At 40.8% G+C, this 142488-nt stretch overlaps 6 protein-coding genes across 10 annotated transcripts; 4 read left to right on the top strand and 2 right to left on the bottom strand.

Annotated features, from left to right (window-relative positions):
- Positions 1-19570: 19570 nt before the first annotated feature.
- nol6 (nucleolar protein 6 (RNA-associated)) lies at positions 19571-38311 on the bottom strand. The gene is made up of 26 exons (XM_012861331.3): positions 38170-38311; positions 37218-37439; positions 36561-36677; positions 36262-36441; positions 36003-36171; positions 35740-35871; positions 34461-34624; positions 34233-34353; positions 34090-34148; positions 33889-33990; positions 33277-33392; positions 32848-33025; positions 32633-32755; positions 32257-32405; positions 28177-28252; positions 26792-26932; positions 26544-26661; positions 25519-25673; positions 25181-25344; positions 24809-24961; positions 24600-24697; positions 24295-24419; positions 21706-21795; positions 21396-21596; positions 20051-20152; positions 19571-19961 (listed from the first exon to the last, which is right to left on the bottom strand). Exons 1-26 carry the CDS (start codon positions 38206-38208, stop codon positions 19812-19814), a joined length of 3444 nt encoding a protein of 1147 aa, XP_012716785.2. The 5' UTR covers positions 38209-38311; the 3' UTR covers positions 19571-19811.
- LOC105925468 (cocaine- and amphetamine-regulated transcript protein) lies at positions 23568-24286 on the top strand. Its single transcript, XM_012861333.3, has 3 exons — positions 23568-23714; positions 23848-23931; positions 24025-24286. Exons 1-3 carry the CDS (start codon positions 23568-23570, stop codon positions 24130-24132), a joined length of 339 nt encoding a protein of 112 aa, XP_012716787.2. The 3' UTR covers positions 24133-24286.
- LOC105925467 (zinc finger BED domain-containing protein 1) lies at positions 28215-30791 on the top strand. Its single transcript, XM_012861332.3, has 2 exons — positions 28215-29895; positions 29974-30791. The coding sequence occupies exons 1-2, from the start codon at positions 28414-28416 to the stop codon at positions 30520-30522; spliced, it is 2031 nt and encodes a 676-aa protein (XP_012716786.2). The 5' UTR covers positions 28215-28413; the 3' UTR covers positions 30523-30791.
- A 2837-nt stretch (positions 38312-41148) lies between the features above and the next one.
- Positions 41149-45891, bottom strand: LOC105925434 (uncharacterized protein C2orf81 homolog). Of its 2 annotated transcripts, none has more exons than XM_036144418.1 (4): positions 45843-45891; positions 44663-44941; positions 44003-44179; positions 41149-43011 (listed from the first exon to the last, which is right to left on the bottom strand). In XM_036144418.1, exons 2-4 carry the CDS (start codon positions 44900-44902, stop codon positions 42151-42153), a joined length of 1278 nt encoding a protein of 425 aa, XP_036000311.1. In that variant the 5' UTR covers positions 44903-44941; positions 45843-45891; the 3' UTR covers positions 41149-42150. The 2 variants fall into 2 exon arrangements, with proteins under 2 accessions (XP_036000311.1, XP_012716741.2); XM_012861287.3 differs by having other exon boundaries at positions 44663-44918; positions 45843-45885.
- A 44-nt stretch (positions 45892-45935) lies between these two features.
- wdr54 (WD repeat domain 54) lies at positions 45936-52350 on the top strand. The gene is made up of 10 exons (XM_012861284.3): positions 45936-46105; positions 46286-46540; positions 47681-47743; positions 47886-47952; positions 48778-48834; positions 48909-49036; positions 49195-49295; positions 49569-49731; positions 50676-50750; positions 52002-52350. Exons 2-10 carry the CDS (start codon positions 46316-46318, stop codon positions 52131-52133), a joined length of 1011 nt encoding a protein of 336 aa, XP_012716738.2. The 5' UTR covers positions 45936-46105; positions 46286-46315; the 3' UTR covers positions 52134-52350.
- A 21203-nt stretch (positions 52351-73553) lies between these two features.
- rhobtb4 (Rho related BTB domain containing 4) lies at positions 73554-132668 on the top strand. Of its 4 annotated transcripts, none has more exons than XM_012861312.3 (12): positions 73559-73746; positions 74515-74636; positions 106913-107114; positions 107387-107490; positions 112340-112525; positions 113978-114797; positions 115806-116025; positions 117766-117884; positions 125357-125507; positions 126214-126302; positions 126538-126643; positions 126853-132668. In XM_012861312.3, exons 3-12 carry the CDS (start codon positions 106923-106925, stop codon positions 127029-127031), a joined length of 2166 nt encoding a protein of 721 aa, XP_012716766.2. In that variant the 5' UTR covers positions 73559-73746; positions 74515-74636; positions 106913-106922; the 3' UTR covers positions 127032-132668. The 4 variants fall into 4 exon arrangements, with proteins under 4 accessions (XP_036000310.1, XP_012716766.2, XP_021171500.2 ...); XM_021315825.2 differs by lacking the exon at positions 73559-73746 and adding an exon at positions 74055-74431; XM_036144417.1 differs by lacking the exon at positions 74515-74636 and having other exon boundaries at positions 73554-73746.
- Positions 132669-142488: the final 9820 nt, after the last annotated feature.

Below are 142488 nucleotides of genomic sequence, written 5' to 3'. Positions count from 1 at the left end.
CAGGTGTTCGTCATTGGACTTGCGCAATTTTTTTCTCACTTTTTCTGACGTGTGTGTATGAAATTTTGCCTTAAAAAATAATTGGCAGGGTGAATCAGCGGAAAGCAACCCTCTTTGACTGACATAAGTATGTGATTTGAACAGTTGAGCAAGCAGGTTTTACCAAGGAAACAAACAAAATGAAATGGAAGACCACCTACATTTGAGTTTAAAATGATGTATTCTATTCAGTTTAGTGAAGCAGACTTGATCTGAGCTTAATAAAATTTTTGATTTATACGTAGATATAAAAGTCTGACTGTATGACTATGTGTGAGTATATATATATATATATATATATATATATATATATATATATATATATATATATATATATATATTACTATTGTTATTGCATTACCCTGCCTCAGCAGATTTTTCCCACTGTTGAGTTGTTATAAACAAAGACTGCCAGTTTAGTTTTATTGTCAACAAATATCATATTCCGGTGGTTGCTTCTTGATCTTAAACCAGGAACCCATCAAAGAAGTTACCCGAAAGCCATAACAAACACCTGTCTTCAATACATTCCCCTGTGTCATACTGCCATCTTCTGTATAGGATCCTTAGTCTTTATTTGTCTAGTTGGACTTATTTAAATAAACAAATACTCTTATGGGTTTCTTGAATTTATTTGTGTTTTTTTTCTTCAGATTTGTTTCTGCATAATTTATGTTATGTTAAAGAAAAATGTCATACAATTTGGCCCACTTTTGTGTTTCATGCAAATTTTAAGTACATCTACGTTTTTAATGATAAGTATGACACAAAATTAATAGACTTCTAAGAGTTAAAGGCACGTCTCGGTTTTGCTTTTGTTGTTTTCTTTTTTTTCATAGTCTTTTGCTTTGTCTTTCTATCTCTTTACAAATCTAGAGTGAAGTCAAAACTAAAGCATGAGTTGCATTTTTGGGCCATATGGTTTTAGATATGTTTTCCTGGAATTGTTTGGCTCACCAGCAGAACAGTAGGCAGTAAAGAGGAAAGAAACGGTGCACGGCAACCCGAATGGACTTCTGTTGCCTTGCTTCTAGATTGATGAGTCGTTTGAATTAAGAGTCCGGACGATGTTCTTGTATTTGTTTTAATTGTTCATTTTAGATTTTGCAGTGGATGGTCCAATAAACAATGTGTCTACCAGATTTATTTTGTCTGTTGCAGAGATTGCCAGTTATTTTCCATAATGGAAGACAGAACCGGCGCTGACAGGTGAAGGAAGATTTATGGTGGGGTAGGCGTAACACTTTTGGGCAGATACAAACGATATCTGTAAAACTATTTACTGGCATGACATGTGCTTTGGTTGTTTAAAACTTCTGCGCCTTTTATTAGGGTGACGAAGTTAAATGTAACCTGACTCAAGTGTTTGGGAACTGGGTTACAACCACAAACCTCCTAGGATTTCATAACAATTTTATTTCGGAGAACAACACAAAGTAGCACATTTGGAGGCGAAGGTATTCCCCCCCCCCCCCCCCCCCCCCCCCTCTTGCATGCATCATGTTTTGCTGCCTCACCGCCTGGAACTAAAATGAATTGTTTGAGAGTCTGTGCCATGGCACAGGCTCTCAAACAATCCATTTTACTTCAGAACATGCCAGCAGCTTTAAAGATGTATTTTGTTTACTCTGAAGTGAACAACAAATAGGACAAAATAACAGAGTAGTTCAGTGTGCATAACTGTTTACCCCCTAAGCTCAGTACTTTGTAGAGCCAACTGTTGCAGCAATTCCAGCTGCAACTGCTTCTAGCTAACTCTCTCGCCAAATCTTGTGAGTGGCATTTTTCGCCCATTCCTCAAGGCAAAACTGCTCCAGCTCCTTCACGTTGGATAGTTTTCGCTTGTAAACGGAAATCTTCAAATCTAACCAGAGAATCTCATTTCACTTGAGGTCTGGACTTTGACTGGGTCATTCCAACACATCTAAATGCTTCCCCTTAAACCACTCAAGTGTTGCTTTAGCGGTCTGCTTCAGGTCACTGTTCTGCTGGAAGGTAAACCTTGATCCCAGTCTCACGGGCAGACTGACACAGGTTTTGCTCAAGAATATCACTCTATTTAGGAACATCCATCTTTTCCCCTGAAACAGTTCAGTTCCCCAATCCCTGCTGCCAAAAGACATCCCCGCAACATGATGTTGCCACCATCTTGTGGGGATGGTGGCCACATCTGGTGTTGGGTTGGCACCAGATAATAGTTTTCCTTGGTAGCTGAAATGTTAAATTTTACTCTCATTTGATCCTCCATTTATTTGGGGAGTCACCCACAAGCCTTTTGGCAAAGTCAAAACAGGGAACATCAAAGATTGGGATGTTTTTTTTTTTTTTTATATCCTCACCATGACTTGTACCTCCCAACTTTGTTCCTGACTTTTTTGGAGAGCTCCTTGGTGTTCATGGTGTGACGCCTCTAGTTTAGAGGTGCTGCAGCCTCTGCAACCTCAGAAAAGGTGTGTTTATACTGACAGATCATGTGACATTTAGATTGCAAACTTCATTTCAGTCTGACCTCATTTCCAACTGTGCAGCGTTTGAAGGTAATTGGTTGTGCCAGAATATTTATGCAGGGGTGTCAAACTCATCATGGTTTAGGGGCATCATACAGCTTAATCTGATCTCAAGAGGGCCACACGAGTAAACTCATTGCAAGATTAAATAGAACTAATAAAAGTGGACTTGTTGTTGATTTTTATATTAAATGAATTTCACTTTTACACAATATATTATGAATAACCTCAGCGTTTTTAAGAAAAGTATGTGCAATTTCAACAATACTTTTACTCAGTTGAACACTTACTTAAGTGCATTATGCATAAGAACTGATCACAGTGATTGTACAATGTTGAAAAAAACATTTATTCACATTTTTTGGAACTTAAAAACTCTGTCCTGCATGACAAAATACACCAAACAGATAAAAATTAAGAAATGATTTAAAATAAATTTTCCACATCTGAAGCTCAGTGCTACCATCTGCTGATTAAACCACAGCGCCCCTCGTGGACAATATAGGAACAGAAGATTTTCAATAAAACAAAGCACATGTTTTTTTCAATAATTGTTTTATCATTCTCTTCCTTTTACCTTTTGTTTTTTTCTTCTTGTTCTTCCTTTCCTCTCCTACTTTCCCATTGTAGTGTCCATATCATTTGAGATATTCCCCGCATGAATCATAATAAAACTATTCACATTCATAAATCAAGCGGAGCACTATGGCAAAAGCAGTACTGCTCCACTTGTTAAAGTCAAATCTGATGAGCTCTTTTTGGCATTAAGACAACAATTATTATTGCCATATTGCCAGACAGGACACTGAAAAAAAAATAGTATGTTTGACACCCCTGTTTTAGAGGCTTCATAGCAAATGGAGGAGGATACATATGCATCTGCCAATTTTCTGTTCATTTATTTTTGTAATGCTTTTCTATTTTTGTATTTCTCATTTCACCTCACCAACTTAAACTGTTTGATGCAGATTAATCACATAAAAAAAGATAAAAAATTAAATTACAGGTTGGAACATAACAAAATAGGTAAAAAGGCAGGGCTGTAGGGTGTGGGGGAAACACATGTAAATAATTTTGACGTTTTTATTTGTATTACAATGTGAAAACATATGCAAGCTTTGGTTGGTCGATCACAATGTCTCAAAAAGACAAAAAGGGAAACTGGTCAAGGGGTGTGAGTATGTATTAAGGGACTCAATCATCTTCCATAATGGTTTTTATTTTGGTAGCTCATCCATGTAAAAAACAACATATAACAGTAAATTAATATCTTTACTTTCATGGCACAGCAATGCAATACAAGGACATTCCCTGCCACCTGAATCTGGATCTGCAACAGAGATACGCCTTTAAAACAGATCATTGCTCTGTGGAGCTTCTGCTGGGGGTGGTGTACCCATGGGTCTTGTGTCTGGGTGGCTGCCATGGGGTGGTGGTCCTCCTGGGGCTCTCATGTTCTGGGGGTCCTTTGGAAGTCTGTGGCTCCCCACACAAACCTTACAAACAAATGCTGGTTCAGACATACACTCACAAATGTTTGGATTCAGGTGCTTACAGGTAGTAAATGGCCTGTACCTTTTTGTAGCGCTTTATCCGAATCGGAATCGACTTTGTTTGCCAAGTTTGATGGCAATGGGGAATTTGACTTTGGACTCCAACGCTGGCATTGTGTGAAAAGCAGGCAGACAAATAACAGCAAGCAGCAGAGCAAAGTACAATCTATAACATAAAAGCATTATTCAGGGCAACTGGACAGAATGTACGGAAAGATTTCTTTCTTTGTTTGTGTTTTCCATACATACATATCTGTAAGTGTGTATATATGGGTTTATCAACTCCTGAAGACTTCAAAGCCCTTTATTCAGCGCTTTATACTGCTGACCAGTCATCCAGGTCATAATCTGGCCATAAAAAGTGAAAAAAAAAAAAAACTAGACTTCTATTCTGAAGCTGAAGACCTTTCACTTCTCATCCAGAAAGCTATCTCAATTGAAAATGTCTGGAGTAGTAAGTTCCAAACTGCCTGGAAGACCTCGTCATGACTTAGATTTGCGTGTAGATTAACCTGAAACTGATCGCCCCTGACAGTGGAGAGTCGTTAGGCTCATCGTTTGACTGGCTCACTGAGGAATGTTGTGGTCACATGCATGGAGGTGTGAATTGGGGTGAAACTTGTGTTGTAAGTTTTTGAAAGTAGAAACCTGAGACCTCCTCCTTTGTTTAAGGTTGTTTTTTTCCCACTTTATACTACATTCAGTCCTGCACCACTGTTGCACCTAGAGATTTACAGATATGCTCCATATAAAGCTATGGTTTATATGGAACATATCTTCTTTTTCCTTTTGTTTCTCTCTCTCTCTCTCTCTCTCTCTTTCTGCAGGCGTAGAAACGGACTCATAGGGGGTTATCTTGTATTCTCTTCACCCTTCTTTCTCTCCTCTATTCTTTAACTTTTTACCCCAGCCCTCTCCCTATCGTCATCCTCTTTTTCTCTTTTGTTTCCATCTCTGTGTCCATTGCATTTCAATAAATCCCAAAGCAAATTCTAATAATATTTTTTTTATTTTTATACATGCATAGCACATAACGTCATAGCGTAAGCCGTTGTGCTCCACTTGTGAAAGGAAGTCTATTGGCCACGCTCAGACAGCAATTCTGAGGGCCACGCTGTCAGACAGGACGTGTAAAAGGAAACAGATCATTGCCCTCTCAGTAAACCTAAAAGAAAGGGTCAATTGAAGTTGATTTAGTCTACTAAAGAAGAAGAAATAAAGAAAAGCGTTGATGTTCATAGAACAAACACCTGACTAAGAAGGTTTTCTGTCATGCTCTAATCATTGTCTGGGCTGCATTTAGGATTTCCCCCCCCTTTCATTAAAATCAGTGGATGTATTCCAACTGCAATCTTAGATAAATCTTTGGATGAGTGATGCAGGCAGATTGTCACGCTACACAGATTCTTAAATATGATAACAAAGAAAAGCTGGGCTCCAAAGCATGGCACACCCTAAGCAATATAATGGGGGGAGGGGGGCATATTGGTACAATTTCTATAAATGACATTGACAATTTGGGCTAAACAATGATAATGTTTTATGTTGTTGCTTGAGCTGCATATTTATTACAGATGTGACAGAGGTCAAAACCCATGTGCTGACTGCTGAGCTTCTTAACTCATGGAGACAAGTTCGGGCAGCAACCAGTGGCTTTGAACGCTGAGATCCAGCCTTAACAATAAGGTATATAAGCCAGAGCCAGTTCTTGGAACGTCAACTGAACTGATTCTTGGAACTCTGTACAACCGAGGAATCCCAACAACAAACGGGCATTAGGCAGGCCCGCTGTTCATACCACAGCAGATTATTCCAGCACGCCCATTCATCATGTTGATTTACTCAGGTTGAAATGTTTTGGTCAAATGTGCTTTAAATTTACAGAACTGATACTTATTCACCTAGCATGCTTATTCAATAGCATACCAGTAACTATGCGATATAATTGAAATAATTTTTTTTTTAGAAGAAGAAAAACCCCCAGGTTGATAAAAGATGCTCTGTACAAATTGTGAAGAAAAGCGCCTGCACATTGTGTTGTTAGTTGGAAGCTCACAAGGGGAAATTCTGGTGATCTTCAGTCGATCTTCTTCACAGCCACCGTGATACCAGCCAGAGATCAGCATCACTGGAGTGAATCAGTGCGCAGAAGCTCCATTTTTAACGTCAACAATAAACAACGGACAGATGAGTCTTAGTTTATTTAACCTCCATCCAGAAAAGGCTATTGTTAAAATAAAAAGTCTCTGTTGTGATCCAGTCCTGGTTAACATGTTTTTAAGGAATCCACCCATCTATCCATCCGTCTGGATCAGAGAATCCTCTCACTGTCAGAAATTGAAGTGATTGACAAAAACAAAACATTCAAAGTAAAAAAAAAACTCACCAACATAATTCTTTTTTCTTTTTTTTTTAGTCATTCATATGACTAAACAGGACTTCCTGTTTGCGGTAAGGCGTATTGCGTCACTTCCTGTTGTTGCTGTGTGAACGACGGAGCTTTGCTCCAGGCTCTCTCGCTTTTTATCTTTAAACCTCTTTGCTGTAACATCTGTTTCCAAACATAAGCACTTTTAAAACATTGTCTGTGGCTGCTCATCACGTTTGGGAACTCCTCGTGTTTCACACGGTTTGTTCTTTGGCGTGGTAATAGGGCGTTAGCCTAGCTTTAGCCTAGCGTTAGCCTAGCGCTAGCCAAGCCTTAGCCTCATAATGGCTTCTCCGGCTCTGACTAAGTCTCCTATCTGCTGCTCTCTGTGTCAGATGTTCAGTTATTCCTCTGCCTCCTTTAGTGATGATGGTACATGTAATAAATGTAGTGTTTTTGTAGCTTTGGAGGCGAGGGTGTCAGAATTGGAGACCCGGCTCCGTGCTGTTGAAAAACCAGCTGATAGCCGCTCTTTTGCTAGCGCGGAGCCGCATAGAGTAACTTCACGTAGCGAACCTAAAGCAGTAGCACCCGAGCAGCCTGGTAACCAGGCTGGCTGGGTGACGGTTCGTAGGAAGCATAGCTCTAGATTACAGACCCCAGATCACCACCAACCCATCTGCGTTTCTAATAAATTTTCCCCTCTGAGCGACAATCTCGCCGAGGAGCCGACCTTAATTATTGGCAGCTCCATAATGAGAAATGTGGCACTAAAGAAACCAGGGACCATAGTTAAATGCCTACCAGGGGCCAGAACAGGCGACATAGAATCCTACCTAAAACTACTGGCTAAGGATAAGCGTAAATACCGCAAAATTGTTATTCACGCTGGCGGTAATGACACCCGGTCACGCCGATCAGAGGTCACCAAAGTTGGTGTTGCTTCGGTTTGTGAGTTTGCTAAAACTATGTCGGACTCTGTAATTTTCTCTGGTCCCCTGCCTGATCTGACCAGTGATGACATGTTTAGCCGCATGTCATCATTCAACCGCTGGTTGTCTAGGTGGTGTCCAGAAAACGACGTGGGCTACATTGATAACTGGAGAACTTTCTGGGGAAAACCTGGTCTGATCCGGAGAGACGGCATTCATCCTACTTTGGATGGTGCAGCTCTTCTTTCTAGGAATCTGGCCGGATTTATTAGTTCTCCTAAATGCTGACAACCCAGGGTCCAGACCAGGAAGCAGAGCCGTAGTTTAACACACCTCTCTGCAGCTTCTGTACTGTTACCCACCCATTATCCTATTGAGACGGTGTCTTTCCCACGGCCAAAACTTAACAGATCAAAAACTGATCTAAAAGGAACAAATCATAAAAACCTAATAAAAATCAATATGGTTCACCTTGAACCTAAAAATAAAATAATAAAATGTGGTCTATTAAATATAAGGTCTCTTCCTCCAAAGACTTTGTTAGTTAATGAATTGATTTCTGATAATCAGATTGATTTGTTTTGTCTCACAGAAACCTGGCTACAAGAGGACTACGTTAGTATAAATGAGTCAACCCCCTCCAGTTATTCAAATTTCCACATTCCCAGATCTGTGGGAAGAGGAGGAGGAGTGGCAACCATCTTTCAGTCTGATTTATTAATTAGTCCCAGGCCAACTAATAATTACAGTTCTTTTGAACATTTAACCCTCAGTTTCCCTCATCCAAACTGCAAAGCAATAAAACCTCTTCTGTTTGTTGTTTTGTATCGTCCACCAGGCCCTTACACTCAGTTTTTGGATGAGTTGTCAGATTTCTTATCTGATTTGGTGTTAAATACTGATAAGGTTATTATAGTGGGTGATTTTAACATCCATGTTGACACTGAATGTGATAACCTTAGTGTAGCCTTTAAAACTATCCTAGATTCAATTGGTTTTGTTCAAAATGTGCATGAACCGACGCACTCTCGGCTCCATACTTTAGACCTTGTTCTGACATATGGCATTGATTGTGAAGAATTAACAGTATTCTCTCACAACCCTGTCCTGTCTGATCATTTTTTAATAACATTTGAGTTTAATCTAACTGAATTCTCCACCCCCAAAAGAGGGTTCCATTATAGTAGATTTTTATCGGATAATGCTGTATCAAAACTTAAAGAGTCTGTCCCCTTCTTAATATCCTCAGTATTGCAGAAATGCCCTGTAGATGGCAGCATTGCTGTTTCTTCCCATTCACAAATCGATACCTTTGCTAACAATGTGACTTCCTCATTGCGTTCTGCATTAGACAATGTAGCTCCCTTGAAAAAGAAGGTGATTATTCACAGGAAGCTGGCTCCTTGGTTTAATTCAGAGCTGCGTTCCTTGAAGCACAATGTTAGGAAATTGGAGAGAAAATGGCGCTCTACACACCAAGAGGAATCCTACTTAATCTGGAGGGACAGACTATTGTTGTATAACAAGACCCTCCGCAGAGTTAGAGTAGCATATTTTTCATCATTAATTGAAGAGAATAAAAATAATCCTAGATTTCTCTTTAGTACAGTTGCCAAACTTACCCAGAGCCACGGCTCTGTTGATCCATCCATTCCCTTAGCTCTTAGTAGTAATGATTTTATGGGATTCTTCATAAATAAAATTGATGCCATTAAAAATAAAATAATTGGCACCCTCCCAAACATGATTACCTCGTCCTCAGTAAGTGAGGCAGCATTGGAGGAATCTTTAGAATCTGCGCAGTGTTTGAACTGTTTAGAAGCAGTAGAGCTTTCTGAGCTATCTAAAATTTTAGCTTCATCTAAACCTTCTACCTGTATGTTAGACCCAATCCCAACCAAGTTGTTTAAGGACATATTCCCTTTGATCAGTGGCACTATTTTAGACATGATTAATCTATCCTTAGTAAATGGATATGTACCACAGGTTTTGAAAGTAGCTGTTATTAAACCTTTACTTAAGAAACCTCTTGATCAAGATGAGTTAGTAAATTACAGACCTATATCTAATCTTCTTTTCTTATCTAAAATTCTTGAGAAAGTAGTTGCTAATCAACTTTGTGAACATTTACAAAGTAATGACCTACTTGAGGAGTTTCAGTCAGGCTTCAGAGCTCATCATAGCACTGAAACAGCTCTGGTGAAGGTCACTAATGATATTCTCATGGCCTCAGATAATGGACTTGTGTCTATACTTGTCCTGTTAGATCTCAGTGCTGCGTTTGATACAGTTGATCACAATATTCTCCTACAAAGACTTGAACATACTGTAGGGATTAAGGGGAAAGCATTAGGCTGGTTTAAATCTTATCTGTCAGACAGATTCCAATTTGTTCATGTTAATAATAAATCTTCCTCAAACTCTAGGGTCACCTGTGGAGTACCACAGGGTTCAGTCCTTGGACCAATTCTCTTTACTATATATATGCTTCCGATAGGCAAAATTATCAGACAGCATGGGATTAATTTCCACTGTTATGCTGATGATACTCAGCTATATTTATCCATAAATCCTGATGAATCCAATCAATTACTTCGACTGCAGTCATGTCTTGATGACATCAAAAGCTGGATGACTTTAAATTTCCTGCATCTAAATTCTGACAAGACCGAAGTTTTAATCTTTGGGCCAGAGTCCTCAAAAAATAAACTTCTTAACCAATCACTTAATCTGGGTGGCATTATCCTGGCCTCTGGTAATAAAGTAAAAAATCTTGGTGTTATTTTTGACCAAGACATGTCATTTAAATCACATATTAAACAGGTTTCCAGAGTTTCCTTTTTTCACCTCCGGAATATCGCCAAAATTAGAAACATTCTGTCCAGGAGTGATGCTGAAAAACTGGTCCATGCATTTGTTACTTCAAGGCTGGACTATTGTAATTCTTTACTATCAGGAAGTCCACAAAATGCAGTTCAAAGCCTTCAGCTGATCCAAAATGCTGCAGCAAGAGTTCTGATGAAAATCAACAAGAGGGATCATATTTCTCCAATTTTAGCTTCCCTTCATTGGCTTCCTGTTAAATCAAGAATAGAATTTAAAATTCTTCTTCTAACGTATAAAGCCCTTAATAATCAAGCTCCATCATATATCAGAGCTCTGATTACCCCGTATGTTCCTAACAGAGCACTTCGCTCTCAGACTGCAGGTCTGCTGGTGGTTCCTAGAGTCTCTAAAAGTAGAATGGGAGGCAGATCCTTTAGCTATCAGGCTCCTCTCCTGTGGAACCAACTCCCAGTTTTGGTCCGTGAGGCAGACACCCTGTCTACTTTTAAGACTAGGCTTAAAACTTTTCTTTTTGACAAAAATTATAACTAGTGACTCATGTTACTCTCAGCTACCTTTATAGTTTTACTGCTATAGGCTTAGGTTACTGGAGTATATCAGGATCTAATTTTCTCACTATATTGAGTTCTACTGTTCTTCAATTATGCATTATGTGTTGTCATTTCTGCTTTAACTTTCTGTTCTCTCTCTTTTCTCTTCATAGTAGGTACACCTGGTCTGGCGTTCTGTTAACTGTGACATCATCCAGAGAAGACGGCTCACCTGCTACTACCATCTAATGTAGAACAGATTACTAGATCAATGTGTGCTTCTGTGCTTTTTTGTTTCTCTTGTTGTGTCTCTGTTCTGTCTTCTGTAACCCCAGTCGGTCGAGGCAGATGACCGTTCATACTGAGCCCGGTTCTGCCGGAGGTTTTTTTTTCCCGTTAATGGGTGGTTTTTCTTCCCACTGTCGCTTCATGCTTGCTCAGTATGAGGGATTGCAGCAAAGCCATGTACAATGCAGATGACTCTCCATGTGGCTCTACGGTTCCCCAGGAGTGAATGCTGCTTGTCGGGACTTTGATGCAATCAACTGGTTTCCTTATATAGGAAATTTTTGACCAATCTGTATAATCTGACCCAATCTGTATAATATGATTGAACTTGATTTTGTAAAGTGCCTTGAGATGACATGTTTCATGATTTGGCGCTATATAAATAAAATTGAATTGAATTGAATTGAATTGAATTCAGGATCATCAAACAAACTCCAGTATCAAACAATGACAACCCAAGTAAATGCAAAAAAGCAACTATCAACTGATTACATAATTTCTTAAAGGGATAGAGCCAGATATCGTAAATGCTTGATTTCTATCGCCGTCACCAATGGTGACACAACCAGTTATTTGTGTTCGGGAGGAATCACTTTAACAAACGCAGTCAGGCTGCATAGGTTTTGTTTCCTTAATAAACAAAATCATTTGAAAACTGCATTTTATAGTTGCTCAGGGTGTTAAATCTGTATGCCTTTTTTCACAGTGTTGTATCAAGTCTGGCATTCTACAAACATATTTAACCATGAAAAATATAAAACATTGGTTTTAAAATAAAGAAGGTCTAACTGGAAGTTTCACAGTTCAGGTATTATCAGGAAAAGAGCAACTAAAATCATAAAGCAAAAAAAAAATCTTTTCTATTTCACTGGTTTTAAAACCTTGCTGAATTGATGCCTTTTGTTTGTGTGATGCTAATGTATTGTGTGATATTTTATACACTGTAAAGAACCAACTGTTGAAGTTCTTTTTTTTTTTTATAAAGTTGATGTTATTCTCTAATATTCCCTCAATTAGTTCTAGTTTTTTTTTTCTTTTATCAGTGGACAATATAGCAGTGGGGGGAAAACAGACAGTCAAAGCTGGCTAATTTCATGGTCAACAGCACCTTTCTCAGCACCAAATTTTCCATAAAACATGTACAAGTCTAGAAACACTTCTCCTGTACAGGCACCCATTCCAGCTTTTCCTGGGGGACAGTGAGACTGTTTGACACCAGTCAAGACACACCCTCCCCCAAACATTTTTTTGGTCTATTCTGAGCCCTCTTCCTATTGGGAAACTTCCAAAACATGTCCTCTGGTTTCCAGAATGTGTCCTGACAAAATATCAGAACCATTTTAGATCACCTATTACATAGTGGAGCAGTGACTGTCATTTGATCTTATTTTTAGATAACAAGACCCCGTAGGCGTGCATTAAAGAACACTTCCCTCGTGTTTTTCCTGAGTACTTAGTCTTGAGTGATTCCATATTTACCTAGTCATTATCTTACCTATTTCTTCATGAATTAAGATCAAAGTCATATTTTGATGGCAGGAGTGATTCGTTCTAACTTGGAAGTTACCAAGCCATGCTTTTAACACTTAAGAACCATGACCTCAGGCTCAGACATGATGATTCTCATCCTAGTGGCAGATTGCCCTGGTGACTGCTAGAGTTTTCCACTGTTTGGAGCACAAAAGCAAAGCTGAAATCACAACATCTGCTAATGAAAAGAACAGCACATTGGATCGTCTTTACTGAAAAGTGCTATATAGATATACTTGACTCGCCTTGCCTAATTTGCTATGCCTTGAATTTCTAAAATAGACCTGCCCAGATGGAGCTCTAGCCCACAGTAAAAAGTTCAAAATTCAGTCTGTGTGGTGAATCAAGCCCTATGGCTTTAAATATATTTATTGTTATTTGTCTTTGCAACTTTGTACATTCCAGTGGAATTTGTCCTCTGTGTTAAACCCATCCCTCAGGGAGCAGTGGGCTACCACTGTGCAGCGCCCAGAGAGTCTTCTTGAGGTTAAGGGTCTTTCTCAGGGACCCAGAGAGTCAGTCTGTGGGAGTCGAACCAGGGAGTTTGCAGCTTTTGCAAGCACCATGCTTTAACCACTGGGCCAGGCGTCGACTTGTTTGTTAAGGGAAACAAACTGGCATTGCATTAAATACACTAAAAGCAATGTACACAGTTTTTAAAATGCCATATATTTATATTCTTCATGAATAGATAAAAATATTAGACATTTTTGTAATGAAATAGATTTAAATGTCTCTAAAGGATGTAAGATGAGGATTGGAGTGATTTCAGATTTGCACCAAGAAAGACCCTAAAAAAAATTAAGTTACTTGTCTTATTCAAACAAATTCCTTCTCTTTTCCTTTAGAACTTTAAAGTAGCTTGTTATTCCTTACTATAGTAAGGAATAACAATAGTGCAATAGTGTCTATGTGTTTGCCACCGTCACGCCTGAATTTCTCCATCGTGGGACAATGAAGGTATTTTGTGTTTGTTGGGGATTTTTTGGCTTTATATTGTACTTCACTGGTGCGTAGAGTAGATACCATTAGTCACAGAGAATCTTAGTCATATTTCCAGTCCAGACTTTCCAGCATCTTTTCACATGCCACAGTAAGCATTTGAGGCTCTTTACAATACCCAGGAATTACTCAGACGTATGTTATAAGGTCAGTTTTTAATGGTCTAAACATTAATAGAGGGAGGAACTCCTCCCTCAGGGGAAAATGCAGTGGTGATCTGGACGGTTCACGCACATAATCCAAAACATTCCTCTACGTGAGGACGACTTGGGAGCATTCCCATGTAACAACTGCCACATTCTTTCTTACATTTTACACATTAATCATATTTAGTCAGGTTCATTTTTTTTTTTAGTGTTGTGCAGGTGAGAGTAAAATGGCGCATCATATAAAATTTCCTCTTATTTTCCAATCACAGGATTGTTTTACACTTACAGTCCCCTTGAAAAGCATTCATGTTGCTTGAACCTTCACATTTTGTTACTTTACATCCACAAACCTTCATGCATTATATCAGGATTTTACATAAAAGACTAAAGCAACATTGTGCACGTTTCATCACTGGAACGGAAATGAGTCTAACATATTTGTGCTTTCTACTCTGATACCCCTAAATAAATTCCTTTGCAACCAAATGTTTGGAGGAGTAACCAAAATATTCACCAGACTGGCAGGATGTAATTTCATTTCAGTATTAAAATAGCTGGTCTGTGAAAGTGTCAGAGGTTTGCGAGAGAACATTATGAAGACCAAGGAATTTTAACCAGAGTTGATGGGAGGAGATGAGGCGAACACAAAGCAAAAAAAGAATAGAAAGAAAAAAACACAAAGCATGGCCTAGTGTAGGTCAAGGCCAGAATCTAACTCAGAATCTGTGGCAAGGAATTAAACTTGCGGTTCACATGTTCTCGATTTAGCCCAGTTGAGCTTGAGCTCTTTCATAAACGCATGTGGGCCAACATTTTAGTCTCCGGGTTTCCCAAAGGATTTACAGTTACTCTGTAAAGTATTAACTTAATTAAGCTCAATACTTATGCCTGTCCTGTGATGGACTGGCGATCTGTCCAGGGTGTACCGCGCCACTCCCCCAGTGACTGCTAGACCTAAAGGCACCAGCTCCACCGTGACCCTGCACGGGTAAGCGAGTACAGGTGATGCATGGATGGACATATGCGTGTCACATTTTTACTTTTTGTAAGTAAGTTTAAAAAAAAAAAAAGATCAAATTGTGTATCCTTTTTGTACTACTTCTCAACTTTGTGGTTGTTTGTCAACTAAAATTGCAATGAAAGCTTTGTGATTATTACATGACAAGTTCTATTAGGAATGGAAACTTTTGCAAGGCACTGTACACCCAATATTGAATAAGCCATTAAAATATCCTCACGATTACACTTTTTCAGGTGTTTCCAGTCATCAAATGCAACAAAGGGACTGTTCTGTAAGTCCTGATCTCTCTCTTTAGACTTAGACTTTAGACAGCTTTATTTGTCATTTTGTACACACAAAGTGCGTACAGAACGAAATTTCGTTTGCATACAGCTTGAAAAATCACAGTAAATTGCACTAATTTTCAGGATAAAGGTAAAGATGCAGCAGCGATTTATGTAAACAATTTGTAATGTAAACAATGTAAAACAATGTAACAATGTAAACAATGCAGGGGAAATAGACAGCGTGCTATTCACGGTGTCCAGGAGAGTATTATTAAAACCGTGTAATATACGAATGTGGTACAGAGTCCATGTTGTGGCTTCGGCAGTTCAACAGTCTGAAGCATATGTGCAAATGTGTAAATGTGCAGTTATGCGAGTATGGTGCAGTGTTCCTTTTGGGTTTCAGCAAAAGCAAGTGCAAACTTCCAAGAGGGCCTAAACTTAGTGTCTAAACTCTTGAGATGCTTTCATCCGACCACGTCTGGAAAACTACTGCAACATTTTTACCTGCCCGGACCAAAGACATGTTAATCAGGACCAGATGGTGAGGAGCTCAAAGCGGCTTGGGTTCTGTTGCTATTTTTTTTTAATCCAAAGAGCAACTCGCTCTGATTCCGACTGCGTTTTAGAATGAGATTTTCCAAGTATTCCCCAGGCTCACTGTGGTCCTTCTCAGCTCTGACTCCATATTGCTGTACATCCTTTGCAACTCCCCGTATCCAGGAGTTTGATCTGTTTTTCGGGGGGGCCAGCTAAAGGGCGAAGAGTGTGAAGTCTGGAACCTCAGGGTTTGAGACGATGGGGCCCATTTAATCAGAGACCCTCCTCAGTCTCCTTCTTAAAACCCAACTTTATTGGAAATCTCATCCGGACTTAGTTTAGTATTAATTTCCTTTGAATGTTTCCCCCACCCCTCTTTGCTTAAATCATCTGTGGTCTAAACTTGATTTAGACTTCTTTGTTGTCTTACCATGCTTGTGATGCACGCATTTGCTTTTTGATAAGATAAAAAATGTAAAGATGATACATTTTCCACAGGACAAACCCAAAATAAATATTTACACTCCAGGAAGCATGGTTTGTGCAGACTGGATGAACTGACAGTTGCACAATCCTCTAACAGTCAGATTTGAAGAGCTGTTTCTTGGAAATGTTTGTGAACCTAAATCAGGCACGTGACAATACAGATCCTTCAAACATCCCTGCATGTGGATATTAAAGCTGCATTTCTTGTGCTTCAGGATTAGGAATAATTATGTGTACCCTCAGGCTTTGGCTGTTAGCCATCCTGGTATCTTCCTAGAAAGCATTCATGGACCAGCCCTTTCCACGAATCCCACACAGCAACAGACAAGTTGTTCAAAACCGCCATCTACACACGAAAGTCCCGTCTCTGCTTGACAGTCCTTTGACAACAGTTTCTGTTTTAAAAAAGGGTGTATCAAAAATATTGCTCAATGCATTATGCCATCGGAGAAGCATTCAGAATCCAACAGGATCCAGTTTGAGCAAGAAAATTATACGCTTCAAGGTGAGGGAGTGCAACAGACAGGACTGATAACTTGGCCGACTAAAGGTCAACAGGGTTACATCGTTTTCCTTCTGAACTGATTTTTAATGCAAGATCATAAACAACATACTAAATGATGCTGTACTGATACATTTTGGTTTCCGATCCAAACTGACCACAGTTAACTGGATTACCAGATGATTCCACATTCCCCGTTGTCAGGCACTAAAGCAATTTCTTATCTTATTCTCACAGTTAGAGATTTACCTTTCAATTCGAGATCAAAATTGGCCAATTTTAATTGATTCCAACTCTAATTGATGATAGGTAGGTCATGTAAAGCTAAAGATCAAAAATGAAATAAAAGTTAGGGACATACAGTAGGGAAAATAAGAAGTACATTTTAATGGGGCTATTGACAATAAATGCATAAAATTTGCAGGTAGTAAGTAAGCTACACATACAAATCAAAATGAATTTCTGTGACTAATAAAGTGGAACGACACAGTGAATAAGTACTGAAAACTTGAACTACATGCAAAAAGGCACAATCTGTCAGTGTTTAAACGCAATCCTACTCTCGATCAGCTGATTAGCCTTCTTAAAGTTAAGCATTACAATGGAAATGCACAAGAAACACCTCATAATAGGTAAAAGCAACAAGCTCTCTGAAGCTCCTCGCAGTCCAAAACCCACTGATGACATTCAGTTTAGAAGCATGTCTAAATTAGTGATTATTGCAGTATGCTCCATTGGAGTCCTATTCAAAAGGAGCATACGCCCATGCATGGAGCTGTTGCAGAGGTCTTTCAGTGACAGATTGCTGCGTCCCAGATGTTGTAAGGAGCGTTTCCGCAGGTCGTTCTCCCCTGCTGATGTCAAACTTTATATTGTCTGCTGCTCACAACAGACTCAATAACTATTTACATTTTAATGGTTGCATGTGTGGTGATCCGATTAAGTTTACAGTTTCCCAGATGATGACTTGCACATGCCATAGCTACTTGGAGATGCTGCTGTACTATCATGCGTATTGCATATTATATTCTATCATGTTTTCTGTAAATAGGCTGACGTTTTTCCCAGTTAAACTTCAATATTTCATCTTATTTTTACCTTAGTACGCCTTGTCAATAATTGTGCAATATTGATTCTGGTACTTTTTTATCTTCTATTCTTGCCGTTCTTTAGAACCAGTTTGAGATTATACTAGTTTGTTCTTTTTTCCTTCTCCTCCTTCATTGCTAATAATTGTGTGTAACAGTCTGTCTGTCTTTGTCTGTCACACCCCAATTTGCCCATTGTGGGACAAGTAATGAATTCTTATGTTATACCTGGAAGAGAAACGAACAACTCTCAAAAGAACAACAAAAAAACAGGTTCTTCTCACGACTTCTGATAAGCGAGTCAAAAGAAAGATCTGAAGAGATATCCAAGGACATCTTGGAAAGAGCTTTATAAATACCTGGAAATACAACGTACCTTTCTTCCTTGTAAAAATTAAGTAATGCAACTGAATTTACCTCTATGCACTCTGCGCAAGACGCCACCCCAGAAGAAAAAGTGTGTTGAAGCTCATCTAAAATTTTCTGCAAAACATTTGGTCAAGACATTGAAATACTGGGATTTGTTTTGGTCGCGTGAGACCACAGTTCCTGTCTCTGGATGTCAATGTCCACATCAGGTTTGGATGAGAAATGTCACTGCACTAAAGTTTGAAGTATGAAGGTGAGAACATCATGGTCTGGGGCTGCGTTTCAGCATACGCTACTGGCAAGACTTCATATAGTCAAAACAAAGGGCGAATGGAGAATTGTACAGACATTCTTGGTAAGAAACTCAAGTTTGGTAATTTTCCAAATACCGTATGTTCCGGACAATAAGACGCACTTAAATCTTCTCAAAAATTGATGATGCAACCTTATAATCCGGTGCGCCTTATATATGATTAAAGTTGTCCTTACTGACCGCTTTTATGTGGTACAATGCGCTCAAAAATCTGTTAAAATGTGTAAGTACGACTTTGGTAAGCAATGAAGCCGCTCCGCTCAATGGATATTCAGAGCATTACGGTACACTGTGTCACTACCTGATTGCACCCCTGATCTGTCTACAAGACTGCCTGACTGTAATGTTGAAACAAGAAGTGCATACAAGGCAGACTCCGCGCACACAGTTACGTGTCACACTATAAACTTCTCTGGGGCAAGAAGTCTTCACATCAAACTGTTTTATATGTGACATGGAGCTCGATACACTGAGCTGCTCCAAGCAGGCGGTCACAAGGACGCGCAGCATCTGTTCTCACTGACAGGAGGGAGCCTGCTGGAAAAGAAACGGCTCTAGGTGCTCAGCTAGCTAACCACACATTTCAACATCCGTTTCGCCACTTCATGCCACTGGCAGAAAGTGTGAGAATTGTAGGAATTTGCCACAAGAACAGCACGATCGACTATGAAGGGTTAAAACGTCCCTGGAAAGTCAGCGCGGAGTCCGGCAAACTCAGTATGTGCACAGTACGCCCGAGCACGTGGGAGCCTTTAGGCAGCCCACGCCCGGAGTATGCGCTAGCAGCAATAAACCTAGTGAGTTAATCTAATATAAAAGTGAAGTTTATTTTGACCTTATGTTAGAAACAGGACAGTGTATATTTAGTCTGCTTTATAATCCGGTTCGCCCTATGGCCCAAAAAATATGGTAGGTTGATGAGCTCAAACACAAAGAAACCAACGGAGAGTTGGTTTCAGAGAAACCAAACTGAACTGCTAGAATGGCCCAATCAATGTTCTCAACTTTAATCTGAAAATAAATAAATCAGTAGAAAGAACTGATCAAACTCTGGTTGTTAACGATATCGGATGTTAGTTTCAGGCCAGTATGTGTTAATCTATTTATTGAGAAATGAGCCGACATGTTCATTACTAATTCTCTCCGCTGTATGCCATGAACCTTAAATGACATAAAAAATTTTGATTTATTATGTCATTTGGATTAACACATTAACAGTTTGACATGACAAGAATCTCAGTTCAAGCTAAAAAGTTTATATAGATTTATTAAAACATGAAACAGCTTTACAAGAACAAACATGTAGGTCGTCTTCATAAGCAACACAATCACTGCATGGGCTGCTGAGGAGATGGTCCAAAGTTCATTCATGTGTTTCTGCTCCTGTTCTAAACCTTTTAGTCAATTTAAAATCTCTAGTGAAATGTCATGTGTAGGAAAGGACAGCAAAAAACATCAAAACAAAAGCGAGGTGGATCAGACTAAAACGTCCATTTCTCAGTTCTTGCTTCCACTGATTTCACCAAGCCCTTTCCCATCACACGAAAGTCTTCCAGGATTGCTTCGACGTTGGGAATGGTTTTTACCTCCTCCCCTGCCACCTCCACGCTACGGGCGGCCATCTGCGATGTCTGGGAGGAAATGTTAAAGCATCAGGAAGGAGTCATGGAAGTTTTAACACAAAAATGCTAATGGGAGGTATGAAGGGCAGGGTTCTTACTTTAAATGGAGCAGGGACAAAAGCTTTAGGCTTCCATAAGACTGAGATCACTGTTCCACCGTATGGATCGCAGAAGAAGAGGGCCAGGTCTCCAAATGCATCCTGCAAAAACAGCGGAGTCGATTAAGAAATGCGGGCAGAACCAAGTCTGTCCCTACGGCAAACTCTAAATTGTGGGACTCTTCTTCATTGTAAAGAAACTGGTGCAGCTTGTCTACATGCAGTCAGAAAAGCAATACTGAAAATCACACTTGGGTTTCCAGGAAGTACTTACACCCATTGAACCGTTGGCAAGATGCAACCACAAGATACAAAGTCTTTTCCTGGTATTTTATGACATAAGGAAGAATTATAGATCTGTGATGCATTTAACTGCTTTGAATAAACACTTTGAAACATCCGGTGTGCATTTATATTCAGATCTCTCTCTACTTGGATCCCTTCAAATAAATTCTAGTTGAGCCAATTGACTTCAGAAGGTACCTAATTATTACATGAAGTCAGTTGTGCAATTTAAGCTCAGCATGAACAGCTATTCTAAGCGCTGTTCAACCAATCATCAGTTGTTCAGAACTGCAAACCTAAACTCTAACATCTTAAATAATGGCAGAGGAAGGACAGGATTAACAATGGCAGCAGGAAAGAGGCTCATCGTAACTCTGGAGGAGCTGCAGAGATACACAAAGGAGCTCAGGTGGGAGAGTCTATTGACAGGATAATCATGTGCACCACAAATTTAGCCTCTATGGAGGAGTAAGCGGAAGAACACCCCTGTTAACAAGCCACACACACTACATACAAGATAGAGTGAAGAGAAACTGCACATTATACTGAACACGTCATCTCAATGGTGGAAGATGGTGGTGGGAGAATCATGCTGGGGGGATGTTTTTAATCAGAAGGAGAAGAGAAACTGGTCAGAGTTGATGTTGGATGGAGCTGAAAACAGGGAAATTAGTGAGTGAAAACCTGCTGGAGGCTGCAGGGCCTGAGACTAGGTAGGGATTTAACTTCCAGCAGGACAACAACACTAAACCACCTCAAACCTACAGCCAGAGGAATAATGGAACTGCTACAGACTTAAGGTTTGTTCTTCAAAGACGACACACATCAGATCTATTTCACAAACGGGGAGCAAAAATCTAAGTTGGTAGAGACCAATGGCAAATTTAACCGCAGCCAAAGCTATAAAACATTTCTACAAAAAAAAAAAAAAAAAAGAAAAAAAGAAAAAAAAAAAAAGAAGGGACCTTTCCTTCCACTACTTTGTGCTGATCTACCAGGAAAACCCTCCATGGAGACATTGAAGGGCATAAAGGATTCTGCAAGGCAGTGTAGGACTCACCCTGAGCTCTGTCAGGTAGAGAGACACGGGGTTGTAGTCGATGACGGGCATGGCTCCTCCGGCCTGGCCCGCACCATCAGTCACCAGCCCTCTGCTAAAAGTGACAGCTGGAGGGTCCACGGCGTGTCTGAGCAGAGGAACCTGCTTCTGATTCAGGTGAATCAAAACATCAAAGGCGTCGAGTGGAGGACGCATAATAACCTAAAAACACAGAGGGGTGGAAAAAGCATTAAGAGGGTGAGGAATGTAGTCATAACTCGACATGTTTATGAGGAGTGTGGCTGTGAACGAAGCCAAGCTTTTCACTCACCCTCACATCTTGTGTCTGGCTGCCATCCATTAGCTGAAGCTCCAGGACTTTAAGGCTTTCTGCAGCCACCAGCATCACACGCTGGAGCATCTGAAGTCACATGAAAAGAAGACCATCTGCACTTAAATATATACATCACAAAATTCTTTAAATGTCAATGTTGCTTTAAAAAGGAATAAATTAGCACTCAAATATGACAACTAACTAAAATTCCCATGGAATGATACGGAAAACTAGACATTAAACAGTAATGTTAGAAAAAAAAACTTCATTAAAAACATTCACTCCCTCGATGTTTTTAAATCAACACTTCAACTCCTGAAGATAAGAGGCTAAGGTAATTTTATTTTAAAGACAGGTAAAACGTTATTCCCATCTAAGTAAGCACTTTAGGTTCAGCTAAATGTGTTATGTTTAAAACCAATAAGCCGTTTTATCTGAACTTGAGGAGCAAACATTTCTCAGGGGCTCGATAATTTGTTCATTGGATCCCCCTAGTGGCGCCTCAGGGGAACTGCAGAGACAACCGTTCAGGTTTGGTAGGAAACTGGGTCTGATTTTGGAGGATTTTGCTGAATCCATTTTAAACATAAGAACAAAAAGATTAAAACAGGTTATTTACATAAGCACATGCCGAGAAGTGTGTCTTCATGATTGTGATTATTTTTAATGTTACATTTCTACACATGGCAAGGTTTCAGCTCTCACAAAGATGCCGTTTCATATTGGTTTTACTGCGCTACGAGCTAATAATTGGTGTTTTTTGTCATCGCAGAAAGCTATACATGTTGTACAGGTGTATCTCAGTGAATTAGAATATTATTTCAGTATATCAATTAATAAAGTGAAACTTGTATTGGACAGATTCATTGCACACAGAGGAATGTGCTTCAAGGATTTGTTTCTGTTGGTTTTGATAATTATATTTTACAGCGGCTGAAAAACTGGCCAATCAAGCACGGTGATACCATGATCATTTATCTTGACATCGGTACTTTCTGCAGTGTGGCCAGGGACCAGCTCCTGCTGGAAAATGAAACCAGCATCTAGCTCGTCAGCAGAAGGAAGCATGGAGTGCCACGGCTGGACTTGATGAAGCACAGTGGACCAACACCAGCATATGAGCTTGCTTCCAACAGTTGTAGCAAATGTCCAGGAAACGTCTCCGTTTGGGGACACTTGCAGAACCGTCTCGGTGGCACTCCACGCCTTGTGCGTCTGCCCCAAACTCCTAAATATTTCGCTTAACAATCCTATCAATGCTGCAGCCGTCCCTGTTTGTCCTGCTTTTTTACTTTTTTTTGGAATGACCATGACCTGGATGACTGAGAATCTTCACCAGCATACCTGTGGAAGGCATCTACAACTGTGTTTTGTCAAGTCAGCAGTTTTCCCCATAATCATATACACACCATTAAAGACACAGTCATAACATACCATTTTGGTCTAAAAATATTTTTTAAAAGGTTTTCTGTAACATTCATGAGAGAAATAATTATTGATAATAGCTCCAAGACATAATCATCAAAATGAACAGAAATAAATCGCTCTACAAACACCATTCCAAAGGGTGCAGACATGACAATGTAACTAAGGCCGCAGTTATCAGGGAGAGGACTAAGGATAACGTCCACATCTTTCAACAGAGATGTTCTCCAAACCACAATGGGCCGGCTTTAGAGGTGGATCGCGTGCCCCTGCTGGTCAGAACAAGGCTCGGTTTCCTCACACCGGCGTTCCTGTTGCTGCGTCACTGAGCTCCTGCTCTTTGCCCGCGGTATAAAAAGAGAGCGTCGCTCATTAAGACGGCTGTTTGCTGGAGGGCCGTGGTTGGAGGGGACGGGAAACCTATCTGTGTCACAATGGGAAGCTGGTGTGTGCTTGTTTTCTACGTGCAGCTTTGTGCCACTGGACTCTTCAGCAGCTACGCTCAGCCACAAGCAGAGGAGTACAAAACAAAATATTTAACCTACTTCATGACGACCGAGGATGGCAACGAAAGGCAGCTGGTAAGCTACGAGTGATCAAACAGCGTTTTTATTAGACACTTATCAGGTTGTTGTTATTGATGTTGTTAGGAAGAGGGGCGTAATACTTTGGATGCTTAAATGTTGAATAAATGATTTAACTGTGCTTTTGCAGATCAGTGATTTACACCAGGTTCTGGAAAGACTTCAGAACAGTCAATTCCCAGCTTTAAGGAAAAAACATAACTATCTCCCTGTGGTAAGCTAACATGTCCGAATTAAATGCATTCAAACGGCATTAAGCAGCGATTTATGGCAAGCTTCAGACTAACTGCTGCTGTTTTATTTACAGTGTGATCCAGGAGAACAGTGTGCTTTAAGAAAAGGATCCAGGATCGGAAAACTATGCGACTGCTTACTTCCCAGGACATGCAACTCCTTCCTCCACCGCTGTTTATGACTCTCAGCCTATTTAACAGCCTAATGATGAATTTGTATGCTTTTAAAACATGTATATAACCTGAATATATTTACACGTGTATTTTAAGTATCCATCTTGGCCTCGTTGATTTCTTTGTACAAAAGCTAATAAATGCGCTGCTGCATCCATGTTTCTGCTGACCTGCACGCTGGGCGCTCGTCGGGTCCACAGAGACAGCTTTTTGTCCTTAGGTGTTGCTATAAACATGACGGGCAGAGACTCTCTGGAGGCCATGAAGTCGTTCTTGATCTCCGTGTACTCTGCGGCTGCACGTGACACAGGGGCGGACAACAATTAAAAACTTGACACAGAAACAGCAGCTCACATAAGCAGGATGTCAAAGTATGTCGGGAGCGTAAACAGAAAGGAGGTCAGGAGGGCCTCCTTTCTCCTTTTTCGTGTTTTGCCGAAGCCGGGGGAGAGTGGGTGTGTGAGGGAGGACCTGCCTGTGAGCTGGCTGTTGAGGTTGACGACCAGCGGGTTGTTCCTCCAATCAAAGGCGGCGAGCAGGCGGAGGAACCGGAGGAAGGCCACCTGGGGAGAGCTGAGGAAGCGGGAGAAAATTCACGCACATGACCCACTAAACAAAGCAGCCCGTCTGCAGGGAGCCATGCAACTGCGTGAGAATCCTGCGGCTGCAGAATTAAGCGTCTACCTTGGAGGGGTGAAGGGCGCAGGCTGCAGGAAGAGCGATGCCACCAGCAGGTCCGCTGCGTCCTCGGTAACGTCGTCGCTGAAGAGCTGAGCTGCCAGCCAGCGCTTCGCCAGGCGACACGCTGCTCCGAAACACGGGTGCTGCTGCTGGAGGCTTGAAACGACGACAAAAAGGGATGAAAAAACAGGAACACGTGAGCATGTAGGAGAGGCACAGTGGCGAAGGCAGGATGGGAAAACAAAAACCTGACAGCGCTAGTAAACAGCTTTGACAAAAGGGAACATAAACAATCTGAAACACATTTAAAAAGGACTAAAAATGTAAGATAAAATCTCTAAACTCAGGTTTCTAACACAAGCTCGACTAGCGTACCCATGCAATGTGCTTGTAAGGAGAGGCTTGTGAATAGTGGCCATTTCCAGAGCCTGAGCCTCCTCGTTGTCCCTGAGAACCAGCAGGCCCTCAGCATTCACACTCTCCCTCAGCACCTGAGGCTCCCGGTGGTACGCCACCTGGATCCGAAACACCAAACCTTCCTAAAAGCAAAAGGAGAGTTCTTTAAAAATGCTTAAACGTCAAACGATTCAGACTATTAAACTAAATTCTGTGCGGTCATAAGACGGATGAAGATGTCCAGCCAGCAACTTTTGACAAAATGTTGCTGGCAGAAATGCAACATACCGCTGATGAGCAAAACTTGTAAGTCGTACCTTCCACACGTCTAAGTGAGTGGGACAGGGCCTGCAGGTATAGTTGTGCTGCTTCTTGAGCAACTCTGCCAGGCTGATGTGGAAGGCAGCTCGGATGTGGCGGATTGCGGTGCGGTCATGAGGCCACTTGCCGCTCCCCTCCATGTGACAAATTACTGCAAGAACAAAATACACATTATATGGGACAGAACCTTTAGTGTGGGTTTCATGTGATAGAAAGTAGCACAGAGGAAAATTATGCTTTGGTTTTATAATTTATTTTTCCTACAAATAAATAATCTAAACATTGTAGCATGCATTTCTATTCAGCTCCCCTGAGTCGATACGCTCTAGTACCACCTTTCACTGCAATTACAGCTTCAAATCATTTTGGGTCCGTTCTTCTAAATTTTTGCCTGTTTGTAGCCAAACGGCGTATTTTCCGACCATAAGGCGCACAGTGAATTAATGTGTCTATGTGTGTCTTTGTCCACATATAATGCACACTGGATTATAAAGCGCACTAAATATTCAAAAGTGAGCTGTGGATCACTGCTGCTCCTCCAGAGTCGCCATGGCACTCTTGGCTGATTCTCTGCTCAATTATCTCATATACTCTTAGTTTAAATTACACACAGGTAGACTGCATCTACCAATCAGTTAGGTGATTTTCAATAGCTTTCATTTGGGAATATAAAAGTTGAGGGACTGAATACAAATACAAGCTGCTATTCAAGATTACCATTTCTGAAAAACCAACCAAAATTATGTCCCTTACAATTCACTATTAAGCACCATTTTGTGCTAATTCATCACATAAAACTCCAATAAAATACATTTAAGTTACTGATGTGGAGAAATAAAACTGCAGGGGACATAAATACATTTTCAAGGCACTCTAAATAGAGGAGGAATAAGTTACATTTATGTTCGTCTCACACCAAACAATAAAGGCATATATTAAACTTACAAAACCATATACGGCATTTTTAATTAATTAAACACAGAAAACCGCTTTAAGGGCACCAGGATGTCGCTGCACATACCTGTTATAGGAGTGATATAATGTGGACAGGGAGTGCCTTCCTTTGGTACCAATGACTTGCAAGCCTTTTCTCTGTCAAAGAAGGAATAGTCCAGCATCACTGGCTCTGGAGGAAAGACCTACAACGCAAAGAACAACAGAAATGTTGGGGAAGCCAAATACAACTAAACCTTTGAAAAAGAAAAGTTTATTGAAAGTAAAATGTATGTGTTACTGGGATATGGTGCCATTATGGATGAAAAGGAATACCTGTGTGTATCGAAGGGCAGGGTGGGCTCCTTGCACAGCAGTAATGGAGAGTGGCAAATTTTCCAGTTTCCACAACTTCCTGCTCAGATCATCGAAGGACTGCACCACGACTAAACTCTCCTCCTCTCCAGTACTAGGCACCTATGGAACATATAATTTAGATGGTTACATTTTTTTTAATCTAAATAAATCTAGGACTATGATAGATATTTTTGACTATGATAAAAACAATATTTCAGCAAAAATGGAACATAAAATTAACACTAAATTGAGCAGTTTCTAAATGCTTAGTTGCACAGAATATTATTAAAAAATTATCTGTTTTCATGCTTATAGAGTAGGGATCAATAACATGGTGCCTGTGGCCACCAGGTAGCCCCCTGGACCAGATGTGGTGCCCTCAGGCCTTTTCCAAAAAATAGCACAACCCTCCAGTGAGCTGCATTTAAAATGCTATCTTATTCAGTCGCTCGTCCTTTTTTAATCATACATGTACAGTATTTACATACATTTAAAAGCATTAAATATTACATAAAGTTAGGATGAGCTCTGACTTTTTAGTTCAAATGTCAGTACAGGTATCCCTTCGTAGGACAGTACCGATGAAATAGCTGTTTTAAAAAGGTTTGTGATCCCTGCTGTAGAGTAACACAAATATAACAAACTGATATTTAGCTGGCTAGTTAGTAAGCATTTCTGAACATACAGCCTGCAGTCAGCTGCTTAACAGACAAGCTGCTTGTGGCTGTATTTTAAAACAGTGTAACCTTAATAAGAATACTGAAAGAGATACTTTAGTTTCCACACCATGACATCATGTTTTTGCATGATTGCGCAGTACAGTATATTTTCCTAATTAACTAACTAATGAATTTCTGATTATTGTAAGCAAGGGCAAAATGTAGGAGCTGTCTCTCCACCACCTGTACCTGTAACTGGCCCATGACTAGTTACAGTTTAACTGCTATGGATGAAATGAATGGATACACTACATCATGGAAATATTTAAACTATTTCACAATTAAACACCTTATACAGAGGCACTTGTAATTAAATAAAAGTAAAAAAAAAAAAAAGCAATTAGATAGATAGATAGATAGATAGATAGATAGATAGATAGATAGATAGATAGATAGATAGATGTAAGTAAATAAATACATTAGCATTGGACTTTTGGCTTTCCAAAAGAAAAAGCACTGGTACAATAAGGGACAAGTCTTTGTTGTACAGCTCTTTTTTTTTTCTCCCGGTGAAAAGTGCACAATAAATAAATCTCAACTTTGTTAAAAAAACAAACAAACAAAAAAAACACTCCCTGCATGAAAATACTCTGGTTTTACGGATACTGAAATAATAATGAAAAAAAAGTCAAACGTCCAGTTTACCTCATTTCCTGTTGTGATGACGTCATCTACCATGGTCCCGATAAAACGCACACAGGACTCTGGGATATCCGCGTGCCTGGTGGAAAAATCAAACAAAAAGTGGTCCGTTTATTTTCAAACACCACGTGTTAACATAAGTTTTGTGGATTTGACTTTCAACGTTTGCTTGCCAGAAACAAGTCGGGGTGGGCGTTACCAGGGGGTCGTTGTTTCTTTTTCTAGTCTCCCTTAAAGAGGATGAAGCGCGCGGGGAGGAAACGGAGCTCCGCGTGGGACTACTTTGAACAAGTGGGAGCGAACTTGGTCCGCTGCAAGAACTGCGACGCCGAGCTGAAGTACAGCGGCGGAGCCACCAGCGCCATGATCTCCCACATGGTCGCCAAGCACCACGTGTCCGTCCCCCCGCGGGACAGGGACGAGGCGCCGGCGGCATGGACCGCTCCGGCGGACGCCGAGGAGGAGCGTGCTTCGAACCCGGAGGCGACGCAGCAGGACGCCGCCGCCGCGGAGCGGGACACCCCGGAGAGGAAGCGAAACAAGCGGAGCTCCGTGTGGGACGTCTTCGTCAGAGTGGACGAGGAGGTCCACTGCAAACTTTGCGACACTCGGCTGAAATACATGAGCAGCACGACCAGCATGATATACCACATTAGAAACAAGCACACGGAGAGCCCGCAGAGCAACAGCGTGGCGGCGCCCACGCACGCAGGGGTAACGGAGCTCATCCGCAGGATGATAGAGAGGGACTTGCTTCCCATCGGCGTGGTTGAAGGGGAAGGCTTCAGAGAGCTGCTGACGCACGTTGTGCACAAGTATAGCGTGCCCCCTGCTGGCGAGATCCGGCGCAGCATCGAGTGCCATTACCAGGAGAAGGCAGAGGATCTGAGGCTGCAGCTGGCTAAAGTGGACCAAGTGGCTCTCACCGCTGATTTCTGGACAGCCGTGCCACTTCAGAAGTACGCCACTGTTTCCTGTTCATTCATAACGGAGGACTGGCAGGGGAAGTCAGCCGTGCTCCAAACGCACCAGCTGTCATCAGGGGGCCGACTGACTGCAGAGGGAGTCTCAGACATGCTTTCCTGTGCGGCGCAGGCCTGGGGGATTGAAGGAAAAGTTTCTGCGTGCGTGCACAACAACAGAGAAGGCGTCCTGTCGGCCCCAAGGGACGCCCACGCCGCCTGGGGTTACGTCTCCTGCTTCGCCCGCGTGCTGCAGCTGGCGGCGTCTGATGGGCTGAGCGGGGATGTTCTCCGGATCGTCGGCGCGGCGGGGAGGCTGGTCCGGCACTTCGGCCACAGCCCGCCGGCGGGGGAGGCCCTGGAGCAGAAGCAGGCGCAGATGTGCCTACCGCAGCGCAAGCTGGTCCGGTCGGACAAAGCGAGGTGGGACACGGTCTGCGACATGTTCCAGTGCCTGCTGGAGCAACGGTGGGCGATCAAAGCCGTCCTGTCCGACCGCACCGTCACCAGCAAGCATGAGGCGCGGGCCCTGGAGATTGGCGACGACTGCTGGCAGGTGATGGAGAACTTCGCGCCGGTGCTGGCAACTCTGAAATGGGCGACGACGGTCATATCCGCCGAGACAGAGGTGTCCATCTCCAACATTTACCCCATAACCTTCAGCCTCATCCACACGCATCTGGTTCCAAAAGAGAGTGACGTGGAACAAGTGTCCAGCTTCAAGCTTAAAGTGCAGAAGTCTCTAAAAGAACACATGGAGGTATCATGTCGTTCCACCTCATGTATTCGAACGTGTGCAAATTCATCCCGGCGGTTAAGTGACGTCTCTGTTTTGCAGGTGGACTCCGGTGATTTGGCCTCCAAACCGGCTCTGATCGCCTCCATGCTGGATCCTCGCCACAAGCACCTCAGCTTCCTGACGCCGACGGGGAGACTGGCCGCCAAGGCGAAGCTGCATGAGCTGGTGTCGCAGCTGGACGCCGCCGTGGCGAACCCCAAAGACGAAGAGCAGGAGATCTTGGTCACGCCGGACGTCAGCCGGGCGGCCGGAGCCACAGCGGCGACCGGCGACACAAAGAACACCATGATGTTGCTCCTGGGAGACAACTACAGCTCGTCTTACGCCACCGACGCCGAGGCTCAGGTGGATTACTACCTGAGAGACATCGTCCCCTCGCTGGACATAAACCCCCTGGACTGGTGGAGGCTCAACGGGCCGCGGTTTCCCAAACTGGCCGTTCTGGCGAGGCGTTACTTGTGCATACCGGCCGTGTCGCTGCCGTCTCTGCTGTCGGACGCGGGCCGGCGCTTCGCGACGATGCGGACGAGGCTGAGCCCAGAGGACGTGAACATGCTGGTCTTTATGCACGTTAATGCGTCGCCTTAGCACGGCGGCCACGTGCTGAGCTTCTGGTGCTCAGACTGCACAATCCAGGTGTTACGGGAGCTGCCGGAGACGAACTGAAAAATAATTTTAAGTCAGAATTTGGTGAAAAACGCTAATTATGAACCCATAGTCTGAGTTTAGAATGATCCCCCCCCCCTTTTGTCCCTAATGTCTCTTATGGATTAAATGTTCTGGGGGAAATAATGGAATACAATGTTTTCAGAGCATCATGGCTGCTGACCGTACCAACATGATGGTGTAACCGTTTATATACAAGGTCCGGGTAACTCATTCATGTGGAACAAACATCCCAGTCTGCAGCTGCTTCTGATGCTGCAGCAAAACTACACGACTAGAGTTCAAAAGCAGCAACATCTTTTTTTCCAGTTAACAGAGGCAAATTAACTCTTTAAACTGACTTTTTTTTCCACAGAAGTCACTTCAAGGTGCAAGCCATGCGTATAAAACTCATTGGCTGGACTCCAGTGTAGTGAAGTAGCTTCATATATGCATGTTGTCTGGTTTCTAAGCCTCTGAATCTTCTCATTAGATGAAGAAAAACGCTTGGGTGGCAGTTTGGTTCAGACAAGAAGTTTGTTTCTGAAAGGAAATGGGAGACACGTCCAGGGTCACCTCTCTGTATACATTGCCTGAATCCACACTATGTACATCTAATTTTACCTAAAACATAGTAATCAGAGGCACACAGCCAACAAGGTGGATAAAGCTATGTGGTAGTAAGGTAATTATTTTAGTACACCAGTTTCAGAGAGGGGAAAAAAAACAGATTAAAAACTAGATTTCTTATATTTCTATCCGGCTCTGTAATCCAGAGCGGAATAATCTGCAGCTTTGAGCATGCGTTATACGTTTGCATGTCTGGCCTCGGCTCTGACTGCATGCAGGGCTTTCAGGACGAAGCGGCCGCCTGTGAGACACCGCAGAGGAAACGGGGTCACCCCACACAGCTCTGACAGCTGTCGTGAGACGTGACAGTAGATTGCTGCTTGCTAAATCGGCAAAAACAGAGAAGTCACTAGATTTGGTTCTTGTCACTTTTTATTTTGAATAAAAGTTGCTAGAAGGGTCTGAAAAGTGCCCAGCGAGAGAGCCACTGAGCTGGTGACACTGGACTGTCTTCTCCAGTTTCCCTTCGCTACCGAGAGCAGTGCAGCGCCCTGTAGCCACCAGTCGCCTTATACACCAGCCAGACAGACGGGAGGTGTTGGTTTTTCAAAATAAAGTCAATTTTAACATCTCACGATATTTTAATTCTTTTTAAACTGATTAGAATAAGTGCGCAAATACACAGCAGCTATGCTAGATCTCAGGTTTTAGATTGTTTTAACAGTATTTTTTGTTTAATTCATTCTGAAGGTGTGGCGGCTTTTATTTTGGTGTGGTGGTGCGCCGGCATCAACTACATGCAGCAGAAACCCTGATGTCAAGAAAGATAAGGAAACTAGAGAAAATGATTATTAATTAAAACAAATGTTTTTTTCATTTAGAAAACGCACATTAAAAAATTTTCCAACTCAATAATCAGTCTGGACCACTCCAAAAAAATATCCAGTCGGAAGAATCATGCTGGTAAAATTAAAAGGTTACTTCAAATGGAAATCTGCCAGTGGTACGAATTATTTTGGCCTTTAAACTGTTTATCGGACTTATCAGCAGCGGGAAACGTGTCCCGCACCGACCGCTGGACTATTCCTGCCAGGGTGAAATACCTACAGCTGCAGCAAGTGTGTGACGATCTGTCGGGGGACCAGCCGCTTCTGGTACGCGCTCGTTCCCTCCCACAGCACCGCCTCGGTGATGGCGCCGTCCTGGAAGCGCCGCAGCTCGGCACGAGAGCCCCACAGCCGTCGGAACTCGGCCGCCTGCAGGAGAGACGGCGCGCTGGTTAACAGAAAACTAAGAAAACTAACAAACTACAGCATAAAAATAGTACAAATTCTTCCATGTAAGGCTTTAATATAAAACCTAATCATTTTATTGCCCATTATAACATTTTTAGTGTAATCAGAGTATTGGTAAAGTGACCGTAGCTCTCTAGCCTTAGGAATACGTGAATTCTTGCAGAGTGAGGACAGAACGGAGAGGCTACCTTGGGGCTGTCTGCTGGTGGACCTCTTTCCAGGACCGAAGTCGCTAGCTCTGGATTTAGGAGCAAACCGAAGGAGAGGGGAGGCTGAGCCTTGTACTTGGGGGCCTCGCTCTCCACAGACCACTTCAAGAAAAGGGGAAAAAATTTAAACTATAAGCTTACAGCAGAGTAAACAGAGTGTTTAAGTCTATCTTAGACATAAAGAATTGTCCAACCTCAGGCTCCGGAGAGAGGGAGTGGGTGAGGAGGCGAATCCTCTGGCCGAGCCCCTGCTGGAGCAGCGACAGGAGAAATGGGAGCGCCGTACGGACGTAGTTCCCACTGTGGTCCATCAACTCGCTCAGCAGGTTCTGTTTCTTACAGCTAGCCTGCAGCTTCGCCAAGTCGCATAACCTTTTTTTCATTAATAGAGATATAAAAAAGTAGTCAGTGCTTTGTCTTCAACTAAAAGAAAATAGCCAGTGAATCCAGAAGTGGAAAACTAAGGGTGCAATTTAGCCACTAATGTAGTTCCTATGCGATACGCAAGACAGCACATCAGTTATGGTTATAATCGGTTGTGGTAAAAGTGTGAAAAAAAAAAAAAAAAAACTACATGTGGCCACTTTTCCTAGACACAGACTACTGGGTTAGCTCAAACATACTGGAAGACATCGTCGCTGGTCCTGATCATTGGTTTGGGGGTCATGAGGAGGCAGTGGAAGCCGTCTACCATCGGGTCGTCCCAGAACTGCATCGACACCGACGCCTCGTGCTGCAACTGGACATCGAGGTCAAAACAGGTTACTTAATGCCCCTGTGCACAAAGATTACCGTATTTTTCGGACTAAAAGTCACACTTTTTCTCAAAGTTTGGCCGATCCTGCGACTTGCATGCTAATTCATATTAACCAGCATAAACCGAGGAGGAAACAATACCGTCTATAACCACAAGAGGGCTCAGCCGCTAGGCTTGTGAAAACTTTCCTGCTCTTGTACCACTTAAAAATTATTTGAAACATTAACTTATACACAACAGAGACCGGCTGTTGTGGATGCAGCTGTGTAATTTAACAAATTGGCTTACCAGATTAAATCTCAGTTTTTATTCCACTTGTGAAATGTCTAAAAAAATGTGTATAGTCCGGTGAGATTTATGTTTTTTTCCCCCTCTTTATGACAAATTTTTTTGAATGATGCGGCTTATATCCCGGAGCGAGTTATAGTCCGAAAAATACGGTATACTTAAGCCAACCGTCTGTTTTAAAAGCACTCGCCTGTTTGTAGGTGAAAGCAGTCATGTCAGCACACATGTTGAGATGACCTGAAGGGTCAACAAACACCACCTGGAAGGCGTCGTGGAACTCTGCAAGAGACGGCTGAAAGAAAAGGAGATGGAAAATATTAGACAATTACGTTGGTAAATAAAAGTCTTAATGCACAGCTGGCCTGTTTCACATTTTATTTGGTTCACTCACAGCTGTGGAGTCCGGATCCTTGGCTAGGCTAATCCCGCTCACAGTCAGGTCTGTAGAAGCTGAAAGGTAGAGAAGAGGCAAGTTTTGTCAGCCGGTGGAACGTTTATCCCAGAAACCAGGTACAGCACCGCCGCTCTAATCACCTAGGAAATTCAGGCTGTTCCGAAGCAGCTGATAGGCCGTCATGGTGTTGCTGATCCGGTGAGTTACCAACAGGTAAGCCAAGAGCATGGAGGCCAGGAATCCGTTAAAACAACCGGTGCCCTGAAAGGCGTTTGGACAAAAAATAAATACAATACAGGCGTCGCGTCTTTCATACATAGGTATGCGATGTATGAAAGGAGGTCGACCATGTACTGTCAGCTGCCCACCTGGTCCAGCTCTCGTTGATGAAGCCAGACTTTGAGCAACGCTACCCCGTCAGAGAAGGCTGGGCACTGGGCGCGGATGGCGGAGAGAAACTGGAGGTGAGCTCTGGGCAGTAAATCTCCCAGAACAGAGCTGTTGTAGTGTGGAGTTGGAGGTTCGCTGCTCTCTGAAAGCACACAAGACAGAACTGTTGAGCTCATACACATGGAGTAAGGACATACATACAGACACTGCTTAGATAAATAAATGATTAAAGCAGGGGTCTGCAACCTGTGGCTCCAGAGCCGCATGTGGCTCTTTACACCTTCAGCTTTGGCTCTTAAAAACTTAGACCAAAAAATGCGAGGGGGAAAAAAAAAAATTGGTAAATGTTTCTAAATGTAAAGGTAATTTAAAATTGCTAGTTCTGCAATATATGCATAACATTTCCAGAAAGAAAGAAACTAATAGTCTATAGAATATTTTACTATAGATAAATTAAGTATCATTTTGTCAATAGGTTGCTTTTTCATCATTTTGATGCCATTTGCTATAAAAATCAAATGTCCAATTGAAGAAAATGCATTGAACCTAAACATAAAAATACTGTTGGTTAAATAGTTTCAAAGAGATGTGTAACTTTTGCGGCTCTAGACAAAATTAGCTTAGCTGGACCGAGGGCAAAAATGGCTCTGCGGGTTGTAAAGGTTGCGGACCCCTGGATTAAAGGAACCATCTCTAGGAGTGTAATATGAAGTCAGTTGGACTTAGAGAACATTGATCATTTCAGTAGTAGAGGGGGTTGTTAATCAGTGTTGACCGTTGTTGTGATACTGAAATCAACAAGCGCATTAAAATGATGAAGCGACCCCAAAAAACAGGGATGGTTTAGCTGTTCTATGTTGTGTTTCTCGACTGAAGCGTGTAGTATTCGAAGCTCCCGGGACGTCATCATCTTTGAAAATGATTGGCATTGCAAATGTTGCCATCCTATAATTTCACTCTGCTTGTCTGAACATCGAAACAACTCCAGCCGTCTCCAGGCGAATGTGACATCACTCATGAAAAGCCCTATTGTGAAAGCACGGCGGCGTCAGCAGCATGTTGCGGGCCTATTTTGCTTGCCAGTGGTACTGCTGCTATTGAGCATAAACGAAGACTTTTGAATCTACGATAAATTTAAACATGCATTTATTTAGATTTTATTTTCCCCGAGCCTGAAGTGACAACGGCTGAACAAATCAGCACTTATTAACAGACTACGCAACTGCCAATAAGGAAAATAAGAGTTTATTCCCCTACCAGTGCGGGAAGCCTGCAGTCCAGTATACCACTCTGTCCTGATGTTGTTCCTCTGGGGATGGAAACGGCTGGGCTTGAAGAACCCAGGAGGTGGGCAGACGTGAACACACACAATGAAACTCGAAGAGTTGCCTACAAAAAAACGAAAAAAAGTCACCAAAACACACCTGATCGCAGACTGTATGAAACCATATACAATGCAGCCAACACTGTTGAATTCTGGAAGAACTGCGTGGTAAGCTGCTGATTCAGAAACTAATTACCAGGGGGGGTCAGCAGCAGGACCGGTTGGAGTCGGTTCCCGTGGAGACAGGAATAGCGCATCGTCCCGATGTCAGAGGAGGACTTCAGGTGTTGGGCAAGGCCTGCAAGGTAGAGGGCCCGTTTCCGTGGATACCTCTGGTTTAAAACATCTTTTGGGTGCAAGACGTCCTAACAGGGAAACGTAAGGTCAAGTGCTGTTATTAATGCAACCAGGGAGAAACAGAAACCAATGTCCAAGGCTTTAAGGGGGGGACTTACAGCTGGGATTGTGGCAGCGAGGTCCACCTTGACGTTTGGCTTAATACAGGTACCCAGCGGGTAGCTCCCGATCAGATCAATGGACGCTGGAGGTGCCATGTGGAACTTGCCCTTTGTTAATTTGGGCACCAGCAGACAGGGAACCTTGACCGCACCAGACAGCCACGACAGGTCACTGACCTGAGCCCAGAGTGAGAGATTGAGGGACAACCTTGGTTACCACATGCAGAGGTGGCGTAACAGAGATCTAACTCTGTGTGTAACCGTGAAGGCGGCTCCCTTCTTAGAACAACACGCACCTCAACCTCCGGTGACACCGGCACAGTCTCCAGCAGCTTGGTGACCGTCTTCACGAAGGAATCGATTTGCTGCTTCCTCCGCTCGCTCAGGACGACCTCCTTCAGCAGCTCCTCCATCTGTTATTGGTGAAACACGCAAGAAAGACTTTATTTATTTAAAAAATTAGAACTTTCACTAATGTGCTTCACAAAATTAGCATCAACATAAAATCAAATATTTAATATGGGTCTGATGTTCTGAAACACATGCAAAAAGAGGGGAAACCAGGGGGGGGGGGGGGTGAGGGGTACACTTTTTGGACCTTTGTATGTCCATACCTTGTCCATACCTTGTCTCTAATATTTCTCTTATATTTCTTATGTAAAAATTTAGAAATAGAAGCCTAAATCAGAATTCAATGTAACAACCAGAACCATGGCGTCGGACCGAAACCACCTAGGTAGACATGTTTTTCAAAAGCAGGTCCATCTTATTCTGAGGACCAATTACTGCTAGGTTATGGGTAGCTGGGGTTCTCAGAGGGTCTCCCATCCAAGTAGTAACCACACCTCGGCTTCAGAAGATCACAACTGGTATGCAGTTTGGGTTGGAAAATTAGTATTTACATGGTGAAACAAGCTCTGAGACCATAGCTGGATCCAGGCCAGGAGTCTCACCTGCATCTTAAGAAGGCTGCAGTGGAACAGGCTCTCGGCTTCTTTCAGGTGGTGTAGCTCCTCGGCTGTCGGAGGTCTATATAAATCATTCCGGGACAGCTTCACCGGGTGGTAGACCACCTCTTCCTCCTCCTCTTCTTTATTGGCTTTGGCCCTTTTGGCTTTAACAGGCTCCCCAAGTTGCTCCTCTGCATCATCGTCGGAGAAATCGGATGGATGCATCTGGAGAACAAACGACAGCAGTGAGAACATATCAAAAAGATACACATGCATCTCAAGAGTATCGTGGCTAGCACAATCATAGGGAAGATCACTGACTACTAGGTTTCCTTACACAAGAAATTTCTTGACCAATCTGTATAATCTGATTGCATTTGATTTTGGAAAGTGCTTTGCATAAACTGGCGCTATAAAAATAAAGTTGAATTGAATTCACGCCTTCAAGGAGGGTAAGCCAGTGCTAAAGAAGCTGTATGTTCAGAGTGCTGTTCTCAATGGACAATTGAGTGGAAAGAAAACAGCTGGCGAAAAAAGATCCCCAACCACAATGGATAGTTGGTGTCTGAAGAGGAACAATTAAAAGTCTAAATTTTTTTAGAGGAACTAAAGATTAGAATTTTTTTTACTGTAAGAAATAATCATACATGTTGACAAAAATCAAGGTTTGAAATACATCGCACTGTGTGTAATCAATCTATATATTGTAACTTCTACTATTTTGAACAGACGTCCTACAAACCTGCATTACTTTCCATAATGTTCTAACCTCTTGTGATGCAACAGCCGAGTATCATTGATGGCTAACATTTAACATGCATTCCAGTAAAAAAGGTGATGGTTTGAAGTTAACCCGGGGCAAAGATTTTAGCAATAGCACTGTACCTAACAACTGTGTTCGTGTTAGCTCCCAAACTACCGAGTGTACACTATCTGTGAATCGGTCAGCGCTTACCTCTGCTGGCTCTTCTGTCCCTCTCTGCTTCTTTTTCATGGTCTAAACTGCTTTCGCCGGAATGATGAAGAACACGACTGTAATAAATACACTTTAACACAGCTTCATCATGGGCTCACATGTGCCAAGGGACGGTCTAACTTGATAGTTATAAACAAACGTCTCTGATTGGTTTAGAGCAGCAATGGTTAACGGCGATTGGCTTATCCTCGACAACTTTCACGCCTACCTTAACAAGGTAGGTTGCGCGAGCACCGAGCGCTCCTGCGTCTGTGTGGTTGGTATTTATCAATGGCACTGAGCAGATGCTATTTGGCTAATATAGTTTTGGATTTCAGAAGAAAACATGCATGTATTATTTTATGTTTTTCATTCTGGATTTCCTTAAAAACCACTGCGCTGAAACCGGTTTTGTAAGAGTTGTGAATTATATTTTTCAGACCTGTTGTGGTGGATTTGATACCATCATTTTATTAAATTGTCTCAAGCACACCACAACGGTTCATGGAAAAAAAGGACTGTGTTTTCCGTTTCTCACTTCTACGTGACAACGTCTTAATTAAGATATCTATGGACAGAAACTTGTGGCCACCACGAGCCACGACATTAGTGGAAACGATGAAAAAAGGCGTAGTTTCCCTGCCACGCCGCTAGGTGGACATTGCGGTCTCGTGAGCCAACACTTGGAAATACTCGTGCTCCCTTAAAAGATTAGCTTCGCGCACACAAGGTACATTACGGTAGCAGAACAGTGGAAAAAGAAAGGAGGAGAAAATGAGAACCGGCCATAACCCTGCCTCAGAAAATGTATATTTGTGACTAAACAATTACTTTGACATACTTTCATATAACTGGAATAAATATTTCATGATTTTACCCTAGATTTTTGGGAGAAATAGCAAATCAAAGTTCCTTACAATGCCTTTACATGATATAAGTTTGTCTCATTTTTAGGAATTTATTTATTCAAATAAATTTGTGAGAGGGGACAACAATAACTATTTCTATTATGTTAATGGGTCACTTATAAGGTAAGTATAATGAATATTTCATTATTTTGCTGTGTATTTATGGAGAAATACCAAGTCAAAGTTCATCATAAAGGCAGTCTAGGATATGCATTTGACTAATTTTCAGGAATTTATTTCTTCAAAATCTTGAGAGTTAAATCTTTTGAACGGCTTTTCTCCCCTGTATCTATAAAAGTGTTCAATAAATAAAGCTGGTATGGTATCTTTCTGAGCACCTCTCTCTTTGTACTGTTTCAAGGACTGTTAAGCTTGTCAAAACAACTGAATTTTAATAATAAACTCAACTTGACTGTGTTGTTTGATAAGTATGAAGGCATGTATTTCACCTGAAATCTGTCTGTATGCTTTGATTAAGTTTACTTTTTTTCCCTCTTTCTTTTTTTTTTCTAAAGTGCCCAGAGATGACATGTGTAAAACTCCTTAAAACCTATTTTACAAATGAGCTTTATTCTTTTGTATTAAATGTTTATTTTGTGTATGCTTCATCTATGTGAAGCACTTCCTAACTTTTAAAAAGTGTTATATAAATAATGTTTCTTATTTTTCATTTGATAGGATCACCTGATCTTTCCGCTTAAGTTTTCCCTTATTTCTACTAGCTCTGTCAATGTTAGATTTGGGGTGTTTCACATTTTCTGACTTCCCTTTATTAGGTAGTTCTTGTCTTGTATCCTCCATATGTTGATGCAAGTGCTGCACATTCTTATGCAGTTTGCAGTATAAATTGTTGGGTAAGAGAGGATTCCCATCTTTCAACTTCCTGTCATACTAGGGTGTGACGCTCCCATTGTTTAATGATGAGTAAATATTTTCTGAATTATTAGGCGAGGATGTATTTATTAGGGTAGTGTGCCCTTATACATCAAAATTATATTATCATTACGTTTATTCACTCTTGGATTCACCATAAGCTGATCAAATATTTATAGTGATGACCAAAGGTTTCAATTTAACGCAGGTCTGTTTTGCTAATTGCTAATAGAGATAACTGTTTATCATCGACAATAGGGCGGAAGGAAAATATGGTTCCTTTACCGAGTTCCAGATCTACCTCGAGAAACCTCCTACCACAGGACAAGTCTGGAAAACCTAATGCAGGTGCCTGTTACTACTGCTACTTTATTTATTTATAAAGCACTATAAAACAACCATGGTTGTGACACATATAAAAAAAATTAAATATTTAAACATAAAACTAGAAAAAAAAACATAAGAAAAAACAATAATAGAATCAGTACAACAGAGTAAAAACAAAAAGTCTCCTTCTGTGTTGAAAGCCATGAATAAAAATGTGTTTGTAAAATAAGTTTGAAAGTAGACAATGATTTTGAGTGGGAGATCATTCCATCGCCTTGGAGCAGCAACACCATAAAAGCTCTGTCTCCTCTGCGCTTCCTCAGGAGCCTCAAGGAGCAGCTGATCAGCTGACCTGAGGCAGCTAATAGAGGTAAGTTAAGGCAAGACCATGTACACTTTCAAAAACAAATAACAGAATCTCAAAATGCATTGTAAAATGCACAGGAAGCCTGAGTGGAGGCAACACACTCCCTCTTACTGACTCCTGTTAGAAGCCTGGCTGCAGCGTTCTGGGGCAACTGGAGATGTTTCAGGGAGGACTGGCTGACTCTGAGGTAAAGCCCTTTACAGGATTCAATGAATCCATGGTCTGCTATTTCAAGTTGTTGTTCAGAAAGAATGGGCTTTTCCTTTGCAAGCTGCCGAAGATGATAAAAAGGACTTTACCACAGCTCCAACCCGCCGATCTAATTTAAAATCACTGTCCATCCTAAACCCCAAATCAGGAAATGTCTGCTTTAAATACGGTGCTAAGAAGCCCAAATATATAGGGGGTGGTTCACAGGAGCCACTATGTTAAAAAAACATCACTTCTGCTTTGTGTTTTCTTCCCTTAAAATGTAATAAGTCAAGACACAACAAAAGCAGTTCCACTGAGAGGGCTTTGTTTATTAACGGCATATAAATCTGACATAAAAAAAACGTTCCCTCTGAAGAAAAGCAACCTAAGACCATGATGCTGCCACCACCACATATCGCATCTCTCTTTCATCGGAGCATTAAACAAGGAAACAAGCAAGCCTGGATATTTCTTTCAGAAGAAAAAAAAAATAATTTTCAACCCTATTTCTTATCCTGACATCCTAATAATACAGGAGATTATTCTTACATGTAGAAGCAGTACTTACCAGAAATGTATGCCCCTGCCCAAGTGTTTTGGTCACTCTCTTGACAGCCTCTTTTTTTAGTTTATATCAAAAACATTTTTCCAACAAACAGATTAGTCTTTCAGTTGAATTGTGCAGTACTGTAATATAGGTCACACATCATTTCTTTTTAAAAGGTTTGAAAAGATTCAGATATCCAGATCTTACATGAGATAGACCTTTGCTATCCAACGATTGGTCATGTATCAGTTTGTTTCGTTCATTGCCTGGTCTTCCTAATTCTCCAGAAGCAGAAACATGAATGTTTTAAAGCAATACTTTAAGTTTGAAACGTAAAGCAACAACGATAAAAAGAAAATCTTAATTTAGCCAGGATGGTCCCATTGAGATATGGCATTATTTCTTCTTATGCAGATTCCTAGTGGAGTTGGGGCCATAATGTGTTGGGTAGCTGGAAGGGATAGAAGATAGAAAAGATTTACCTGCAAGATCCCACTTTCTCTTACAGATACCACTCATGAACAGATCACCAAAAACACCAGGACTTTTATTTTTGAATTTGATATTTCTTTTTATATGTATTTTATACATCTCTGTGCCTTTTTTAGAATGCTTCCTCACACAGAAAGAATTTTGATTATACAGAGGAATCTAAACTGGAAAACAAGCTAATTCTTTTTTTGCAACTTTCTCAGAAAACAACATATAACAACCTTACACTTGTTTCCTTATTCATTAAGATGTAGCCCATCCTGCTCCTCCAACCATTACAGAAATGTTAAATCTTTCAATGAGCTGTCACAGTCCTCGGCTTGAGTTACTGGTGTGACTTGAGGTGGTGGGCCGGCAGCAACCTGGCCAACAGAATATAACGGCAGAGTGGCATTCCTCTTTATGGGCTTCAGATCGGTAGGCTGCGAAGGGCCGTTCCCCCTGAGAGGCGTACTGTCAGCAGCTTGAGAACGCGAGAGAGAAACACCTTTGGCTAACTCCATTGTATCAAGCCTCAGAGGCCCGAAGAGAACGCGCCGTTCCATTTCCTGTTTAAGCGCACGGGCGTCGTTGTCGGTTATTTTTTGAGGCTTTTCCTTGGAGATGGTCTTTGGAGGCTTCAGCGAGGTCCCCGGCCTCTCGGTCTGCTGCTTGGCTGATTTTGGCTCAAGTCTGGGTAATCCACCGGTTGTTTTTTGGGGGCTGGGTTTTCTGAGGTCGTTATCGACGATCTCGTACTGTGGGAAAATGCAATGTCGAGGCAAGCGCCTAGGATCCAGTTTTGGTATTGGCTGGGGGTCTTTTTGCTGAGATGTTGGCGCAGTCTTATCTTTATGAACTACGCTGTCTCTGTTTTTGCTCTCTACCTCCACGTTTCTTTTCTCTGTAGAACTGAAGACAGACAGCAGGAGTTTTCTCTGAGCATGTCTGGCAGGTTTATTCACCTGCAGGGTCTTCTTTCTGTCAGCGCATGCTGGGGGAGAAGTACTAGGCACGTTGCATAAGGGGTCCTTTTCATCCTTCCTGGGCTCTTTGTCAGTTTTATCTTTGTCTGGAGCACAATTGCCTAAGGAGACAACGTTCGATTGCTTTAAGAGATGTGGCTCTGTTTGTTCTGGAACCTGGTCAATAACAACCTGTAAGAAAGAGATATATAAAGACATTTATACAGAGCATTGCAGTGGCTTTCATACAGCTTGAACCTTTTTTTTTATTATTTGACAAAATATTGGCTCAAACATCAGTGTATTTTATTGAGATTTTTATGTGATTGACCAAGACAAAGTAGTGGATAACAGTGAACTATTGGGAAAATTACACTGATCACAGCATTTGTGATCTGGAAGTCATGGCACGCTTTGTCTTTGCAGATATACCAGATTTGATGGAGAGGTTCTAGGAACATTACCTTTTTTTTTAGTCTTGCCACAGATTCTCAGGTCTGGACCTAGACTAGGTCACTCGGAGCCATCTAAAGCATTCTGTGATAGCCCTGGCTGTAGGTTCAGGGCTGTCATAATGCTAGAAGACAAACGTCCATCCCGGTTAAGCTTTAAACAGGTATCTTCCAGGACTGCCCTGTATTTAGACATCCCCACATGGTAATGCTGCCACAACCACCTTTCCCTCTACGGATGGTGTGTTCAGGGAGACGCGCGGTGTCAGATCTGTGCCACACAGCGCTGTGCATGCAAGCCGACACATTTAATCCGGGTTTCACTTTGCTGTGTAACCCAGGGCTTGTGGCAAACGGCCAACAGGAATTCTCTTTCTTTCAACAACGGCTCTCTACCTGAGACTTTTCCTCAACTTTATCCCCCGACGTTTCAGCTGTGTTCTTTGGTCTTCGTGCTGCTGTTTGTTCACTGTTGTCCTCGCAAACCTCTGAGACTTTCACCAAACAGTTACCTTCAAACTGAATTTAAACTTTAAACTTTTGAAAACCGTGCAACATTCTGCTTCTCATCATAATTATGCTTTACTTTGTGTTGGTCTATCATGTCAAATCTAAATAAATACATTGAAGCCAGAGGTCATACTGTCAGAAATTGTGGAAAAGGGGAACGCTTAGTGCATTACACAGAGATACTGTAGTACTTGTTGTGAGCTGCAATGAGGCTGACTTACAGCGGGCACTGTGGGCACACATCCTTGGGCCCAGCAATCTGGAACGGCCGGCAAAGGCTCACAGTCTTCTGTTCTGCATATTTCTTCTGGCCCCTCTCCTTCATCCAGACACAAGATTTGCGACTCAACAATCTTTGTGAGGTAGGTCTTGGCCCAGGAGGCAGTGTAGGGTACAAGCTTAATACCAAAGCGCAGTGAAATACAGTCATTTTCAATTAATTAGAGCCTGCGTTCCGATGAGGATTGTTAGTTAGATTCAAAGTAGCTTTTAAAACTACCAACATTTAAGTAGTTATTAAACATAGTTTTCATGAAGCACACATTTCTGTATTGATGCGTTGTTGTTTTTAAATTGATCCAATGTCTTCTAATCTTAAATGGCAGGTTTGCATTAGCTGTAAGCAGAAAATCATAATAATTTACAGAAATAAAAGCTTGAAAACAGTCTGTGTGCTGTTAATCTGTGCAACGTGTTTTAATAAGTGAACTGAACTAGTGAAATAAATGGACTTTTCTATGATATGCTAGTGTTATGAATATGAGATATTATAGCAAAAAGCAAAACAGATAACTATGATAAAATATTTAATCTGTTATCCAGTGTGTGGCAGTCAGTGTTGTCAAGTTGCTGATCAGTTGAATTTAGACCATATGCTTTACCTGTGTTTTAATGTATGATTTATAACAGCAATCCATGACTTGGCTCAGCAGCTTGTCCATTATCTCCCCCACTATTTCATCTCCATCCTCCTGGATCAACATTTCGGTCCACTGGGCCCGAGTGATGCGACCGCCGATTAGATCTTCCTCCTCCTGCTCAGGCTCGGGAGGTGGGATCTCCTTGACATTTGACTTGACTTTTTTCTTATCCGTTTTGCTTTTGGGAGCTGGGCGGGGCATCTTGGCTCAGAGGCTTCTATAAAAATGAAATACTAACCACTAGAATAAAAAAACAGACGGAAATTATATCAAAATATAACAAGTCGCATTTAACCCTGTTGTAGTGATACCAAACATCATGAAAACATTAGGATTAAGAAATGATGCTGAGGTGTCAATAATGACGATGCTTTTGTTTTTATTTGACTGAAGAAGATTATTGCACATCCATGCATAGGGTCCATGCATCCACTAAACCACGGGCCTGCAACCTTTACAGTCTAAAGAGCCATTTTGCCTAAACTCGTTCAGAGCCGCAAATGTTGCCTGGCCTTTTGAAAAAAGACAAGTTATAATTTTTGATAAAGATCTACCATAGGAAATCTGTTGTCATTGTTAAAGAAACACCCCTTGTCTATTTTGAGGTCTTAAAAACGCGGATGGACGGGATGTCGATATTTGTGGATGATGTGGAAAAAAAAAAATCAGTTTCCAACATAATGAAAAAATATTGATTTAAAATTAAATATTACTGGCACTTTTAGCATCATTCTGTTGTGAAAATTAAAAGCAATTATTCCAAGACAAAACTGCTAAAACCTGCATTTATTATCATTATTACATTTAAATACCATAATAAAAATATAATTTGTAGCCAAAGTTTTTAAGAGCCATTGTGGAAAGTCCAAAGAGCCACTTGTGACTCTAGAGCCACAGGTTGCAGACCCCTGCACTAAATACTTGAATGGGTTCATTGTCCCCTGACATTGTAATGTGACTTAGCTGTGTGTCGTTTGCATTGTTATGGCTGCTTACCTTGTTGTTTGTTTTAATCTGAGTTATTATAGTGAGTATGTAGCGAGTCTTAATACGACATTTGACCCAATGTCACGGAAAATGGATGAACGGAAAAATTCAAATAAACCGATGACCATTTAGCTGCAGAGTATTTGAAACTTACCTCACTCTCTTTTGTACACGCCAGAGACGTTTTTAACGGATCGGACGCAAGTTGAAAGCCGTGGTTGCTTAGCAACCACCATGACGCAATACGTAAAAGTGCGTCGTCTCTATGGCTGCGGACGACGCATTAGTAATCCTGCCGCTAGCTCGGAACCTGTTCGGTTTTTATTTATTTATTTGTTTTATTTGTGATATCTAATGACAGCTGCTCCGTAATGACGGGCGAGAGCGGAGAGAAATTTTGAGTGGTCCGAAACCAGGGTATGAGCTGTAGCTTTTCGTGAAATTGTCAATTTTTTAGCAATCCTTGCTAACACGACTAGCATGCTAGACATAGCATTTACGTTATACGCTTCTGGATAACAGCAGGACGTTCATATATGTCCACCAGTTCTACTACATATTATCCCCCGGTGATCTTTATTCTCCCCCTGTTTTCAGTCAATCGCCGTGTTACATCGACTCTGCGCCATGTTTCACAAGGAAAAGAGCATCCAGATCAAAAACAGCGCGTCGGCGCTGTACAACAACCTGAGCGTGCTGCGCATCGCTCCGAGGCGCCTCACCTACTTCACCGTTGTCCACGCCAACGTTGTGAACATGGTCAGCGCGTCGTGGGACGGCCTCAACTACTCGCACCGCCAGCTGCAGTCCAAAGAGCCCAACGTTGCCACAAGCACGTCGCTCATCATGCAGGTCAGCTCGGCATCAGCTCACCGGGTCTGTGCGAAGTGAACGGAACCGGTTGCGTCTCAGAGTTTACAGAACCATGTTTTCCCCCATTGCTTTCCAAGTAAACAGTGGCAAAGGTAAACATTTACAAGGAGAGCCTAAACGAGCGGAAAGGGGCTGAAATACAGGCCCGGTCCACCCACACAAGTATCCAATATTGAGCCCAGGCTAAATGTGTTCCCATTCAGTGTGAACAAAAATATTTATGGAGACCCACATAACATATTGGCTCACATATTAGGCAATCCGTTCCTTTTAAGAGTCTTATTTTAACCCAGTTGATGGCCATGCACGCACATACGAGATTTGATCATGCCCAGCCAGTCATAAAAGGCCACAGGTATTGGCTGTGCAAATTCTCAGTTATCCGGATCATCGCAACAGCGAACAGGCTTACATCAGAGGCAGCCGGACTTTCGCTCAGTTCTTTCTGAAAACGTTTCGACCCCTCTCCAGGAGTCGTTGTCAATTCGCACCTGAGCTCAAGTGTGAGCCACCAGAATTGGCGAAGACTCCTGGGTAGGCGTGAAAGCGTTTTCAGAAAGAACTGAGCGAAACTCTGGTTGCCTCTGATATAAGCCTGTTTGCTGCCACAGATATTGTAAATCTGTTGTAAATAATGCAAAGTTAGAGAGTTATTTGGCCGTATAGAACATACAAAGATCTCTAGTAAAGATATATCAACACTTGAATATAAATGTGGCAGTTAGAAAATACTTGAAGCAATCATGTCACCACCCATTCAATTTTGGGGTTACATTGGTATTACTTTCTTTTAGGCTGACTCCCATTTTACATTGTGCCTCATTCTTTCCCGTTAACCTTTTGATACATACACATTTATATTGTAGCACTATTTTGTGGAGTTTGGGGTATTCAGAATTATCCTTGCAGGCTTGATAATTATTTACAGGACTCAGAAGGAAATTTAGTTGCTACTTCTTTACATACAAGGAATCAGTGTGTCCCTTTCCTTTGTGGAATATTTGGAACCTGAATCAAAAGCCAAGGGATAGGATAAACGGGAGGGGCTAAGGGTAATCTTAGGAAGTTACTGAGGCGATGGACCTTTTCATTTTAACCAAGTACAATTTCTTACCACAGGCAGCTTTCTGTGTTTTACCCTCCCGTGATCTGCTGGTGGTGTCGTCTCAAAAAGGCATCCAGGTAAAGCTCCTCTCCATCACTGACAGACAATGCTTTTGCAGGACGTGTTGGTCATAGTTGTGCTGCGTGCTGAGCTGGTGTAATTAGGTAATTGTCTTATTCGTCTTAACAGACAGGTTTCTCTTTCAAAAATCTGTTTTAGATGTATGAATCTGATGGCTCAATCATGGTGTACTGGCACGCACTGGACACGCCGGAAGCACCCACAGGTAAACTTACAGAACACACGGTCCATTTGTGTAATCCACTCAGTGAAAAAGCAGTCTACGTTGTCAGAGGTTAAACCTTAAAACTAGGAAATATTCCTGCCAGCCTGCCCGCCCGCTTTCTCCACTGTGCATTTTATTGAGTGTAAAAGTATTATGGTCGTGTTTAAACTGTTTGTTTCCTTCTTGTACCTTTTGTATAGTTTTAATATACAATGTTTTGCATATTGACATATTTACTCTGAGTCTGGAGAATGTGTGAAATGGGTTTTGTCATTTTCAGCTTTGGCTCAGTGAGGAAAAAGGAAAATTGTGTGCAGAAAAAAACTTTGAGTTTCCACATATTATTCCACAGATATTATTTAATAAAAATTTTTAAAGCTAAATTTCTGACAAAAATCTGCCTTTTTTGGGGGTCCGCCACGTGACAACAGAGTTTTTGACCAACTCGTTTTGTTTTTTGTGTTACTAACAAATAAACATATAGTTACTCATTCCAAAATGTGTGGGAAAAAGCCATTTTGCGGCCTGTAGATAATTTTCCTCTGGGGTTTTAACTGGATCAGAAATTCTGAAACTAGGTTTAGTTTATGTGATAAGCAGAGCAAGTATTTATTTATTTATTTATTTGTAATTTTGTGAAATGAAGGGTATCACTGATACATACAGATTTGTACGCATTGCAGAGTTGATCTGATTTTTGCAAATGCTACAGAAGCACACACTGTTGTGTTTTGTGAATAAGTTTCTCTGCTTTTAAACTCTTTAAGGCTATTTTCCTGAAGCTTATATCAAATCAAGTCTACTCACAGCTAAATTCTATCCCAGAACAGGCAGTGTTCGCTCGAGGAATATCGGCTGTCTCTGACAACTACATATGTGTTGGTAAGTAGAGAAGTTAAACATGTTTGTGGTGTAAGTGACCAAACTCTTTCAGCGGGTTATTTTTTGCTGTCCAGGCGTTTCCTCTGGAGCGGTTCTGGTGTTTGACGTTCCCAGTAAAGGCAGCAACATCACCCTGTCTGAGGTGCTGGAGGAGCACAAGGAGGCCATCACTGACATCGCTGCGGAGTGTTCTGGCAGCCAGGTACAACGTCAACGTGTCACCTGTCGCTTTGAGCATGCCTTATTGTGAGATTGTTTCCACAAGTTAACGCGACTGAAAAACGTTACTTTGAACTGTGAGCTACGTAAGCGAGGACAAATGACAAATGTCTCCCCATACTGCCGTCTCCATCCTCTTAGGAGCGCCTAGCCAGTCTGGTCACTGCGGATGACGGCGGCAACATTTGCGTGTGGAAGTCTGGGGAGGAATTTCAACTTCTAAACAAGATCCCTGGCTTGGAGTAGGACCCTAAATGTTCTTATACTTTTGTGAATCATATCTCTAACGTAAAAGTGAGCTAAATTAACATCTTAGAATGGAAACCCAACTGTAACAATTCACAATTGATCTCTCTTTGCCACTTTTATCCCTCTGTCTCTTTGTTTTTTTTTTGTATTGATATCCTTTGATGTGTTTGTCTCTCCTTACTTTCCTTCGCCTCTTTCCTATAACACCCGTTGGCTTGTCTTTTTACGTCTGAATATCGACCCTTTGCTTTCCACTCCTCCCTCAGCATCACCTGCTCATCTGTGAAGCTGTGGAAAGGCACAGTGTTGGCGGGCTACGGCAATGGCCAGATCCGTCTCTACGAGGCAGTGACGGGAATCCTTCACGCTGAGGTCAACGCTCATGCTCGCTGGATCTACTCTCTGGACGTCGCTCCCTTTTCCGGTCTGGTAAGCTGCATCTATCACATGCCACCCCCCCCCCCCCCCCCTCCCCCAGTAGGTTTGTGCCAACGACATGAACGGATTCAAACCATGACATTTTGCCTCATTGTAAACTCGTTTAGAATTTCATATTTTCTTGTGTCTAAATTAGGCACAGGCCTGCATGTGTTATCAAACACCTGAATATGTCTTTCTTTTTAGTGAGCACAAAGTGTAATAGCCTTCTTTTAAGCCATCTGTCTGGAAGACTGCAGCAACAGGTGGGGGAGGTGCAGTGATCTCACTGTGACACTTTCCCGCGGGGCTAATTAAGGCCACTTTAAACCGTAGCAGTGGTACATGGTTACTGATGCATGCCCAGACTAAGCTTGTTACCAAGAAAATGAAGCTTGGTCTGTAATTAAGGCAAATACTTATTAAACATCTGTAAGTGGTAAACATACATACCCTAAACTCTAGGGTTAGCGGGTTATGCGACTTAAGCTGTGAACAGAAAACAGGTGCTGAATTCAGTGACTTCTCTTTAATGTGGGATAGGTGCCTTAAGTTGCAAATACTACGTCATTGCCCACAGAAAATATATAAAAATTGTTTCCAGTTCAAGACTAACTTGCTCTTTAGCGTATGAACCGTTTTCACTTTCCAGCCAGCGGTGGTTTTATAACCACTTATGGGAAAACCGCAAAGCTTTTTTTTTTTATATATTTCTTTTTGAAGGATTGGACTAAAATTGCTCCTGAACTAGCTGATGTACAGGCCTCAGCAGCTAGCGGAAATATGTCACCGCAGGCAACGACGTACTCTAGCAGAGACACAAAACGTATCCGCCAGAATAAGGAATAATGTTCATTTAAAACTTCTTTTCAAAAGTCACGTGGCGAAGAGGCCAGTAAATGTTGAAGTAGCATCGTGCCTGCTTTACTCAGCCGTCTCCTCTGTCTTTGGTTTAGCTTCTGTCTGCTGCCGAGGATTCCTTTGTCAGGGTTTGGCACCTGGCTATGACGCCGGAGACCAACAGTGTGGAGGTAATGGATCAGAATACAAACTACGCAGCCCGTTTTTATAAAATACAGGTACATCTCAAAACAATGCAACCTGGTGAAAAGCTCATGGGTTTTCATTATCTGCTAGCCATAATCATCAAAAGTACATGAAATAAAGCCTTAAAATACTTCACTATGTGTTATGAATTTATATTATATATAAATTTTACTTTGTGAAATTAGTGATCAGTTTTTTGAGCTGTACCTGTATGTGTAGTCAGAGGTTTTCATTCAATTCAATGGGCATGAATGTCTTCTCTTTTGGGCATCTAACAATGTATTTGAACTGTTCTTTTTTTTAAATCCACACAAGAGCACTTCGTTACATACAAGCTCAAATATATACATACACCCCACAAATATCTGGTTACCTGTCCCTGAGCAAGTTTCAGCTTTGACATACTGTAAGGTTTTTGCAGCTTCTGATATCATTCTGGCAGGATATTTGACCCCTCTGCACAAGACCGCCTCCATGGAAAATCCAAATGCCATCCAGCGTATAAGGCTGAATTAATTTGTTACAATGACAACAGGTTGGAGAAGTTGGGATGAGGCATGCATGCCTGGGAACGGCAACTATTAAGCATGGTGGTGGTAGAATTATGCTAAGGGTCTGTTTGTCTGCTAGTTGTGCTAGGGCATTGCACAAAACTTAATAATGAAGAAGGCCATCCACCCTCAAAATCTGCAACTTTGCTTTTAAGTCATCAGCTTAGCTGGGATTTCCAGCTGGACAATGATCTCAAACACACATTAAAACTGTGACCTCAAGCCAAATAAAGATGTGTGGACTTTTCCTAAAAGCCATATCTTTGGGCAGGAAAGTAACCGATTCACTTTGGCCAATGCTCCCAACTACAGTGGCCAATTTTATATCAGACGCTGACTGGTAGCTAAAGGAAAAAATGTGATTGAGGCACAACATGCTGAGGGACATATGAGAAAATATTAGCGGAGGTGTATGTTTGTAATTGGGCTTTCATGAGTAATATGTAACCTTTGTGGATTAACTTCAGACTCATGCATGCCATTATTTTTGAAAACTGTTAAAATATTTTACGATTCCAACTTTCAGAAAGAACCGCTGGATCTTCAAAAGCTCAAAACGAATATGACACTCATGCCGATTTTGGCTGTATGAAAACTCCTGAACAGAGCCACGAATGAAAGCCGTGTTAATTGACTGTCTTCAATTAATCTGAACCTAACTGTGTTTTTCTAACCTCGTTGCAGATCGCCCACTTACACAACGAATGTGTGACAGATACGCAGATTTGCGGCGCTAAATTCTGTGATGGAGACGGTTATGCTTTTGCAGTGACAGGTTATGATCTGAGTGAGATCATTCGGTACGTGCAATCGTAGGTCTTTGTCGTCTTTAAGGCTAAGGGTATAAATGTGAATTTGAAATGTAGTATTTTTTATATAAAATGCATGTTGAACATTGGATCTTTGTAGTGGAGAAGATTTTCAAATAATAATAATAAAAAAAACTTTTCTCTATAATTCATGTATAAACTTTATGTTGGTGTAGTTCTGTTTATTGTTACAAATGCGATAGTAAACACTCCATGAAGACTGACGCTGTGTTTTGGTTTTAATTTTCACTTCTAACATTTAAGCAGTAGATGGCGCTCTGGGGCAAACGTCTTTAGAAAGCCAACATTAGTGTAGTTCAAAAAATGTCCACTAGAGGACATTGTTTGAACTACTATATACAGTACATGGAGAGAACATGAGCCATATGAGAGACTCTAAATTGGGGCATGCTCGTATTGCAAGTGTTCAGATCAGGTCATGAACTCATACTCATTATGCAGCTTCATATCTGACCCAAAGATATTATATGAATATTTTTCATTTATATCTTTTCAGCCTTTTCAAAGGTTCTATGGAATTGAAGTTTATTTATATCGTTTATAAGTGGTGGTTCTAAATCTTGCATTGAGATAAATTACTAATATCTGTAGTTTTTACTTTTACATTCAATATTTTTACTTGTGTTGAGAAAAGGCCTGGATTCCACTTCAAGCTGGGGTCCTCCACCACAGGCCTGGGAGGCTGAGGGCTCTGCGCCGTATCTAAGCTGATCCCAGGACTGCACGCTTATGGGCGAGACCCTGGCCTCTACAGCTCTCATGCTGGAGGCCTATTCATGTTCTGCCTTCGTATCGTCATCTAGTCAATGCGCGCTCGAGCCGTTGATAGGGCTTCTTGATACCAACCACATCTTCAATTGCTGCCTGAGACGTTCACTTAGTGGATCGTCACTGGGAGCTGTCTTCGTGATGCATTGCAGGATCTTTGCTATTTCATCCTTAATGGTAGTTCTAATGCTCACCAGACCTCAGCCTTCCTCCTTCCTTGTCTTGATATCAGTGGCTTCCTTCTTTGGCCTTGTTAGTATTCCCGCATTACCACGGTCTAGCAGATGGACCAGGACATTCTAATGTGAAGTGGGGCTGCTGTAACATGACACATGGTTGAGAGCTGAGAATATTGAACTGCTTGAATGCTGCTGAGGGAGGATACTGTGAAAGAAGATACTCGCGCACAATGTAGGATCTATGGAAACGTCTGAATGTTTCTAGGAATTAAATAACCACTACTGGAAACCAATTCCGGGAAAAGCGGCAGCAGTTCAGGTCTGGTCTTGCTGATTCACGGGCGCTTTATCAACTAGCCAGGTATCATCATCCCATCTTGTTGAGACAAGATAAGAATCAGTTCAGATCGGCGTGCTGCGGAGTACGCATTAATCCCAGAGCGCTAGGCTGTTCTGGTTTGCAGTCAACACGCGGCATAAAACATCAGCTGACGGGGCTGTTTTGAACCCACACACATGCCAAGTTATGTAACCTGAATTTTGTAAGCGCCAAGCGACTGTCACGATAATGATTTGTCCAGGCCAAATGCAAACATTAGCCACAGCGACATTGACACATATGCTTTTTATGGAGTCGATAATTTTGAGTTTGGGATGCGTCGAGCTGGCCGGAGAGGACGAAAGCGTCGATACGAGGGCCCAAATGGCGTTGACACGGATATTACATAACTAACTGGAACAGTGCAGAGTGGCACAAAGATTGGTTAAACATGATAACGTGGGGCAAATGAGAAGAGAGGAAAAAAAAGCTGTCCAGAAGTGTGTGTTAAGACACCGGCTGAGAGTGGAATGGAATTTTATTTTTTTTTTCAGATTTCTTGGAATAAAAACATAGACAAACAGCAGTCATGTAGCCCTCTTTAACTGTGTCAACAGTGCTATGTGGCTCTCTGGTGTGATACACAGCCTCAGGGCCACTCAAGCTGCACACTGCCACAGAACTTGTCAATAGCTGGCTCTTAGGTGTTCAACACAGCTGAGCACACAGTGGTGAGCACATCCAACCTCAACACAAACTGCTCTCAGATGTGGCCGTGAAAACTATGTGGACCGTGTAGGCCGATGTTTCGAAACATAATGGAACCTGAGAAAAATCCCCGCCGAGGTTTCGGTGCGTTGTATTGGGATTATATGTGATAAACCAGCACAAAGTAGCGTGTGACTGGGAAATGAAGGGAAAGGTTACCTGATTTCCACGATATTTAAAAATGTCTTCCCCGTAAAAATCTGTGAAGTGGGATGTGCATTTGCCTTCAGCCCCATTACTCTGAAAGTTACATAAAATCCAGTTCAAGCAGTTCAACTCCAGTTCGAACGTCTCCCGATTGGTAAATAGTATCCGCTTGTGTGCATTCTAGTCAAAGAACAAATCCGTCTGTTCTGTAAAAACCTCTGATGTCTGACAGAGAATATGAGGGAACATCAATCATCACGAAGACCGACGAACAATTCGGACAGGTCAGGTTACATCTGTGGAGGAAATCAAAGCAGGGTAAGGTTATAAAACAATACAGCAATCTTTGTCTTTCTAACTGAGCACCGTTCCATCTATCATCTGGAAATGGATAGACTGCAGCAAAAATTAGAACCTGCCACTGTGTGGAGATCTGCCTAAACTGAAAGGCCACGCAAGGAGAGCATCAATCACTGCAGCAGTCAAGAGACCCATGGTTACTCTGTAGGAGCTGCAAAGATCTGCAGCGCCGGAACAAAACTGCCCATCACCCCTAGCACACCATCCAAACAGTCATACCACCACAGTACAGAGTCTGCCCTTGTCGAGGCGTTTAATGACATCCATATGAACGCAGACAGTTTCAAAGAAGATAGCAGAGGAGCTGTGCTTTATTTTATTATTAGATGTGTGATCCAGATATTTATCCTGGGGGATTACTGGTGGATGGTGGGTGGTTGGGGGAACAGGGGCAAAAGCAATGCCAGGAGGCGTTTCCGTCTTCCAGGCCGTTCTAGGAGGGTCAGGTCGAACCACAAAACGGGCGAAGATAATTTGAGGAGGGAGAAGCCGAGTCGGGCGAGCGAAAACGAGAAGGTGCCGGTGGAACTGCGCCTTCAGAGAGAAAGTAGAGCACATCACACCAGTTCTAAAGGCCTTACGCTGGCTCCCTGCATCTCAGAGAAGAGACTTTAAAATACTTCTGTTAGTCTATAAATCCCTGAATGTTTTACCACCTAAATACATCACAAGACTTGTTATCAGTGTATCAACCCTCTAGACCACTCAGGTCTTCTGGCTCAAATCTACTCTGCTTAACCAGAACCAGGCACAGAGAAGCAGCATTTAGTTCTTATGCTCTACTTACCTGGAACAAACTCCCAGAAGTCTGTAAACGTCCTGAAACCCTGAGTTAATTTAAAACAAGGTTAAAAACCTATTTGTTTAGATTTGCCGTCCAACTTGTCTCGTGTCTTGACCTGCTGCTACTATTCCACTGCAATGTGCTTTCCCATGTAATGATTTCTGATGTTGTGTTCATGTACAGCAGTTTGAATTACTGAAATGTGATATACAAATAAACTTGCCTTATACATGATGGTGGCGGTGTCATGCTGTGGGGAAGCCATTTTTCATCACGGACAGGAAAACTGCTCAAAGTTGATGAGAAGATTAATAGAACTAAATTGAAGGAAATCCTGGAAAAAACAAAACCTATTCAATGCCACAAAAGACTTTAGATTGGGTTGGAGGTTCCAACCTCTGTTTCTCTGTGCCTGGTTCTAAAAAGTGGATCAGACAGCTGCAGCTGATCCAGAACGCTGCTGCCCGCGTCCTCACTAAGACTAAGAAAGTAGAGCACATAACCCCAGTTCTAAAGTCCTTACACTGGCTCCCTGTATCTCAGAGAATAGACTTTAAAATACTTGTTAGTCTATAAATCCTTAAATGGCTTAGCTCCTAAATACATCACAGACTTGTTATCAGTGTATAAACCATCCAGACCATTAAGGTCTTCTGACTCCAGCCTGCTCTGCATACCTAGAACCAGAACCAAACACGGAGAAGCAGCATTTAGTTCCTATGCTCCAATTATCTGGAACAAACTTCCAGAAAACTGTAAAAGTGCGGAAAGCCTGAGTTCTTTTAAATCAAGATTAAAAACACATTTGTTTAAAATTGCCTTCAACTGTCCTAGTTAACTGAATCACCACTTTTTTGTTCTATTTTCTATCTATATTTTATTCCTACTTGCTTTTATTCTGTTTTATTTTGCTATATTTTAATCATGTAAAGCACTTTGCATTGTCTTTGTACTGAATTGTGCTATATAAATAAATTTGCCTTGCCTTGCCTTGCCATCAGGACATCAACCCTAAACATACGGCCAGAGCTACAAAGAAAAGGTTAGGATCAACGCATATTCATGTGTCAGGATCAATCTCTCAAAGTCCTATCTAATGGAGAATCTGTGGAAAGACTTGAAAATTGAAGTCCACGTATGTCCTCAATCCAATCTGAATATGCCTGAGCCACTTTGAAAAATTGCTTAAAAGTTTGAGTTTCTAGACGTACAAAACTGGTAGAGTCAAACCCCAAAAAGACTTGCAGCTGCAACTGCAGTGAAAGGTAATTCTACGAAGTGTTGCCTCAGTGGAGCTGAGTGAAACTGCATGCCACACTTTTAAGATTTTTATTTGCAAATCAATTTGAAAACCGTGTATTCTTTTCATTTTACTACTTCATGCGCTAGGCTATGTTGGTCTGTCACATAAAATCCCAATAAAACACTTTGAAGTTTGTGTAAAAGCTCAAACGACATGGACCCTTTGTAAACTACTCCAAATGTTCATATATAGGTCCCAAAAGACATTTAAATAATTCCCCCCACTGTGTCTCATAAGGAAAACCCTAAAGAAAGTCTTACTGTGATGAACGCACAACACTCTATCAGCTTTAGACGAGACATGGTGGAACCAGTGGGACATTAGTCATCTTGTTCAGGTTTCCATGTTAATCTGGGATGTTTGTTTCTCACATTTCCTTTAAAGAAAAGTAAACTTCCAACTAGACGAGTTTGTTCAGTGCACTAATCAAACTGTCACCAAGTTTCGACCCAACCAGCAGTGTTGGATTCCTTGTTTTAAAACAGGTTAATCTATCCAGACCAGTTAACGCCACACTTAATCTTAGGCATGGTAGTGACGGTTTTCTGTGATTAATGTGATTACTGACACATGACTAACCTGAGCGTTTGTTTGTGTCTTGTTTCATCCTCTTTTTTTGTGGAGAACCAGACCCAGCTACCCAGCTTTGTTGCAGCTGCCTGGGCCTTTGTCCCTAAGCCTTCTGGGTTAGAAAATTGACAAGTGGGATGACAAACCCAAAGCCTCGCCAGCTTGCGGTTACAGACACGCCAACCGTCTAACAAAGTAATTGGGGAACAAGTGCCGGAAAGATATCTTGCATAAATAGATGTTCTATTTGAGACACACTGAAAATGCAAAGAGGAACTAAGTAAAACTGTCTCTGATGTCTGATGTACCTTCAGAAAATACCAAAAAACAAATCATAGGGGCATCTCATTTTTTTTGTGCGGTATATTTTTATATGAGCAAGATTTTTAGCCATTTTAAATGTACTTAAAAAAAAAAAAAGGAATGCGATCAGGGGGCATCTGATCAATCCTAGACAAATTCAGTAACCAAATAAAAATATAGAAAGGAACACTTGATCACTTAATCTGGATGGCATTAAATTGGCCTCTGGTACTAAAGTAAAAAATCTTGGTGTTATTTTTGACCAAGACATTTCCTTTAAATCAGGTTTCCAGAGTTTCCTTTTTTCACCTCAGGAATATCGCCAAAATTAGAAATATTCTGTCCAGGGGTGATGCTGAAAAACTAGTCCATGCATTTGTTACTTCAAGGCTGGACTACTGTAATTCTTTACTATCAGGAAGTCCACAAAATGCAGTTCAAAGTCTTCAGCTGATCCAAAATGCTGCAGCAAGAGTTCTGATGAAAATCAACAAAAGAGATCATATTTCTCCAATTTTAGCTTCCCTTCATTGGCTTCCTGTTAAATCAAGAATAGAATTTAAAATTCTCCTTCTAACATATAAAGCCCTTAATAATCAAGCTCCATCATATATCAGAGCTCTGATTACCCCGTATGTTCCTAACAGAGCACTTCACTCTCAGACTGCAGGTCTGCTGGTGGTTCCTAGAGTCTCTAAAAGTAGAATGGGAGGCAGATCCTTTAGCTATCAGGCTCCTCTCCTGTGGAACCAACTCCCAGTTTTGGTCCGTGAGGTAGACACCCCGTCTACTTTTAAGACTAATCTTAAAACTTTCCTTTTTGACAAAGCTTATAGTTAGAGTGATTTAGGTTACCCTGAGTTATCTCTATAGTTATGTTGCTATAGGCTTAGGCTACTGGAGGACATCAGGGTATATTTCTCTCACTCTGCTGAGTTCTCCTACTGTTCTCCAATTTGTATTGCTTGTTGTCATTTCAGCTTTTAACTTTTTGTTTTTTGTCATTTTTTTCTTTTTAGTAGGTGCAACTGGTCTGGCGTTCTGTTAGGTCTGACATCATCCAGGGAAGACAGATCACCCGGTATTACCATTTAATGTAGAACAGATTACTGGATCAATGTGTGCTTCTGTGCTTTTTTGTCTCTCTTGTTGTGTCTCTGCTCTGTCTTCTCTAACCCCCAGTCGGTCGAGGCAGATGACCGTTCATACTGAGCCTGTTTCTGCTGGAGGTTTTTCCTTCCCCTTTAAGGGGAGTTTTTCTTTCCACTGTCGCTTCATGCTTGCTCAGTATGAGGGATTGTTGCAAAGCCATGGACAATGCAGACGACTGTCCCTGTAGCTCTATGCTTCTTCAGGAGGAGTGAATGCTCCTTGTCAAGATTTCATGCAATCTACTGGGTTTCCTTAGATAGGAAATTTTCTTGACCAATCTGTATAATCTGACCCAGTCTGTATAATCTGATTGAATATTGATTTTGGAAAGTGCCTTGAGATGACATGTTTAATGAATTGGCGCTATAAAAATAAAATAAAATTGAATTGAATTGAACAGTGGCACTCCAAGACGTTCGTAAGAACCTGTAAAATTCAAAGTCCAAAACCTATAAAATGTAATAGTAAGCAAAGCAATATGAAGAAATTCTCAAAATCCAAAGACAAATGAAACCGGTTAAACAGATGACAAGAAGAGCATGCAAGCTCGATTCCATTCGTTGGTTTACAATGACTGGAATGTGGAGTGACTTGAGAGACCTGTTCAGTCTGTGCGCTCATCCGGTCCGCAGACAAACTCAGAATATTTACAAAAACGGTTGAGACAAGGCGTAGCTGGGTAGATTTGTTTTACTGCAACAGGCTGGATTAAAGCAGAGCCGAGGGTAACCTGTGCTGCTCCACCACTTGTGTACCAAGGCTGTACCAGTGAAGGTTGCATACATCTATCCTGGTCTGTCCTGTCTAGAGTGTGTGGAATTTCATTTCTAGGGCTTTAACTTGGTAATAATGCCTTTTAACAGAACTTCTAGCTATTCTTCAAATGGTTAAGACAATTCAAAGCTCTGCTGGTAGAAAAAAAAAGACTAGCTCAAGACTAAACGTATTAATATGTGTGCATAAGTATTATATATATGAAAGAATAGGTGAGTTTACCACATAGGCCCCAAAATACATGACAACCACATTATATAGATCTTATTGAGTGTGTATGACTAAGGAAACAGTGTCCCAGAAAAGTACTTTGAGTAACGAAAATAGACATTGACTGAGCCATTCTAATCTATTTTATTTCTGGCTGTATTTTTAGAGCTGTTTACCTGTTGCAAGGTGAACCTCCGTCCCAACATATTTTGTAATATTGGGCCAGAGCATCTTCCACCGAACATTTATAGTGACACGGCTAATATGTGGCAAACGGCCAACATGCCTTCTTCTGGCTTTCTTTCAACAATCTTCAACATTAGTGCTATTCGTTCACTAATGTTCCTTAAACCCCTGAGGCTGTATTGTTACTAAGAATAAATTACACATCTATGGCTTTTTTTTTTTTTTAATAAAGAAATTTACTTCTACAATGGTTTGCTCTCAGTTTCAAATTATGGGTGTCAAAGCAAAGGGGAGCAAACATTTAAATTCAAACTATACTTTTGTGGCTTTTTATGTGCTATAAATATAAATGATATTTTTCATACACGCTACAGGAGGTAACGGATACAAAGAGCAGTCATTTTAAATAAATGGGGGGGGCGGGATTAACACAGCATACAGAATACACAGTCTGTACTGCTGATGTTGAATAATATTCAACTATGATTGATAGGTCTGTCAAGATCTTTCCACATAACTTCCCCCCTCCCTCGGCACCATAAACTCATACACAAGCACACATAACTTGCATAAACCCAGCATCATCATTTAGACAGCATGGAAACGCAACAAGACTTAAATGCATTAGATTAAAGTAAAATAAACATGATCAGACACTGCCATCTGCCCTGGGAAGGCATGGTTGCCTAGCACAGGACACTGGTTCGATTTGACTGATGTTGATGCACTGATGTTGGAGTATGGGTTTCTGCTTGTGTGTCCAGTATGTACAGATGGCACAGATCACATGGTGATGGATTCGTTTTTTTTTGACTAATTTCCAAATGGTCAGCATCTCTGATCTACAAGAGTCTAATGTCACCCTTGTTTGTATTTGATCTTGTTATACTTTACTAGAAACATTTTGGTTTTAAATGACTTTGAGTTAAATAAATAACACAGAGATTAATACATAGAATAATACATAATTTGACTTCCCATGTATCTTTGCCAATTGTTTTGTGAATAAAAACTTGTATGATAAAAAACGTTTTACCACTGTTAATCTTCTGATATAGTTTAGAAGTGTTGTAACATTTATAAAAGCTTCATCTTATTTGTTTATTATCTTCTTCTTTACATGTTTAACACAGCTGTCATCAACTCAAGAGTTGGGGGTGAGATGGTTATTGAGTATCAAAATAGAGTCGCAGCGATAATAACAGCAATATCCTGCAAGCCTTATCATAGTGCTCTGTCAGTGAGACCGCTAATGCGGTTAATATGAAAGAGATGAATGGGCATCTTCAGGGCACAACATGATTTCAAAGCACGTCAACACTTCCTTCAAGTGCCAAACTGTGTTCTCCCTGCATGTACAAATCACAGTGTTGTTATAGCTGTTTGTGTCTCCAGATCTCTGTTTATGTGCGTGATCTACTCATTGAGAGGATAAAGTTCCCACTGTTAACACTATGTCATTTGGCAGCAAAATATCAGCCCTTATTAAAAAAATATAATAATTTATTATGTTTTTTAGGTTAAAGGTATAGTGGACAATTTTTCCAGAAATGTAGGTAAGAAACGCTCAGGTTGCTTTTTTTAATATCTGTGCATGCGCAATACTTTGAATACTTGAATTTCAAATCAGCATTGCTGTTGGTTCAAAAGGTTTTGTGTCGCCATTTGGAGAAACTGACGTGTCAGCAGCTCTTCTGCTGTATGGTATAAAAGCAGCTCCGTCTTGTGCCTCCCTAGCGAGTTGGAGTTTGAATGGTGAGTTTTGCGGTCCTATCGATTTTATGGTTAGTGATTTATTAGCTTTGCATTTAGTTAGTTTAGCATTTATTTCGCTTTTAAATAAATGCTAAATGTTAACGGCAGCTGGGGACCGCCTCCTCTCGGCACATTTTTCAAGTATGAGATTTGGAGGCGTAAGGCTCTGGTAAGGACATTACACTTTAAAAACTGAACCGCATAAAGAACATTTTGCATACTTGTCATTTAACAGCGCAAATATAATTCCACACTGGACTCCATTTGGACTACTTCATGTTGCGTCCGCCATGATGGCCTGGCTCTGCTTTAGAATCACCAGCAACGCCGTTTTCTGGATGACAGCCATACTACAGCACTGAAAGAAGTGTTGTCAGTTAATCAGAACAAACTTTAATCTAATTAACCATTAATCGACAATCGTAAGTTGATTTTATTCATTTTTGTATCCCTGTTCGACAGTTCGGGTCAATAACGTTGCACTATTATGGTTTAAGGCGAGACATACCAGCTGTGATGAAAGCAAGAGCTAAAGCCAAACCAAAATGAACATGGCACCTCAGAAGGGCACATGTGTAGCTGCTGCTATCACACCTGTTTTGTCAGAATACACAATTTCTTTAAAAGAAGTGCCTTGACCAGCATAACTTGTTGTGGTTTCTCATGGTGCCTGCTGCTTACAGCATTTTCTGTTGATACCGTCATTGGCTAAAACCAACCTTTGGTAGACGGGCAAGGTGTTGCTTCGCCCAATCAGCTCGGAAGGTTCCGCTAAATGTCCCTCCTTTCCCCAAATGGTTTCGATGGGAGCAGGACCATATTGATAATGAGCAGAGCGTACAATGAATGGCTGAAACTGAAGCTCACTGGATACATAAACACTAGAAGTGCACATGTGCAGCAAGAGGAAACTAGCAAGGAACAAGCTTTAGGTGAGCATGTCACAATGATTAGCATGTGGGACAACCAATAGATAAGGTGATCCCACTCGGAACTTGAAGCCAAAAAAGGTCGGCCACTATACCTTTAAGGCAAGGCACGGGATAATATGGAGCAAATTGCAAACTAATCTCACGGAAGACAGTTTCGGTATACCAGTTCAATTGTTTTAACAGTTCCTTACCCAATCACATGATGGCAACTCAATGCATTTAAGCATCTTGAGAGGGTGAAATTCAAGCCGAACATTAGAATGGGGAAGAAAAGAGATTTAAGTTACTTTGAACATGGCATGGTTGTTGGTGCCAGACAGGTTGGTATTTCATTAACTGCTGTTCTACTGGTATTTTCCCACACAGTTGGCCCTCAGGTTAGCAAAGAATTATATATAAAAAAATTCCACTGAGTGACAGTGATGTTGACAAAAATGTCCTGTTTGTATCACAGGTAACCAAGATATGCAAGCAGATACGGCAGCAGAACACACGCCTGTCATCTAAAAAGGGGAAACTTTGGTTATGATTTGAACACGTTTGCCAAAATTGGACAATGAATTGGAACAATGAGTCATCTGATTGGTCTAGATATCAGCTGCAACATTAAGATTGTGGATAGATATTTGGTACAGATGAAAAACAAATCATAGCTCCATCTTGACTTTTATTAATGGTGCAGGTTGGTGGAGGTGATATAATTGTGTAGGGTATGTTTCCTTGTCGCCTTTTAGATCTCTGTGCCAATTGTTTTATCATGCCGTCTTATTATGGCTACCTCCAGCAACATCATGCACGTTGTCACAAAACTCATCTCAAAGTGTGCTCTTGATGATAACGATGACGAGGCACTGTACAATGGCCTCCACATTCCTCTGATCTAATCTAATACAATGTCTCTGGAATGTGCCGTAACTGGAGAGTTACACGCTGTTATGTGCAGTAGATCAAATTTATGTCACCTGTGTGTCTCTGTCACAACAATATGGACCAAAATATGAGGAAATGTTCCCAACACCTTGTTCAGTTTGTCATAAGGAATTAAGCCAGTTCCAAAGGCATAATAGGGTTCAGCCCAGTACTAGCAAGATGTACCTAATAACATGGCACATTACTGTAGACTCCAGTTTGCAAGAGTTTTGTCACTCTTTAAGTCTTCTGCCTGTTGTTAACATCCATGTACAATAAAAGCAGCACAGAGATGTGTTTATTATACTTCAAGTAGAAACATTATTATACTTCAAGTAGAAACATTTCAATGGTGGGGCTTTTTTCAGGTCTGCAAAAACACCAGCTCCGGAAATGTCTCTTTGGAATAAAATGAAAAATTTAAATTAAAAACTGAACATCATAGCCTCTGGTACAAGAACTACAACAAAACTTTTGGAAACTCTTGATGATAACTAGTGTTTATATATTTACATAAAATATTGAAACTCAGAAAGCAGGTTCAAGTGTCAGTGGAGATTTAGAATGTATAAAACAACAGGCAATTAGGCAGAGGAAGCAGCTGCTGTGAATCTTCTGTCTTGAGTCTTGTTTATTAACTTAAGACGTGTCTGTGCCAGCTGGACCATCAGCCAGGACACAGTAAATGATATGTGATTAAACACAAACTGGGAAATGGAGCGAAAGTACAAACACAGCGATCCATCCATTTGTCCTGAGAAAACTATGCGCTGTCAGAGAAAAATGCTGTGACCCACACACCCGTCCATTAAGGATGGTCACTCCCAGACCGCATGTCTGGTTAAAGGGGATGAGACAAAAAGAGTACAAAGTCAAGCTATTACAAAAAGCCAAAGAGAACTGTGACATGGAGGTCTCCATCTACCTGGATGACCTTAAGAGGGTAATTACTGTGTTGGCCATTTACTTATACTAGTGAGGAGTCCACTATGAGATTAGAGACATACATTCCTTTCCACCCAATACAAATGAGACTACAGGCATTGCATGCCACCTAAACGCATCATAATTGTACTCCATAAGTCTTTAATGAGAAAGATAAGAACCGCCTATTCATTAATATAAAAGTAACAAACTTAAAGCCCTCTGGATCAAGTTTCAAACCTCCCATTCCCTGTTCAGTGTCATAAACTGCGTAAACAAGAGCCACATGGCGAGATGAGGAATGAAGGACAGGAAGAGGTCTTAAGAAAGACGTCAGAGTTTTTCAGGAAGATTCAGCCAAAGGGTGCCAGGGCAGAGGTAGCTGTGTTTCCATGGTGACCCAAATGTGCAGTTGGTGAAGTGACGCCGCTTGGGAGTAATACGTGGCAGACATGCTGACATGAGCACCGCATGCCAAAGCCCAAGCCGACAGCACGGAGAACGGAGCATGGGCCCGAGTCTATTCATAGCACCTAAGAGACACCCTTGGGAGACACAGGGAGCCCAGATAGAGGGCCAAAGAACCCGTGATCCCAGCTGGCCACAGTCTGCATGGCACCCCTCGACTGAGTCTATAGATGCATGGAGAGATTAAGGGATTAGCTCTTGGAAGGGGTTATATCGCAGTTTCTTTGATCGTTGTCCACATTGACAAAGTGTCACCTGGTCCCTCAGTCATCAAAAAGAATTGCATAAATACTTGTATCTGTGGTTGTAAATTAAACATACATAAACAGAGTATATACATATGCATGGGCAACCACTTTAAAACAATGAAATGTCTCTTTTTGATAAAAAAACAAACAACCTCTTCAGTGCTTTCCAGTCATCTTGATATCAATGTATCTAAAACAGTTGCATCCAAAATTTACCATGCAGGCTAAGATCATCAAGCTCAAACCACTTGTTTTTTTTTCTTTTCTTAAATGCAAACACCTAAATAATATCATGTTTTTTTCTCACCAGTTCAACAATAAACTGAACCCATGATAATGTTATGAATAAAAGGACAAATGAGTCTGATTTTTGAAAAGTAGCGATCTGACAGTCATTGTAAATTTTAAAGGTGCATAGTGCAAGTTTTGAATTTAAATATTATTTATTTTACTGTCCCATATGTGCCCATACAAATGCCGATATGTAAAATGAATTATCCTCTATTTACTGCAGTTGCCTATACAGGCTGGATTATTCAATTTATGAGAGTGATTCGGGCCTGATCCTCAGTGGGTGCACGTCGTGTGACATCCTGCTCACTCTTGTTCACCTGGCTACTTTGTTGAGTCTCCACTGTAACTGATTTATTAGCGAGAGAACGCAGGCTAACCCCAATATAGCTTTCTTACCTTATAAGATATTTCACCTCTAAACAAAAAGACCTGTGCTGTTGCAGTGGCAGATGCTTTTCCTGTTCTCCCATTCACATGCACAACACTAGTGTCTAGTAACGCCAGAGGGGGCAGACGTCTGCAAAAATTCTGGGATTTGCGCAATGCTCCTTTAAAAGGTGTCACACGTTTGCCCTCTAAGAAGTGTACAATTTCCTAATTTGTACCATTTTGAAAGACTGCAAAAAGCCCATAGGACACATACAAGTCCAGAGTCTAGCCAGACTAACTGGTGTCCATCAGTGAAGACAATATGATATTAAGAACTTTGCATATCAGGTTAAAGCAACCACAAGCACTGCAACCACAATGTCCTGAATGTTTGAGGTTTATGTCATGGGGATATTTACACAGACAAGATCAATGTTGCTCAAGGATATATGGTTCTTTACCATCTCTATTTAGTTTAAAGTGATGTTTGCAGTTACCTTACCAAGTCAGGTACAGAACATTTCAAACTGCTGGGTGTACCATGAATGCATTATAGGTGTGACCACTGTCTAGGTGGATGCCAGCAAAAGCTGTTGTCAAACAGAGACAGTATTGTAAACAGTAGCAAGTAGAAACTATTAGTCACTAGTCAGTCTTTAGCAGCATGTGTGGGACTCTATCAATGATTTGCCCAGCAGGTTTTTAGGGTATGTTTGGCCTCTTTTATTTGGACACTAGAAAGTGGAAGTGAAGAGATTGGAGGAAATCAGATGGCTGTCTATAAAAGGTTCTTGTTAATATTTGACATTAGAGCGTTTCCTGTTTGATACTGTGTCACGAAAGCTCTTCTAGCTCTGGCACTGCTTGGATAAAACCTCACCTTATTCGCTCATAACATTAAATTAACGTTATCTCTTAGCTGTAACGATCTCATGTAAACAGAAAAAACAAAACCCCTTTTCCTTACCACCATGCGGATTAAAAAATAAGGAATGATTTAAGATAAAAACCTAAGCTGCACTGTTACTTCAAGCAGAGGAGCACTTCCCCAGAAGTGCCAAATCTCACTGTAATAATAAATGTCATTTATGCTATGTTTCAATTGTTTCAAGGCTACAGAGCCTTGGTGACCCAAAGATGCCATTCTTTGCTACAGTTCTCTAACTGTGAGATTTTTTTTTGTCAACTTCCTCATCCTGCTCAGTGTGGTTGAAAGATAACCTATCATCCTGATCCAGCTTTGTTTGTTCCAGTTCCAATAGTTACTTTTTGATTATTGCTCCGACTAAAACTAAGACTAAAACCCGAGTTACCTAAATGCAAGAGTTCTTGTTGCCTTTTTTGAAGAGTGGCTACAAAAACACGCCTGTCTCAGATTTACACACTAAGGAGACACTAAGTCTTGTATTACTAACTAGATACTCCAGGACATTCGGATCAACTTGAAAAAAGTCAAGTATAAACCAAAACACGCATCGGTGACATTCACTTGCAATAACTGGCACAGGGGATTTTGTTAAAGCCGACATTTCGTCATATGGGACCCTTTTTCCCTCTGAATAAATTGTCTCAAATTAAATCTTAGATTTAAAATAATATATGCGTGAGATTATACTACAACAATAATAGCTGAAATATCTCTATAGTTGTGCTGTGATAGGCCTAGGCTACTGGAGGACATCAGGGTCTAATTTTCTCACTCTACTGATTTCTACTGTTCTTCAGTCTACTGTTCTCCAGTTTTGCATTGTATTACATTGAAATGACTGTTGTCATTTCAGCTTTTAACTTTTTGCTCTCTCTCTTTTTCTTCATAGTAGGTACACCTGGTCTGGCGTTCTGTTAACTGTGACATTATCCAGAGAAGACGGCTCACCCGCTACTACCATCTAATGTAGAACAGATTACTAGATCAATGTGTGCTTCTGTGCTTTTTTGTCTCTCTTGTTGTGTCTCTGCTCTGTCTTCTGTAACCCCAGTCGGTCGAGGCAGATGGCCGTTCATACTGAGCCCGGTTCTGCCAGAGGTTTTCCTTCCCGTTAATGGGGAGTTTTTCTTCCCACTGTCGCTTCATGCTTGCTCAGTATGAGGGATTGCAGCAAAGCCATGTACAATGCAGATGACTCTCCCTGTGGCTCTACGGTTCCCCAGGAGTGAATGCTGCTTGTGGGGACTTTGATGCAATCAACTGGTTCCCTTATATAGGACATTTTTGACCAATCTGTATAATCTGACCCAATCTGTATAATATGATTGAACTTGATTTTGTAAAGTGCCTTGAGATGACATGTTTCATGATTTGGCGCTATATAAATAAAATTGAATTGAACTGAATTGAAATAAACTGTTCGCTAAATTTGTTAACAGGTTCTTCCTTCTTGTTTTTGGATTGGGTAGCTTCTTTCAGAAACTAAATTGTGTGCAAGTAATGGTAGACACGTTTGCAAGACAACATAAGAATTCTGTATTTTTATTAAATTGTTAATGAAAACAAGCTTCATTTGGACATTTCTCAATTGTGTTTCTTCATGTTTAGCAAGTAAAAATGTAGGGAAAAAAAAAACTTTCAGTCCAATTTTTGTATCGATTTATTGTGACATCACAACGTGCAGAATGTGGTAAAGTTGGCAAGAAGGCTTGAACCATCAAGTGAGTGCCTCCTTTGTGCCTCACGGTTAAAACTCAATTGGTGCAACAATAATACTGCTTTGTCTGGGAGATCAGGCAGAAGAAAAACAGTCTCTGTGGCGAAAAGAGCTCCATTGTATGGTGTCAGCACCCAAAGTTAGACTGTATTGTGGTCATTTAATGGCCTGTGTCAAAGGCCATTGTGGCGTGCCACAGTGGAGGCTCAGATTTTCTGAGTGAAAATTGATCCGAGTTGGTCAAAGATTAGATTTATCTGCGCAGTCTGCGATTAGTTTGACTGCAGACTGTGTGTTTTTGTATATTTGTATGAGCTGGAGGTGCAACACCTAGGACAAGCCATATTTATTGAGACAAATTTAGCTGATATGGCCCTTTTATAAACACTGGGATCAGCAGTTTACCCCTTTCGGAAAAAAAGAGAATGACCGAGTGAGGGCTGAACCACGTGGCGCACTCATTGTGCCTCTATTGTGCCCATGCGGCTCTATCAATAGTGCTATTGCCGTGGCCGCAGGAAAAGAAAAGTGCTGCAGATGACACTTTGAAATAAAGGCTCGGTACACCTACAGTATGTTGTAAAAGGAAGAAGATTGGAGAAACTGAGCTTAGCAAAAGTTTGGAAGCAACTGACCTGAATCAACACAGACCATCACACTTAGCGGCGTGACCTCTGAACTACAGTTGTCAGGAAAATGTTGCTTAAAGTGTTTACACTAAACCTATTATTTGATACCTGGCTACAGCATGATACTTCTGTACTTGTCCACCGCTGTGTGTGTGGTGTGTGTGTTTGTGTGTGTGTGTGTGTGTGCCCATATGTGCAAGAGATGATTCCATGCTTGATGGCCACAGCTTGGGGCGGTTGCTTAGAGCCTGCATCCATGCTGACATAGAAGCAAGCCTGGGCAGGTTTCTCCATTCTCTCCACAGGACAATGCCTGCTCTAATTATTTGGCTGCACAGGAGTTTTAGGGAACAGCAGAGGGACAAGAGTTTCTGAAAGTCAGAGCTGCCTAACATTTGTCCTTTTTTCAAACCTCACCATAAAAATAAGCATTTACATCAAACAAAATATACAATTTCTAAAGACTGAATTAATGTTGATTTTTATTTGTTTTTTCGTAATACCAATTACTCCCTCTCTGTATATTTGCACATAGACTGAGCAGAAGTTTACAATTTTTAAATCTAATGACTTCTTAAAAACAAATCTTGAAGTGATTTTTTTTTTCTCTCGTTAGGAGATAATTACCAGAACACAAGTGTAATCATTCAATCTTATATGTTAACTCTGCTTCTAGACTTACACATCTGGAAGTCACTAATACTGCTGCAAGCAGTGGAGTCGAGGCAGACTTCTGCTTCCACTTTGCAGTGGTGCTTTGCCAATGCATGTTTGAACACTGCAGCTTGTTGCTCTCTGTTCCACATATCCTAACATGTTTTTTTTTTAACAAAATGTTAGAGTGGAGCACTCTTAGCTGTGTTGGTCCTGCCGTTGGTCATGTGGGGTCACTAAAAAGATTGAAGTTGAAATCAAATGTGTATAATAGTTAAGATAATCCAATGCAGATGTTATAATTCTTTGTTCCTTGCTTAATATTGTTGATAAAAAGTTATTCTCCTGGCCTCTGCAGTTATTCTGTAGGTCTGACTGCACAGTATTGCCACCTCTACTGACAGTAAACTCCAGCTATGGTCATTTAAAGTAATACTTTGAAAAGTACAGTACATTGCAAAAGCATTCACACCCCTTAAACATTTATTTACCATGTTGTGATGTGACATCTATAAAGTTATCTGTGCACTGTAAAAACTGACAGCCCCCTTAAGTACAATGCACTTATTTTGTCCTATAAACTCAACTTACTATAATGGGTTTTTGACACAGAACTTAAGTTTGTGTGTTTTCCAATGTTTAATTTATGATTGTAAATTGTCCTGACTTTTCCTACGATGGGAATGTGCTAATCTGAGAGTTGACTTTACCTGCAATTCTAAGGCAGCTCTTGAACTTCCGTTTCTATGTTGAAGAGCCTTAAAAAAAACCTATGTCACTAGTCTTTTGCAACATCTGACAGATTTCCTTCCATGATTGCCCTGTATTTCACTCTGTACAATCAATCTTGACCAGCTTTCCTTGTCCTGCTGAAGAAAAGCATTCCCCTGATACTATCAACACTATGTTACACAGTGGAGACAGTATGTTCAGGGAGATGTGCGCTGTTGGTTTCCCACCAAAAACATGGTTTTGCATATTAATCATGAAGTTCTGCTGTGATCTCATATGACTATGACCTTCGCTTTTAGTGAGAATACTGTTTAGATTTGACCATAAATAGTTTTAAAACTCTGAATATCTCCTTAACACTTTTATAATGTGAGTCATTTGTCTCAGAAGACATTGTGTGGCTCCATCCTTGTTGGAGGAGGATGGCTAATTCCGATTTGTTTCAACCAGTAACTGTCACATGGTAAGTATGTCGGAAAAAAAAAAAAATTATGAGTCTCAACACAGCCTGAAAAATTCTACTGGAAATCATACCGTAGACATGTACTGTCAGAGACTGACTGGTGGTTAATACCTTCCGTTTACTACTTCTTCATGCTTGTGTGCCTGCTCAACAATAGGCTTAGTTGGTATCCTGCCACAGGGTGATTACACCTGTGCTAATCTTATACACATCTATGGTCCACCCAGTAGTTTCAAAATGTTCTGCATCAGCACTGGCGAGGCTGAAACATAGGTGAAGGCTTTGAGCTAATTGCATCCTGGTTAGCATCCTGCAGCCTTGCACACACGAACTGACTTGGGTAGACATGTTAAAGTCTGGCCATTAACATTAAGTGCTGAGCTGTAGAGATGCTTAAGTACTCTGGTGCCCCAGTGAAAGAATGATGGCTGTTTTGTACGTATATGAGATGCATGTGAGATTCAACATTTTCTAAATGGTTTACCCTCGGAATATATCGTATCAGCAGTTTAAACAGTTAGTAGCTGGAAGAGATTGGGATTGTTCTGAGCAAGACAACAATCACAAACACAAGTTAGAGCGCCATTGTCTCTCTAACTTCCCAATGTTGTGCTTCAAAGAATGCAGCTTTAAATTAAACCAGGGAGTGAGCTTCCTGGGAATAATCACCTTCTTCTTCAAGGGGGCAATGTTGTCTAATGCAAAACACAATGAGGAAGTGACACCATCAAAAAAAGTGTCAATTTGTGAAGGGGAAGAAATAATATTGCTGGTATCTGAAGAAATTAAAAAGGGGACAGACTCTTCTATGTTTGATACAGCATTATCTAATAAAGATTTACTATAATAAAACTTTCTTTTGGGGGTGAAGAACTCAAATAAATTGAACTCAAAGGTTACTAAAAATGGTCATATGGGACTGGGTTAGGAAATACTGTTTGCAGTCAATGCCATATGTCAGCACAAGGTTCAAAGTATGAATGCAAGAGTGAGTTGGTTTATGCACATCCATCCATCCATTTTCCAACACGCTTATCCCTATTGGAGTCGCAAGGGGTGCTGGTGCCCATCTCTAGCTGTCAATGGGCGAGAGGCGGGGTACACCCTGAACAGGTCGCCAGTCCATCACAGGGCGGTTTATGCACATTTTGAGCAAAACCAATTGAATCCACGATAGTATTAAAGGCTACATTAAGGTTATCACATTCAGTACCAACATCAATGTTTAAATCCCTTACTATAATAACCGTGTCAGTGTTTAACACTAAATCAGACAAGAAGTCGGAGAACTGATCTAACAACTGGGAGTAAAGGCCTGGTGGATGATACAAAACAACAAACAGAAGTGTTTTTATTACTTTGTCATTTGGAAGAGGTAAACTAACAAGGGTTAAAATTTCAAAAGAATTGTTGTTATTAATTGTCCTGGGACTAATTAATAAATCAGACTGAAAGATGCCCTGTGACAGACTGGCGACCTGTCCAGGGTGTACCCCGCCTCTCGCCCAGTGAACGCTGGAGATAGGCACCAGCAACCCCCGCGACCCCATGAGGGATTAAGCGGTTTGGAAAATGGATGGATGGATGGACTGAAAGATGCTTGACTCATTTATACCAACATAATATTCTTGCAGCCAGGTTTCTGTGAAACAAAATAAATCAATATGATTATGAGAAATCAATTTATTAACAAACAAAGTCTTTGGGGGGGGGAGGGGGATACCTTATGTTTAAGAAACCACATCTAATTGTTTTATTTTGTGATTCAAGTAAAGTCATATTGATTTTTATGAGATTTTTATGATTTGCTCCTTTTAGATCAGTTTGTAATATATTTAGGTTTGGCCTTGGGAAAGACACTGTCTCAATGGGGTAAATTATTTATTTGTCTGTCTAGGTAACTCAGGTTTTTGCTGACATCTAGAGTACATCTTTGAGTCAATGATCACATTAAAAAATATTTAAACTGAGAAAAACGTTTAGATGTTTAACACAATTTTTATAGCTGTTTGCACTTTGGGGGCTAATGAAGTACTTTGGCCTCAGTCTGAGCCTAGTTAATCTTGCCCAATCTTTTGAATGGATTTGCTGCACAGTCTTCTTATTGGTGCCTGTGGTTTTTGTACCACACTTTTTTCTTCCACTGAACTTTCCATTCATATGCTTAGATACAGCATTCTGGATGCATATAATATTTGAGCCTCTACTATTATTTTCTGAGAAATGTATTGTTGGATCTTCATTGGCTGAGCTTAGTGAATCTATTTAAAATGTGTCTTCCTTTTCTTGAATAAATTACCTCTTCCTTTTAAATCCATCTGGGTAAATAAAACACAACTGTAAATGTGTGACGAGTTCTACAAAAACAAAAAACACAAACATGACAAGGCCTTCACAACAGTGAACACCAGAGTAACACTAAATGATGCATTAGCTCTGATATCAGCTCCCATAGGAACGCGGTGGAAACTGCTCTGCCTCCGCTCTCTGTGCGCACTGTCCGGAGAGGCTGGCCCTGGCTCCACTTTATGAATGGATGGGTGTGTCGCCGATGTCTATAATGAGGCACCCGTCATCGCTCGGGTTGAAAGGGGCTGGCGTGCTGAGACTGAAGGTAGGTCCTGGAGTGAAACATAAAATTCAGCTTTGCCACAAGCTGCTAAGAGACAACGTGGAGAAGGAAAGCAGAGGGGAACAGAGCGCGGCGTATTCAGCCTCTCTCCTGCGAGGATCAAACTTCTGAGAGAAATTCTGGTGAGGACACAAACAAAGGGTGCGGCAAAACAAAGGGCAGACCGACTTTATGCTCACCTTACATGCAAATTCCTTAAAGTAATATATATATATATATATATATATATATATATATATATATATATATATATATATATATATATATATATATTATGTGATGATCAGATACGAATTGGTTAAATTCGCGCATCTGCTGTATAGCCTATATCTCCATCGGATCGATGTTTAGGTTGGTCTAAATACTGCATCAGATGCGGTGAGCGATACGACGGAGTAAAAACTGACAGACAATAGAAAGCCGATGCGAGGTCCTCCGCCTCTCCTTGTGATCCCTCCTTGTAGGTGTGACCCACGCAACAAAGGGGACGCGGAGCAAACTCGCATCAGGACCACAAGCGGGACAAGCCTGCCCAGACAAGAGCGCAAGAGCGGAGGGTGGGGTGTTAGGTGGCTTGAAAACAACAGCGCGTCTGCGGGGGTTTTGCAATATGCAGCAGCATTCGTGTAATTACGTTCCTCCTGGAGTCTCCGGGCGGCAGAAGTCGGGAGTATCTCTCTCCCGTCAGCTCTGGCAGATCTTCACCAAACACGAAACTGAGCCGATAATTTGAAGACTTCTGCAAGTCCAGGCTATATATAAAAAAAGAGAGCGAGAGAGAAAGCAAAACACCGAGCAATAGCATATGTGAGTTTTCTAGATACCGTCATCTTAGGCGGAATAGCCCACATATTGGTTTTGAAGCGATCTTATTTGTTTGTGCGTTGCAGTTTAGTCGGGAGAGGCGAGGGACGAGCGCAGCTCAGAGTAAACTGGAGAGATCAGAGCAGAAAGGAGGTGTGAACTCAGAGCGGACGTCAAGAGCTGAACACAGAGGCTAATGTGTTAAAAGGTAGGAGACACCATGCTTATGACTTGTGATTTAATATTAATGCCCTTCTCCCTTAAAAATAAATAAATAAATCTGCAGGATAGAGCAGACTACATGTGGACAGGCAGCGAGGGGTTGCATAACGGTTCAGTTGGGGCTGTTCAACTGTTCTGCACTTACCGACAAAAAAAAAAAAAAAAAAAAAAAAAAAAAAAACTAACTCTGGAGAAACACGCTGCTTTTAAAAAGTTCTGCTCCAAAATGAGTAATTTCCACAAAGTTTAAACATTTTCAGGTCCTGCTGATGGTCTTGCTCCGAGTTTCTAGATTTGGTCTTTATGAAAGTTTTAAATATATAATTTGGATCCGTCACTTGGAAATTAATCCAAGATAACAGCCGTAGTGATAATGAACACGGAGAGGTCACCCAACCTGGATATATCATCCAGGGTCGGTTTTAACTTTTGTTAAGTGGCTATGGAGGACCAAAACAGCCACAATTTAAAGAAAACATTAAATAGTTGCTTAAGTGTGTTGTTCATTGATTTACATAATAAACAGATCCATAAATAATATATTTATTACAGAGACAATTTGATATGCCATTAATGAAATGTTTGTTCAGGACATACATCGTATTTTTCACATGATTTATTTTCAATTGCAGCCGAGCTTGTGGCTGTGAAGTATTAACTGAGTTAGGATATATATATATATATATATATATATATATATATATATATATATATAAAACATAACAAGAAACAACAAAAAAGCAAGTAGCCAAAAGTTGCTGAAGTGTGAAAAACGCTACGTCTGGGACACAATCCTGGGTGTCGCTGGTATAATGTCTAATTCATAAATCCCACTCTGCCTTACTGCATGTTTGGCCGTGAAACTTCGTGATCCAAATTTGGTCATCCATGTCCCCGCGAATTAGCGTCTCCTGGGATTTACTTTGGGATTTACAAATACAGTGCGGGCTGTTTGGTTATTTCCTGTCAATAAATGTTAGTTCTTTCTTTTCAGTTGTTTCCTTTTTCCTGCTCTTGTGACTGGAGAGTGTATAAATAAAATCATTGTCGCCCCTCATGAGGCTGTAGTGAAAATGATTTATCTCTTCAGATTTCAATATCGGTGGGAGAAATCCAAACACTGGCGTGGAGTATGATATCATATGAGGAGAAGTTTATGATTATTTGTCCAATAGTGAGGAGGGTGTCAGCACAAATGTTGTGCACATTGTACCTGATTAAAATGCGGCTTTGATGTGGCAGATGAGCTGGAAGTTGTGAATGAAGCTGACTGAGGTGACACCATTGCACCTCCATAGTCACAGGTTTTGTTAAATTTTCAACCAGAATAAAGATTTTAAAACATTAATTCACACTGACTCAGGACAATCAGCAATTTGCCAACCTCAAAGTAGTCTAATCCATTTACGCTGAAAAGGATCTAATGAAACTAGTCACATTTATAAGGCTGCATTCAACAATGGATTTTATCTTATCTTTTTTTTTCCTCAAAGTGTTTTTTTGGTTCTTGTTTTGTTAAAAAAAACAAATAAGAAAACTAGTTCTCCAGCTTAGCTAAGCCCAAAGTTAAACACCTCCACCGCCTTCACCCAACATTAGTAGGTTCAGCCTGGAGTAGCGGTTGAGCAGTTTGGGCCGCTGCAGTTTTTGGCCCCAGTGTTAAAGGAAACTCTGTATCTGTGACAACAGCCAAAACACATATATCCACGCTGCCTGCATAACATTTCCTGAATTTTTTTTTTCTTTCCTCGCTTCCCTTTGTCCTAATCATTCCTCCCCTGTATAAAGCCCAGAAAATGCAGTGGGTGTGGGGATGGTTGGAGAGAAGCTGACATCAGTTCCTCCACTCCAGCCCACTCCTCAGTGTTTTTTCTATCAGCTGAGGAATTTAAACCATTCTTCCTTAGGGGTGAGGCCCGTCCCTCTGTCTGCCCCGCTTTTGCTCAGAGAAGTGCGTTGTTTCTGAAGAAACTGTGTGTGTGTGTGTGTGTGTGTGTGTGTGTGTGTGTGTGTGTGTGTGTGTGTGTGTGTGTGTGTGTGTGTGTGTGCGCGCACTTGGTGGCTATGAGTGGGGCTTTCCAGTTGGGTTACACACCAAACATCTCTGGCTGCTGGATAGCCATCTAGCGAGCCAAGTTCACACAGCTGGGAGTTGAATAAGAAGAAGAGTCTTTGTGCGAGCTGATCAATGTCCCACACACATGCAGGGTTTCCTTTGGGGTTCCATTCAAACCGCTTTTGCAGTTCTGCTGTGCTTGTGCTTATAAATGCAGGTGTGCAGAAGAGCTGGGTTCTCATTACTGAAGTTGCATTCTAAAAGAAATAGACCCTTGCTTGCGTGCATGCATGCAGAGTTCTGCAGAGGCCGGTGTTAACTGAAGAGGGAAAAATAACCAACAGAGACTCACAGCCATCGCTCACTAGTGTCCTCCTTTCTCACCCGCACCACATGATGTTTGTCCTCTTTAGCAAGTACTGAAAGGAGAAAGGGAAGAAGAGAAAAAGAAAAAAGAAGAAGAACAAGAAAGTTTTTTTTTTTTTTCACTGGCTGCTTCTTTCTTAAATGGGTTGTCGGCGAGCATAGCTTGTGTATAGAAAGAACAGAAAGCTGTGCGAGCCAGGTTGAAGAAAGAACACAGGGGTAGGGTGCTAAGAGAGAAGAAGAGAAACAAATAAAACAGAAACCAAGCTGTGGAGGAGAAAAAAAAGAAGGGAGGGCAGAACTGGAGGAAGAGGGACACCAAGGGGTTTTGGCTGAGGGGAAGTTGGTGTCGATGTTGCTGTGGAACTGAAAAACAGACAGCAGGGGAGATCTTTCCAGATTGCATACGGTTGTAAACATGATAAATCAAACAAAACACGTTTGCACCCACCCTTCTCCTTTGTCCGAATAAAATGCTTTAGGAGTAGATAAAAGTGAACAATCTGGTCATGACTTGTCCGGTACGTGTCGCTACAAACTTTATCCCCTCGCAAATCTCTTTTGGACATTTATCTGGACATTTATGCTTCCCTTAAACTTTAGGTTACGTGACTTCGAGTTTCTTGCTGTCATCAGACACAATTTGAAGCTGATATGATCAAGAGTCCCCCATCAGCAAAACATGTCACTTCCTGTTCTCAGCTGGCATGGCTTCAGTGATGGCAGACAATTACCATACAAATATTTTGAGGATGGGACACTGGTGGCACACAAAAACTATTGTGGTGCTCACATTTTATATATGGAAAACATACAGAATTTAATTTTTAATTTTAAGAAGTCAGATTTTTTTTATTTAAAAAAAGCATGTGGACATGTCTTAAAGGGGACATAACATGCGTTTTAATGCCTTCTTTTTCACGTTCAAATCTTTCAGTTGTGGTCTATATAAAGTGGATCTGCAACACCTTGGTCTGAATTCCTTGTTATCATTACCCCACAACACCTCTTTCGCCCCAGTTCTGTGGTAGCTCCAAATCTTACAAACCTTAGTCAAAGCAGTAAGAGGCCGGAATGTTTGAAATCTTCAAGATAGCTCTGTGGATGCATTTTACCATGCTGACATTAAATGAACATAATTATATGTCAAATTTGGTGCAGATCAGATGATATATGTCAAATTTAGAGCCTAATTCAAGAAACTTTGCAATGCTGCCAATGCCACACCTTCAGGCGTGGATTAGCTGAAAAGTTGATTAGGTAAAGAGGGTCAAAGGGGGGCTGAATAATACATGTGATTTCCTGTTGTCAGTGAGCGAGGCTCAGGTGATGTCACACGGTGAACTCGTAGTTTTGTTGGACACCAGATCCGAGTTATTCTTAGAACGTTTGGAGTGACTCTGACTCTCTTTCTGGGAGCTGTAGCGATCTTGTTTTTTCTTGGTGAGAGTTTAGAATTTGACATCAGGCAACACCCACATGCTCTGGCAAAAAAACTGAAGCTTTTGATAACTTTATATCCCTCTAATCTCAAGAGCACACAGAGCAAGCTCAAACCGAGCATCACGATCCGCAGGAGTTCAGAAAAGCAACAAAGACTGGAAAGGTTTTGGAATGGCCAAACACACGACCTATAGCCAAAAATCGTAAATTTGATCCAAAATGGCTGACGTCCTGTTTGCAGTATAGGAGATGGGTCCGATATATATATATATATATATATATATATATATATATATATATATATATTTTTTTTTATTTTTTTATTTTTTTATTATTATTATTTTTTTTTTGTAGGCTAGGGGTCATACATGTATATGCCACATGTAAAGCCTCAACATAAAGGCAAGCCGAATCTAGAGGCAATTTTCAATTTAGCCCGGTGAAGCTGCAGAAATTAACCTCCCTCTTGCCAGACTAAACGATAAACACCTGAATGTATAATCAGGAATTGACGAATGGATGAAATCAAGACCTCACACCTCATGGGCGAAGACACAAGCAGTTTGTGCGGTTAGAGAAGGGGATAAGGAGGTGTCGCTTTATGTGCAAGGACATGACAGGCCAGAACTGGGCCAAGTGGGTATGAGGAGATAAAAAACAGAGTTCAGTTGGGCGCGGTTGTCTCCGTCAAGTCATGGCCAATGAAACTCCTTTGGGCGAGGCCAGGGCCTGAAAGAGAGCTTGTGCCAGGAGGTCCAGGAAGCCTGCACTGAGAGGGAGGAGTATTACACAACATCTCTGTTGACATTACATATTATGTTACATGCAAAGAGACTAATATTACAATCTGGATATCTTTATTCCTTATGGCGATTCTAGACTGTAATTTCTGAAAAACATGAGTGATATCTCTTTTATTATGAATATGAGTGTCGTTCATGTCCCCCCAGGTTTGGGATCATTTATATTCTGCACTTAAAACCCGGATGAAATTCTGCCCGACTGCATTTGCTGCATTGCCGAATTTTAAAAATAACGTCATGAGAGTCCTGAGAGAGGTCTAAGTCAGGCAGAATTACTGCTGGAGAGAAAGTCTTAAGATCATCAGGAATATAATGTTTAAAAGTGGCCTTGATCTAATTGTGGCTCTGAAGTTTGGGTCTGGATCCTCAAGCTCATTTGTGGAATATTTTCTTTGTCAGTGAAGTAGATAAAAATTACTTTTGCTGATTTTATGTATTCAACATTGATCACTGGCAACACTGTGAGTATAAAATATGATGCAATCTAAGAATGTGCTGTATATGTACAGTCCCTTGTGAAGGTATTCCCCTTTTAAACTTTTTTTCACATTTCCTCTAATTCCAACCACTAACTTCCATGTATTTCATTAGTGAAAGGAGCAAATATCTATGAAGTGAAAGGAAAATTATGGATGGTAATAAAGATAAATTATCAATACAACTATAAAAAAAAGTAGTGTGCATTTTGCACTTCTAGAAATTAATACATTTGGCATAGTTTCTCAAGCGGATATCTGTCTGGAATTTGACTGGGTCATTGTAACTCATGAATATGCTTTGATCTCGCTCATTTCACTATAGCTCTGGCTGTATTTTCAGGGTACATTTAGAGTAAACATCTACCACTGTCCTCAGATTACCCCATATTCAGCTCAATTCAACTTCCCATCAAGTCTGATTGGCTGCTCTGTTTCCGTTGTGGAAAGGCATCCCTACCCACATCATGACACTGCCACCACCATGTGTCACAGTGGAAATGGCTCCCACAGGGTTGGAGCTTTTGATATTCTTTTATAACCTAACACAGTTTTGAAAGTCTTCACAACTGAATTTCTAAACTGTCGGCAGGGTTTCCTGGTCTTCATGTTGCTTGAGTTGTTCACTAATGTCCTCTTGCCATCCTCTGAGGCCTTCACAAAACTGCTGCATTAAGACTAGTGTCAGATGAAATCGCACACTCTGTTTATGAATTAATAAGCTTAAGGGAAATGTTTGTATTGGGCATTATGTGAGGGTACCAGGGTGAAGGGGGCACACTCTCAGTGTACCGAAATACAATTTTATGGTGCAACGTCCCAAATACCGCGTCTGAATCGTCTAAGGAAGGATTGCGCATTATGGTCCGAATATCAAGTGGCACCAATTTGTTGCTTGGCTGTACCTGCTTTCTATTTATATTTGTATTTCTGTCCATGTGATTTTGTGTCGACGTAGGACCGCAACAAACATATCCTCCTTGTGTGTTTATCTGTGCAAACTCTATATGCCATTTGATCCCGGGGTCTCTATTTTTCAGCATCTGCTCCGCTCATTATGGCAGAAAGCTGATCCTCTTGGGTGAATTGGCCCCAACGTCATATGACTGAGGGAATGCCAACCAGGAATTCAAACATGTGCATGCGCTGAGCAGTCACAGATCGCCTTTGAGGCTATCTGAAATAAACTAGGTTGTTGATAGTTGAAGTTGTACATGCTTGCTCTTAGTAAGGAGCTGGTTGTGGGGTTTTGATTGCGCACGAGCAGGTGAGGCTGTGTCCCCGCATCCCGTGCAAGACCCTGGAACCTGACCCCCACACACCGTGTCCTTTTTCATGTCTGCATGGGCCCCAAACACTCCCATATGTCCAGCTTCTGTGTTGTTCACACAGTCCTAATCTCTAGCGTCTCTCATTTTTTGGTGCCTGCGAGCCTCGGCTGTCTGTCTGCTTATCTTCCTGTTTGTTTTCCCATCTTGCCTGCCCGTCTATCCATCTGGCTTTCTTTTAAAACGAAGCTGCGGAACTCATTAACCGTGAGTCAAGAGAGCCCCAATTAGCAGCTATAGCGGCGTGGATAGCGTCAGTGCTTGGGCAGGAGGAGAGGAGTTAGAAAAAGATCAGAGTTGGTAAAAAAAATTTACAAAAAAGGGGTTTTCAATAGGAGACATGGGGTGGGGGCTCTTAGAGGAAGCCAATCTGTGCTAGACGTCACGCACAGATTTAGCTTTGTCCTGTTTTAGCACTCATTATGACTATTTCTGAGCAATATCTATTGTAGGTGATTTATGCATCCAGTCTCCCTTCTGTGTTCTTTAATATCATGATGCATTTAAGTGTCGTCCAACACACCCAAATACACACGGTGACACAAGCAGTGGAACATTTCAACTCCAAAATCCGCAAACCTATTCATACTGCAGTGGCCATAAAACAATGATACATAAAAGCCTTCTCCCTTGTTTGTGAGTACTAATCTGTGCTCTAGTAAATTGGAGGCTTTAAACTAATATCCAGAGAAGGAAACACCCAAGGGTGTCATTCCTGTAAATCAGGGTTAGGCTTGTTGTTCTCTGGCCGGCCCCACTGTTGAAACCACAAGACTTTAATCGTTAATTGTGACTATGCTTCTATAAATATCTGCTAGTTAATGTGTTTCCCTTTGCTGCTATTTTTCTACGTTGCTGTGGGCCTGCCCAGTTTTTTTTCCTCACGGTTTCAAGGTGTTGATGCAACCTGACTGACACGCTCTCATCTGCCTTTCAGACTCTCTCTCTCTCTCTCTCTCTCTCTCTCTCTCTCTCTCTCTCTCTCTCTCTCTATCTCTCTCTCTCTCTCTCTCTCTCTTCCTCTCCTTCTCACACATTCCTGAATGGATGAGTCAGTTATGGAAACCAATGGTAGCAACTCCGAGGACTAGAGCTCTGTCATCATCGTCGTCAGTGACTGCTGGGATTAGGCCTCTGTGGTTCACTCCCAAATGGGACTGAAATTGACTCACCGCATACATGTGGATGACTTAGATATTTTTAGCTTGCATACATTTTGAGTTACGACAGCCTTAAACGGGGCCTCCATCTTAAAAAAAAAAGTCACATTTTGTTCACATTTGGTCATGTTACAACTGCAAACTTCATTGTATTTTATTGTGACTTGATATAATCAGCCAACACAGCGTTGCTTGTTATTGTGAAGTGCAAGGGAAATTATTTAGAGTTTCACAAATAAAAAGGGTGTGTGTGAATGTTTGTACATTATTCTTTGCAAAAAATAAGATTGGATGACAACCATCCACGAATGGCAGTTTTATGTCCTGCCTCCGACTATTACTTGTGTTTAGATCTAGTGTTTGACTGAGCTATTCTAACCGATGAATATGATTTCATTTAAACCATTCTATTGTAGCTTAGCCTCTACGTTTTGGGTCATGGCCCTGCAGGAAAGTGAACCTCTGTCCCAGTTTTACACGTTGTATTGGGTGTTTGTAGAGTATTGACACCTATTTAACATCATCCCTTTTTCTGTCACTACCCTATTCCAACTGAAAAAAGCATCCTGCTGGTACCACAGTGCTTCATAATGCGGGTGGTGGTGGTGGTGTGTGTGTGTGTGTGTGTGTGTGTGTGTGTGTGTGTGTGGGGGCATTTTAGGGTGTTGTAAATGGGCAAAAGCGTTCAGTTTTGGGCTCATCTTAATTGACAACATTTATCCAAATATTTGCTGGGTCTAATGACTGGCTTGTGGGAAATTGTTAATTTGTGGAGAGGAGAACTAATAGGTGTCCTCTAAGTAGATTTTCATACCTGAGCTGCGGATCTCTGCAGCTCCTCCAGTGTTAATTGGCTGAGTCTCTGATTGAGGCTCTCCTTGCTCGGCCTGGCAGTTTAGGTGGAAGGCCATGTCTCTCTAGGTTTGCAGTTGTACTACACCTTTTCCACGATGTTTGAGATTGTGTTACAACTTGACCCTGCTCTAAACCCCTCCACATCTTTTTTCCCCTGACCTGTCTGCTTTGTTCCTTGGTCTTCAAGATGCTGTTTGTTAACTAATGTTCTCTAGCAAATTGTCAGCTGTATCATTAAAATACACGCAGATGAACTTTACTTGCTAAACAGATCTCCAGGACCTCTAAAGGCAATTTGAGACACTAAACTAACGGGGCCTCAGAGAATAGGAGGCTGAATGGACTTATTAAGAAATTATTCTTCATTTTAAATAATTTTTTTTAAACCCTGCATCACTGTCCTTCCACTTCATGAAGGGTACTGTAGGTTCTGTTGACTTTATTTTATCACTAAAGTTGCTTGATGGATAGAATTTCAGAATGTTCAAGGTGAAGCATACACTTTAAAACACCACAATTCAGCAGTGACACAGAAATCTGTCGACTTTTTCCAAGTCGACTCATTTATGATGATGTTTTGCCTTCTATATTTATCCTCCTTCACTTTATCTCACAGTGGAATGCAATGGCCACAGTTTAGTATAAATATTTCATCAAGCTAATCATTATGACTGCCACTAAATATCGGATGGCACTTAACTCTAAAGTACTGGACACCATCAGACACCAATTTATGTAGAAATATTGACTTTTCAGTCATCCTAAGTGTTGCTATAGTTGTTAGTTGTCCAGTAACTTTTCATATACAGAACAAGACAGCACAATAAATAATACAGTGGGGGTTAGTGCAGGGCATGCAAACCCCATCCCTCTATTGTCTTTCCCTAATCCAAGTTAAGGTTGTAAAGGCTCCCAAGAAGTTCCATGCCCAGAAGGAATATTTAGTCTCTCCAGTGAGTTCTGGGTCATCCTCATGGTCTCCTCCCAGTGGGACGTGCCTGAAAAACCACCCAAAGGGAAGCAATCACATGCCCAAAGCACTTCAACTCATCCCTTTTGATCAGGAGGAGCAGCTGCTGCGCTTCCAAGTGATAAACTTTATATCCTTGTCTACAAGGTTGAGCCATTTTAGGACTATACCATCGGTTTTGGGGGGATGTTTAAACTCCATAAATTAAGCCACATTGTTGCAAACAATTCCCAGTTAATTTTTGTGTCTCACTGAAAGCCTTGATGATAATAAGCTGATGTTCATCCCCTTCCTGCCCTTTGCTCTCGTTCAAATGTTTCAAACTTGTTTTTTGGCACTGCAGCTTGGCAAATAAATGGCATGTGGCCACAGTGTGAGGCAATCATGTCACGCTGTTTGTATACGACGCCACGGTGCAGCCGTGCAGGCATAACTGGACACTAGTATAGATTTTTCCATCACACTATTTTTAGGATAATATGCATAGCGTACCAGCTGTGCAGACATTTGCTATCCTTGTTGGTCATCTCAAATTAGAGATTGCGTGATAATTCCCTTTCAGCTGATTCATATTGAACGTATTGCATTTCACTGTATTGGGATTTTCATAATTTTTTAACTGGCCGTCTGAAGGATTACGTGATTCTTTATTGTTTCCAGAGAAAATGCCCACGTAGGATTACAAAATCCACTCAAAGCCTTTTTGAATAAAATTCAAGTGCATTGCGTTTGAGATAAATGCTTTTCATCTCACAATAGGGTTGTTTTTGGTTTGCTCCGTCGGAAAACAATATGAGGAACTCAATTGAGTGGATGGACAAACAGCTTGCAGGCCATTTGAAGTAAACACACAAAAGGGACCTTCCTGTTATACCTTGTCTCTCAGTAAAAGGGTTTATTTGTGTCTCGGTCTTGCTAAGATTTTTGCTGTTTACACTCTTGCACTTCCTCTCCTCTCTGTTTCTGGATATGTGAGCAACAGCTTACTAGAGAGATGGATACTGAATTTGCAAGACAGAAGAGCTACCTAGTAGGAACAATGTGATGAGAAGTCATATATTATGCATGATTCTAAGTAATGAATTTCACAGAATGCATGAATTAGACTTTTTTGTTGTTAAATTACTGAAATAAACCTCACTCTAGTTACACATCTAGTTTGATGACTGCTCCCATTGAATCTGTTTGGGGAAAGGTGGGAATTTCAGCAGAACTCTCTGAGCTGACTGGGCGAAGCATCACCTAGTGCCCGCCTAGCAAAGGTTGGTTTTAGCCAATCAGGGTATTAAATAAAAACCGAAAGCAGCAGGTGCTATGAGAAACAACAAAAAGGAAAGCTAGTCAAGACCTTTTTTTGCTCTTCTACTATCAACGAAGAAATCGTGGATTTTTGCAAAACAGCTGTGATAGCAGCAGCTACCCGTGCATCCTCCTGCGCTGCCATTTTTATGTTGGTTCGGCTGTGGGGTCAGCCGCTCTTGATTTTGTTACAGTGGTATGTCCCGTCTTAAACCTCAATACTGCGACTTGATTGGCCCAACCATTTTTGGTCAGGCACAAACAGTTGAAGTCAGAGCAATACGGATTCTTGTGTGTTTGTTGGAAATAGACACACTTTTCAATAATGTTCTAACTTCTAATTTATTGAGAAGCATCTGTATACAGGTGTGGATGCAAATGTTGGAGTTGTGCATGCAGATAAATCCACTGGTAGCTCTCCCCTCAGCTAGGCAGCACAAACCGTAAAACGTGCTTGTACAAACTGTGTAACTTAATTTCATTAACAATTTTATTACTCAAATTTTGTTAAAAGTGAAAGATAAAGAAAAAAACAACAGAGTGCTCTACTTTAAATTATATACTAATAAACACGTGCAATCTCTTATTTGGAAACAAAGGTGGATTTATGATGTTGGAGGGTGTTCACAGCTTCTGAAATGCAATTTTTTTCTCGTCTAAAATAATGACTTTGTGTAGGACGATCTCGGCAGAGCTCGGAGCTAGAGTTCTGCTTTTCTGTCCCAGACTGAAGTCCAGAGATGTTTGTCTTGGCTTTGCTCTCTGTTTGATCAGGCTGTATTGAGAGTACCGACTGACCTGTGCGAAGGCCAGATTACGTTGCACTCTTCACAGCTTTTCCATTGACCCTCCTTGTCCTCAAGGTAATTGCTGCATTTATCAGTCATATTTACCATTCCATGTAATTTATACATTCTTCTTAAATGCCATAGGAACATGTCTCTCTTTGCTCTCTTATATATTATTGTTCTTTTTATCACATGCTCTCTGCAGAGGAATAGTATTTTCTACCCTTCAGATATTCCCTTTTGATAAAATAATCTCAGACAATGTGCTAAAGGGTAAACAGTGAAGCTCAGAAAGAAACCAGCAACCTCAATTTTACAGTAAGTTGCAGTGAGCTTTCACTCACCTGCAGAAGATGTAAAGCATTGATGCACAGACGTTGTTCATCGCCTATTGATCTGTTGTTAATGCACTGGTCGATAAACCACTTAAATGTAGTGTGCAGTTTACACTGCAATACATAAAGTTAGCTGCAGCTGGAAGCTTTTTAAATAGGAACAGAGATGACTGTTGGTTTAGCAACAGACCTTTGTAAAGGGAGTATTATTCCTAAACACTATAACATGCAATTATACTGTTAAAAACAGCATCATTTTACGTTTGATAACACTAATGTAATGACTGGTCAGGAAGGAATCATTTCTATTATTATTTTTTTGTTTACCAAAAAAATTGCAATAACAATAAAGCAATCAAAAATACCTTGTGGTAAAACCCCAAGGCACAAATTAATCAATGTGTATAAAACTTCTTGTTTTGTGAAGTGAATTAAGCTCATCACTGCAACCATTTACTGAAGAATATGCAAAATTAGAATTTCACTGTCTTGATTGAGATGCACCTATTTGGGATTCTGGCCAACTTTTTTTTTTTAAAGGTCTCGACTTCTGATTATGATTTTGAACAATTCATATATTTTAATAACTATTGCACATACAAATTAAGGTTAATTCATTTTCTTTTGACACAGGTATTAGTTTATGTAGGCTTAGTGTGTTTATAGACTTAAAATTGTGGGAGTTCCTGGTCTTGGCATTTAATTCATTTGTAGTATATCACATGCCAATCACAGATCAGCTATAGGGAAAATGGTCAATTTCGCTTTCGCATTGATTGATTGGCTTATCTATGTCACTAAATTAATTTTATGTTGGGTTTACCTTGAATTTGGACCGTTCAAACCAGCAATAGGTGTTGCAGAGAGAATGTTCTATAGCTAATGGTTTCTATTGAGCATGGCTGTGCTAAAATATTTTGAACTGAGCTCAAATTAGGTCTGAGAAAACATTAAAAAGTAAAGATTTAGATAATATTTTAGCCCAGAATTTATCATATCTTTTCAATGGCTACACACACATTTTGCACAGACAAATAGTTGTGCCCTATACTGATATGTGTTATGTTTATTTTTAGAATTGACTATTGTTTTTTAAAAATTATAATTATTTTTGAATTGTTATATTTTTGGCACTACCGCCTTTATTTGATAGTAGGCTGACAGATAGCTCAAAAAGCTGGCCTACATAGAATTTATATCTGACCCAGGTAGCTTTCATACACTATCTGTTACTTATTGTTTTTACATCAACTGTTCTATTTAGACATTCACCTGATTTTCCGTGAAAACTCTTTAATGAGTTGAACAATCGCTGACTTTTCTTTTTTACTTATAAGGAAAAAAAAACAACTTTCATAATAACAAGCCAATTGACACAAATACCATTCCACTGGCCTTGAATGTAAAGAATGTCGTCAGGTTGCAAAAAATAAATAAAATGAAATAAAGCTTTTATAGTGCCAGTTTTTCAGTACGATCACTTTAAGAGTTTAGAGAAACAGCTGAAGAGTCTTAATAAGATTAGCGCTGCTGCTTGCCAGCCACGGCTTATGAGGCACCTCTACTGACCTTTGTGTCTCCATCTAGCAGAGATTGTGCACGTGTGTTTGACTGAGAGCGCACTATCTAGAAGCCATGGTTTAAAAAAAGGGCAAACTGAGGAACCCGTTTTTTTTCTACTACTTACACACCTGATTAAATTCTTAAAACTAAATATTATTATTTTGTGCTGGCGAACCATGACCCGACTGTGCTAAGAGCTTCAAAAGACCAGGTAAAACTTAAAGAGCAGGCAAAGACAGAAATTAAACCTCTCGCTGATTTTGACTGCAGCACAAATTCTTAGGATGGAATTTGTTAGAGAACAACTTAGAGACAAAAAAAAAAAAAACACCTTCAAAGGTGACGTGTCCTCCCACGTCACAAACTTGTCCATTTGCACTTTGTAATAGCGTTAAAAACTGGACATTGAAAATTAGAAGAAGGATTTCTTCTCTGAAAATGAAGGAAATTATCCTGAGCATTACTGTTGCCCTCTAGCATTACTTTAATGACAAGGTCATCCATCTGGAGATGATTTCCACACGGCATGGAGGAGGAGGCTCCATCACGACCTGGGAGATCTTTCCTTCAAAGTAACAATGCAGCGTCGGGTTGTGCGAAGGCTTCAAACCATGGCTGACTGCATGGTAATGTTGGTTGTGGGAATCCCTCTTGGCTGAGAGTTCTCATCTGTGCAGTAATTACTGGACCTCATAACAGGACCACACAGCCGTTTCTAAGACCCACATGAGAAAGGCTCTAATCCAGGAGATTGAGATCTCTTCTTTAGACTACTCACCATGTTACCCTGATTTAAATATTAATAAATATATTTAGGGATAAATGTCTAGAAAATAAAAACAGATGCCCTTCGTGAAGACACCTTCACCACATGGAGCCACATTCCCATCAGTGAACAAGACCGATGGGGCAACGGATTACTGAATCCTTTTTTAGGACATTATTTATTTATTTATTTATTTTACATTTTTATTTGGCTAATGGCCTTTAGCTTTTGATCAGCTATTGAACAGCCTGTTTGAGTTTAAAAGCTGTTGTCTATAATTTACCAAATCAGTTTTTTTTTAAACAGAAGCATCAAATGTGAAAATTACAACTTTTTTTCTGGTCTTAAGATTTTCATTCACAATCTGTTTGATTTGTAGCAAAATAAAAAAGTACCTTGTAGTATATATCAGTATATGTATCTACATGCAGCACATGCCTATGCAAAATCTTGGATTTTATATAACTCTGAGGCAGGAAAGAAGTTTGTCATGTTCACTGAAGACTTATATTACTGAAGCGTTTTGAGCGTCCATTCAACTCTTCTGCATCCTAAAATCTTAATGTCCATCTCAACGTTTTCTTGTCTCAGAATGTCAGATAGGCTTGGGGGCCAAGATTTTATAATAGCACAAAAACAATTCAGCAATTTAATTAAATTAAACTTTTTTTTTTATTAGAGTTTTCGTCTTCTTTTATCTTAAAGCTTGACAATTCAAGCTACGTCCAGCAAAGTGCCCACAGGGAAGGCAGGCTGATTTGACATGTGCTGAAGTTAGGTGGGTGAGGCTGTCTGATGATAATTGTTTGGACCCTAGATGGTCCCAAACTCTAATTGGGTTATCTTTTGAGACAGAGTGTTATGAGTCAAGCCGACATACAACACTTCTTGCTCCCTCCACGCAGCATTTTTATGGACTACACAGTGAAACATCTAAAGCTGGACCTATCTACGCAAAATTCCAGCAGCCGCCCCCCTTCTTTCTCATCCTGGCTTCCATCTGCTATCTGCTAGCCTCACAGCATTTGGGCTTGTACTTGAAGCCAATCTGCATTCTTCGCATACTTCCCCATCATGACCTATCATCACGAGCAGAACTTTATTGCTAATCATACAGCACATAACTTATGTGAGGGAAAACTTATCCTGGGGCAGACCTATAAGCTGACAGTTTCAGGTGAAATGCTGGAAGAAATAACACTAAATAACACATTTTGTGTGTCAGCAGAAATAGTCAGAGAGCCTTGCAAAATCATTTGTTGCATTCTAATTATTGCGCAACTTCAATGTATTTTATTGAGATTTTATGTGACAGACCACCAGAAAGTATTGCATAGTTATGGCGTGGAAGGAAAATGGTAAACACTTAATTAATTGAGAATTACTTAAGAAGACCCCTAATTAGTAATTCCACCTGAGTTTCACTTAGTCTCAGCATAAATCTGGCGGTTCTGTGAAGGTGGTTTCAGTGGTTTCTTAGAGAACATATTAGAAGAAAACGCATCATGAAGACAAAGGAACAAAGCAAACAGGGTATGGATAAAGTGTGATGGGCAAATAAATGTTTATATTTTATCAACATTTTATCAGAATATTAAGTATTTTTTTTTAGGTTATATCCTAAAAACATTGCATGAATCGTTGAAATACGGGATCCATTTAGATCGAGGGTCCTATGTTTTGCAGCGCAACTTTTACCTTTCACAGTGCTCTAGGGTTCCTGCTTATTTTCACCATGGGGAATGCGATGACTTCATGATGAGGTAACAACAGCTGGTCAGCCACACAGCTTTAACAGATACTTTTGTTAAAAGAAACAGGCTGCTGATAACACTGCAAGTAAACAGCGCGATCAGCCCCTGGCTTTCTCTACTTCCTCTTAGATCTTTTCTAGCATTGAATTATTCTTCACTTAAACTCACACTCTGCCAACATGCTTGTCACCCATTGCCTAAACACACTCGGTTTCATGACAGGGTGCCGACTCCGGCAACACTTTTCCAAGTCAGAACAATGTGTGTGAATTTTGGTGCATGTGTTTGATACATTATACACGAGTTTCCCCCTGCTAATCAATTGGCATTCCATTTTTATAGCAAGATATTGTTTTCTTCAGTCATTTCATTCTCAACTTTGAACTCTGAAGTTTCCTTCATGAGGAACCAAGGATTAGCTCATGCTTCCCATTCTTTGTTGTTCCTCTTTAAAACAAACCGACGGACAAAAATCTGCCTAAACCTGCCTTGTAAAATGACACTCTTGAAGACATGCCATCTGTGCTCAATGTGTGTGTGTGTGTGTGTGTGTGTGTGTGTGTGTGTGTGTGTGTGTGCACTTGCAGCTGAGTGTGAAACTTTTTTGCTCATTTTACTTGTAAACTGTATGGAGGACCAAAACTGACATCATTTAAATAAAAGCATATCATATATATATATATATATATATTAGGGCTGGGCAAGTTAACGCGTTAATTTCGCGTTAATTCATTAGACTATTAACGGCGATATTTATTTTATCGCGCATTAACGCATGTCAGCTTTCAGTCAGTGTCAGTCAGCAGGCACGCTGACTGCAGCGCGCTGTCACGGCAGCACTCCCGCTCCCCCTCCCCTCTCGTACATGGCTCAGCGGCGCCAGCCAATCAGCACGCAGGCTCAGCCTGGCCCGCGCACTCAGCTCTCACACAAACTTAATACACAAACAGCTGAGAGAGAACGCAGCAGCGAAAAAACATGAACAGAGGAAGTAGCACCGTTCGGCTTTATTTTAATACCGTAAATGAAATCAAGCTGTATGTTTTGTAAAAAGCCGGTTCATTTCAGTGGAAACACAACAAATTTCTCTAAGCACGTGAAAAAACATGAAAACGTCGAGCCCCAGAAACGGAGAGAGGAGACGAAACTTCTCTCATTGCCCTGACAGACCCACAGACGTCTCTGACTGAGGCGTTTCAGTCCTCCATGGAACATCCAGGTAGATCAGTGGATGGATGGATGGATGGATGGATGGATGGATGTTACTGGAGCCCACACATAACATGTAATTAAGACCTTGAAAGAACCCAGTACATATATTAAAAAGTGTTATTTAAGATAAGATAACATTAGCTAATCCTTTTTTTATCCCACGACGGGGAAATTAATAGGATTAAAGCAACAGGCAGGTGCACACAACACAGACAAAATTACATAAGGATTGAAATATATAAGAGGTGGATTAGCGAAAAAACACTGAACATAACATTATTATTATTATTATTATTATTATTATTATTATTATTATTATTATTATTATTATTATTATTATTATTATTAAATTGTAATAATAAAATAAAAACCACAAAACCCAAAAGGTCAACAGTTTCATGATACATCAAGCTTAGGGACTGGCTAATATACAGCAGGTCAAAAAAGGCCATATTTTGGCTGCAGTACTTGTTCTCTTATGAAGAAAAGATCAACTAGTGCACTAAATTCAATAGATGGGTTGAAAATATCCAGTATAAAATAAGTGCTACAAATGTTACAACACTTTTGTTCATATGGCAGCAGAACATTAAAATAAAAGTGCTCTTTACACTACTTTTGAATTCATTCTTGGAGTTTGTAAATACAATGCGATTAATCGCGATTAATCGCGATTAATCAGGGCGATTAATCGCGATTAAATATTTTAATCGTTGCCCAGCCCTAATATATATATATATATATATATATATATATATATATATATATATATATATATATATATATAAAACAAAAGTGAGGACTTTGATGTAAAACGAGGAGCTTTTTTTGGTCTTCACTTTTTTCTTAGGCTTAGTACTATGGGGTCAATTAGGTTCAGGTTAGGTTAGGGTGAGAGTGAGGGTTGGGCCATAGAAAGGCTTGAAAGGGAATAGAAGTCTATGGAAGTCAAGGTACGATCATTACTTTGTATTTTAAACAAGGATATATGTGTGTGTGTGTGTGTGTGTGTGTGTGTGTGTACACACACACTGGCGTGCTGATGATAGAGCTGAAGGTAGAGTTCCATCTTTGATATTGTTAACCGTCCCAAATTGATGAGGGGTGTGTGTGGAAGACCCACTGTAAGTCTGACCTACTTGGTGCAGTGAATGGGCTGCTAGGAGGCTGTTTCTGTAGTGTGTGTGTGTGTGTGTGTGTGTGTGTGGTGTCTGTTTGCTATAGCTCTGGGATGGTGTGTGGACACAGGGAGTGTGAGAAGCTGAGTGTTTTGACAGCTTTAGAGTAGTTCCAGCACAGAAGGGGAGGGGGTCTGGGGGTGGGGTTGGTGGACCTGTTGAAGGTTTGGGTGAGCTGTGGGGGTGAGAGCAGGGTCAGTGGGGGAGCGGACAGGAGGGGGATCAGATGAGGGTGAGCCTGTTCTCCTAGAATGCTCCGCTGCCATTAAAATGCTACATGATATCTGTTCCTCGGTGATGGGTAAACTCATGATATCATCTGAAACGCTTCTAGGTGAGCCTTGCCTGTGCAATAATGAGAACAATGTTTTTTATTGAAACACCAGCAAGAGTAAACAGATACAGATACTTTACAGTGACTTTGTAACACAGAGACAAAAGAATGCACGTCAATGCTACAATATCATGCAAATGAACGTTAGTTGTTAGGCAAGTATCAGCCGGTGCCTTGCAAAAATATTCACACGTTCTACATTTTGTGACTTTTTAACCCCAAACTCCCTATTTCTTTTTATTACAATAAAAACATGTTTAAATCCTACTTAAAGGATAAACACTTTTTTGTGTCATTATGTAGCTTTATGTAGCTGAATCAGCTGCAGCTGATTCAGAACGCCCCATGATGGTTTACGTTTTTGACAAAGAAAAATCTAAAAAAGGTGCATAAATTACTATCCCTACCTGTTTGCTCTGTTCCACGTTAAATAAAACCCAGTGCAACCAATTGTCAATAGAATTTACCTGAGTGGTCAAGAGAGTCAACCTGAGTGTAAAAATAATACTCTCACTATTACCCGAATACTGGGTAATAGTGAGAGAAAAGTTACTTGACTCTGGGGTGGAGATTCACCTTCCAGCAGGACGACAACCATAAATATCCTGGCAGAACATGTCGAGGTCTTAGAAGCTCATGGCCAAAGTCCAGACTCAAATTCCCTTAAAAAGATTTGTAGCATAACTTGAAAGTTGCTGCTCACAGATGCTCCCCATTTGATATGACTTGAGCTATCTCTCAAAAAAGAACGGCCAACGTTTTAGTTTCTGGATTTTCAAACCCCGTGGAAACCCTCAAAGGTCTTGCAGCTGAATTTGCAGCAAAAGGTGGTCCTAACAAACTAAATAATCGGGTAAAGATTAAACCGAATTTTGAGAATGAGATGAGAATTTTGCAAGCCATTGCAGTTACGTCTTTTTCTGACCAGGTAAGAGTCTCCTGACACTTCTCACTTCAACTGCTGCTGCTGCACAAAAAGCTAACTTAACTTAAACATTAGTGAGCCATGCTAAAATGTATTATTTGTTTAAGCACCTAATATGAAATGTGTGGTTCTTTCAGTCAAAACCACGGGGCTATGGGGTAGCATGAACGGCACTGGTTATCCCAACATCAAGACGCTGTTGTTGTTGAAGTAGTTCTGCCAAAGAGTGACCTCAGCCCATTCACCCGACTTTAATCTCATCCCAGTATAAAATCTATGGGAGCACATGTCCCGCTCAGTCCATAAAAGAGCGATAAAACCAGTGGGAAAAAGAAGCAGCCCTTTTTGTCCTACTGTAGCTGAAAAGGCCAGACATCACCTCAGACTGTGCAGCTCAAGAGTTCTCACAGAAGTTCTGCCCTCCAACAAAAGGGGCTGGCTCTCCACAGCTCTAAGCCCTCTCAGTGCCAGCGGTGCTGAACCCCTGCTTTCTACCAGCATTCCTGCCCATCTTTCATGCTGTTCTTTTCTGACCATGCCAGCTAGGTCAAGGGGCAGCATTTTCTCAGGGCTACAAGACAGAACTGGACAAGGAGGTTAAAAAAAAAAAATACAAATGTCTAGAGGCACATCTAGCCCCAGCTCTACCGAGTCTCTGTCTGATTATAAGAAAATCGTGTTCTAATAAAAAATACATATTGTGAGTCAGCAGTGATTGATACAAGCATGTCATTTGCCAAGAAACACATTGTTCATGTGTTAAAATATCTCAGTTCTTCATTTTCTCATGCCAGTTTGGCATGTGCAGCTGATCTAATCCAGGATCTGCTATAAAAATGGAAGCTTTTGTTGCAGTGACCTATGCCAGTTGATGCGTCCTTTGTCTCCCTGGGATCAGTACCAGTTTCTGCCAGTAGATGGCTGTCTTCAGTCCTACTCGAGTTGAAAGATTCACTATACTATACAGTAGTTAACTACAGTTAATTATTTCTTTGCATGTTACAATGGAAACTTACATCTCTTATTGTAGGTTGCAGTTTTGATTTTATTAAGCAGTAGGGGATCAAAGACAACCCCCCCCCCCCCCTGCAAGCAAAGAATGCTGCAATGAAGAAGACATTTCCTGGATGATAAGTTGGGTATTTGTGTTTCCTAGTGACAAGGAAAGGTTTTCTTGTTTTTCTTTGTGCTGCTTAACATTCCAGTAATGAATTCCCATGCATTTACTTGGAAGGGACCAAACACTTGGGACTTTCCTAGTTCCAGTCAATGATCTGCTTGTTCTATGCCACTTTGCTGGATTCATGAGGAGTAAATTGTTGCTATGGGGTGGTTGCTATGAATGAGTGCTCAAAATGACCATCATGACAGAAGGTTCCCTCTACTTTGCCCATGAATAATAACAATGTTATTGTTTAACTGTTTGTAATGTAATTTAGTTCAGTTGTATAAGCAGAAATTAAAAGAATAGTTCTGACAAATTGTCCTACTCACTGTTTCTGGCTTAAACTGGGTTCGTTAGAGCATTCTCAGCCTGTGCTAAGGAGGACATGAGTTTTCCACTAATTAAAAACAGTATGCTTAATGTTATGCAGAGATGAGAGGACAGGGAAAGAACCATTTAGAGGATAGAATACTATTTGACCTTTGCAATGTGACTGGCTGTTGCATCCTGCTTTCCTGAGATGCCTTGAAGTGGCTTCCAGAGCCACCACACACAGACCAGTCTAGGACATAAACTACAACTGTTGCATTTCTTGTGTGAAGCCGAATAGGTTCTGCATTTCATTTTCAAATCAATGTCCCAGAATCTGGTGGAAGAAAGGAGGCAGCACAGAATCCAAGCTGCGTTGAGGTTCAGCATGATGTCTCCGCAGTCAGGGATGATTTGGTGTTGCCGTGTCATCTGCTAGTGCTGGTACACCGCGTTTTATAAAGTCTAACGCAAGAGCAGTTGTCTACCAGAAAATGTTAGATCATTTCATGTGGACGAGCTTCATGAAGATGCTGATTTTATTTTCCAGCTGGACTTGTTTTTTAAACAATTGTATCACCATGCTAGACTAATAAACCCATCTGACCTTATGCACATCTAAAAGCTGTGGGGTATTGTCAATAGAAAGATGAAAGACATCAGACTCAACAGTGCAGAAGACCCTAAGGCCCTGTTAAAGTGACCTGGGCATCCTTAACACCTGAGCAGAGCCACAGGCTGATTGTCTCCATCCTAACCTGCATTGATTTGACATTGATTAATGCAAAACGAGAAAATACTATTTCCATACACTATGCAAACTACAATAAACAATTAGGTCTGGAAAGAGGATCATCAGGGCTGAGCTTCCCTGCATGCAGGACCTGTTCCAGTCTAGGGTCAGCTAACATCTCTGCAGACCGCATACATCCTGGACACGAACTCTTTAGACTTTTACTGTCAAGCCGCTTTTACAGAGTGCTATTTAGAAAAAACAGCCACCACAGAGACAGTTTGTTAACCCAGGCTGTCAATCTGGTGAATGCTTAAGCATTCGAGAGACCAGATTTATAACATGCTTATTTGCAGAAATCCAACCATGTCTTCCTCTTTTGTGAAAACACAAAATATATACATATTTACAAAAATGTATTCTCATATATTTATATTTAAAACATCTTAATTGAAAGCAAAGTAGAACCACTGTCAAATTACTTGTTTATGTGCACAAACTTGCTGATCCTGAATCTGGATAAAAAGAGATTTAAACATGCTTGTTCATAGCTTGCACCTAATGCAGTCGGCTTGGGTTCCTTACACATTTGGCAATTGGCTAAATAAACTGAATTTGACTGCACTGCATTTTACCAGGGCTGAATTGGAACGTGTAGATGAATTTGAATCTGTCTCTTAGATTAAATTGTTCTTATGTTTGTCTGTAGTGGATCTATTTGTCTTGCAAATTGTCTGAGATGACATTTTTTGTAAATTAGGGCTACATAAATAAACTAAATTTGATTTAATTTAATTAAACTAAAACACCAGCAGTAATAAAATATATTTTATTCAATATTAGCCTGAAGGAGCGATCCTCTTTGTTTATTTCTCTTAAGTTTTAAGACGTTTATAAATTAGGTCTATTAAATAAACAGAAACTTAATAGTGGGGCTTCATTTGTCTTTGTCTGGCCGAGTTGGTCATACCGCTGCGTTTTGGAGAATAAATTCAACCGACGTTAGTAGAAGAGTTCCGTTTCCTACCGAACCTGAACGCCTCACAGGAAGAGTTCGGCGTCCTGGGTAGTGACGCAGCGCCGTGGGGGCGTGTCTCTGGCGAAATCAGCTGGGGTAACAACAACACAAAAGGGGAGGGCGGCTCAGCTCAGACTATAGAGATCGGCTGGCAACTGCAATGCTTAGATTTAACTCACAAAGGCGTGCGCTAGGAAACAAAGCAGCAGCTTAGATCCACGGCGGAGAGTCGCTACTTGTTGAGCTCAAAGAGAGGCCGAACGGGAGGCAGCACAACGGGGAACTAAGACGAGGAGGAGGAGGAGGAGGAGGAGAGGAAGGATGTTTCAGGGCAGAGGTCCTGTCCGCAGCTTTCTGTGCTCCCTGACAAAGAACGGAATCAACGCGGCCGTCTTTTCGTTCTCTGCGCGTCTCTGTCATGTTTGCGTGACCGGCTGAACCCACCCCCCCCTCCCAGCAGACTGGCATGTGGGTCAACTCCGGAACCGTCGGAAGGTAGGGACCCCCTCCTGCAGCCAAACCGAGTCACATGCCCCTCTTTCGATTCGTACTGTGCACAAAGCAGCCCTCTCACCACGTTTTCTCCACAACGAGTGCGAGATAATCAGCATTCACCTAAAAAAAAAAAAAAGCAACACAAACAAAACATCTGGGTCGTATTGGAATTAATATATTTCCTCATATTCGGCGGTAATATGTAATTACCCAACTGTTTTTTTTTTTCATTTTTCAAAACGGGATTATGTTTTATATAAGTGGGAGACGTCTCATCGATAAATTATTGGATCCAGCACGTGCTGCAGAGACCCCAGTAAATTTCTAATTCAGTGCCATTGTGAAGCGGATGGGCTTGGCTCATTACGCAAGACTCCTCGTCGCATCACTTGGGATGGATGCGCTCATGCACCTGCTTGGTGTAGCTTTAAGGCTGTGTCTTTTACTTTGTGGAATGAAAACAATAGGTTCCCCTGGTTTATTGAGCCGCTCGCAGGAATGAATGAACCAGGTGGTTGTGAATGGGGGCAGCGCTGAGGTTCTTTTCATTGACTACTGTAGTCACCCTACACCAGACTATTTACTGGAACCATGCGGATCAGAACTAGGGCAAACGAGAATGGGGACAGAATCTTGCAAGATGCATGCATATTGTTTGCAGCATGCACACACACACACACACACACTGGCATGCTGTAATGCCGATCCCTGAGCTATGACGCCATCAGAGATATTGTGTTACGCAGGTAGCCGAGTGGCTGATGAAGAAGCCTCTCACTTCCACCTGGGCATGAATGAATAATGCTTTCTGAGAGATGTGTTCTTACGGCCATATTTTCACATTCAGCCAGCAGCAAATTTGGTCATATCGCGAGTTTTGGAGTTGCATAAACATGCCATTGCACAATTCTTGTCTCTTGGCCAATTGGAACCTACGGTATGTCTAATAATGCACTCGGTGTGATCATGGCTCATCTCATTTTGTGCAGCATCCAATGGATTTTTGTTTTGTTTTTTTACTCTTTGCAGCTGTCATTCCGGTCAAAATAACCCAGCATCCTGCCAATGTTGAAGCACATATGCACTGAGTTTGGGATTAAGGTGCCATTTGGCTGGGAATTCTTAGCCATTTCATCAGCACTCCAGTTATTGAACCAAAAGCTATCATTAGGTGTACTGCCTGGCGGATTGGTAACAGAGCTACGTATTGTTCTGATTAAGCATTAAGCTTTGACTGTGTCAACAGCTTTGAGATAACAATGTGCTGCACTCACAAACCCACATGGAAGAGTGAGCCTGCATTACATGGCTGGCTTGAATGTTCTGACCCTTGAAACGGGCTGCTGTGGCCGACACGCGGAGGTAATAGAGCTTCAAATTGTTCGCATGCTTTTATGTGTTTGTTACCTTTTGCTCTGCAAACAATTTGCCAGAAAAATGAAAAAAATCCAATGCTTTCCTAGATAATAGCTGTGGCTAAAGGTCCACATTATTCTTTATGTGTTGAGACAGATGCCATATTCTAGCTGATTCACAGTACCTTGTCGGGTATTATATACCACTTCACTTTTCCATATATTGTCACATTGCAACTAAAAAGTAGCGCCTCATTTTGAAGTGGAGTTAAATCATGGCTGTTTTCTTTTTTTTTCTCCCCCGCACATCTTTTCAAAAAGAAATATCTGATATAAGTGGTTTTGCACTGGTATTAAGCCTCTTTTGCTCTGATATAACAGAAGAAAAATCCAGTAAACGCCAATCCACTTTTTGCCTTACGTGCAAAACAGTGTATACAGTACAAACTAGCACTGGACATCCCTCTGAACTCACATTCCCCACTGAGAAACATGGAGGTGGCAGCATCATGATGTGGGAATGCTTTTCTTCTGCTGGAATTGGGAAACTAGTCAGAGTTTAGGGAAATATTTATAGCACTAAGTTGATGGCAATCCTGGAATAAAAGCAGTTAAAGTCTGCAAAACACTGGAGACTGAGGTGAAAGTTCCCCTGCCGGTAGGACACTGGCCCAAGAACATACAGCCACACTACAGGAGTGGTACATGAGTCAGAATGTCTCTGCCAAAGACATTCTGACACAATTAGGTGACTAGAAATGAATATGGCGGATCGCAGAGGCTTTTCACCCAATATGGCGTAGCTTGAGCTGTTTCCCAATTTCTCAACCGACAAAAGATTCAGTGTATAGATTTTCTGTTGGAGAGACGATGCTTGAAAAACCTAATTTCAGCGGAAGGCGGTTCTACAAAGTACCGGTTCAGAGCAGCTGAATACAATAGCCAAATTTTGATATTCAGTGTTTAAAAAGGGACCTTTTGCTTCTACTTCATAATATGCACAATTTATTTATTAATTTATTTTATTTATTTATTTTATTTGAATTGTGCAATGACAAAGTAAAAACATAAATAAACTCAACGGTTTGCCTCTGACTTTTATAATTGTCGTCAGTGGTTAAAAAAAGAAGAAGTAAAAACGAGGTGCAGACTTATGCGATAAAGGTAAAAAATAACTTTCTGGGCATTAAAGTGCGGAACAGAAGGGAGGCAAACAAACAAATATAGTATGAGAGATAAGAGGAAAGAGTGGGTGGAAAAAATGGACAGGGAGAAGGGAGGATGAGCAGAAGGAGGAAGAAGACGACGATGGAGCGGGAGAGGAAGGAAATGAGGGCGCCGAGAGGAGCCCGCCTGTGTTTACACAGCATTATTGCTGCTGTGAGAGAAGAACGTTCTTTCTTGCTCTAAACCAGGCTGACATGCGGCTCTTCCAAATACAACCAAATAAAATAAATCATTTTCATTCACAGTCGTATAGATGTGCAGATAACGCCGTCTGCCTCTGGCTGGTCATTACTGCCAGTACCATCTGTATAGTGGGTCAGACAAGTGCATGCGGGCATGTGTGTACATGTCTTTTCTCTTGTGTCTGTGTGAGTCCGAGGTCTACTGTCAGCCATCCAGGGAGTGATGCAGCAGCTACGAACCCGCTTATGTAACCAGGTCTGTGCCAGCTGTGCCCGTGGCAGCCAGGCTCTCAAACGTGTACGATGACGTCCACGTTTGCGCACACGTTATCATACACACCTGAAGAGCTTAGAAGTTTGTGAGGAGAGACCATACTTTTCATTCAAGACCAAAAAAAGTTGTTTTAACACAAATTAGCCAAGGAGGTGCATTGGGTTGACTTCGGGTGATGGGGGGGAAAAAAAAAGATTCCTCTTGGGATGTTGAGCGCCAAGAAGGTAGACAAAAAGAAAAAAGCTGCGAACCGGAGCCACGCAGGGTTTAGGATGAGCGGCCGCTGACAGTGGATCACTGAAATTGTTGCATAACAGGGAGACGGAGGAAGGGCTGGTTGGGACGGCGTGGGAGGGATTTTTGCTTAATGCCACTTCTTGGTTACAATTCAGAAAGATCAGAGCTCAAAGATGGGTTTCCGATTGACGCAAACCACGATGAACTGCGATGCGGATGTTGAACCCGAGAAACAAATACGGGTGCAGACACGGAATACCCTGGAGAGATGTGACGAGGTGAAGAGGCAGTGAGCTGGAGCCTTAAGTGGAAGATATTGTTGAGTAGGTTCAGCTGGGAAGGTCTCAACAGCCAGAAGAATAGAGCAGATTTTTAAAATAACTTTGTGCACAAAACAAAGAAAGAAAGGGGAAAAAAAGAGGTCAGGATGATTAAAAACTGTACGTCATTCAATAAAGCCTGTCTGACCTTGGAGGAAATCTGCATTGTGCACGTTGAATTTCTTTGCCCAATTTTACTTTGCAAGAAAATCTTCCAAGAGGTGGATAAAATGCATGAGATGCCACAATAATGAAATGCCCCGCATGTGTGTTTTAATCTCTCGTCACTTCGCTCTCTACTGGTGAGAAATGCAGAGACACATTTTACTGTCGCGCCTCTTTGTCCTTGCAGACTCGTTCACTGCCTCAGTTAGAGCCGGCCCACAGATAAAGTCTAGACGCCTGTGAAAAGTTCACTACAGGTCGTCAACTGAAAATGAAACCCGATCTGTCCGGCTTCTCTTTCTGCTGCACTGCTCTGTTAACACAGCCTTTCTGCCTCTGCTCGTCTTTCAGTCAGGCATGGAAAAAAACAAAAAAAAAAACTTTGAAGTTTAAGCATGCATGAAGCTTACACTAGTAAATTAATGAAATATAGGAATGAGCGATATGGAACAAAAGTAATATTTCAATATTTTTAGGCTGAAGGATGATATACGATATTTATCTCAAGATGTTTTTCTTTTTATAAAGTTATTATAAAAAGGCATCTCTGAATTAAAGCTATATCCCAGATGTGTCTCTCAGGCAAACGGCTGTAGATAAATATGAGAAACGGCTGAAAAAGAACCTACTAGAATACATAAAAGTGTAATTCGAATGTAGCATAGACCATCTCAATACAAACAATATAGTCTCATCTTATCTGTCTTTAAAAAATTCTCTATTTTTAAAATCTCAATATATTCCCTAGACCTAATGATATGAAAATTTACAGTGCCTCGGAAAAGTATCCATGCCCTTTGAACTTAAATTTGGCCATAACCACAAACTTTGATGTATATTGCTGGGGGTTTATGTCATAGACCAACACAAACAAGTGCAGAATTTTGAAGTCAGAAGGAAATGCTGCCCGGGGTTAAATGTTTCTTACAAATGGGAATCTACAAAGTGTGGCTTGCATGTGTCTGCACATCGAGCTCATATTTGTATTGATTCGTCTGCAAAATAGCTCAATATGAGTCAGATTGGATGTAAAGCTGCAACTTTCAAGTCCTGGCAAAGATTCTCCATTCGATTTAGGCATGGGCTTTGACTTGGCCTTTTCTACTCATACATGTGCCTGGATCTAAACCATCCCATCTCAGTTTAGTCAATATGTTTAAGGGAGAGGTTCTGCTGGAAGAAGAACATTCATCCCTGATCTCAATTCTCTTGCAGCTTCAAACATTCTGCAGCTCCATCCAACTTCCCATCAACTCTGACCAATTTCCTTTTCCCTGCCGAAAAAAAATGCATCCCTACAGCATGTCGCTGCCACCACCATGGGGAGGGGTTGGGCTGGGGATAGCGACATGCATTGTTAGTATTGTGCTAAGCATAGTGTTTTGCATGAAGACCAAAAGGCTTCATATTGGCCTTTGGTGAGTTCAGATGGCTGTTGATTGCATTGGATTTTATTCAGGCGTATCAGAACAAAAGAGGATGAATACTTTTCAGGCTTTGAAATAAATGGGCACTATTTTGTCTTATCATAAAAAAAAAATTCCCATCAAAAGCATCGGTCTGTGGTTGTGATAAATAGATTAAGGGCTCGCAATGCTTTTGCAAGTATATGTCCAAGCACTGGACTATGAGTTTTGTTCTTTTGTTGGCGGATGCATTGCTGGCCCGGTGTGTGCAGGCCCACATGTGGTTGATTGCTGGAAGCTCTTGATTCCTTCGGTTATAGCAACCACATCACATCACATCACCACAACGCCACCGCTGCCACCTTCTGGTTACATCACTGCATGGATGGCCCTAAGCTTGTTACCACACTCGAGCACATGCACTGTTATATGCACGCCCGGGTTGACTCCCAGCCTCAAAAGGGTAGCGATAAAGGATTATAGACTACACTCTCATTTCACTTGTTTCTTTTCTCCCAGTTGTTTCTCTACAGGAGAGAATAGGGCTTTACAGAGCAGACAGACACATCAGCAGGAAAAGCTGTGATTTGTTCCCTGGTGCAGCCTTGGTTATTGCTGGTCTTGCCCTTTTGATCCCCGTTGGCATAACTTAATGACTCCAGCGCTGCTCCCTCTCTCTTCCAGAAAGATTAATAATTCCCACCCTGCCTTTTATTTTGTGAAATTTTCTCTGCTTTATCTACTGTCACACAGGAAGCACTGGGATAGAACCATGATAAACATCCTCTTTCCTGTGACGTTCCAGAGGCACCGTCACTTTATCCCCCTCTCTCATGCGTCCTGTGAAACAGGTTAACAACGCAGCATCATTTGTGAAGTCTTTTGCTTTTACAACCGGCAGTTCATCTCATCTTTTACCCTAGCACAGAGAGAAGGGCTGCTTTTGGCAGCTGCCTTCAACATTTGGCAGGCTGCTGTTAGATAACTGCAAGGTTGCGCTACTTTTTCTTTATTGCCTCTTCTGTCTCCCAGTTGTACGTGCCTCCAAATGTGTCACAGCCACACAGGTGGCAAAGGAAGAGGGATATTTATAACTACCAAAGTCATATTGAGGCGATGTGCCTGAGAAGGGGCCTTTTGTTCACTATGTCCCTCCTTTCCAGATAGATATACACGATGTCTTCACATCCTGGTGGAGGAAAGGTGACCCTTTTTTGGAAGGAAATCTGTAAACAAACATACTTCAAGTGTTGATATGAGAACTCTTGATGTCATTCAGGATGCAAAATCAATGTGGAAGTGCAATGCATGCTGGAAAACCAGGTCATGGCTGTGAAACCGGACACACGGTTCATATGTCTGATGAATAGTGGCCATTTTTAGCTACTGGTGTCTGTCATTGCCGGACTGGACTGAGGCGTTGTGCTGGCATTCTGCGTCAAAGGAATAACAAGCAAAGTCCTTTATCAATGTTTCAGTTGCTCTATTTAAGGGGTCCTGCTGTGGCTTTTGGAACGGGCTGCAGCGACGGACGTGCCGACTTGACGATCGCAGACTTTGAACGGTTTCCTTTCCGCAGTCGTAAAGGGGTGTTCCTTTAGGAAGTCTTTAAATGGGCAGCATTAGCGAGTGTTTGGCCATGTCAGAAATGTTTGTAAGCTGTTTAATGTTAAGTCGATTCTGATAAGCTTTTCACAGCGTTTGTTCAGTTTAAAAGAGGAAGTCGGTCAAGCTCTGAATAACTGTTTCCGCCTCAGGGTGAGGTTAAGCTGACAGGTGATCACGATTTATTTTTGACTTTAACCCTTCAATTCACGAGTGACTGAACACAACTCTATTTGGGTAAAAAAAAAAGGTTATATATATATATTTTTTTCTTGCCCATGTTTTTAAATTATTATTATTATTGGTGCACAGAAGAATGATTTTATGTTTGAAATAATTTTTGTTCATATTTAAAATAATTTTGGAAATTGCAAAAGAAAACAGCAATGCAGAAACATTGACTACTATCATCAGTGTGTGAGTGTGCATGTGCACGTGTATGTATGTGTGTGTAAAAGTCAGCATGTAACTGTCCAGTCAGTTGCTCTCTGTTTTTGCCTCCTTGTCTCCTCCCTACGTGAAGTCCTGGTAAGCCAGCTGTTTCCAGCTGTGAACAATGAACACAGGTATTTCACTTGCCACACCAATTATTGCCCTTACACTGTAAGGATAAGCATCAGTAGCCTATTGATCATTGAGTATTCGTACCCTTTTGCAAATTTAGATCCCATGTTATTTTCATTCAGAGGAAGTTTGCTTCTGATAGAAAACGAGAAAGGCGTTTGTCAAAAGATAATCAAGCAATTCAAAGTGAATCTCGTTTTCGAGAAAATGTATTTATTGGATCTTTTTTGCATTTGATAGCAGTCCAAATATACTCTACATGACTGTTGGGAAAAAGTGATTTCAAATCTATTGCGAAAACTATGATCAATTCAGATTTTTCAGACTTTCTCATGTTACACAGTGTACCCACCTTTCTTCAAGAGCTTTAGTATCTCTCTCTAAAATGTACATCATGTTTGAGCATCATGGGTAATTAGAGTTAATCCGAAGGGCCAAAAACATTACGGCCAATCAGAGTGTGAATGCACGTAAAATATAACATCCTACCCAATTTTGCTCCAGTAAACAGTAACTCCAAGTCAATTCTTTGGGATCAGATGCGGACTCCTGTAGTCCATCTATGGACTGGCTGAGCCACTCCAAAACATTAGTATTACTTCTAGTCTGAGGTAACATGTTAAAATTAAAGGATACGTATCATGCCACTGTGGTTCCAGTTAATTATGTGCAAACTCAAAAATGTAGCGCATTGTTTCAAATGTTACATAACTTAATAATTAGCACCTCCCTCTACTGAGAGCTATCTGTAGATCACTGTTGCCTATTCCTCAATTAGCAATATAGAAAGCATCAATTAGCTATCCAAGAAGTTGCTTCAAGTTGCTGTTTTCACACTCTTTCTGATTCTTTTACGTGGGATTCTTCAAAAGTCTTCAATAAAAACAGAAACACTCTCTAGATTTGTAGCTAGCCACTTGGATAAAAAAATGCTGGTGCTCGTAGTGTCACGGGCAGAGCAGGTCGCATGATAGACAGACAGGAATCTACTTCAATGATTCTCTCTCTCATTGCCTACATCATTTAAAAAAAGGCAGAAGGCGAGTTTTGCCAAGCATCCTGAAAAAACAGTAACTCCAAGTCATTTCTTTGGGATCAGATGCGGACTCCTGTAGTTTTGTATCTTGTGAGGCAAAGTTAGATATTTTAACATTCTGCTTAGAGGAAAGTGAAAACGCTCCTAGCGTATCCAAAGGGTGGCAAACTGGGTGCAGATGGCACAAGGGAAGCTGAGGACAGTGACCTCCAGGGAAGTCTCTCTTTATCTGTTCATCCATCTCTCTTTCTCTCTCTTTGTGCTGTTACGGAAATAGCTCTGCAGTCTCTCCTGCTCAGCCTGTGAGTGGGAACCATGTGTTCTGTTGTGGGGTTTGGCAGAGGTCTCTGTACGCTGGACAATGCAGCAACGGGGGCTTAGAACCTAAAACAATGCATTCCCTGGGCTGGGACTGGGATGAGAGTTATTGCTCCCGGTGCCCCTTGTTTGACATAAAAAAAAAAAAAAAAGTGTTACTGATGACGTGACATTTATTTCCAAACATGTTGGATTAACCTGTTTCCTTGTTTTTCACTCTCCTTTCTCATTTTTCCCCCCAGGGCCCTCTCCATGGATATAGACACAGACTATGAGCGGCCCAATGTGGAAACCATTAAATGTGTGGTGGTGGGGGACAACGCAGTAGGCAAGACCAGGCTAATATGTGCCCGGGCCTGCAATGCCACACTCACACAGTATCAGCTGCTTGCCACCCACGTGCCAACCGTCTGGGCCATCGACCAGTACCGAGTATGCCAGGAGGTGGGCACACACATATACACACACACACACACGCTGTACGAAAAGAAGCCACAAATAGACAAATCCTTCTAGCATTTTCCTGCGACTAATTCTGTTATTTTGTTAGTTAAGACATTTCATTTCAAAAGCCACTGTACATCGTGCAGTTTGATCTTGCAGCTTGTTTTAAGGCTGATGACAGATTATTTCTTTAATCCTACTAAAGCACAAATCTTGCAAATAAATGGTACACCTTTGACCTGATTACGCTGACATATATCCCTGCGTTGTAGGTGCTGGAGAGATCTCGGGATGTGGTGGATGAGGTCAGCGTGTCCCTGAGGCTTTGGGACACGTTCGGGGATCATCACAAAGACAGGCGATTTGCCTACGGCAGGTGAGACTGCCGGGCACCCGGCTTTGAGCTGTTCACAAACCTAGTTACTGACCCAATAATGCAACTGATGGTAGACAATAAGGTTCATTATCTGGAAAATTATAATTTTTTTATATATATATATATATCCATGAGCTTTGGGCTGTGACAGTTTCCAGCTGTTTTGCCGAATTGACTGCTGGATTCCGCTAAAAAAAATGTATGGATCTGGAAGTTAATTAAACACAACCTATAATTACAATTTAACTAACGTTTTGCACTCAAATAAACATACACAAATACCTATCCATTAGTGATCTATGCCAGCTCATCCATGCAGGGTTGCAGGGGACTTATCTCCAACAGTCACTGGGTAAGAGGCGGGGTTCACCCTGGACAGGTTGCTAGTCCATCGCAGGGCAACACAGAGACACACAGGACAAACAACCATGCTCGCACACGCTTACACCAAAAAGGTAATCTGGAGACACCAGTTAGCCTAACAGTCATCTTTTTGGACTGTGGGAGGAAGCCGGAGGACCCGGAGAGAACCCATGCATGCACAGGGAGAACATGCAAACTCCAGGCTGGGATTCAAACCCAGGATCTTGTTGCTGCAAGGCAACAATGCTAACAAATGTGCCACTGTGCTGCCACATGTACAAATATGCAAATGCAATCAGAATATCATCAATAATTATTTATTTATTTTAGTAATTCACTTACAAAATATTTTTAGTATACTTCTTTTCAATTTAACATTTATTTATACAGGTATTCTCATTGAGATCCAATATCTAATTTTAAAGAGACCTAAAAAAAAACCCATAAAAAATAATACAATATTACTAGAACAGTAACAATGCAAGTAATTAAAACATTTGACTCAATTAAACAAGATTATAAAATATAAATTAAAAGCAAGAGCAAGTTGCATAAGAAGATGGCTCTTTGTCTTAAAATAATTTTAAATTGTCCCATATGAATCAATGTGGGTAGTTTCAGATCTTGCTGTAGCGTGGTCTGACGGTGCAGAATACAAAAATGCTTTGTTTCAAAGTTATGATCCTACTAATGGATCGCTGAAGGAGAGGAAGTCCTAACAGCGAAGTTTGTCGCTGGACTGTCTAAGTAACAGGTACGAGGAAAGGAAAAGCCGGTAACAGCCCAAGTGTGGCTTCATAGATGAAAATATACCAATGCACGAGTCTGTGGATTGATAATGACAACCACTTCAACCGAGATTATCGATTACAATGGTGAGTAAGATATCTATACCCTGTTATGAACTTCAATGCTTCATGATAGACAGCATGCAACAAATGCAGAGGTGGCAGCTGCATTCACACATTCGCAACGTCACAGTAATCTAACAGAGGCAGGAAGGTAAAGTAAGACACTTCCTTGCACTGTAAGAATCTAATTAAGATCTAATAGAAATGTATACTACATATTTTCATTGTGGCTACCCAGAAGGACAATAATGATTTACAACTTATGTGAACATCAATTTCCCTTTCTGAGAATATTCAAAAAAAATAATATGTCTAAATAAAATAGTCTTTAATATAGAAACGTTATAGCATACACATTAGGACCTCGTGCTAGCTTTATGTTTGAGTTTTGGCGATTTTATTAGTCTTTATTTTCAGCAACATTCAAATTTATTAAAATAAACCTGTATACATATTTTTTTTTTTTTTCATAATCCGACTGTTGTTTTTCTCTTTTGTGTTGAACATCCCTTTCAAGCTGTCATATCCTTCCTCCACAAGAGATGATTGGATAATCCCTGTATCCTCTTGTTACCCTGTCTCTCGTCAAAGCTGATTTATTGACATGAAATGCAGAAGCATTTATTGCTAGAATACAACAAGCAAATGGCAGATGTGAGAGCAAAGTCGAAAGATTTTAACAACAGAACCTCCGATCAAACTAGAAATGTGTAGAAAATCGATGATGCATCTAATGCAAATTTTAGTTTTATTTTATTTAGTATACATTGAAGAGAAAACCTAGGTCATTTTCCATAGTTATTTAGACTTATTCTGAGATGTTTGCCCTTGCATGTAGTTGCATAACAGGTTCTCTCAATTATCAGCACAGAAATTCTCACAGTCTTCACATACATAAATGTGCACACCAGACCACAAAGCTGCAAGATGCATCAAGGTCGTTTGGAGGGATTTTGCATAAGGTGTCACCTTGTTCCCTTTTATCTAAAGTGTTTGTACGTATCAGGCTTCATTTATGTATTTGTCAGCTGCATGGAGGTTAGTTTGCGGTTCAAATTTCCACCCCTCTGTTGTGTTTACTCACTGTCTAAATGTCTGTACATTTCCTTTGTGAACTCCTACTGTTTGTTTGTGTGTGTGTGTGTGTGTGTGTGTGTGTGTGTGTGTGTGTGTCCTCACATCTATCCACCCTGTGAGCCTGGAGTCAGCTGATTAGAAACACAATGCCAGCTCAGCTGATTTTGCCCTGCACGAAAACCACAACAAGCATTCTTTCGTACCCGTCCTCATTTTTTTTATTTTATTTTCCAGCTCTGCTCATCCCCTTTTTTATCTGAGCCAACCTTGCAACTCCTTTTCCTGAATGCTTACCTCCTAAGCTCATTCTTTAATATTGTCGAACTTCTGCATACCCTTGGCATGTACTTGCACTTTGACCCTCAACATCTTGGTAAGCTTTTGTTGACATAAAACTAAGAATGTCACACTGTCACATGGCTTCTTAGAGCTAAGTAATACCTTTACTGCCGAAAAAAAAAATAGGTTAAATCCCATGTAACATGAGTCAGCTTGTTTTTTTTTTTTCATAAGTTGAACTATTTGTCATGCAATGACTAGATCAATATATCGATTTTTAAAGCTTTTTTCCCCACCTTCAATTTGTCATATATCCTATATTGTTAAACTAAAAAAAACAAACAGACTTAGAGGAAATATTTCTCACAAAACAAACTATTTAATTAAACTACTATTACTAATAAATGCTTTGCAGAAACATCGTTTGATTTAATTTGCCCATTCAGTTTTCTTGGGAACACCCCTGGTTTAGGTTTCTCACTTAAAGAGGCCCTTCACCGTGGCATTCTAAAGACAGTTCATCAATCCTTGAAGTAAATATGGAACATCAATGACATTACTAAAACTGGATCCAAAACACTAGAAAGTTAGGCCGCTTTCCGACAAAAGAACAATACAGTACAATACATCTTATCCACACTGAAATGTGGCGGTGGAAGCATCGTGCTTGGGGGTTATTTTTCTTAAGGTTGAATCTTTATGAAGTTGCATGAAATCAGGAGCAGTTTTAAATACAAGTATTCAGGCCTCTGCAAGAAAGCTGAAAAATACATGCAAATGAATGCAAGGAATACAATTTTTATTTTTGCTTCAGCAGAGTTCTGATGGCTGTTATAGTGAGATCCTCAGGCTCAGATAGATTTGAAAAACATCTGTAAGGTAGAGTAGGCAAATATTGTCAAGCCAGTATGTGAGTTACCGAGAGGCTTCTGCCAAAGAAGACTAAATGATGAGCCAGCAATATATACAAACATGTGAGCTACAGTATGTACTCCTTTCGGGCTAAGCCGTAGTAATAATCCTTTGAAAAGTGCTAATGGGTTATTGCATGCCTGTATGTGTGCACTGTTATTTAATTCCCTGCTGTTGTATATTATGTCCTTGGGAGCCTTTCAGAGATTATCTTAGTGAAAACAAAGAAGACTGTGAAATCAGAACAACAAACATATCCCAGATGATTGTGTCTCAAGTCTACAGAACCATTTTACATTAGACATAGAACTTCAGGTTCTCTTTATCTATGTGGTCGATAAAATTAGCCTGCAAAGACTCTTCAAGAATTTTCCAAGATTGTTACATGGCAGTAAAACAGAATTTCTTCAACAGCAGAGCCTTTGTTGTCTAATTAAACACTCCAGAACTCCTGCCATGTAGGTATTTTGCTCAAGGAAATGAGGCATATTCAACTGTTGTGCAATGCTGCTCTCAAGCTCAGTAAATCATTTACCTCACATCTTCTGATAAGTACTGGAGGCCTGGCAAATGTGAAAACTGCAATATAGTCATATAATTAAATTATCCTCAAGCTACCAATGATGATTAATGTAGCACAAGTTACATAAGTCTGAGTATTCAGTTGCTGCTGAGGCTAAAAGTCTTCTGTTAGGCATTGTTGCAGCGGTTGAAGAGTTACAAATTATACTTTTTGCCTTTTCAGCATACGTTAATGATCCACCCCAAACATTACCTAGGAATAGACAGACATGCACTCACCAGCTTGTAAAGGTTACAGATCTTCTGTTAAGTGCTTTGGTCTGCTTGCTCAAACACATCTAATAGATCTGATCGTGAGTTTAAATCCAGAACCGTCTGTGGTCCTTTTTGTGGTCGTTGATGCTTTTTAGGTCTTACGCATAGTTATTACACAGAAGGAAAGAGACTCATGCCACAGAAAGCAACAGCCCAGAGGTCTAGACTCATCTTGTGGCTCCCCACCCAATCCCCACCCCCACCCCTGCCACACACACCTCATAACTCTTGCATTAGGTATGTGCATGCTCTCTCAATTCCTCGCAGCAGATGAACATGCTTCCTCCATACGCACTTTGCGCAAGTTTTAATACAAACTGACATCATGTTCCATGAGTCAGCAGTAGCTCTTTTCCGTTTCTCGCTTTTCTGTTCCCATACATCCAGCAAAGCTCAAATGCCCTCTCTTGACTGACATGACCTGCTCGCGACAGAGCAACCCAGTTCTTCTCTGGCCACCTCTGTATTTTCTGTCTGTCATTTTATTTGCACATAAAATAACACATTTTCTCTCTCATCTTTATTTGTAGGTCTGACGTAGTCGTCCTCTGCTTCTCTCTGGCTAATCCCAACTCCCTGCGCCACGTTCGCACCATGTGGTTTCCAGAGATCAAGCACTTCTGTCCTCGAACTCCCATCATCCTGGTCGGCTGCCAGCTGGATCTGCGCTATGCTGACCTGGATGCAGTTAACCGCGCGAGACGGCCGTTAGCAAAGTGAGACGGCTTCCTCATTAAGCATTAACACTTTTCCAGAGACGCAACAATGTGGCTTTCTGCCTTGCTAGCTTGTAAATTGCATGCTAAGTCTTATGCCGCATATTGAAAAAAAACAGGTCTAAGGGATTCCAGTGGGACCTTATTTTCAACATCAAACCTGTCAAAAAAGGAGACTTCTCCTTGATATTGAAGTCATGTGCAGTGACTCTCAAAAGTGTACACAACCCATTTAAATTTATAGGCTTTATAACTTAAGAAAAATAAAAAAATATATATAAATTGTTCATCTATCCGTTTCCTATACCTTCTTATCTGTGCAGAGTCATAGGGGGGCTTATGCCTGTCTCCGACGGTCATGAAAAACTATTTACATAACACGTTTTCAGCTTTGTCGTAGTTTGAGATGCAGAGGCCACACCAAAACGCAAACAGGAGTTCAGGAAGCACATAATGCGATTAAAGAAAGTTTTTAATACACAATAATCCAAACGTACAAGGCTTACCAATATACAGGGAGCACAAGGGGGGATCCGACAAAGAGGAAGAGAAGCCAGTGGTTTAAGTTGGGAGGGAAGGAACAGAAAAGAAAGCTGGAGAGCAGGTGGAGGTAATTAAGGAGGCAAGCAACAGGTGGTTGGAATGAAGATGATGAACTGAGGGAGAGGGCGAGCCAGGAAATGGCAAGAGACAAAAGGGGAAAACAGAACCTAACAAGAATACAAAAACCTCAGTGAATAAACAGCTTCTAAAAATAAACCAACTACTAACTGCACTGAACATAGAAAGACAGGCAGGTAAGCGAGAGCTAACAGAATAGAAACATAATGACAGGAAACAAGAAGGAAAGAACAGAATCTACAGACTAACATACAACATGAAAAACTGATGGATGCACAATCCCCAGGACCCTAAAACGAATTAGTCAAAACCCATGGCAGCGTGACAAACTCTTTCTTTTGTCTTTCTAACAGATTTGTTTGGTATACTTTATATGATGAATGTCACACTGGATTAAGACGATGTGGTAAGGTAATTTATCAATGTCTCCATTTTTTACATCACAAAAACATTTTCACAGAGTTGTGAACACTTTTGAGACGCCAGTGTAGTACAAACACAAAGAGGAAAAACAACAAAAATATAAGTGAAGAATAGGTTTTTCCAAAGATGCCCTGGTGAGCATGACCACTGGATCTTAGTTGACGCGATAAGAGAAGTATGTCCAGAGTATAGATGTTGTTGGAAGTAAAGTCAGCCATAAAAACTGCTATCACATCACTGTAATTCCGTCATTTATGTTTAGTGTTTTTGCTGAGGAGGGTGCAGTGCTCTGAGCATAGGTACAAAAATGTGCACAAGGTTGCTTATCTTTGCATGAATGGTTGCTTATTGTTAATATATAACTTTGCCCTACGTGTTTGGTTGAACTCTTTCATGTATGACTCACAGGCCCATCAAACAGACAGACATTCTCCCTCCAGAGAGAGGGCACGAGGTGGCTAAAGAACTCGGGATTCCTTACTATGAGACAAGCATTGTTGCCCAATTCGGAGTCAAAGATGTGTTCGACAATGCCATCCGTGCAGCCCTCATTTCCCGTCGACACCTGCAGTTCTGGAAGTCCCACTTGAAAAAGGTCCAGAGACCCCTTCTCCAGGCGCCTTTTCTGCCTCCTCGACCACCACGCCCCATAGTTGGCATCCCGGACCCACCACCCGCAGAGGGCGAAGGCCCAGACTCCCTTTTTTCTCACCCTCTTTGCGCAGATGTTCTTTTCCTTTTGCAAGGCGGCTCCACTCGTGTTTTTGCACACAAGGTCTACCTGGCTACGTCCTGCTCCAAGTTCTACGACCTTTTTACCCTTGATCTTGGCGGGTTGAGCTTTGGGGTAATGGGTGAGGAACAGGACAGCAAGGAAAACGCAGAGAGTGGGGAGGAAGACGAACAAAGCAGAAGAGGAGCCAAAGAGCAAGCTGGGCGCACTAAGAGCCTGGACATTGATAAAGATGGGGTAGATGGAGGGGTGCGGGGCCTGAATCAACCTCAGCTGCTCCAGCAGGGATCTTTGAGGACTTCCCAGAGTGATAATGCGCTCCCCTCTCGAGCCCAGTACTCACTGGGAGCAATGGGGACGGGCAGAGCCCTTTCTGGATGGGGGAGGGGGTTCCTCAGTGTGTGTCTGGAGCATGTTGATGATCCAGTGACTGGACGGCCTCGTCTCATGACTGTGGTTGCCATGGATGCACTTATACAAGAGGAACCATTTAAGGTAATTCTAAAATAACTGTTGTTTTCTGTGCTTTGATAAAATATTTTCATCTGTTTTTGCTTTTTTGATATTTTTTTGTGAGATCTTCAAACTAATTTTAATATTGGACAAACATAACTTGAGTTATTACAAAATATAAGAACGTGATTCCCCCCCCCCCCCCCCCCCCCCTCCCTTCCTTGTGGTTTATCTGTCAACATGCTCTTGGAGGGATGTTGGTCGGCCTGTCACTACTGGGAAGGTTCACTACTGTTACAAGTTTTCTCCATTTGGAGATCATGGCTCTGACAGTGGTTTTCTGGAGATACAGAACCTTACAAATAGCTTTGTAGCTCATTCCAGACTTATCCGTGTCACCAACCTCGTTTCCCATCTGCATTTTGTGATCATGCCATATAGGTTCTTTCTAAGTAATTTCTTGAGTCTATAGGTTTAGTAGTAATCCGGCCCTGGAGTGGCTTTTGTGATAAATGACAATTAATTTGTGATTTAACAAGGAGGGAAATTACTTTTTTCAAATACTTACTTTTAGCAAATTTTTGGATAACTTATTTCCATTAGTTCAGTGGTTCCCAACCCTGGTCCTCAAGTACCCCTATCCTGCATGTTTTTGATGTGTCTGTTCCAGCTCAGCTGATTCCAATGATTACACAACCTCCTCTGCATGCCATCAGGTGCTGCAGAAGCCTCTTAAACATTTACACCTGACCACAATTAATTCAGCAAGGAGAAACCCAAAACATGCGGGACAGGGGAACTCGAGGAGCAGGGTTGGGTGAACAAAATGATCATTTAAACACTGCATTTTCTATTTACTTATATTCACTAAGCATATCTCTATGTGAAAGTAAAAATAGATAGACCTAAAACATTTAAGTAGGACTAAAATAGCAAAAAACAGGTGAATTGTATATTTTCCACATGATTCTCTATACATTTTTGGTACTATGTACTACCAGCCCTTTACGTTTTCAGTATATCTGACCGGTGGGTTTGCTGGATTTGCAGGCAGTGCTTCAGTACCTCTACACAGGCAGCCTGGACGAGAGCCGAGGCGATCTGATGCAGGTGGCCACCATTGCAGAGCTACTGGAGGTGTTCGACCTTCGGATGATGGTGGCCAACGTTCTGAACCGAGAGAGTTTCATGAACCAAGAGATCACAAAGGCCTTCCATGTCCGCAGAGCCAATCGCATCAAAGAGTGCCTCAATAAAGGGACTTTTGCTGGTAAACCGCTAAGTCAGCCATTAAATACCACAATTCTTTGTGTAGCATTTGTGTTATTCTAGATCTGAAGTCCCCCCGTGTAGCATCTGTAGAGTCAGACCCATGTTTGTTTTTCTGTACAGGAGCGTTGACATCTAGAAATTAGAGAAACCAACAATCATCTTACAATTAATTGTTGGTTAATGGTTCATTGGATTAAACTTTGTTCTATCAATTAACCGATAAAGTCCACCTTCTTCCAGTGTTGTAGTGTGGCTGCCATTCAGAAGAGGGTGCCACTGCTCATCCTTAAGCACAAGCAGACTACATGATAGACATGATAGAGAAATAACAATGGCACAGGTATGCCAGAAAAGGAAGATTAAACGGTCCAAACAGAGTTCAGTGTGGGATTATTTTTACACTGTTTAATGACAAGGATGCAAAATGCACTTCATGCTGTTCCGCCTTTAAATGTAAACACTCAACAAGCTCTTTTAAGTTATCAAATATGCATCATGCTGCACGGCGGAGCAGAGTCAACTTCTCAACCAAAACTTTCTGATGTGCTCTGAAGGCAAGGGTGTGATGTTAGAAAAGCGGAGGGAATTACACGCAAAATAATTATTGAAAAAGACATGATGCCAAAAGCACAGTTTATGGTGAGGACTTTCATGAGGATAATAAGTGATTCACATATTTTAATCATCTTATTTGTTTCTATTCAGTAACCTAATAGGTTCCTGTTTTGTTATATTTTATAAAATATGTCTTGATTTAATAATGTATGAGAAAAGAACAAGTCTTGTTTATTTGGTCACTATTTAATATAGGTGGCACAATAAATGGTTAAAATATAATGATGTCACTTTTAAAATTCCTATTGTAAAGAAAGAAATAGCCCTGCACGTTCTAGAAAGGCAAAAGAGAAAGTTTTCTCTTTCACCTTTCAATCAATCAAGTCGATCGATAAAATCAATCAACTTTAGATTATCTCATTAAATTATAATTTATATCCCTAATAGAAATGGATGTGAGGATCATGATGGGTTAAGCTGAGTATCAGAAAACCAACAAAGATCTTGTTAGTTTTCTGCAGTTTCCCTCAGGCTCATTTCACCACAATTTCCCATTTGATATCTTTTTTCATACGCTACAAAGACTTTGAAGGACTTCTTCACAGTCATCCTTTGACTTGATGACTGTCAGTCTGCCTATTTTGTGTTCACCCTAACCTATACACTGTGTCATTTGTGTAGCATGGTCCCTCCATTCAGTGTTGTCTTTGCATGAGCTGTCCACCTTCTTTTGACCATAACTTGACGTTTGCCTCTCTCTGTGCTGTCTTTGTGAGCGTGCTGATCATTCTTGCCTTGAACCTCATATCAGTTTGATTAACTAAATTAATAAGAATGTTTCTAAGAATGTAGCTGATGAGAAGGTCAACACGCTTGCATAATCACGTAGCTTTTTTCCCCCCAGTCCTACACCGCTCTCGGTAACAGAGCTCTTCAATGTGCTGCGTAACTCCCCGCCCTGCATCTGCTTTCCTTTCCGTGCAATGAGTGGAGAGCTTTTCCATCTCCCTGTCAATTTATCTCTCTGTCTGTCTACCTGTGTCCATGTCTCTCTGTGTGTCTGTCCATGTCTCTTGCTGCCTGTGTGTGTGTGTCTGGACGTCCGTCTCGTCTTTTCCTTTCTGTAGTTTGGGCTTCTGTGGCATTCAGCGAGATGAACGCTCTTTTCCCACCCCGGTTTCAGATGTGGTGTTCCGGCTGGATGACGGCTGCCTCCCGGCCCACAAGCCCCTGCTCATCTCTAGTTGTGACTGGATGGCCGCCATGTTCCGCGGCTCCTTCATGGAAAGCTACATCGAGGAGGTGAGTTCTTTCACGCAAGGGAGACCTCGGGGCTGTAGCTACCTTTAGGTTTGTGTATGGTATTAAACCCAAAACATGCAGGACAGGGGTTATTATGTCTGGGTCCTAAATCCTTGAAAAATGAGAAAAGAGGAATGAAAGAACTGCATGAATACAGAAAAGGCCTGCTGCCAATGTGCTTCCCTGAACTTTTACCCCCTGGAACCATTTTTCTGGAACCCCTAATCTCTCCTGAGATGTTTGTTGTGTGTGTTTTTGCCGCTATACAGTACCCTGCTGTTGCAATAAATTATAGCGGTGGATTAAGAGAGGCTTGCTTCTTCTATAGCTACTTCCTGCATCAGTTTTGTTGCTTCACCTCCACTTGCCGCAACAGGGGAGCGTATTAAAACGAGCACCACGAAACAGAAATACAATCCATCCGAACGGCAAAGAAACAAAGCATAAGCAATATTTAAACAAATTAAGCCAGATGGCCATCTAGTTTTTTTTCCAAATTTAAAGTCTGTTAATGATCCAGGGGCGATTGTTTCTATTTTTGCCTCAAAACCTAAGCGATGTGAAAACAAAAGATTTTTTTTTGTTTCACTGACTCTAGGTGATTTAAAGCAGATGTCTGAAACGTAAAACCTAATGAATAATTAGTTTAAATGTATTCAATTCAAATTGACCAAAAACATGAGCTTTGGAGGAGCTTAAAACTAGATGACTGAAATAATTTTATATTTTTTTTTTTAGGTAATGATAAGCACCCTCATCGCACTAAGAGCCACCCAATACCGGATGAATAGAAATTTACTACCTCCTTACTAAGGCCTTTTTTTTGTCTGCGATTAAAACCTATCCCATGTAATTTGGTAATAATATGGTAACTGTAGTGGAAATAGAGCAGTGGTTAATAAATGTCCCAGAAAACGTCCCTCGTTCGCGAAAAAGTTTCTTGCAGTTGAAACGTGCCTTGGATCACGTAGAGGTGTACAGCCTGTAGCATCTGATAGCAGAGGAAACATGTGGCAAATGGGGCGTAGTTATTGAGATGAGGTTTATTGTTTTGATAACTAAAAGCCACACGTAGTGTAGTCAGAATAAACTCATCAAGTTGACCTACTAATCCTTGTTTCACACCCAGAAGTGGTTAAAGGTCTGCAAAAAACCACAACCCAACAGCATGCGCAGACATAAGAACTCAGCAGTAAACGCATCCACAGACGACAAACTGCTTTGTCATTCTTTGCCTTAATGTCAGACTCTTTTTCAATCACTTGTTTACCTAAATTAAATTGAAGTGCAATATGGCTTTACCAAACTCTGTGTCACCATCATGACAAATAGTTCTGCACATATAACCACACGTTCAGATAAATGTTTCCGGCCTATGACTTCCTTATGTTTTCTGAGACTACGTTCTCAGCCTCAGCAAAAACCACAGCTACTTCTGACAAATGTGTGCATTGGGCCTTGTTTTTATTTGGTGGTTTGTAATGTTACTGGAAATTATTGTCGCTGTTTTCTGTGTCAAGTGTCACACGGTTGGATTGTCAATGATGAGCCCCATTTAGAAGCATTGTGAAAATTGCATAAAGGCTCCAAACTTAAAATAGCTGTATAGGGTAATTTTCTTAAGAACGTTGAAGCATCTTGAGGGGAGTAGAGTTTGTGTTGTTGGACCAGCATTTCCCAAGCGAGGGTTCCAGTTACCTCATGTGTGCTCGCCCCTGATCTCAGTTTCTTGTGGTACAGCATGAGTGCCTGACATGACCTAACCACAAAGGAAGTTATACGCTGTTTTTCAGTCAAAGTTCCTCTGGCTGGTTTTTAAAGGTTGCCGGTTCAGGTTACTATAAATAGAATAGCAATATCATCTGAAAGTATTTGCAAAGTTTAACATACTGATGGAAAACCTGTTAATTAAAAATTAATGAACAATAAGTTATAGTCTTATTATTTGATTTGATTATACTATTTTCCTGAAATAATATAAATATTAGGAACATAGTACTGGAGTCATTGACTTTACTATTAAACAAACCACAATTCAGTGTCCAAAATTATGAATTTAGGACATAGGTCTTACTGTGTTTTATTATCAATGGCATTGATTACTTGGAGTGTAAGAATACATCTGGGTCTTGAGACGAGACAGTACCAATATTTGGTTAAGACAAAATTTTAGTCATATTTAGGAAAATCTGAGAATCTCCTTTTTTTTTTAAACGAAACTGACAGTTTTATCAATCACAAAGTTTTAGTTTTAAAATCAGATTACAGTATTTCAGTACATCTTTAACTAGTTTACGGTTAATCTCCAAAATTACTCATGTCCCTGGCAGATTGAAGTTTAAAGTTATCTTTTCATTTGACCAGCTTTCTTTCTCCCCCAAGGTGTTTTTGAGTGGCTCCAGTTGAGTCCTGACTTGAATCTGCTAGAGAATTTGCAGAGGAAGCTAACATTAGGATGATAGTTTGGAGGACTTCAAACCTCAAAGACTTGCAGATCATCACCAAAGACAAATTTTCAAAATACCAGTAAAAATATTCAAGAAGCAGATCAGGAATTATAAGAAGGGTTTAAGTGCTGGAATGTCATGAAGATTTTTCCTCATAAGAAATAATTTTTGATATGCCATATTTTAAACTAAAATGTAAATAAAATCAGACAACTTGTTATCTTTTTGCTTTCAGAACCACTACTCCTTTTACTTTGTTTTATTATCTGCTGAGAAATGCTGGTGTCATTTTCCTTTCAGACACCATTTTCTTGTTTGAATGGAAAATAATATAAAATTTGAACTTACCATGGGTATGAATAATTAGATTTTAAATATATTATTACTCAAACGGTTGGTGTAAGAGTCTATTTACTGTTATTTTTTGGGTTAATAACAGCAAATTTATAAATAACCCCTAACACTAACCCTAAATCTTAAAGATAGGCTTCAGAATGTGGCTGCCCATGAATTTTATACATTATCAGTATATCATTTTATGTATCAACAGTATCAGGCTAAAGTTAACTGCTAGCCTACAAAGTTATTTCTGTCAGTGTCAGACTTTTCTGTCAAAGCTCTAAACCGCAAAAAAACATAAAAAAAAAAAAAAAAAATAGAAGCAGAATTTTAGGACATGGTTTAATAGCGCAGTTTTTCAACCCTAACAAATAACTCTATTTGAGCTTGTTTAGAGGTTTTTTTTATTTGTGGAGGTGAATGTGTTACAATAGGGTGTTTTCACTGACGTCACTGGCCAACTTCCGGTCCGCCATATTGGGTGGCACACTTCCTTATCTCTAGTTGTCTTACACGTATTATCGTATCGCGAATGGATAAGTACGCCAGCACGCTAGAGCGACCAGATAAGGACGTATATCTGAGGAAATGTTCCGTGATCGACCATATGGACCCGTATGCCCTCCACGGTGCCTTGTTTAGCCGTAATCCAGATGATTGGCCAAATGTAGAGCACGGCGACATAGTGCATTACCTGGTGTTCGGTGAAAACCCTCTGCACACTCTTGAGGAAATGAGAGCTTACAAGGATCTAGAGGCTCACAACCAGTTCACATCTGGTTATGTACATCAAGGAAATCGCCATCATACGTGGACGGGTGAGTTTTAATAAGATGGTAAAAATGTAAACAATCCGACGCAAATGTGTTGCAAATGTGTTGCACCGCCCGCCAGCGGCGGGCGGTGCGCGAAGGCGCTTGGCTGCAAGGCCGATCGACGCCGCTCGCGGCTTTAATTATTTAAGCAGAACAATGACCAGTGCAAAATTAAGTTGTATTTACCGTATTGGCGCCGGTAGGAGCTGCAGATCATAAAGCCAGCAAACAGTGGGAACACAGCAACTCGTTCAAAGGTAAGCTGCGCTCAGACGGGTTAGCACATGCTAGTTTAGTAGCTGCTAACCGCCAGTGCTAACAACCACTCGCGCATGTAATGTACTTTTAACTTGCTGCTATGTGTTTCAAAGGTTTAGAACACACTCTCATTGACATCGGGATACTGTGGAAAGTTATGTTCGGTCTTACAGCCGCGATCCAAGCGAGCCGACGACTCTTTGTTATCTCTGTAACTCGTTCAAAGGTAAGCTGCGCTCAGCCGGGCTCTGGCTCATGCTAACCGCCAGTGCTAACAACCACTCGCGAATGTAATGTACTTTTAACTAGCTGCTATGTGTTTCAAACGTTTAGAACACACTCTCATTGACATCGGGATACTGTGGAAAGTTATGTTCGGTCGACTTACAGCCGCGATCCAAGCGAGCCGACTCTTTGTTATCGCTAACAGTTGTTCTCCGTGGTTGCGCCTCCAGGCAGGAAAGCGGTGGAAAATTAATCTGTTTCTATGTTTTTCCCATGGCGATCATGTGTTGCGCTGTTACAGCCCACAATACAGCAACGGTTTACCATGGTTGAAATCAAGTTAAGGTGAAATTAATCAAATTAAAACACGGCTGAGAGAGGGAGTACAGTATGCGGTAGTAATAGGCAGTAGAGGCGGCGGAGGCAGTCAACATGACAGCCGCGGAAAGTAATAAGTCATAACGCCCAAGCCCTATTATTAATATATTCTTCTTATATGTTTTAAATACTTAACAGTTAATTACCTGTGACAAAGTGAGCACCGCAGACTCTGGCGTATTCCAGCTTAACACCGTCCAAATCGGACCTGGATATCCGTGTCAGCCATAGGTGACGGCGTTGTTCAGACAGCTGTTTTTTTTTTTTTTCACACTGATTCACTATTACGGCTGGTAGGCGATAGAAAGCGTTGATCTCCACCTCCACGGGCCGTGCAACCAACCATTAAACACGGGGGTGAGAGAAGAAAGAGCAGAGACACAACAAGAGACAAAAAAGCACAGAAGCACACATTGATCCAGTAATCTGTTCTACATCAGATGGTAATAGCGGGTGATCTGTCTTCCCTGGATGATGTCACAGCTAACAGAACGCCAGACCAGGTGTACCTTCTATGAAGAAAATGACAAAAAACAAAAAGTTAAAAGCTGAAATGACAACAAGCAATGCAAAACTGGAGAACAGTAGAACTCAGTAGAGTGAGAAAAATAGACCCCGATGTCCTCCATCAGCCTAAGCCTATAGCAGCATAACTATAGAGGTAGCTCAGGGTAACATGAGCCACTCTAACTATAAGCTTTGTCACAAAGGAAAGTTTTAAGATTAGTCTTAAAAGTAGACAGGGTGTCTGCCTCACGGACCAAAACTGGGAGTTGGTTCCACAGGAGAGGAGCCTGATAGCTAAAGGATCTGCCTCCCATTCTACTTTTAGAGACTCTAGGAACCACCAGCAGACCTGCAGTCTGAGAGCGAAGTGCTCTGTTAGGAACATACGGGGTAATCAGAGCTCTGATATATGATGGGGCTTGATTATTAAGGGCTTTATACGTTAGAAGAATTTAAAATTTTATTTTTGATTTAACAGGAAGCCAATGAAGTCTTTAACTGAGAAGCTGCTTGTAGCTTTCCTTAGGTGGCCTGATCTCCTTTGTAGTTTGGCCCTGTTTTCACAGGGTCTGGTCCCCACTGCTCTAAGCCTCTTCTTTGGTCCAACACAGCTTCCTCAGATGTAAAGTGACCCATGTGTTATTTTTATTGTTCATGTGAAGGGTATTAGTTTCTACATACGCATCCTCAGAAAAACAGATATTTTGTGTCACACTTTCATTAAGTTCATTAAGGTCAGTGGCTCAAGGTTCAAACACACCCCAATCTGTACAGTCAACTTGGGCCTGTAACATCTGCTTTGAGCCATCAGTCCACTTCCTAACAGTCCTAACCACAGGCATAGAGAGTTTCAGTTTTCGTCTGTAAGTTGGAATGAGATTAAGTAGACAGTGATCAGAGCATTTTAAGGTGGCACAAGGAACTGCAAGTTATGCTCCTTTTTAAGACTGTGTTACCATGGTCTAGTGTGTTTGTGTCTCATGCCATTTGTATTTTGGTACTTTATTTGAGATAATCGTACTGTTAAATTCCCCATTAACAATAGTGAGTCTGGATTTTTTTCTCTCTCCACTTCTGTTATCAGCTCAGCGAGCTGTTTTTCAGCTTCGGGACTTGTGGTGGTAGTAAACACCGGTCAGAACAAATGAGGAGAACTTCCTCTGTGAATAAAAGGGTTTACTGTTTACTAAAAAAATACTCCAGATAGGACTGTCTGAGGCTCCGGACTGGCTCTCTGGTTAAAGCATTTGTAGTATAGCAGCAAAGTACAGTGCAAATACACAACAAAAGAAAAGCAACAAAGTAGGACTGACCGTAGTACCGTCTGCAACGCCATCTTGTAGGTCATCATCATATTTATATCTCTGTCCCATCCCATCTTGTGATCTGAATTTTCAGTTATTTTGTTACTAATGTGTACTTTCCAGCATCACAGATGTTTATCTGGCATCTTTCAAGCTTGCAGTACTGTTGCACTGTGGTCTTACCATACACATTTTTAAATTTAGTGTGTAGTAAACTAATAAAGGTGGCATTCTGAGAGCAAAATGCCATTCGCAAAGGTTATGGTTCTTATCCATAAATGTTGCTACGTCTGAGTCCATTCATTAATCCAACCGGTGGCCTAGCTGGAGCTTTAAGCTCTAAAGAGCACCCTTCTCTAGGAAAACGAGAGGTCGCACCATGCTGACATTCTCTTAATTGCTTATGAGAGAGGAGACTATAAAGTGCCACAGTGGGTAGACCCAAAGAGCTCCTGGAGGGGGTCGGGTCATCTCTATCATAATGGTTTACCTTCCTTCCTTCCTCCTGGGGCTTACAGTTAATCAGCTGCTGATAAATTGATATCAGTGATGTATACTGTAATTAAACTGTGACAATAGGTCATTTTCAGAGGAATCTAAAGCACATATACTGTACATTCATCTGAAAAGGATCTATTGTCACAGTTAGGTCATTATATATAACAACCTAACATGGGCTAGACCACACTGAGGCCACACTGCTATTATTATAAGCTTTTTTGTGTGTACTTGAGCCTGGTGTGGCAATGAACATTAATCCAAATATCTCCTTTGTTAAGCTGCATTTAACCATGACTTTATGTACAAGTTGAGAGCTTAGAGTCCTGCTGAGGAACATTAATACGAACGCGTAATGTGAAATGTGTACAGAATATTTTCTTTGAATTATGGTCTTCACCTGCTTGCACACTATCCACTGTAACGCAGATCCTCACATCCTCTCTTTATTGTGGTCTATTCATGTTGCATGTCTGTGAAGCAGCCATACATGAATGAACGTAAAATGATTTGTGTAGATTGAGTTTTTGCTATCTACTCTTTATCTCGTAATGGGAACTCGTTCCTTGAGCCCTAGTGAAGCGGGCTGTTTTGAAATTTTCATCCATGTTTTAGTGTGCATGTATTGTTTATTAACTGCATTACTTAAACCAGAATTAACAGTGTTTCCTCCATCTTCTCTCACTTCAATCATATCCTAGGTATCGATTCCTAACACCAGTGCAGCATGTATGCGTGGGGTGCTTGAGTTCTTGTATTGTGGTCTCCTGACACCGTGTCCTGGATTGGAGCCCATGGAACTAATAGTTCTGGCCAACCGTCTCTGTTTGCCACGACTTGTTGCCCTCACTGGTAAGGACTTTTGATCTGGAGCCCTACAGAGACTCAGCAGAAACTACTGTCCACTCTCTTCAATATCCCCTACCAACTGAATGGACATAAACATTGTTTTATTGTTCTTAAAGGAGCATTGCACAAGTTTGAAGGTTAAATAGTATTTATTTATCTTTCCTATACAAGCCCTTACAATTAGTTGAATTGGTGTAAAATTAGTTTTCCTCTATTTACCACAGTTGCCGCTATAGGCTCCATTACTCAGTTCATGAATGAGGGATTTGGGTTGTATTCTCTGGATGTGCATGTGGGTGTGACGCGCTGTGCGCTCTCATTCACCTGCCGCCGCCATTAATGCAATAGCGAGAGAAAACAGGTATACTTCATTATTTATAACTTTTTACCTCAGAAGACATCATGCCTCTAAACAAAAGACACGTGCAGTCGCAGCGGCAGAAGCTTTTCCTCTTCTATCAAGATTGTGCAAAACACTGGTGTCATTTCAACCTGTCACCAGAGGCGGCAAACATCTGCAAAAACTCTGCAACTTGTGCTATGCTCCTTTAAATCTCACTTTGAGAACTTATTGTTATACCTGACACCTTTTAAGAATGATGAAAACGGCTTTAATGCAGATTGACACAAAGGATTGCAGGATGACTTCTCGGTGGTATATTCAAGTAGAGAATACTTACGCGATTCTGTTCATTTTTGGCCTCTTCAGAACAGCACGCTGTGGACGAGCTACTGCAGCTGGCAGTGAAAGGAGTGGACATTGATGGCCAGGTGTTGTCTTATCTTGAACTTGCACAGGTGACTTTTCTTCTTCTGTGTTGGACCTAAAATCCATTCATAATCATTAATTTTGTGTATGTCAATGTTGAAGTAAATTCAATAGTAGATAATAGTTTCCAGTCATGTATGGTGAATCTCCGTTTTTAGGCATTTTATACATTTTTATTTAGTTTTCCATTGCAGTTTTTTTTTTTAGATTTAATTTTTTTTTTTTTTTTTTGCAATAATCCTTTTTTTTATATTCTTGTCACAGTTCCACAATGCCAAACAGCTCTCTGCTTGGTGTCTCCATCACATCTGCACCAATTATAATAGCATCTGCCGCAAGTTTCCCAAAGACATGAAGGCTATGTCTCCAGGTACGCTGCGGTCACCTTGTCTGATAGTCTGCCTCTCTGAAGCCCATTTCATCACTTTCTGTCATTCTGCAGTTATTAAATGTAGAAGGCCATTCCTTGTTCAAGAATTGCATTGGCCTGTTGGCTTAAAGCAGTGATGCTTTCCAGTTAGCAATGCTAGTTTAACATAACGTAATTTTTTGAGGATAAATTTGCTTTCTTTCTTGTAGAAAACCAAAGGCACTTTGAGAAGCAGCGTTGGCCCCCTGTATGGTTCCTGAAGGAGGAAGACCGCTACCTGCGCTCTCAAAAAGAGCGCGAGCGCGAGGAAGAGATTTTGCGCAAGCAGCACACTAAACGGGGCTGGTGTTTCTGGAGACACCCGTCTTCCTCTCCACATGTCTCCTAAAGGGTTTCCCCTCATCTAGCTCTTGGATCTTCCCCTCAGCGGATGCTAGCCCAAGGATGAGCGTATGCAGAGGAGAATGATCATTATCCCTCTACCTGTGGAGAAATAACTTTCAGCGCTAATATTCCTGAATGTCTGCATGCTCTGGAGGAGTGTATGTGCCTCTTTGTGGGTGTGGCTCGCCGCACAACTGCATTTTGGTTGGTGGTGGGACGGATTGGAACTCAACAGGAAGGGTATTTGCATGGATGTGTGAGTGTATGTGTGGAATATAGTGATGCTTCCAAGTTGAGATACAGTGATCTCTTAACGGACCTTGGCGGTGCAGTGCAACCCCTCGTCCTGTCCGCAAATGCTTTTTCTCCCTCCACCAGCACTCTGTTGCCTTCGAGTGTTGGGACTGGAAGCAAGGGCTCTCTTTTTTTGTCTCTGTTTTCTCAGTCTTCAACCTTCACATCGACCTTAATGACTTTTACACATTCAACACCGCAGCTCCCTTTGGCGGCTGGGGGAGTTTGCCTAAGCCTTCACTTCTCATAGAGACTGTTAGTTTGCACACGCAGATGCATCCCCAAAGTTAACCCGTGCGAAAACCAGCAGTAGATGCAGGAACTACCACTGACAGTTTATTTAATGCTATTTCTTATTAGTAATCTTTTAATGTACATTTTGAAGCACCCTGGGATGCTAGTATCAGGGGAAACAGTGCATAGAACTCAGAGGAATTCAGTAATCACCACTGCAACCACAAGTAAAATCTAAAAATACTTGGGTAAATAGGAAAATAAGCATAAATTCTACCATTTAGTCCTCATGTGTCTCTTCTGTCATCTAACTTGCCCCCATCTTTGTGCACTCAACACTTTTTTTTTCAACAAACCCTCATGGAACCACTCTATAATGCGGATGTTTTTTTTTTTTTTGGACTTTTAAAAAGGGCTAGCCTTCCTTTAAAAAATTGTCATGAAGGTGAAATTTAATACGGTATTAAATCTCGTCGACCACAAAGTTGCATTGATCCACTCGAGCAATCTTGCCTTTACAACCCTACACCACCAGGGGCCGCACTGCTCAGGGTTCTATTGCACTCTTAATAGGTGTTTTATCCTATTTGTCTGCAAGGAAAAAAATTAACATTTATGAGTGTTTAAAAAAAAAAAAACGTACATAAAACCAGTTTGTTAGTGGATTTAAAATATTGGATACTTAAAAGGGTTTTCAGCTGTAGTTCCTCCTTCTCTCTTTCTGTTTATTTGCATTTTATAATAGCAGGGAGGCTGTAGGAAAAACTAGAACAAGGTTTAGGAACAGAAGGCAGTATTAGATAATGTCTGTGATGGTATTTTCAATCTTTGTTACAAGCAGGGCCGGGCCAAGGAGTAAGCGAATCAACTCGCTGCTAAGGGTCCCAAAGCCAGCTCGGGACTGAGACAGCCTGAATTCTCCCTGAGAACGATCTCAAAACTTCATATTTATTATCAGGTTTGTCAGGAATAGGTCTACTTACAGGCTTGAAGGGAAAAAATATATCAAGAATGAAAAGTCTCCCCAAAAAAATAGACAATGTGACCAAATCGTGTGCAATTTGCAAAAAGACTTTACTCAATTTCAGATTTTCATTTCAATCTTCCTTTTTGGAAATGCATCCAGGGCATTTGTTGGCAACATTCAGTGATTATTTGTACACACATCCTTTAAAACTTGCTCTCTCCTTCCTGACTTTGTCATGTTTTTAAGTGCTTTTGCAGAAATACCCGGCCTACCCAATCATAAGGTCAGAGAGATGAGCTTCCACTATTTATTTACTGCTGTCATCATCTAACACCCAATATCCAAAGTACTATTTAATCATTTGAAATAACTGATCACATTCTGTTATGTGATTTATAAGCGATATTAGTAATACTGTTGTGACCGATGAATAATCGGTTGCGAATTGCCCCCAACATCAAATTGTGCTTTGGGCCCCATATAACCTTGGGCTGGCTCTGGTTGTGAGGAGTAAAAAAAAAAAAAAGTCTGCTCATGACATTGCCTTCCGTTCTCTTTGCTAGAATGAAACATTGGTGCTGAAAACGGTGTCCAGATGAACACAGAGACATATGGTTTTGAGGACTTCAAGCAACTGTCCGATCGTTTATTTGTGCTAGCAGACACTTTAGTATTCAAATTTTATACACTTGGTTTCTTTTCTATTCAGAGTCTGTGAAAAGGACGTAAAATATTTCAGAGGTTGAGGTTTGCTCCAAATTCTGGGATGTCTTTTGCTGCTTTTATAGTCTAAAACAATGGGACACATTCTTGCTCTCTTGCTAATATATGAAATGGGCATCTCTTTGGATGGATTTTTAAAGTTATGGTTGTTGTTTCACCAATCTCAGCAAATTGGATTTTCTCATTAAGGGTGCTAATTTCTTTGGGCTTTCGTTTGAATGTGAAAAGAAAAAAAATAATAATGTTGCGGCCGTGAGTTTTTATTAGCACGTTTTCTATTACTGGGTTTGCGCCCCTCAGCTTTACCCAAACTCTCTGAGATAGATGGATGGTGTGAGACATGTGGTGCATGATGCTGTTTTTCCACAGGAGGTGTGCAAAGCAATTTTCAGCTACCGGAATAGAAGCCGTATAGGTTCTCACTTGGCCTGAGTGAGAATTGAGCTGATTTCCTGTGAGAAAGAGAAAACGGAGTAAAAATGAGCAAGTCTCAGTCAGCGTCAGTCGCGTCCCACATGTTGTGGAATGATTTCAGCGATATCTGAAGGTAAAGGAAAAAAAAAAGAAGGAAAAAAAAGAGGAATTTTGTTTCCCGCAAAATCAATTACCAGTTTGTATTCCCTGTTCAATCTGGTCTCTTCGTCGTTGTGCCTTATGATCCAACCAGCAGACTGGTGCTGCGGTAACGGGCATGATAAAAGTAGGATACAATGATGACATCAGAACTGTAAAACATTTGTTTGGGGTGTTGCTTTATGGATTCTCTGCCATAAGCGTTGCTCATTTGAGGGCGATCATTTTTAAGCCAGCCTGAGCCATGATGTTACAAATCTGGGGATTTGATATTTTATGTCGACAAATGATCTGAGACCGGCTTGTTCTAATGATATGGCCAAACACTAGATACACAGCATCCTCCACAATTATCGGCAGCCCTGGTAAAGATGTGTACAAGAACCTTGTACAGACTCAGAGATCAACTTAGAAAATAAACTCTCAACTAAAACACGCTACATTTGAAAAATATTTTCACATTTCTTTTAAATCCACTCATTCATAAATGTGATTTCCTTACCTTTTGAATAAACAAATACTTGTATTAAAAGCTTTTTTTTTCTACATTTTGCAGCGGGAGATTACGCAACCACAATAAATTAAAAAGGCATTTTTTTTATGTAAAGCTACCACAAATTGTGTATGATGCTGTCTATCATAGCTGTGCTTCGTTATAGACCAAGTGATTAAAATGTAGTCAGTAAATATAGAAGCTTGGCTCCTGCAGTATGACTTCAAAACCACCGACTGTGAGAAATCAAAGCTTTGTAAAATGCACCGGCTGGCCTGTGCACTGGGGGGTTTGGGGGTGCAACCACTCGTGGAATGCAATGAACTTGCATGACACGCAGACTTTGTTGGTGTGGTATTGGCATCAAAATGCAATTTGTGTCTGTGCGTTTCTGTAGTTAGCATGACATTTTCCTTAAATAAGATTGTTGTTAAACCAGGTGACTGTAGCATGAAATTTCCACTTATGTTATTGACATTTTATTTGAAGGTTGCTCGTTGAAAACTTAATAAGCGGCCACATTTAGTGCCCTTAAGGTCTTTTGGGAACCGAACCCTAACAATTTTCTTTCTGAGTGACTTTATTGAAATGTCTTTGACACCTTAAGGTAGCATTTGAGCATTTAGCATTTGTATTTTAGGGTAGTATGTGAGAAGATCTACAGACATGAGCTTGAAAGCTAATATGGAAGGTTTGTTGCTGCCATTTGATGCCACCGATGTCCCTTGTATGCTGTTACGTTTAATACAATGAATTAAGATTAATCAAATTATTTTAAACTATTTGGTGGTTGGGGTATGAAAATAAACGAGTATTCATTAAGCATTTAAGAAAAAAAAATCTGCGCATTTAACGATAAAGGAAATGTGTATGGTAAAGGTTTCTTGGGTGAAGCAAATGTCGGCATGAGTTTCTAGAACCTTTGTTTTTGGGGCTATAATTATAATTACTCAATACCCTGATGAAGATGTGGGAGTTTTTCTTATAAACAAAAAGCACCTGATGCCAACAAGCCAAAGTTACATCTTCTCACATTTTGATATTGGTCGTATTTTCATCGTATTGTTTTTTTTTGGTTTTTTTTTATTCTCCCTTTTTGTCTGATCCTTGGAGCACTTCTTCCTACTTGACAGGCCTAATATCCCCACTTTATTGTGAAGCCTAGTGACGGAGAGAACACCTCATCATTGTTTTCTTGCTTTGGTGTCTCCTCTCCTGTGCCTTTAGTGAAATCTCACTTTCAGTTCTATACAAGATGACAGCAATGCACCAATAGCCACCTAAGCTCAGATGAATGTCAGTTAAGCCAAGAAATACATACAAGCATCGCTGTAAAAGTGTGTAGCTTTTGTTGAGATTAAGCCTCTTAGATCAGAAGTGGATTGGCTTCCTGATCTGTAGTCAAGTAACGGAACGATGCTTGTACCTTTTTAAGTGACAACATGAAGAGCTTAACAAATGTAGTTTGTATTGCCATCTATGCTAAGGCTACACGATAGGTGACTAGAAGTGCTGAAATAAGTAGGAAACCAGCAGTTTCTTCTGCCCTCTTCCAGGTGCCTGCACTTTCTCTTGTGTAGCCTATTAATACTTTTTGTATTCTTTCTTTATACTCATCCTTAGCGGGAATAAGATATCATGTTCTTTTATTTTTTCATTCTCTCTAAGCCAAATCCAGTTATCGCTTCCACTGTTTATCTACAATTTATATTGCCGTCATACATAAATTGGTGTCCTTTTAGTTGGAGAAGAGTAACTGTTAACAAAAGGTTGGATTAAAGGCAAAATATTGGCTATGCCAGCTATCTCTGTTATGCTTGAGTTAAGGTAGTTGTTATCCAAAGTACTGCAACGTGTTGTCAATCTAACAAATCCCAGTTGGAAGTAACTTCACACCTTTTTAATGCTCACCACACTGTTTTTATTAACTAAGTTAGTGTAAGTAGGATTGTATGACGTCATCTATATTGACAGACTTGCTGTAATTAACTCCCGGTCAATACTGTAATTGTAAGTGGATTGTATCGATGGTGTAGTATTGTTATGCACTTTTGTTCCCATGGACTCATATGGGTGTTATTTACAGTCAGTGCTTATGTTATTATGTTATAAAAGTTCAAAAGAAAAGCGCGCACACCACACTCACATGTTATTAAGGGCTTTGACATAAAAAAGAAAAGTTTTTTGCTGCTGTTGCAAAAAAAGGTTTTGAAACTAAAATTTTGTAATATTTTAAACAACTGTGATTTGTACAAAATAAAAAAAAAAGAAATATAGAAAAAAAAAGTTGTTTTTTTTGCCATTTCAGTATTTTGATGTTTGACTTGAATTTTATTAAAACTGTCAATCTTTTAAAATAGTCTCGCGTGTCGTTATTCTGTGAATATCTTTTTAGTAGCGATGTCTGTTTCAGAATAATTATTATTATTTTTTTTTAAATAAATGCTCAGTGCTATAATTTTAGGACATTTGGCAGTGGAAAGATTGGGTCGGAAGTTTGTTTCCACTTCTCGTCGGCATGATCTCTGATTCCTGGGTGGAAAGACTACACAACATACACTTATGTTTACTACAAAATTAGATGCACAATTTTTATTATTATTGTGCCTTTCCTTTAACTATGAAGACATTAAATCAGTTAACCGTGCAAACACATCAGGTTTAATGTAATAATTGATATAAAGAAACGCCACCTATTGCACAGCCAACAACAAGCTTCTGGCACAACTCTGACTAAATGTTCGATCACTCTTTCTGGTAGAATGGGTGAAGCTTATTTAAATTGGTTTCCTGGCAGCTTTTATGCACAGTCAGCGCAGCATATTTGTAATAAGGCTCAGATGCTTTCCATTACAGAAGCTTAACAAATTAAGCTTAAATAAATGAAACATATCTTTTTAAGGGTTAAAGCCTGCTTTAACCATTGAAAAGATATGTTTCATTTCATTATCATGCTTGAACAACATGATTAAAGTTCAACATAATATTAGACACTGCTGATAATGCTTTGATCTTCTCTGGATGTTTTTTACATGATAAAAGCTTCTGCATCCCTTTTGCGTGATACAAAAGGAATGATATACAGTAAAGACATGAAACAAAAAAAACGACAAACTATTCTAAAAAGACATGACACATGCACAAAATGTTTTAACGGCACTCCAATGATCATATTTTCGAAATAACTAAAATAAAAATTATTTTAAAGGAAATTTCTATGATAAACTTATAGAAAGTATTGGGAGATGATTGGAAAGTGTAAAAATAATTACACATAGCTTTGAAAGTGTTGTCCAAATAAGTAAGTGAAGAAATTTAGAACAGGGTGAGGTTAAAATTCAATATCCGAGGCTTCTTGCACCTCACAGAGCTCCGTTTAACCCATTATAAGAAAAGGAAGAGTGTGGCATAAATGCAAACCTACCACAATATGGCATGTTACAGGCCAGGCATGTAGAGCATCAATCGAAGCATAAGCCAGGAGGCCAATGGTAACTGTGGAGGAGGTGCAGAGATTCACAACTCAGGTAGGAGAGTCTGATACAAAACAACTCCTGGCTGCACACTCCTCAGGTCTGGCCATTTTGGAAGAACAGGAAGAAGAAAGCCACGTTTGGAAGAAAGCTATAACGTTTACCACAAGCCATATAGGGTACACAACAAACATGGAATAAAGTGTTCAAATGAGTGCAAATCTAACATTTTTTACCTAAATGCAAAACACTGTGTGGTAGAAACACCCCGATTGCAAGATTCCCACCATGGAACATGGTATTAGCCATGTTCCATAGAGATACCTCTAAAAGCTGGAGGATAGGTGCTCTCGTGGACTGGTGATAGGCAGCCCTGTGTCACAGCCTACCCCCCTAAACATTCAGCAGGAGCTACATTTCAGTGGTTTGGATTAAAACATGGTCAGATGTTAGAACAGTCTGGATCTAACTTTGATCAAGAATCTGTGGCAGTACACACACACTAGTTAGAATAACTACTTTTATGTCCAACAAACTACCTCCTGCTGTGAAGAGCACGTGGGAAAAGAAAGACCTGAGTAAGTGTGAACCAAATTTTCAGTTAACTTTCTTTAAATCTTGTCAGTCTCTGTGTTTTGACTTCAAAGAACCAGAAACTCATGTAGATTTTTGCTGTCGTAGTTTCTGCCTCTGGCTCTACTGGGGGTACAGCTCCTCAGCTTGTTTACATGTGGTGCACGGAAGCACGCTGCAGAGACTTGTGTCAAGTAAAAGACAAAATTAAAAATCCACACAGAATAAGAAGAAAAACAAAATAGTTTTTAACCCACATTTATTCAAGGAGTTTGTCCATGGTCTATCTCTACCTTCAGGCCTTAAACCTCACAGGCAGATACACTAATGCAGCTGTGCCACCTTGTGGTGAATATAAACAATGCAACCGCTGTTTGCTACATAGAAAGATATTGTTGTACTGCTAATTTGAAATTAAATCATCTCCTGTTACATGCTATCAAAGGGAGAAAGAGACAGACATGCATCCAATCAACATTGGATACACACGCACTGAGTTGTAGCTTTTAATTACACAGATAAAAGGACGACATAGACCCGCAGAAACATGGGGGAAGAAGTTGTAATGACGACATTTAGTGATGTGGCTGATAATTGGTACTTTCGGATGGTCATGAGGGAAGGTAGCACTTCAGAGCATGGGAATATTTGAGTGTACGTGCTATTTTTACGTGTGTCTGTTACAGTCACGCTTACCTCTAGTTCTTCTGGGAAAACGTGCCGGATCAAATTTTAACCAGCAGACTTTTACCAGAGGCTGATGTGCTTCGGTTTTCCCCTTGATTCTGTTGAAAGAACGAAGAAAAAAACCACAACAATCAAATATCCCTGTTGTAGCAGCAGTGTCATGGCTGCCACCATCAGTTTTACATTGATTACAGACCTCTCCTCTGCAGCACAAGTCTGAGCCGTGGACTGTGTTCCAGTTTCCCACAAATCCTTGCCCTTGCCGCACACGGCTCCAGGAGTCACTGAGACAAGCTGACATCACCACATCTGGATGTCATTTCCTTTGGTTCTCTTTAGAAGCAGATAACGTAAATTGAAATGAGAGCAAAAATGGGTCTTTACAGTGCTCATTCAGTCATTAACTACTGTGAGCCAAAAAATCAATAATCAAGAGTCTTTATCGTTATTAGGAGATACGATAAGAAATTCCTTTACTGTCCCACAATGGAGAGATTCAGGCGTGACAGCGGCAAAAACATAGACATAGTTAAACATAATTAGTAATGATTATTAAATTTTGGTGAGACACTGGCTGAAAATTCACATATATAACATAACATTACATAAAACACACAAATCAAGACATGTTTAGTTGAATGCACCGACAACACCTCCTGTTGTCGGTGCTAAAAGCTAAAAGCGTGCAAATAGTCCCTAGCATTTGATTATATTTAAATGTTTGAGTCATAAGAGATAAATAGAAGTCACTTTGCAGAACAATGTAAATCACTGGGCAATTGCATGAATTTATGCAACAATCATTCCCTGAGAAGTTAAAAAGTGTGATTTGCATGGGTGTCCAAACAAAGTCCCTGAGAAGCTAAAAGTGTGTTTGTATTTTGCCACAAACCACGAGGAGAAAACAGAAACACGTGGCTCTGTTTAGATCAGTCCTAAATGAATTGTTTTGGCCTTCGTGCAAAATGTCATTTGAGGCAGACAACTAACACTGCACATAGAGGTGAGAACACTATCAGTGTTGTAAAACATGGCTGTCAGGATCCCCAGGGGTTTGATTACTTTTTGTAGCACTCTGGGGATCCTGCAGCCTGTTTATGTTTTGCACTTTTATTATGGTTTATCCTTAGATCCTTGTTTCTGTCATTAGGTTAGTTGTTTGTTCAGTATTTATGTTGATATGTTAAACTCAGTTCCTGTTTTAGTTAGCTTCTGTTCTTTATGAGCTTTGTTTTCTGCCTGCTCTTTCTTAGTTTAGTTCGGTTTTTCCCTCATGTCTGGCCATTTTAATGTTCCCTGTTAGATTCTGTTCTTCCTCCATCCCTGCCAGTTCATTGCCCTTCCTCGGTTTCTGCTTAGTTGCTTTAATCTACTCCCCTGTGTTAAATTTGTTCCACCTGCTGCTCCTCCCGTCTCCCCTCCTATACATATTGTTGGTTCAGCCATTACCTGTTGTCAGGCTCCCCATCTATCAACTCTGCTCTGGTCATATTTGTCATGTTCCTGGTTGTTTCTCTGACATCATAGTAAGCATTGTTTATTCATTAAAACCATTTTCACCACTCATCATGTGACTCCTGAGCTCTTGTCTGTGCTTTGGTCGAATGCCAGCAAACACGACAATGGCAGCATCTTGCTGTGAGGCTGCTTTTCTTCAGCAGGGGCAAGGAAGTTGATCAGAGGCAATCCTGGAAGAAAACCTGTTAGAGATGTCAAAACACCTGAGACTGGGGTGAAGGCTCCAGCAGGACGTGGACACTAAGCATACAGCCAAACCATGTTTTAGAAAATCCCAGTCAAAGTCCAGACCTGCAGTCAATTAAGATTCAGTAGCAAGACTTGAAAATTGTCAACATCCATATGAACCTTAGTGGGAAGCTTCAGAGCCCGTATTCACAAAGATTCCTAAGACTAAAAGTAGCTCTTAGTGATGTCAATTTAGGAACAATCTTAGAATTTCCCAAATTTTAAGATTTCTCCTAGAATTTTACTTTGGTAAAATATAAGTATTCACAAAGCGTCTTAGGCCCACTGGTTTTTATTTGTAAAAAAATAATAATAATAATAATAAAAAAAGTTATGTTTCCACATAAAATTTATGATCTACTTTGTGGTGGTCCAGTAAAAATCAATAACCTTTGCAGTTGCAGCATGCTGTGACTGAATGTGAAAAAAGATGCAGGAGTAGATATAGGAGGCACTACCTGAACAATTTCTGCAGATTCAGCCACAGCACATTCCTTCATGTTTTCAGGCCTCCTCTAAATTCATTTACATGATGTTGGTCCAGACTGACCTTTTGCTCCATAAACAACCCCCCCCCCCCGCCCCCTCCACCTCCGCCACACACACACACACGTCACCAAATGACAGCCTTTAAAATCTAAATATTTATTGCTGTTACACTCTGTCTAATTTAGGGACTGTTTGGTTTCAACTGGCTAAAAGTGGCACAAGCTTTCCGTTGTTCAGCTCTGTCGTAATTCATGAAAGGGACAAAACTTGTAGTTTTAGCGATAAACTACAAGGGAACCAAACTGTTCTGTTTTATAATGTTGATGGGAGGAGTCCTTTTGGAAAATCCTATTTTGCTTTTGCTCAAGAAAAAGAATGTGCTTTACAGCCGAATAAAGCATGTACATTTACACATACACGTGGCTAACTCACGCACACGCCGAGGCTCGAGGGAGAGATATCTCAAGGTTGTTGTGAAGGCACATAGCTGAGCACTGACCTCACCTGGAAGACTGATGAGAAGACGTCCAGCTTCACAGAACATGTGCGCATCATAGCCAAAAGATAAGTGTGACTTCGCTGTCTTTCTCCAGACTTTTTTGTGTCTAACTTGGCTATCCATTTGTCATGTCCCCTTCCTGTTATCATGTCTGTCTCTAACTTGACCTCAATTGTCTTTTCAAGGGGACATCGTTGTGGTATTTGTCCCATCTGACAGCTTTGTGAGTTCCGTTATAGCAGATTAATGTGTGGCATACATAATTAACTCACTTCTTCAAACCTGGCTACGCAAAGTCTTTTCCACACACTCATCATCATAAGGTTCTTCCTGAATGTCTGAATTAAATATGTTGTCGACTTATGGGTGAAAAGATCAGTGCCTTAAGGCACATTATGATCAAAGGTGATCACTTAAAAACTGTACTCGAGTCAACGTAATGTGTCACATCAAAATGATACCACTTGAGTTAAAGTAAAAAGTAATCTTCATAAAAAGTTACTCAGGTAAGAGTAAAAAAAAAACCATACTCATTAAAATGAGGGCAGAAGTCCTGAGTGCCTGATTGTAATGTCTGGTTTACTTTTCAGAAATTGTGATCAGAAGAGAAAAACCTAAAATAATGTGGAATTGCAGGTATTTTCAAAAATGAGTCAAAATGAACAAAATATTTTCCAAACCAACAAATTATGGGGGAAAAAATACAAAACTCTTTCACGTCATAGATGTCGAGATCCTCAGGGGTTTGATTACTTGTTATTGGTCGCTGGGGATCATGCAGTCTGTTTATGGTTTGCACCTCTTTAGTATGGTTTATTATCTGTAGATTCTTGTTTCTGTCATTAGTTTTCAACTCATTATGGTTTTAGAATACCTCCTGCTAATGAACTTTACACATTACACCCGTGCTGAATTACTCCACCTGCTGTCACTTCTGTTTCTTCCTCTACTCAGTCATCCAATCTAGCCGTACTCAGTGTCAGCTCCTCTGTTATGCTACACCTAAACCTTCTCAAGCTTCCTATTCCATGCCTGGTCCTTGTCTTCACCTGCGTCACCTGTAAACTTGTTATTTTAGACTCTATAAATCATCACGACTCTGTATGCAGCTCCCCAGCCCCAGTCTGCGTTTTGGTCCTAATCCAAAGAATACAAACCTGGCAATAGAGCTTATGAAATCAATCAGCAACATTAGGTAACTTATTTATCTTTAAACAATACACACTACTCCTATTTATGTTTCATTAAAAGATAAGATTTTTTTTTTTATTGTACCACAATGGGTAAATTCAGGTGTGATATGCTTATTCTTGAGTCAGATTATTTTAACACAATATTACTCAAGTAGAAGTACAAATGGCAGTAAAATGTTACATTAAAACAACTCTGAGCACATATTCATGTTTTTTTTTTTTCAAAAAGTTTCTTGGAAAGTAACTTATAACTCAAGTCTGGTTGTAATTGATAATAAAAGACATGTAATTTATTAAAGTAGCATGGAAATAGAACAGTATTTCAATAAAACTATCAAGATGTGGCTGTCTACCCGAGCTAACAACAAGGAGAGAAATATTCAAAGAAGCAGCCACGAGATCAATGGTGCCTCTAGAGGAGGTGTAAAAATCCACAGCACAATGGTGGGGAAATCTGTCGATGGGAATTTGTTTGTGGTTCTAGGTGAGCACAACAACTGTGAAACACCATAGCTGAAGCGTCATGCAGTGTGGATTTTATCTTACAGCACGGACAGAGAAGCCGGTCAGAGATGATGGGAAGATGAAGTGAGCTAAACTCACAGCAAAAACAACAACCAGAGGCTGTAAAATACCTGAGATAGAGGTTCCCTTACCAGCGGCACACCTGCTCTAAATGTACAGCCAGAGCTAATGTATTTATACCTCTCACAAAGACCCAGTCCACATCCAGACTGAAATTAACTTCTAAAAACAAATGTATATTGATAATCTGAGTTCCATTTGATATGGTTTACACTATTCAACAATAAAGCATTTAGATCTGCATAGCTGGTAGGGACATACCATAACATACCTGTGACTCAGGGATCCAGAATACATTTTTTATTACGTTTTTTATTTGTAATTTTTTTTTAAAACTAAGTATGACTTTCTCTCCTGAACATAATGTATCACTTTGTGTTACTCAGTCATTCATCTTTCCAGTGAAACACACTGAAATGTGTGATTTTAACAAGACAAGAAACGAAAGGTCGCTCTTAAATGTAAAGCTATACGACTGAATGAACTGAACATTAGCAGGACAAAATCTGGTTAAATAGATAAAAATGTCTGGAAATATAATTTGATGGAATAAAAAAGGCCTTTAATAGGAGGGTAAAACGTTTGAGGTGGTATTGACTCACAAGAAGAACAGTCTTTGTGTCTTCTGAAGTGGGGAGGTCCAAACTTCAGCTCTGCCACATGCTGAAATGTCTTTTGGAAAATAAGTGGGTTAAAGACGTGAGAGGAAGCCAAGCACATCTGAACATTTCAATGTTCAGATCAGCTTCATCAGACAAGGCTGGACCTTTAGCAAATTAGGTGCCTTACTTCCACCCATGGACTGATCTCCTGCGGTTTAAAGAGGATGTGTCAAACAGGTTCACAACTTCCTTCTTCAGCTCCCAGTGACCCGCCGACGACCTGCGCAGAAACATTTATTCCCTTTTTGAAAAAGCAGCTGCTTTGAACAATACATGTACAAAAACAATATTGGCGTTAACACATGAGCTATCGTCAAACCTCATCTCCCTAGAATCCAAGGAATGTTTTGCAGTCTCCGGATTTGATAAGCGCAAGAATGTTCTCCAGAGTGTTTTAGCATACAGATGTGTTTTTAGTCGAATTGTGTAGTTTTACCATCTAATTATCCCTCCCCCCCTTCCATTGTACAACAAATAAATGAGCAAGTTCACACTGTGTGAAATCCAGTGGTAGTAATGTCAACAGACTAGAATTTCTTGCAGCAAGGTTTTGTCCTGAGGACAGCTTAAACACAAGAAGTCACGAAGGGTAAACGGTTTCTTGCCCCTGGAAGGGCTCCCACAGGAATTTCAGAAAACATATTGTCGGTGCAGTGCAACAAAACAGCAAGACAGGGCTCAAGGTGTGACTCACATTGCTCTAAACACATGTCTGACCTTTCAACACCACGCTCCAGGCCCGAGTTCACATAAACCTGTCACGAAAACCTTGATGTTCCCCAGCAAAAGATCTGCAATTAGACAAGCCTACAAAGAAAGAGCTTAGTTGGCGATAAAAAAAAAAAGGTTGCTTTGTAATTTCGGAAGCAGATTATGATATTTGTCTCATGTAACATCTTGAGCGCAGGGGTCAGTCGTAGGAGCTTTTTCCAAGACATCCGCGTGGGTATGAAGCGCATTTAGGAGGAACAAAAGGGACCCTCGGAGGATGTGTCTAACTGAACCACTCAGCACTCTGTCACCCACACTCAGACGACTGGTTTAGGCTATGCCAGGAAGACAGGAAACTGAACAATCATACCCCCACTGCCGAAGAAGAAAACTCACTAAATGAGGGGAAAAAAATCCCCCATTAGCTCACATACACACACACACACACACACACACACACACACAAATCCCCACTGGACGTACAAAACTCCCACATTTAGACCCCATCCTCAACAACAGCTGCCACCGCACCCCAGCAGAGGAAATGCCAAAGTCCTCTGAAGTGGAGCATAACAGCGCTGCGCTTCTCAGCTACAGTTAAGAGCTGGAAGGGTGGAAAAGCAGAAGAGCCTCTAAATAGCAGGAAGTCGTAAGAATAATGGCGGCGTGAGGATGTCGGCTCCTTGTCCTGGCGGCATGCAAAGTCTGGCCAAAACAGCAGAGTGACAGAACTCTGAGTTGGTAGGGATTGAAAGTGTGTGTGGAGAATACAGTGCATTTAACAACTAACTCCTGCCACAAGGCATTAAACTTGCTAAGTATCGAGTACTATATATTAGTTATTCAAATTAAGCAAATAAATGACATAATCCTGTATCACCTTTGTAGATCTGAAGTCTTTTCATATTTTCTGATGAATTAAACTATAATGCCATTGTTTTTCTTTCTTTTGCATAATTTTAAAACAACAAAATAATAGAAGCAATTTCTGAGAATAAACCCTGCATTTATGTCACGAAGCCTGCATTTAATTTTCTAATTTTATCTCATAATGACCATAAAATCCAAGACCCAGTAAAACAATGGCCCAACACAGAGTGGGGAATAATTATGAACAGGGAGGGATTCAGACTGGGCAATCTTTAGAAGAGGCCAGTCTGACACATGCATATGATTTGATCTTAACAACTTCACTGTATTTCCTGCAGGAAGGTGAACCTCCATCCCAGTCTCAAGTCTGTTCCTGCCTCTATCAGTTTTTCTTCTGAGATAGCACAGTGTTTAGCTATAACTCTTTTCCAAAGCTCAGAGCAATAAGTCCTGCTGAAGAAAACCCTTCCGACAGCATGACGCTGCCCTCACCATGTCTCTCCGTGGGGAGGGTCTGCTCAGAGTTCCTCTTGCCACAACTTGACCAGCTTGCTTTGTTGCTTGATTTCCATAATGCTGTTTATTCAATAATGGACTGCTGAGGCCTTTACAGAACAGACATTTTAAATCATAAAGTAATTATGTTTAAGGGTTTTAACTTTATTTTGCAATAAAACATTAAAGTGATA

This window comes from Fundulus heteroclitus, chromosome 12 (genome assembly GCF_011125445.2).
Source record: "Fundulus heteroclitus isolate FHET01 chromosome 12, MU-UCD_Fhet_4.1, whole genome shotgun sequence".
Classification (NCBI taxonomy): Eukaryota; Metazoa; Chordata; class Actinopteri; order Cyprinodontiformes; family Fundulidae; genus Fundulus; species Fundulus heteroclitus.
This window is presented reverse-complemented; position numbering and strand designations above follow the sequence as displayed.

Bases quoted from the DNA above. Each gene is read 5' to 3' on its own strand.
- LOC105925468 (XM_012861333.3), top strand. From the start codon at position 23,568: ATGGGAAGCTGGTGTGTGCTTGTTTTCTACGTGCAGCTTTGTGCCACT. The intron at 23,715-23,847 runs GTAAGCTACGAG...GTGCTTTTGCAG, and splicing joins ATGGCAACGAAAGGCAGCTG to ATCAGTGATTTACACCAGGT. The intron at 23,932-24,024 runs GTAAGCTAACAT...TTTTATTTACAG, and splicing joins AACATAACTATCTCCCTGTG to TGTGATCCAGGAGAACAGTG.
- LOC105925467 (XM_012861332.3), top strand. From the start codon at position 28,414: ATGAAGCGCGCGGGGAGGAAACGGAGCTCCGCGTGGGACTACTTTGAA. The intron at 29,896-29,973 runs GTATCATGTCGT...TCTGTTTTGCAG, and splicing joins CTCTAAAAGAACACATGGAG to GTGGACTCCGGTGATTTGGC.
- nol6 (XM_012861331.3), bottom strand. From the start codon at position 38,208: ATGAAAAAGAAGCAGAGAGGGACAGAAGAGCCAGCAGAG. The intron at 34,354-34,460 runs GTGGGCAGCTGA...AACGCCTTTCAG, and splicing joins ATCAACGAGAGCTGGACCAG to GGCACCGGTTGTTTTAACGG. The intron at 33,393-33,888 runs GCGAGTGCTTTT...CTCGATGTCCAG, and splicing joins CTGCTTTCACCTACAAACAG to TTGCAGCACGAGGCGTCGGT.
- LOC105925434 (XM_036144418.1), bottom strand. From the start codon at position 44,902: ATGCCCCGCCCAGCTCCCAAAAGCAAAACGGATAAGAAAAAAGTCAAG. The intron at 44,180-44,662 runs GTAAAGCATATG...TTTGGTATTAAG, and splicing joins AATCATACATTAAAACACAG to CTTGTACCCTACACTGCCTC. The intron at 43,012-44,002 runs GTAAGTCAGCCT...TCTTTCTTACAG, and splicing joins GTGTGCCCACAGTGCCCGCT to GTTGTTATTGACCAGGTTCC.
- wdr54 (XM_012861284.3), top strand. From the start codon at position 46,316: ATGTTTCACAAGGAAAAGAGCATCCAGATCAAAAACAGCGCGTCGGCG. The intron at 47,744-47,885 runs GTAAAGCTCCTC...AATCTGTTTTAG, and splicing joins CGTCTCAAAAAGGCATCCAG to ATGTATGAATCTGATGGCTC. The intron at 49,732-50,675 runs GTAAGCTGCATC...TCTTTGGTTTAG, and splicing joins TCGCTCCCTTTTCCGGTCTG to CTTCTGTCTGCTGCCGAGGA.
- rhobtb4 (XM_012861310.3), top strand. From the start codon at position 97,953: ATGTGGGTCAACTCCGGAACCGTCGGAAG. The intron at 97,982-106,912 runs GTAGGGACCCCC...TTTTCCCCCCAG, and splicing joins AACTCCGGAACCGTCGGAAG to GGCCCTCTCCATGGATATAG. The intron at 112,526-113,977 runs GTGAGACGGCTT...TATGACTCACAG, and splicing joins GCGAGACGGCCGTTAGCAAA to GCCCATCAAACAGACAGACA.